General features: G+C 40.8%; 1 protein-coding gene and 1 pseudogene across 1 annotated transcript; one reads left to right on the top strand and one right to left on the bottom strand.

The window, feature by feature from the left end:
* Window positions 1-27,509: 27,509 nt before the first annotated feature.
* gabrr2a (gamma-aminobutyric acid type A receptor subunit rho2a) lies at window positions 27,510-126,027 on the top strand. Its single transcript, XM_033643655.2, is given in 10 exon segments — window positions 27,510-27,760; window positions 27,763-27,886; window positions 32,187-32,293; window positions 68,515-68,582; window positions 74,824-75,047; window positions 86,019-86,101; window positions 93,221-93,361; window positions 100,957-101,109; window positions 105,037-105,245; window positions 124,990-126,027. Coding segments are annotated over 10 exon segments (1,524 nt in total). The 5' UTR covers window positions 27,510-27,681; the 3' UTR covers window positions 125,326-126,027.
* On the bottom strand, window positions 53,566-55,723 carry LOC144467000 (uncharacterized; annotated as a pseudogene).
* Window positions 126,028-144,179: the final 18,152 nt, after the last annotated feature.

Here is a 144,179-nt window from a genome sequence, read left to right as displayed (position 1 = left end):
TCTGGTTGGCATGGGTTTGTGTTGGCAAAATGGGAAGAAGGTAAATAATGGAATGTGTGCTATATAAATGTGACAGAAAAAATAAATTAATATTCAATATTTCATCACGATTTTGGGTTAAAACCAAATAAAAGCATAAAGATTTATTACTATAAACAGTTTCAAAAGTGTAACTTAATGTATCACTTATTTATGAATTAGATAAAGTTTTCAACATAATTGTCCATTATAAAGAAAGTGTGTGTGTGTCTGTGTTGGAGATGAATTCTTGCCTGAAGCTATGTACTCATGATCAGCAGCAGAATCGCTTTGCTCTGACCTGAGCCATTTTTTATCACTGGGGATTGCAGTTACCTCGGGCAAAGTGTACCAACACTACCCATTTTTACACTTCTCCACTGGGCTGAATTAGCTCAACTTTAACCTTCCTTATTGTCGACCCTTCGAAGAGCATAGAGAAAAGTATAGAAAAAGTATCTGTGTTTCCAGAGATGTAATATCCATCTACATGGATCTACAGCTACAGCAGTAGCTCAGTCCATAGGGACTTGGGTTGGGAACCGGAGGGTCGCCTCTTCAAGTCCCCGTCCGGACCAAAATATGGAGCGTGGACTGGTAGCTGGAGAGGTGCCAGTTCACCTCCTGGGCACTGCCGAGGCGCCCCTGAGCAAGGCACCGAACCCCCCAACCGCTCAGAGCACCTGTCATGGGCAGCCCCCTCACTCTGACATCTCTCCACTTTGTGCATGTATAGGTCCAGTTTGTGCATGTGTGTGTTCAGACCTGTGTGTAATTGACAACAGAGTGAAAAATTGAGTTTCCCCTCAGGGATTTATAAAGTATATAAAAAAAATAAAAAAATTAAAAATAAAACTTTGGTGTTAATCCACTGGATGCCCACTCCTAAGGCATTCACTTGGACCAGGAAGCTGCATTCAAAGTCAGGACTCTGCAGCACAGGAGATGAGCATCATTTCTCTTTTAGACCCTGAAAAGCACTTTCACTCTTGTCAATTCATTCCACTGGATTTCGAGCCAACTTGCAAGTGAGATAGGTCAGTGGAGCTGCCAGGCTGGCAAACTAAGGAATGAATAGACAAAATCCAGAAAAGACCAGACCTGGGTCTTGGTGACCTGGCCTTCACCACTCCCCAGCTAATATCCCAGGTAACGAGTTTCCTGCTTGGCCCTCTCAAATTTCTATAAGATGAGTGTATGTCCCACAACACTGATTGCACCTATAACTCAATGAGGGTGTTCTAAATGCTTCTTCTTGGTTAGGCTGAGGATGTCCACATCAACCTTGGCAGCAGGCAGCACTGCAGTCCTCACATACTTGAAGCACTTTATTCATCACAATTAAGTGAAAGAGGCCTAGCGGTTCCTTAATGCAGTGAGGGGCACGGGTCTAGATATCCAGGAGGACCCATCAATACCCCTTGTAAAGGTTCAAGGTAGTGATGCAGTTGGCTCGCCCAACCCTATCCTGCAGGTCCTCAGGCTGGGGCATTGGGTAGGCATCAAAAACAAGATGGCATTCAGTTTCTTAAAGCCAATGCAAATGCAAAGGGATCCATTCTTCTTAGGCACAATGACAATAGGGCTACTCAACTCACTTTCAGATGGTTCAGTGACTTCCACCTCCAACATCAGGTGAATCTATCCCTTCAGCACCTCCACCAAATATTATGATATTCCATAACTGGAATCTGACCCAATTTGACTTGGATGGCATGCATCTGAATAGCCTGGTTTCTGTGTGAACAGCTGGGGAAAAGTGTTGAAAAGAACTTGTTATTCAATACACCTTGTATAGTCAACCTGAGTGTCAGTGGTGAAGTGATGTAATGAGGGCTGCTTCTTTCCTCCTAGGCTGTGAGGAATTTGCCATGGTATATTTGCTTCAGTTTCCCCTTCTCCAGATGCAGGACCTCATATGTGGTAAGGCCCATCCTCCAATTTCAAAAGGTCCTTTCCACTTGGCCAGCAACTTGGTGGATGACGAGGGCAGAATCAACAAGATCTTCTGACATGGTTTGAAGTCACATTGGTGTTTCTACAGTAAGCTGATAATTTTTTATTGTCAAACCAAGATTGTTTTTTCAGGTAGATACCTAGAGGGTGATGGTACAAGATGCCCATACCTGATAATCTCAACTCAAAACAGAAATATTTTACATTCTTTTTGAGGATAAGGTTAGTTGTATTCAGGCATGTAACAACTGACCGCAGTGATTTCTTCATCTAAATCATCAACGTGTCCTTGTAGGCCACAGGATAGCAGAGTTTCTTCAGCATGGAGACAGCTGGTTTGTCTGGGTCAGTGTGGCAGGCTGCTCGGAGATTTGATGCAGTCACTCTTCCTGCCTTCTGGCCAAACTATGGAGCTTTTTCCCTATCTTTATTCAAGAGAGTGGTATATCAATTTGAGAGCATTATTTATTGATTTCACATTCAGATTTTGTAATATTGTCCCTCAAAACCCTCGCACTCAAATAGCCTCTGCTTGCGCTTAGATCTACCCTGTTTCTGCTCAAACTGTGTGCTCGCACTCAGATACAATGTTGCTTGCACAGATTTCCTGCTCCAGCTTTAGCTTTTCTCCTCGCGCTCAAGCTGCTTCTGTGCGCTCATGGAATTTCTGCTCTCAGATTTCTACCTTGCGCTTGGATTTTTTTTTGTATAACAACCCTGTCAAAATCCCCCAACCAATAGAACGCCAGGTTTATTGTTGACCAATGACATGATGTGCTGCATGTGGAGGCTGCAAATTTGGAGAAATTGTCCAATATGAGGTAAGTTGTGCTAAGATGAAAATACGTGCCAGCTTATCGTTTGCCTCTACAGCTGACATATTGGAATAGACTTCATGTGACAAATGTTTTTTACGTTATTTGAAGATTTCTGTTTGTCGCAAATTCGCTACATTCCTCCAACACGGCGACTTTCGGCCATAATGGCAGCATATAAATAATGCTGTATTTAGATGGATTTCAACACTTCATTTTCACTTTCACTTTCACTTCACATTTTCTTTGGGAAATGACATTCTAGGAAATTTCTATAATCATTATAAGAATAGCATGCTGGGATATAAATGCAATTTCTGTGTTTTTTCATAACACACAACAAAATGAAAGCATCAGTGTTCTATGAAAAGCGACCAGGTGGACTTCAAACCAGGGTTCCACCAGTCGCAAGTGACGACAGCTGTCTCAATGACAGTGGGGATAGCGATGAAGACTACACTCCTACACCAGGTGATGAAAGTGGCAGTAATAGGGGCGTCGGCACTATTAGTACCGCTTTCATCACCTGGTGGAGTGTAGTCTGTATGTAGCATGCACAGGCCCCATGCCCCCGCAGCAGTAGTGGGCTCGATCCCAGCCTGTGGCCCGTGTCATTCTCCCATTCTCTATTTCCCCACTTCATGCTGTCCTAATGCAAAAGGCCAAATAAATAAGCTTATGGAAAAAAAACAGCAGTAATAATTATACTATAATTTCGTGTAGAGTTTCAGCTTTTTATCATTTACATTCACAAATATAACCATGTGTACATGATGTGAATATAATGTAGTTAAAAATGTCTGCACTTGTCTATAGTGATTTCTTTTTTTCTACACCAGGTGATGAAAGCAGCATTAGTGAGAGCAGCCTACTGATAACAGGAGCAGCGGTGATGAAGACTCCGATGGAAATCACGATGCTCTTCCTAGCACCAGTGTTCTAAGTAAAAAGCTTGAGCTCTGTTTCACATTGGATTATAATAGTTGGTGTTATAGTCAGGACATTGAAAATAATTGTGTGGCATCAATAAAATCTACATACCTGACACGGGAAAATGTGTTTTATCCTTTTTTTTTTTAACCATTTATTTCCATATATGCCTGTTGTTGCTAATTTGCATCGTACCTAAATGTATAGACTACCTATTCTATGTGCTAAAGACAAACTAACAATCTCCAATTAATTTAGCATCAGCTTGAAAGCAAAAGCACATATAATTATTTTTTTTTATATAATTGTAAACACGTGCGCCTGTACTTTTTACTACAATAGCCACATAGAATATATATATTTATATACACACAGTGGAAACCACTTATAGTGATCACGTCCGGGTCAAATTGATCACTATAAGCGGATTATTATTATAACTGATTTTTTTTTTTTTTCTGAATTTCTCATGCAGATTACCATCTAATTGACATTTGTATATTTGTTACATGAATATAACGTAATGAAACAGGCAGTATCGCTATTTACTGAATGTTACTGACTGTTTCAAAATACAGAACATCTGTTTCAAACGCCTGTTTCGCTGCTGCATCTCGTTGGCTAATTTTTGGCAGTTTGTCATAAGTATCAGTAATCCTGTTGGAGGTGGGCAACCTTAAAGATACATTTGCACGAAGACTGGATGAACTCAGCAATTGAATTAAAGATCTCAAAAAAGGGACTCGTGCCACCCTGAACAGGGTATCGAATGCTGAAAAAACAATCAGTGATCTAGAGAATCAGCGCGCTGCGGACGGCAACGCACTGAAAGATTTAGCCAGAGAGCTAAACTCCCTACAAACAAAGTTTACGAGCCTTGAGGGCCACAACAGAAAAAATAATCTGGTTTTCGTGGGGCTGGAAGAAGGCATGGAAGCTGGTAATCCGGACAAGATGATCTGCGACATTCTGGGATACATTCTGGATCTCAAAGATGACGACCCAACACCAGAAGTTGAAAGACAACACCGCACGTTGCGGCCTCGTCTGGCACCAGCAGAACCACCACGCCCATACCTTGTTCGCATGCTGAGATGGGGAGACAGACAGAGAAACATCGAAGCTGTTGCCAAGAAAAAGCAGCTGTACTGGAGAGGCAAATTATTCGGGGTGTCAGGATCTCCCAGTGGAGATTACAAGGAGGAGTGTGGAATACGACAACATCAGAGGGAAACTTAACACAACGGACCTCCGATATGGCCTACTGTATCCAGCCCGGCTCACCGCACAATCGATGAGGTGAAACACATCTATAATAGTGCTGCAGAGGCTGCCGCAGACCTGAAAAAAAGATTGCCCAAGGGTTTTGGTTAATACGGGGGCAAACACTATAGAGACATTATCGTCTACTCTAGCGGTATTCCTAGAAGCATAATTTCAGCTACACTAGCGCAAATAATAGACCTTTTTTTTTTGTTACCACACCAGTGCTATTTAGAGAGGCATAATTTCATGTTTGGCAGCGAAATAATTTTATACATTAATTTGACTACATCAGCTCAAGTATCAGAGACATTATTTTGAATATACCAGCGCTATTAAAAGAGGCATATTTTCAATTAAACTAGCGCAGTATTTGAAACACTATTTTGACTACTCTAGTGCTACTTCTAGAGGCATGATTTTAGTTACACCAGCACGAATATTGGATATTACTCTGACTACACCAGCGCTATTAAAAGTGGTACAATTTCAATTAAAGCAGCACACTATCTGAGACATTATTTCAATTAGCGCTTTTGGCTAAAGGCATCATTTCAATTATATCAGTGGGAATATTAGATACATTATATCTACTATTTTAACATTTTTTTTAGAGGCATAATTTCAATTACACAAGGGTGATCACTAGAGATATTATTTAAACCACACCAGCGCTACGCTATGTCCCCTCCTCTTGTCCCTTTATCAGTCTAAATCCATGGTTATTATACCTATACTTCGGCCAAGTGACATCGGAAATGGGGGCGATTTATTCATTGTATTTTTTTACAAGGTAAAAAGGTTTATGTTGATTTTTTTTTCATTGCAATGCGCAGATGTCGAAAATGATAAATGATGCAGTGAACCTCATCATTATAATTAGCGCTGAAATATACAAGTGGTGTTTCAGACTATAACTGGCTTAATTTGGGGGTCAGAGTGGTGCGGGCAGCATGGCCCACTGTGCGGCTCGCGGTCTAGGGATGGACAATAAGTCCATCACTGTTGCATTTTTTGTTTTTCTTTTGCCTCATGGCATATTTTATACCATTCTGTGTTTTGTATTGTTTATCTTGTATATCCATCTATGTTGGTACAGAATATGCAAGGATGAGACGGTAAATGTCAAAAATATAATTCATGGTATCAAATGGTATTAATATGATAGGTTGGAATGTGAAATGGATTTCAAAGAAAGTGAAAAGGTATAAAATCATCACACATTTAAAATCACTGTCTTGTGACTTGGCAATGCTTCAAGAGACTCATTTAAATGAAATGGAATCAGCTAAATTGGACAGAGATGGGTGGGTCAAGTCTTCTCAGCACCTGGCAGTGGAGCATCTAGAGGGGTCTGCATTTTGATCTCAAAAAGAATATCTTTCAAGGTTGCCAATCAAATAATTGATAAAGAGGGTAGATACATTATATTGTCAGGTTTCCTCCAAAATGAAAAATGTTTATGTGTACTCTCCTAACTCCAGGCAGAACACATTCCTTTCCAAGTTAAACTTGATGTTGGCTAAATTTGCTGATTGCCCTATCATGATTGGTAGGGACTTAAACCTGGTCAACAGTGCCTTAATTGATAGGTTTGGACTCCCCCTCCCATCGGATGCTGCACTGTCCAGTGCTTTAATTGAATTACAAAATTCACTTGCACTATGTGATGTCTGGCGGATTGTCAATACAGACACATATGATTACACATTCTATTCTCATGCCCACAATTCATCATCTAGGATTGATTATCTGCTTTTTTCACAGTCTTTGGCTGGTAACATAATTGATTCCAAAATTCACAATATCATTTTATCAGACCATGCTCCTTTGTCGGTCTGGTTTATCCCATCTGTAATTGACAGTAGAGCAAGACAATGGAGGTTTATTAAAGATCAAGATTTTGTATCTATGTTAAAGGAAAAAACACAGGAATACATTTGCATTAACCTTAATTCAGTCCAGTCAATACAGACAGTATGGGAAGCATTTAAAGCAACCTGAAGGGATGGATTATAAGCTATTCAACAACCAAGAAAAAAGAAAAAAATGTCAAAGAAGCATGGTCTGATAACTGAACTTAAGGCCCTCGAAACAAAGCATATGCTGGACCCTGGCAACCAACAATTAAAAAACTCAATGTCTATCATTAAAACACAACTGCAGGCTCTTTTACATGAGGAAAATGCATTTGCTCTTTTTCAGTTACTCCGAAAATACTTTGAATCTGGTGATAAGGCTGGTAAGATGCTTGTGCCGTCAATCAATTAGTAGCATACATGATGTAGATGGGTGTAGATCCTTGGTGTGTGAACAAGCACAAATTAATCAGGCATTCACCAAATTCTACAGTGCTTTATATAAATCAGAATGTTGTGGCAGTGATGAGGAGATGGAAAACTTTTTTAGAGATCTTCACCTACCACCTATCTGTGAAGAAGAAAGGGAATCATTAAAGGTACCTATAAAGGAGGATGAAATTAAATCAGCTATTAAAACCCTCTCAACTGGTAAAACACCAGGTGATGACGGATACACAATTGAATTCTATAAATGTTTCCAAGACACCCTCACACCACTTCTAATGCTGCTATTCAAAGACATAATAGTAAATCAATCCATCAATCCACTCAAGTTCCCTCCCAATTGGTTCAATGAAATAAACAAACAACTATCCAGCATCCCATGGAAGGACACGAAACCAAGGATCAGTTACAAAAAAATAATACACACACGAAATAATGGCAGAATAGGCTTACCAGACATGCAACAGTATTATATAGCATACAGTTCAAGATACCCACTGCACTGGGCCTACAATAGTGCGAGTACACATAGGTGTAGGATTGGGTAGGGACGGTAGGGACACGTCCCTACCAATATTCAGCCCCTTCTGTATTGTCCCTACCAATATAAACACTGGCTGTCAGCGTCCGCTCAATATGGTACACAAAGGGTTAACAGTCGTTGGTGTCTACCATACGTCCCACCTCTAATCTCGTATTGCTCATCGATTGGCTCTACCGTTATTTTGTAACGTGTGATTGGTCCTCCCCAGCGCCGCTCTCTCCACTGACTTTGTGGGTGCGCGTCACCGTACAACTCACGGCAGTTCGTGATGGAACGACACATAAACGCGCGTCACCGTTAGACGCTCCACAGCGGAGCGCCGAGTGTGAACGGTGAGTCGGTTGGTTCAATAAATAAGCTTCAAACACCTGTTAATGTTAGGCTAACTGAATGGCGTTCCTTGGCAACTCTTTGCTAGATAATGAGATGCTAATGAGCTAATTGCCTACTAGCTGAGCTAAGTTTGGCAACTATTAGATCAATATTATATGCCAGAGAACATGAAATTCCACTTCACATGTTCCATCAGCAATCATAGATGTCATGTAGTGATGACACAGTTCAAATTAATGTTTGTAGTAAGATAGAAACAGTCTGAATAAATAAAGTGTAAACACTATAAATAATAGCTCCTTCAGTGACAGTCTTCAGCATCCATGGTGTGTGAAGGAGAGAAGGAGAATACAGATCCACTGCTCCCAGTAAAAAGACCAACACTGAGTCATATTTATGTAATAGATATTGGGTGTAAGTGCAACATTTTGCACACAGTTGTATTTTGGAGCATTTACATTTTTGTTGATTTATTTTATTCATGTTTAACATGATGAAGCTGACTAACTTGTGCTGACATTATGGCTGTGCTTATGGGGTGCCGTTTGTAAAGTGGCTCACGCTGAAAATAACATCAACATTTTGCCACATTTAGCTTCAAACAATGTTTAAAAAAGTGTTGTGAATTTTTTAATGTCACCTTTTACCACATTTACAGAAATATTTGTTAACTTAGAAATATATTAAATAGTTAAATCTAAATATTAAATGTGGCACCTAAATATTAAATCTAAATCTAAATCTAAATGTTAAATCTAAATCTAAATGCTAAATATAAATCTAAATCTAAATGTTAAATATAAATCTAAATGTTAAATCTAAATGCTAAATCTAAATCTAAATGTTAAATGTTAAATCTAAATGTCCTGGGTGAAACTAAATATTTAGCTAATATGCAAATTCACACTGCCAGTCACCGGAAGTACCAAATTAAAAGCTTGAGATGGTCAGACTGTGTTTATAGAATCAATTAACGAATTAAAACCAACTTATCGGGGGAAATGAACACTTGAACATACATTAGCGTGATAATAACTACCTAAAATAACAAGAAACATGTTTGGAGAAATTTTATTTGACATGTACTTTGAGTTGTTAGTGTCCCTTAGGAGGGAATCACCTTGTTGTTTACAAATACTTCTGGGTAGAAAACCAGCAGAGTTTAGCTCCATATATATATGAATATCTCACATTTTCCACGTCACTATATCACCGTTTAGACTAATCTGGTGTTTGTAAAGTCTATAAACACAATGATTGAACAAACATTACTATTTCTGTGTGCACGTTTTGTAAATAACATGGTTATCATAGATTAGCTGCGCTAACCGTTAGCTGTTAGCCCCGTTAGCAGTGTCTGTAATGACTCATTAACTCTCAACGGTCCGTGAAAAAAATATTTTTTTCAGATTGAATCATGAAGGATATATGTTGATAGTGAGATACAGCATTGTGACTAGGGGTAAGTAAAAATATTGATTTATGCATAATATATGTTTTTACCCAATATCAATACCAATTCCGATCACTATTACCAACCCAACTGCAGACCGCAGGCTGGTACTGAATTTACGCCCATTCGGAGTATACTGTTATTGTTATTATTATAGTTTACCCTGGGAAGCACATACGGACAGATGTGGTGAAGTTATCAGTGTATATTCATGTAACTGATAACATTAGAGAATATATTAACCAAGACATTCTTGTATTTAGTGTAGATATGTGATCAGTTTCACATGACATGAAATTGCATTAAAAAATCATCAATGTACAGGTCGCCGCCGTGGAGCACTTTTATGTCCCTACCAATGTGAAAATCAAACCTACGCCCTTGGCGAGACCAAATGGAAGTTGGGACTGGTTAGAAGAACAAATCATAACAAACCATAATAAGGACCTATTTCTATCAAGCTTGTGGTATAATCGTAAAATTACTTCCCAAATTAAATAACCCTTTGTTAGAATTTTCATGTGAAATTATCAAAACATTACAAAAATGCTTTTCTTTCAGTGGTGATTCCTCACCCTCCTGCCCACTGTGGAATAACACATTATTCACTGCAGGTGGCAAAATACTTAAAAATAGTAAATGGGAACAGTTCAATATAAAACATGTGGGACAAGTTGTATCAAATGGAGACATTATTCCTTTTAATGAATTAAAATCACAATTTAGCCTAGAAGACTCTGATATATTTAGTTATTTGCAATTGAAATCTATTATTAAACCACTACTCACCAGGGGTGTAGGAACAAAGAGAGATTTGGAGGTCAAGGGTGTTGTGTAAGAAAAAAAAAAAAAAAAAAAAAAAAAAAAAAGATTTCAATATGCACGCTTCACCAGTAGGGTTGCCAACTCCCAGAGATGGAAATAAGGGACAAGCCATGGGTGGACGCCTCATAGGGCGTGGCACGGTGGAGGTGGTGGCAATGACGAGGGGATCTGGTAGGGCTGGGCGGTATGGCAAAATGTTCATATCACGGTTTTAAGAAAAAATCATATCGGTTTCATGGTATTTCACGGCATTTTGCTCAGGTTCGGCCAACTTCACATGCTGCTGTGTTGTGCTATGGCCTATTCAAGTGCCAGAATTTGTTATTTACCTGACAACGCCTGAACGCAACACACGCTCTGCTCCATTAGTGCTAGAGCTTAGATTCTCTGCCCGAGCCTGAGCCCGGCCCGACCCGGCCCGCGGGCCCAAGCCGGGTCAGGCCAGGACCCCCCACCCCTCTGACGGGCCCAGGCCGGGCCGGTCAGATATGAGAGAGAGAGAGACAGAGAGAGACAGAGAGAGAGAGAGAGAGAGAGAGAGAGAGAGAGAGTCAGATATGAGAGAGAGAGAGAAATGGCTACAGGTTGGGGGTTGCAATTCACACATACAGAAAGGGGTGGGGGGTGGTAGCGATAAGTGGGAGGGACTTTCCGTGCCTCCAAAAAAGGCGCTATGCCCTATTCATTCAGTGTTTACCCAACACGTTCAATACATGGACATGCAATGACAAATTGTCATTAACTTATTACGTTATAAAAAACGATGAAAATATGGACTTACCCATGTTTAAAATGGCCCGTTGAAGTGAAAAAACGAGTACTGACGGGAACAGATGAGTGGAGTCGATGTTTAAGCGGCGCGGAGAGTGCAGGAGAAATGCCCTGCTTGTGTGGACAGTCAAGCGCCTGCAAGTACACTCGCAGGACTTCCGCGGCACTTACGCACTCGGTGTGTCCATAGCGTTAATTATAACAGCCAACTTATTGAAAAATGTCGGGTTTAAATCGGGCTCGGGCCCATAATTACAATTAATTGGACGGGCCGGGCTGGTCCCGGACATAACCTGCACGGGCTTGGGCCGGGTCGGGCTGAATTTTTTGGGCCCGATGTAAGCTCTAATTAGTGCTGTGCTCAGTTATAACTGTTTCGGACTCGGGACGGGTCGTCTTCGGTCAGGAAAATGTGGCCCGAGCTGTGCTCTAGTGTGCTCACCTGTGTGTGTGTGCTTTGTCTGTGTGTGTGTGTGTGTGTGTGTGGGCGCATCGGGGCGAAACTCCGCCATGCGCGATACAGAGAGCAGAGGAGAATTGTAAACGTCGGTGCGCCGCTGTTAGTTGCATATAGGGGAAACACTGCTCTTTTTGGTATGAGTTCTTCTGGGTCATCGTGTACAGTTGCTTCACTTTCAGGACTCTCTCATTCTCGCCTCTAAACGTTTCTATATGCTCTCACTCTTGCCTGCTCAAGCGTGCCTGTGGTGTGCAGCAGTGAAATGGGAACCATATTGGTTCAATATGGGACATGAATTTTAGTCTCCAAATAGGCCTACCACACTGTCCTGTATTATACGGGACGGTTGGCAACCACAGTCACCAGCCTCAGGTCACCAGCTGGCAATGGATGGTTGTGCATTAGGCTGCGTGAGTGGGCGCCGCGGCAAGAAAGTTGAACCAGAATCAGCTTTTGGAGAAATGCAACCTGTAACGCTTTACAACCCTGCCATAAGGGAAGACAAAAACATTACTAGCAAGAAAGAGGACATTTGTCTTTCTTTGATAACGGTAAAAGTATAGTTAGGCTTTACTGATGGCTTCCAGACAGATTTTAAAAAAGAGGGGAGGGAGAGAGAGAGAGAGAGAGAGAGAGAGAGAGAGAGAGAAGCAGTGGTCGAGCGAGCTAGAGAATGGATGAGGAGAGTGAGCAGCGGTAGTGAGAAAGCCGGTGAATGAGAGGAATATTCATGTAGCCTAACAAATATACAAATGTCGATTAGATGGTAATCTGCATGAGAAATTAAGAAAAAGAAAAAGAAATTGGTTATAATAATTATAAGCTTATAGTGATCAATTTGACCCGGACGGAAGTGATCACTCTAAGCGGTTTCCACTGTGTGTAGGCCTTCTATGCGGTTATTATAGTAAAAAATACGCGCGCACGTGTGTAAATTAACACTCCCTTTATTCCAAAAGTCGTAAAGAAAGCAGGGGAAGAACTTTTAATAAAGCCCTGGAGGGCGGAGTGGAAGAGTAACTGCCTGGGTGGGACACTCTAAAACTAAAGTGAGCGCGCCCGCAAGGAGGCAGGGATCATTTCATTGGTCAATGGTCACATTTTGAGAATAAGGTTGGTTTTGTTCTGTTTTTTATAGTTATTCTCAAAAAATCAATCAAGTCATTGAAAAAACAGAGCTGGGCTGCACATCAAGTTTTTAATGATGGGAAGCATCTTTACTTATATTTTCACTCCTTTTTTTGTGTTGTTTTGCGTCAGCTTTTTCATGATGTAAAGTATCTTAACTGTTTATCAACTTCTTTTCATTAGTCGTCATATTTTAATGACATTGGACTGAGTTCCAGATCTCAAATTACAAATCCTCACAAATTCATAGAAGTTACGTAAAATGCTTCACTCTTTCACTCTTTCAATTTATAATTTTTTGTTGTTGAGTCATTATTGTAAATTTGGGTTGATACCTCAAGTGTACTGTCACAATATACCTGCACTTGACAATTTCTTCTTTCCGCAGAATATTTCTTATATACCTTTTTAAAAATAGAGTGTGCCAGGGCTGACGTCAAAACCTGGAAGTTTAGTGAGAGAAAGAGAAAGTGAATGTGATTTTTGCATTGCGTTTTGGATTATGTCAGAAAATAAGCTCTGTGGCTAACACAAGTTTATGATACTTACAGGTTTTGTTCAGCGAGATAATCTTCACATACAGTACAGGCCAAAAGTTTGGACACACCTTCTCATTCAATGCGTTTTCTTTATTTTCATGACTATTTACATTGTAGATTCTCAATGAAGGCATCAAAACTATGAATGAACACATGTGGAGTTATGTACTTAACAAAAAAAGGTGAAATAACTGAAAACATGTTTTATATTCTAGTTTCTTCAAAATAGCCACCCTTTGCTCTGATTACTGCTTTGCACACTCTTGGCATTCTCTCGGTTTCCACTTCACAGGTGTGCCTTATCAGGGTTAATTAGTGGAATTTCTTGCTTTATCAATGGGGTTGGGACCATCAGTTATGTTGTGCAGAAGTCAGGTTAATACACAGCCGACAGCCCTATTGGACAACTGTTAAAATTCATATTATGGCAAGAACCAATCAGCTAACTAAAGAAAAACGAGTGGCCATCATTACTTTAAGAAATGAAGGTTAGTCAGTCCGGAAAATTGCAAAAACTTTAAATGTGTCCCCAAGTGGAGTCGCAAAACCCATCAAGCGCTACAACGAAACTGGCACACATGAGGACCGACCCAGGAAAGGAAGACCAAGAGTCACCTCTGCTTCTGAGGATAAGTTCATCCGAGTCACCAGCCTCAGAAATCGCAAGTTAACAGCAGCTCAGATCAGAGACCAGATGAATGCCACACAGAGTTCTAGCAGCAGACCCATCTCTAGAACAACTGTTAAGAGGAGACTGCGCCAATCAGGCCTTCATGGTCAAATAGCTGCTAGGAAACCACTGCTAAGGAGAGGCAACAAGCAGAAGAGATTTGTTTGGGCCAAGAAACACAAGGAATGGACATTAGACCAGTGGAAATCTGCGCTTTGGTCTGATGAGTCCAAATTTGAGATCTTTGGTTCCAACCGCCGTGTCTTTGTGAGACGCAGAAAAGGTGAACGGATGGATTCCACATGCCTGGTTCCCACTGTGAAGCATGGAGGAGGAGGTGTGATGGTGTGGGGGTGTTTTGCTGGTGACACTGTTGGGGATTTATTCAAAATTGAAGGCACACTGAACCAGCATGGCTACCACAGCATCCTGCAGCGACATGCCATCCCATCCGGTTTGCGTTTAGTTGGACGATCATTTATTTTTCAACAGGACAATGACCCCAAACACACCTCCAGGCTGTGTAAGGGCTATTTGACCAAGAAGGAGAGTGATGGAGTGCTGCGGCAGATGACCTGGCCTCCACAGTCACCGGACCTGAACCCAATCGAGATGGTTTGGGGTGAGCTGGACCGCAGAGTGAAGGCAAAGGGGCCAACAAGTGCTAAACACCTCTGGGAACTCCTTCAAGACTGTTGGAAAACCATTTCAGGTGACTACCTCTTGAAGCTCATGGAGAGAATGCCAAGAGTGTGCAAAGCAGTAATCAGAGCAAAGGGTGGCTATTTTGAAGAAACTAGAATATAAAACATGTTTTCAGTTATTTCACCTTTTTTTGTTAAGTACATAACTCCACATGTGTTCATTCATAGTTTTGATGCCTTCAGTGAGAATCTACAATGTAAATAGTCATGAAAATAAAGAAAACGCATTGAATGAGAAGGTGTGTCCAAACTTTTGGCCTGTACTGTATGAACACCTTTCATACCGTATTTGAAGCTTAAATGCGATCGCCAGAAGTAAAAAGCTAACGTTAGGCTTTAACGGACTACATGACTACTCCACGGTTGCATGACTCGATGTCACCGCCACTAAGCTTTCAACTGATTTCGGCCGCTTTATTTTAAAAACATTGTATAATGGGGAAATCGGACTGTTTAAGCTAAATAAGAAGCTGTAATGGCAGACTGCCAGCACTCTGGCCTGTTCGGGGGTGATGACGTTTAATGTCCCCGACAGGGTTTGCAGTCGTATTGAGCAACTTGTTAGCAACCGCCTTTTTTACGACACGTAAAAGCTTTGAAATTCACAAGTAGGGTATTTACTGACGTGTTTTATGTCGTAGAACAAAACCTGAAACTCGCCTAAGTTTTTGTTAACCACAGACCTTATTTGAGGCATTTTACCAAAATCCCATTCAAAAAACGTATTGACTTTTAGACAAGAGAACCGGAAGTGCTAAAAGCGCTAACGGAGTTCGGGAACTGCCCATTGGTCCGACATCCCATTGTTCCGACCATATTAAACCCATTGTTCCGAAGTCCGTTCTGAAATCATCATGATGCCCTGTGGTTAAGGTCTGGTTAGGTTTAGGCACAAAAACCACTTGGTTAGGGTTAGGAAAAGATCATGGTGTGGGTTAAAATGAAAAAGAAAGTGGCAAACACATAAGCCATGAGCCTGCTTCGCCTCAAGCCTTTCCCAGCTGACCCAGAGCCGGTCGCGGCGCACCATCAAGGCAGAAATACTCCCACTGGGAGCCTGTTCAGCACCGCGGACCGTCGGACTAATGGGATGTCGGACCAATGGGCTGTTGGACCAATGACATGGACCCCGGAGTTCCGCGTGTACTGGCACACTCTATATTGTTTGTTTCATTACGTTTTCTTTAACTTTTTTTCATCAAATTATGAGAAAACAGATCTGGCAAGCAAATCAGATTTTTGATTATGTCAACCATCTTTACCTTTTACTTATTTATTCATTTATTTATCCTCAATTTATTTCAGATTTCCAACTAAGTGTCTTTAGATTCTAAAGACATTTAATTTTTTTAACTTTCTAAGTAAACTGATTGGTTACCTTGATTGATTTTTAATCATGGGACAAAGCTTTAAGGTATTGTTAGACACCATGGGCCCTATTTAGATGGTCTAAAACGCAAAGCGCCAGGCATGTGGCGCATGGGCGTGTCCCAGTCACTTGCTAGATAGACAGCTCATTTTCAGACTGTGCGCCATGGCGGAGAGTCTAAAAGGGTTGGACTTACTCTGTGAATTAGTCATGGGTGTGTTTTGGGCGTATCACTCAATAAGCCAATCAGAGTGTCACCTCTCATTCCCTTTAAAATAGGTGCGATTGGAGCGCATGGCGGTTAGATGTTGGACCTACCAACTGGAAAGAGTGAGCGTTTTACAGCTGAGGAGACGATAAATGTATTTCTATATCGAATGTCCCGTCACATCTGATGTCAGATCAAAGGGGATTGGCACCGTTTGGCACGTTTGGCACGCGTAATGGAAACCCAACCTGATTTGATTAACACAGCTGCAAACTAATGAGTTCACATCCCTCTCAGCCAGCCACAAACAGCCACAGCATCAGATAGGGAGTATATATTCAGCATCTGTCATCTTAGAAAAGTCTAAGAAAAGAGAAAAAGAAAAGAAACAGAGTGAGACTGCGAGAGAGAAAGAGAGAGCGCGCGCGCACAAAAGAAACGCTGTCAACAAATTGTAAATTATTCAATTTATTTTATTTTAACCCAGGAGGTTAGAGAGCCCAGCTCCCTCTCCAGCATCCTGAACCCCCCGCCTGAAGGTGCAAGAAGGGCTGGTCCTGTGGCTGCGCATTGTGCACCGGCCTAGAGACGCATATTACTAACTTGTTTAACAGTGAAATACTGCGCCGTTGACTTTAGACCAGGTTTTTGTTGGTCACTGGCGCATTTGCTTTTTATGTCATCTAACTAGCAACGCGCCATGACTGCGCCTGACCACTCCTCATTTTTAGACCAACACACCCAGAGAAGCACAAGTTCATTTGCTAGTTAGACGAAGAGGGTGCAGGGCGTGAAAATGACAACTGTGCCTGCATCTAAATAGCAATGACACTTGTGACATCTAAATAGGGCCCCATATGTAAGTGTTTCTGTTCCAATACACTTACACTTGAAATAATTATTTACCACAGCACATTCAGAGCATACCTTTTCAGAATCAGGTTTTTTTTTTTTGTTTTTTTTGTTTTTTTGCAGTTTTATTTATGATCATTCTGAACAAGTTGAATCAAAAGGAAAAAAACAACTGCATATTAGGTTTTTAATTTTGTAAATTTCATTCACCTTCTTATGTTCCTTTTTTTTGTCAACGTATTTGAATGGAACTAAACTGATTTCCAGATTTCAAACTAAGAATGTTTTTGATGAAGATCCTAAAAACATTCCACTCTTCAAAATTTCCGAGGTTAAGATGATGATTTTCAATTGTGGAGCAAAGCCTGTAAATTGGAGAGAGACATGAGATATGCAGATGCAATGCTGGGGTTGTAGAATGGAGCTGAGGAAAGATAAGAGGAGGAAACACACTGCTCAAAAAAATAAATAAAGGGGTTACTTAAATCACATCAGATCTTGATGAATGAATTATTCAAGTTCAAAGTTTTACTGAAAATCTTTACTGTACATTTACTGTACATTTTTATAATTTGTTGAGAACAAAGTGACATATCAATGGTCAGTGGAAACCAAAATCACCAACCCACTGAGGGCTGGATTCAGAATCACACCAAAAATCAAAGTAAAAAAGTGAAATCACAGGCTCATCAAACTTCAGTGAATTGTATCAGGACAACTCATAATGTGACTCTTTTACACCTGTCACATGTGGTTAGTGTAAACCTGCTCTCCTCTGTGAGGAGAACTGGACACCGATTGTGTTCTTTGGCAAATGCCAAATGCTGCAAACCTGACACCTTAGAAGCTGTGGTGAAGAGGAGGACACTAAACAAAAAATTTATCTATTATGGATCATCCTGACCACCCTCTGCACCACTTACTGGCAGACAGCAGAGCTCTTTCTCTAAGGCTTCCTGGAGACTGTGAGATTTTAGCAGTCTTGTAAGTTAAGTGCAAGCTACACAGCACGACATGGATCTGATAAACTTAGGTACAACATAAAGTTTGATGTTTGCAGACTCTACAATGACAACACCTACTGCATTGCAGGTAAGACCCATGTCCATTGATGCTAATTCACAAGAACAAAACGTCATCAGCATACGACATCCATCTACGTTGCTGTAGTGGTAAGAGAAAAATTAAAACAAACATGAATCGAGCCCTTGCAATAGCGGTCTTTAAGTGTGGCCAAAAAAAGTCTGAAAAAGAGGAGGAGGAGGAGGAGAATGTGGATGCGGTCCTGGCTGAGGAAAAGAGACCAACTTGACATGCCAATTTTGTGTATTTATTAGTGTCTTCTCGCATTTAGCATGTAGCATTATTGCACTGATCAGTGCGTCATTGCATGCTGCATTTCATCATAACAGCAGTAACAACATGAGATGGCCATCCCAAATTTCTGACACTGTCAGAATTTTATCCCAGGCTGTCTCTGACCACAAGACCGTGACAACAGTCATCCTTGAACCTCTCTCACTGTGCAATGTAGGACCATCGTTTTAGAGCCACGGACAAAGATATTGCCATGCCATGTTCTTTCATGTTGGTCATCCTTTGTCTGGGGCAGCCCAAAACCGCACAGTGTATACCAGGCTTTAAGACTGGTTCTGCTTCACTTTTAGGACCAATACAGAAAATCTTTCTTGCCCTAAGCAATAACTCTGTACAACACTTAAACTCTCCTCTGTTTTGCTCTGCAAAAACATTGCACTAGGAAAATTTGCACATCTTACTCTTCAACTCTACCTCAGTGCATTCTAAAAAACTCAAACTCAACAAATTTGCACATTTGTTTTATGTATATACAGGTAGTACGTTATCCTATGGATCAATTTCATATTTAAGTATTTGCATTATAGTATATTTATAGTGAATTATAGTATATTCTTTATATTGTATATTTTATAGATAACCTATAGATACATATCTCATACTTACAGTGTATGCTAAGGTTAGCTTTTCTATTGACATCTACTTTACTCTTTTAGTGTGAGATGTGTATTAGTGTGTTTTTGACTGTGACTGCTCCAATACAATGCCTTAATACACTGCTGCTGTAACAAAAGAATTTCCCTATTTGGGATCAATAAAGTACATCTAGCTAGCTAGCGCTGGGTGATAAAGAGATTTCCTGATTGCAGTTATGCCAAGTCCTTATGCAGCTGGCCAGGGCCGGTCCAAGCCTCCATGGGGCCCTAAGCAAAATTTGATTTTGGGGCCCTCTATTACTGCCAATAATACTCATTATTGATCATTTACACACCTACTATAAGTTATTTCATGTTCTACTCTGTCATTACAGATACACTTGTAAAACTAGAAGTGAGAACTTTTTGTTGTAGTTAGATTGTAATCCACAGTGATTAAGGCCATGGAAGCAGACAACAGATTTGCAAACTTGCTGAAAAATCTTTCAATTAATATTTGGCAAAGTCAGCAACTCCCCCTACTGGCCACACAGAGAATCAATACATAAAACCTCAAGAGCAGCGTGGCATGTTTTACCCATCTATGGTTTTTAATCTGAAATGGTAGCACATTCAGCTACAAGAGCAGCCTGGGGTTGATTTACACTTAATATTCAAAGTGATATAGTACTAAGTGGGATACCAAATGTCATCTAGGCCAACTATTATTTACTGTAAACACAATCTGCTTTATTATTTTTTGTTTTAAATAAACTGCCACACAGAGGGGACAGTGGGCACAGTGGATGGAGCAAAGAATGGAGATGGACCTAAGATGAAAAACAACAACAAAAGCTAGTCATGTTAGATGACATATTACACTTGAAAATGATGCTGCTTATTTTCTAAGTAAAATAGTACAGCTATAGCTTGTAATAAGAAAACAGTCTGCCGGTGAACAACTGAAAATTGCTTGAGAAGTTTTGAAATAATATGCATTTGTCTAAAAACATGTCCCTTTTCATATGATTAGATCTTACATTAAAAATGATTAATCTCAGAATGTTCTGCAGTACGCTGAGCAATTACAAAGGCTGTTTTGTTGTTAACTTACCAGGTAGAGCTGAGGTTGCAGCAGACACAGAGGAGACAGTGGGCACAGTGGATGGAGCAGAGGATGGAAATGGACCTAAGATGAAAAACATGTCCCTTGTCATATGATTATATCTTATATTAATATCTTAATTAGATAATTTGACTAGAAATTAAATATATACAGTGACAGTTTTTCCCTCACCTGATTCATTAGCCTTGGCTGAGCCTAAGGAGGTGGACTGCCCCTGGGCTGAGTCAGTGCCTCCTCCAAAATACAATTTCTGGCCCAGGAACTGCCAACGGCCAAATTGACTGGTGTCAAACCAACCTCCGATTCATCTTCTCTCACCCACGTCCTGATGTCTGGAGGAAGCACTTGCAACAGCTGCTTAAGGATGATTGTCTCACCCAGCTGATCATTAGGGCCCGTGTCCACCAAATTATTTTTTCTGAGGCCAGTAGATTTTTGTAATGCTCTGCAAGGGAAGCACCACATATTTACGCTGTGCTACAAATACCAGCAGTGCGATGAGGTGCTGAGCATGAGTTCTGTGCTGAGCTCTGCCGGTTAGGTATTTGTTTTTCCTGAGCACCAAGAGTTGAAAAATGTTCAACATAAGGTAAAAACGTCACACTCATCACTGCCACTTTGGCAGTTCAATCCCAGTGGAGGAGGAACAAATACCAGGAAGACAAACGTCACATGTACAAGTGCTGAACAACAACGGAAGAAAAAACTGTTAATATATATTGTTTCTTCTCATGAAACCCCACAGACCCACGGATCTGTCCTCTTTCCCTGCATACTTCACCTTTGTCCTTATCCAAAGCAAATACTCTACCTTGTGCAGACATGTTTACTTTTAATTCAGCTAGGAAACAGCTGTCCACATCCCGTGATGATCACAACCCTTCAGCCATTGGTACGTCTCCTGTGGTGTTTCCCTACCTGGTGTAGAGGCAGTCCTGAACCGTTGATGGTAAGTGTCTGGAGAGATGTCTTGCTTGACCAACAAGGCCTCCCTCAGGTCCTGGTAACAGTTGGACTTGTGTTCATTCATAGCTGTGTAGACATCCAGGGCTTTCCTCTGGGAATTAATCAACAAGTCCATTATTTCCTTGGCCACTGACATATTTTTGCCAGTCCCTTTTAACAGTCCCTTTCTCTGCATGCATGCAGAAAAAGGAACTGTATTGAAATTTGATAGTGATGAGATGATTGGCTCAAAGAGGTTGTGGCAAAACATCGAGCCATGTGACATGTTCCATGATCATTATGAACACACACACACAAACTGTAATTTATTTTAACTCAGTCCAACAGTATATACCATCCCAGTGCTACAAATAGTCACTGGTCACTGGTGGGGATGTCCCTGTCAAACTTTTTCGGCCCAGATCTGCACAGACCCTCATCACATCCAGACTCGACTACTGCAATAGCCTCCTCTATGGTTTATCATCCAAAACACTCAAGAAACTTCAATATATCCAGAACTTAGCAACTCACTCTCCACCTTCAAGAAAACTCTCAAAACACATCTGTTCAAAACTGCCTACAACCTCTGAACTCAGTGTACTTTGCTTTTGATTGTATTATTAAATCTTGATCTGAGTGCTTTAGTTCTGGGTATCTGAGTTACTTACCTAAATGTTGATTATTCATATCTGACATATTGACAGCTGTAGTCTACATACAGTTATTTCACACACCATATTTTTCACAAGCCACTTAAAGGAGGAGTCTGGTATTTTGTACTTTGAGCCCCATTTCTGGGTCATTTATGATGAAATAGAGTGGCTAAGACCAAAATAGTGACGATTGCTCATTTTCGGAGAATTTGGCTTTCCTCTACCTGGCTTAACACTGCTGCCTATGGCCATGTGTATATCTGTCCTAGAGTGGTCAGTGGTGTTCCTTGATCTTATGACATAAAATGTTAAGCCTAAGAAACAGAAACTGGATCCACAATACAGATTCAAACAAACAGTCTTTATTGACCAAGTCCAAGGGGGAGGACAGGGGGAAAAACTCAGGGCTGGGGAAATTTCCAGGGAGGAAAAGGTGGCTGGCACTGAGGACAAAGAAACAGAGACACAGGTTAGCAAAAATCAGGTTGGTTCAAAGATTGAAAGTACAAGTTCCAAAAACACAGCAAAAAAGGGCCGAGCTGGTTACCCCTGGAGGATAATCAACGAACTGGCAATAAGTGGAGAATGAGACCAGGTATTTGTGCTGCAGCAGAGGTGAGTGGCAATCAGTGGTGATACAGTTCAGGTGGTGGAGGAGGAGATGCAGCAGAGAAGTAAGTCAGCCACACCCTGCCAGTAACAGACAGGGAAGACAAAACAAACCAAAACAAGCAGGGAGGGGAACAGAGAGAACACACACACCCCGCATCCCAACAAAAAATTGTCGCAAACTGAATAGAATAGAATAGAATAGAATAGAAACCTTTATTGTCATTGTATACAAGATACAACGAAATTGGACATGCTGCTCCTAATGGTGCACAACAACAATTCCACATTAAAAAAAAGTATCACTCATACACACACGTTCCACATTAAAATAGAGTCCATAGTGCAATACTGCATCTATCAGCAGTAGTCAGGTGCAATAGCAATAAAGTGCAGACAGAGAAAAAACAAAACAAGAAAAAAGTCAGTGAGAGTTTATTGCAGTAATGGCCTGGGGGAAGAAACTGTTTCTAAATCTGGATGTGTGTATTTTGATGGACTGATAGCGCCCGCCTGAGGGCAGCAGCTGAAACAGGTTATGGCCAGGGTGAGTGCAGTCTTTTGAGATGGTGGAAGCTCTTTTGAGGTCGCGAGCAGTGGCGATGTCATTTAATGAGGGAAGTGAGCAGCCGATGACTTTTTCAGCTGTGCGGATGATGCGTTGTACTGAGTGTCTCTCCACAGCTGTGCTGCCTGTGTACCAGACTGTAATGTTGTATGTTATGATGCTTTCAATGGCTGACCAGTAAAAGGCCACAAGCAGCTTCTCCTCCAGGTTGTTCCTCCTCAGCAGCCTGAGGAAATGGAGACACTGCTGTGCCTTCTTGGTTATTTCTGTGGTGTTGATGTTCCAGGAGATGCTGTTGGATATGTGGAGCCCCAGGTACTTGAAAGAGTGAACCTGCTCCACACATGCGCCATTAATCCACAGTGGTGATGGGTCTGCCTTGTGTTTTCTCCTAAAGTCCAGGATGAGTTCTTTTGTTTTGGTTGTGTTTAGTTCCATGTTATTTGTGCCGCACCACCTCGACAGTCTTTGGATCTCGTCTCCGTAATTGGACTCGTCTCCCCCTGTTATGAGTCCAATCACAACCGTGTCATCCGCAAACTTAATGGTGGTGTTAGTCGGGTGGGCTGGGGTGCAGTCGTGGGTGTACAGAGAATAGAGCAGAGGACTCAGCACACAACCTTGAGGTGCACCAGTGCTGAGCGAGATGGAAGAGGAGAGGTGCGTGCCAAGTCTGACGGCCTGTGTCCGGTTCGTGAAGAAGTCAGTAACCCACATGCAGATGGAAGAGGGGAGACCCAAGTGGAGCAGCTTGTCGACCAAGATGTTTGGAAGAATGGTGTTAAATGCAGAGCTGTAATCGATGAACAGCATCCTTACATAGGTGTCCCGCTGCTCCAGGTGACTCAGCGCCGCATGTGTTGCCATGGAAACTGCATCCTTGGTGGACCTGTTTGCTCAGTAAGCATATTGGTTAGGATCGAAGGATGATGGGAGACAAGACTTGATGACATGAGAGACCAGTCTCTCAAAGCACTTCATGATGACTGATGTTAGTGCTACTGGCCTGTAGTTGTTTAATGTAGCGTTCACACCGGGCGCGAGTGAAGCGAATTTCTCGCCGCCTGTAACGCGTGAGTTTAGACGCCTGACCATTTTGTTAATTCGCATTATCGCGTCATTCGCGCGAATAGCGGGGAAGCTGGCTGTGCTAACTGGAGCTAAGCTAGTGCTAACGTTCATAGTACAACCATTCTGCAAACTAATTAAGGACACATATTTACAGAACTTACCAAGTAGACCAGTCTCCTCGGCGACTTTCACCCAAGCCTGCTCCTTTTTGTTGCAGTCTCTGCAGAGTAGACACGTAGTATCATATAGCTCCGGGTAGCCGCACACCGCAATGATAAGTTTCTCCTCCATCTCGGCATCAACAACTGGACGTCAGGGTGTCAAGACATCACTGACGACCATGGCTGAGATAACCACCATTGCTGCTTTGTACCTGCTCTGGAAGTCCCAGATGCGTCGGAGGGCCAAACACCGTCGTTTTTGGGTTCACCCTATCCTGCATTAGCGCATCCAGCTCGGCGAGTTTCACCACCTCCTCCAGGAACTCCGTCTGGATGATAGCCGCTTTCAGCGGTACTTCACGCTGACTGGGGCCCAGTTTGAGGACCTGTTGGCGAGGGTTGGCGCCAGGATCTCCTGGCAGGACACCAACTACAGGCGCTCCATTTCAGCTGCGGAGCGTCTGTCCATCTGTCTCCGGTGAGTAGCAGTTTATTGTTGTGTCAAGAACTGGACGTTGTTGACACACGCCGGTGACGTCGGGAGAATCGCAACGCTGATTGGCTTTCGCGGCACAGCGTCACGCGAATTCGCCTCAAAAGTTCAATATTTTCAACTCGAGCGATGAGACGTTGGACGAGAATTTCGCGTCTATCGTGCCACGCTAGACGCCTCTATCGCGTCGCGCTAGACGCGTCCATCACGCCGCCCGGCGCGAATTCGCGTCTAATCGCGTCTTTGCATTGACTTTGTATGTAATCTCGACGCGCGAATATGCGAATTCGCGTTTGGTGTGAACGCCCCATAAGTCACCTGCAGGGGCTGTCTTTTTAGGCACAGGAACAATGATGGCAGATTTGAGGCAGGGTGGTATAATGTTCTGAGACAGAGAGGTGTTAAAGATCAAAGTGAAGACCCCAGCAAGCTGACTAGCACAGGATTGAAATACCTTGCTCGGTATCCCGTCAGGTCCAGCGGCTTTCCTCGGGTTGACTGATCTCAGAACACGCCTCACCTCGTGTTCCTGCACCACAGGATGGTCGGTGTTGGAGGAAGGAGGTGGAGGAGGCAGGGCTGCAGCAGTTCTCTTCACCTCAAACCGTGCAAAGAAGTTGTTCAGCTTCTCCGCCAGTGAGGTGTCTGTGTTGACAGTGCTGTTGGAGCTGCCTTTGTAGTTGGTAATATGTTTTATCCCCTGCCACATCCTGCGTATGTTGTTATCTGTGAAATGGCCTTCCACCCTCCTCTTGTAGGCCTCCTTTGCTTCCCTGATGCCTCTCTTCAGCTCCGCTCTTGCCAAGCTGTACTGCTCCTTGTCCCCTGACCGAAATGCAGAGTCACGCTTTTTCAGCAGATGTTTAACCTCTGCAGACATCCATGGTTTCTGATTGGGAAAAGACCTGATGTGTCTCTCGACAGTAACACTGTCCACACAGTGCTTGATATACGCCAAGACAGTCTCTGTATGTTCCCCCACATCAGTGTAATGAAATAAATCCCACTCCGTCCGGTCAAAACAGTCCAGGAGTTGGGACAGGGCATTGTTCGGCCAGGTTGTAATAGGGTTAGGGTAATAGGGCTAACCCTAACCCTAACCCTCTTCTCTTACCAGAGTCCTCATTTCTGTCCTGTCGGTGGCTGGTGCTGCCTGCAAGCTGAATAGCTTCGTCGGGAATGAGCGGGTGTAGCCAGGTCTTGGTAATAATCATCACGCTGCTGTTCCGGACGTAACTGTTTGTAGTAATGGTCAGCTCCAGTTCATCCATTTTGTGCGTGATTGATCTGGCATTGGTGAGGAAGATGCTAGGTAGGGAAGTCCGGTATGGTAGCCTCCTTAGCCTAGCGAGTACGGAGGCTACCATACCAGACCTTAACCACAGGGCATCATGATGATTTCGGAACAACGGGACTGGTCATTTTTCGTACTGCAGCAGTACATTACTGCTTCACTCCCTCCATTGTTTAATTTCTACAATAAAAGACTAACTTGAACTACTCAAAGTATTTTGCTAAGAAACAACTCAACAAAATAAATTACACAAATCATAAAAATATATTTTCAGAATTTAGCTTGTATTCCTATGGCTTTGCTATCTAATGTCTGAAACCTCTCCTTTATTGTTTGTCTCTGTACAGCTCTGATGAGTTGTAGAGCTCCAGGTGCCCACAGGTGGTGACAACAGGTTTGTCCTCCATCTGTGACAACAGAAGAATCTTGACTAGATCTCAGTGCTGATAGATTTCATGACACAGTTACTTATAAAGTGAATCACATCCTCATGTATGATGAATTAAGTGGATTATTGCTACATTTGGTCTCATATTTATTTACTATATTGTGGCATTGTACCAAAGTTCAGATAACCATTGCAATGGTGGGTTTGTCTTGCAGTAGTGGTGGGTGCAGTTTGCAGGGGTGTGTCTTGTGTGCTACAAATAGAATGTGTCTGCAGTTATGCATGTCTCAGAAAAATGGCAGAGCTTTCATCATACACCAGCAAGAGTGTTTATTGGTCTGGAGTGGGGCAGTGTATTCTGGTAATTGGAGGCTTTCTACCTTTTGAACAAAAGCAAATACCTCAGCCCTTTTCATGTTTTCTCTGGTCATGTAGCACCAATTTTAAAAGTATTTGCATCTTCCTATTGCAAAGACAACCCAGTTTTTTGAACAGACCATCTTTCTGGCAGTGAAATTCTTCTGTAAGTACATGATTGTTAATAAATATTGATTTTTTTGTATATAAGAGTGAAAATTCTGCAAATATGTTAAAATATTTCATTGACTACTTTTTAAATTATAGATGTTGACTTCACTGATGTGTATAATGCTTTGCAATGCCAAACATTCACCCATGGACATTTATGTTGTCAGAGTGTTGGAGCTGCCATGCAAGGCATATAATTACACTTCAAGAACACTTTGTTACTGTTGAGAGGAGCTGGGAGTCAAACCAACACCAGCCATAATCAAATATCACGTGGGAACTAGTCAAAACACTGATTCAGAGGTGGTGGATGATTTTGCTCAGGGCCACAGAAATGCTTGTTCCGGCTTTGAAAATGGGGATTGCTTTTAAACTGTTCTGCCATGTCCCTGAGTTGAGTGAAACGTGATTCCTATGATGAGGTTTTTATTTACAAGAGGGAGGAATAATCTGCCTCTCTTGTTGTGTCATGCCAGGCTGCAAATAATCCCTGTGCGTGTGTGTGTGTGTGTTTTCCCCTCGGAGCATGTAGGCTACAGATGTTCAGCCCCCTCTCTCTCCCTCGCTGTCGGTCTCTCCCCTTTCCTCTCTCTCTTTCCTCTCTCTCTTTCTCTTTCTCTCTCTCGTGAGGATAAGTGCAGACCGTGTATAGCATCGCACACACAAACACACTCTTCTCCTGCAGCCTCGCGCGGCAGACAGTCTGATGCCATGACCGAGGACACATCCATTCTCTGCTGAGAACCATGCGCTGCCGGCTGAGCCCTGCTGGAATGAACGGACTGAAAGGAGCTTTCAAGAGACTCACCTGTGGATTTGCGCCGTCAAGATGCCTTATTTGACCAAACCTCTGATTTTACTTCTATGTCTGGTTATTACTGGTGAATGCCGTAAGCACGGCCACCGGGTGCGTAGATGGACCGGTACCGTGGAAACGCAAAAGCATGGCACGTAAGTGAAAAATAGATACAAGATGCCAAAATGTGCAACATGAAATATTTTTTTCAACTGAATTGTCATTATCACTACACTTATCAGGTTACATTAGACAGTAGGTAACCGCTGGACAATGTGAACATTATTTAGCTGGGATCTATGCAATGATGGTTTTAAGATGCTCCAGAGAAGTGGATAGATATGTATATATATTGAATGATTTACATCATCTTCCCTAATAAATAGAATAAAAAAAAGACCACTTATCAAAAGAAACAGCTATCACTTGTGCCAAATCACCTGTAGATAGTCAAAATGTATTATGGAGTACCATGTTATAGTATCTAGTATGTTATAAAGCATTGGGGTCATTGTCTTTATACCTTCTTTATTTTTCTCTCAGTAGTATTATTTTAGTTGTAAAAGATGTTTTCTTTACTGCTTTTGTAAAAAGCGACCGTTCAAGTTTGAACTTTGTGCACTGCATAAATGAGGTGTGTCAGCAGTGGATCTCTCAGGCTTTGTTTCAGAATATCTTGTTAAAAAGGTGCCCGACAGTTTGTGTATGCAAGATCATTAACAAATGTATTGATTCCTTTGTGACATAGAGGAGTGGAAATAATAACAATCCTATAAAAAAGTAAGTGAAAGTATTTAAAATGGTTAATGGACTGCAGCTCTGTCAGGTGGTGGTGAAGCTGCCTGCAAGACTCTTGATCTGCTCATCAGGAGAACTTTGGTATTCAGAAGGACACTTTGACATACTGTTGGAGCCTGAAAGCATCCATCATTTGTTCAAATACCTAAAACAACCAGCGCTTAAGTTAAGCAGATTAAGACCTCTTGTGGCTGTGTAAATTATGACATTGACACTGACATAGAGCTTCAAAACCTTGTAGGGTGGAGGCTAAGGTGGGTGACTGGATCATCAAATCACTCACTTAAATGTTGGAATCATTGTCCCAGCTCCGACAGACAGTCAGCAATGGTTTGTCACAAAATGTCCACTTTTAGTTATGACCATGATCTTTTCCCTTAAACCTTAATCTAGTAGGGTTTTTCCTCTTCTTTTTTTTTAAGATTGTTTTTGTGGGCTTATGCCTTTAATGGATAGGACAGCGTGTGAAATAGGGACCCATGACCGCTGCAGTGAGTGGGGCGCCGGCACCACTACGCTACTATGCCCCAGGGTTTTTCTTTTAATATAAATCATATTGTCATGGTGTAACAGGAATATTCACTTTAGAATTAATTGACAAATAATGTAGCTTTGCTGATAGGGGCACCAGATCAGAAAATACTCATGAGTCCTTTTGGAAGGCAGTGGCTCAAACCATTTTGAAAGCATTCAAAGTCCAAACATTTTGGCTCTCGCCATCTTGGTTTTTTGGAGAGGGTGAAGATGTGGAGGAGCGAGGGGTGGATCTGACTGAGCCCTTATTTATGCATAACTTTAAGCCTTGATAAAATGTAAACCAGTGAGTTGTTTAAAAACTCATCCCCATGCAGTTGTAATGAATGGGGAAATCAGTCACAGAGACCGAAACTGTTGTAAACATGTTTATTTCTGCTGTAAAGTTGGGCATTTTGATGTGTGGGTATGAGAATTGACTGGCTTCTGGAGTCAGCCTCAAGTGATCGTTAAAGGAACTATAGATTTTTGGAACTTGAGCTTTGGCTTCATCTTTCAACCCTGGAAGTTGCCACTTGCTTAAAACCTGTTTTGTTGCTGAGTTTGAGGGACTTATTGCAGTATTAGGAGGATCTGGGAATCAAAAAGATTGGCCCTCTAATCTGTATTATTCTTTCAACAAATGCCAAAAAAACAGAGAGGCTTTTGGCGGGGAGGTGTACTAAGGTTTGAGAGTCCAGTCTCTGTGGTTAGATTTAGGCAACACTTTGTTGAAGATTGCGTTCTTGATTAAATGTTAATAAACATCTTATCTGTACCTTGACCAAGTGCTGGCATAACGGAGAAGTGCAACACCAAACTTTCATTTTTGTTTTCTGTTAAATGCCTGTATACCTTTATATCAGTCTGTGATCCCTCTCTAAATTGGTGGATCCATTAATGCACCACAGCCAAAGCTCTCCATTAGTTTTCTTGTTCCTTAGCAGCAGTTTTGGACTCGTTGGATAGATAACTGATCTGGTGATCCATTCAGAGCTTATTAGATCAGAGAGGAGCAGCTGTTGCAGGTGAATGCAAATGTCAGACCCAGCAGACTGAAAGGTTAAGTGTTAACTTTCAATATGCCTGTTGTTCTGCTGCTCCATCACTGCCCCGAGTGCGCTCTGCGCTCCAACAGTGTGGTGCTACAAACAACCGATTGGTATACATATTCCAACAGTGCTCCTAAAGAATAATCCAGTTCCAAAAATAGAAAATATGTTTGTTTTAATTTCGGTGGGTCGCCACGAATAAATGTGTGGAAAACCCTGGAAGGAGAGATCACATGAAGGCCGAATTGGAAGATAGATGTTGTTCAAGCAAGGGGGATGGAAGCTGAGGGATAGGAAGTAGGGAAGGAAGCATGTGCCCGCCACTTTACATCAGTGGCTCATGGAACTTTACAGGTGCGTAGGAGATCACAATGTAGCCTGGGTTTGAAGGTTGTGGTACAAGAAATGGTGCTAAAAAGTGGGGAAAGGGCCATTGGACCTCCTTCCACTTTTTTCCCCTGGCCAACATTTAGTTTAGTCATGTATCACAACTGGACTGATCCCATTACAAGATGGTCTCTAGTTTATTGATGAGTTCAGTATCAACATTTTTGCAATTTTGGGTGCTGTGGGGGCCAGAAGTAGGGGGTAGAAAGTAGAGAAGGGGCCATTTGTCCACTCCACCACGTTACACCACTGGCTCATGAAACTTTACAGGACATCACAATGAAGTTTGAAGGATGTGGTACAACAAGGGCACTGAAAAGTAAGTGCATAGTAAGTAAGGAAGGGGCCATTGCTCCCTCCAACATTGTCAATTAAATTAAAACTGTTTTCTTCTTGTTAAATGATATAGATATATGTTTCTTTATAAAACATTGCAAATTTTTAATTTATTAATGTCATTTCTGGGAGACAGGGTTAGACATGACACAAGAGACCACCGTTTGCCTCCCATCTCCTACAAACATTTTTTTTCATGACCACAATTTTTCTGTAACCTTAGCCTTGTGGTGATTATTTCACTATTTCAGTCATCTTTTCATATTTCATCAACTCTTTTTGTTTGTGGCTAAATCTATCCAAACTATAGCCATTAGATAGAAAGAAGCTATTGGTAATCATTTTTGTAATTATGATATGCACAATCAATGCTGTCCGACTGATTGAAAATGTTCATGTGTTGTTGGGGAGGACTGTTACAAAAAATGTATGTTGTAGGACTTGTTTGAGCCAAACTGCCAACATGATGGTAACTTCTCAAACTTGACTTGGCTCATGAGTTAAGCCACAGTGTTAGCCATGATAAAAAAAAGTCTCTATGCAAGCTAATTACAACAATTCTTACAGAGCATAATAACAGCTTCAACATTAGTGAACGATCAGATTGATATAGGTTTCAAATCATTGTCATGCAAAACACAAACTTCAATCCAGAAAATGTGGGAGATGAAAAGACTTGGTGCTCAGGCTGAGCCAATGGCAGTAACTCAGTGAGACTTCTTTTGACTGCAGGAACCCTAACCATATAAGTCACTCCCACTTCTGAGTCTGTTGCACCAAATGTGCTGCATTCCAACAAATACAAACCCAAAATGGAGGGCACAATATTTATCTCTTCTTCTTTGCTCGCTGGTAGAGAAAACGTATATCTGTCTTTCATAGCTTTGCCAGAGCATTGCCATGTGAAGCTCATCTGTCCTTAGAGGTGATTTAACACAGCATGTGGTCTAAACAGCTCCACCGCCATCACTGTTAGAGACACTGACAATTACCACAGCTCGACTTTCCATTCAAGCAAGGGCACAAATACAATTTTAGGAGTGGCATGTCTGCAGTTAGGATGACTGTTTTGCTTGAAAATGGGGTTGATCTCAACATTTCTATACATTTGCATTTTCTCTATTGTGATATAATGATGAGTTTCTGTGTGAGCTTTCAGTTGCTGACATTTTATGTGTGATAGGAAGTTTGGAATGCAGATGTTATGCACAATAGAACACTGAAGGTGAGAAAAAAGAAACAGGTTGTTCTCAGTTCTCACAGCAGATAGGTTCAGTATTCTCTGGTGTTGATGCTTTTTATCTGTTCAGAACCAAGCCCCAGTCTACCAGCTGCCTAACTTCTAACAGTGAATGTCATCTTCCTCCAGCTCCTTGCCAAAGAAGCCTCCAGATGTGACAAAGTCTCGGAAAACAAAGACAGAGCATTTGCTCAAAGTAGACGATCATGACTTTACCATGAGGCCAGCATTTGGAGGTAGGTGTGGAATGCTCTCCTGTCATTTTTTTATTGTGTTTTCAATTAAGATAACTACTTCTGTTAAGTACAGGATGTATGTACGTTGTAAAGTGATGAAAGTCACATAACGTTACGTAACTACATGAAAAACTCAAGTATGTTAGATGAAAAGAAGCCAGTGATGAATTTTAGTGTCTCACAGGACACAAACAGTGATCTCCTGGGTGAAAGTCTGGTGTTTGTTTGACCCTTCTACAATCTTGACCTCCTCCATTGTGGACTTTCTCACATTTTATACTACCTATGGCAGGAGTGTCCAAACTTTCTTGACTGGGGAACAGATTAAATGATGTGAAAATACCTGCGGGTCACCTGCTTCTCTCATCAGGTGGCTTTTTATTCAGTCACATCATACAATGAGACAAACCCAACAGTTTCATCTTTTACTGAAAAATTATTAAACTTTCCACTGCCCCTGAAAGCGGCACATCTTGCTGTCAACATTACTCGTCTTTGCTGTGGCCATGTCTATTACCTAGCAGGAAATGTCTGCTAGGTAACCATTTGTTTGCTTGCTTACCATCTTTTAATGGAAAGTTCTGCCTGCGTAGTTCCTACTTGTTGCCTGTCCAGAGACTGTATGACAGTGCTGCCATCGAGAGCTGAACAAAAAAGGAAAGCAAGCTTGCTTGATTAACCAATAACGTGTGGCAGGCCACATATAGTGCAGTTTGAGAGACAAGCCATGGGCCATTTAAAATTAGTCTGTGGACCATGATTGGCCCTGGAGCCGGACTTCAGCCATGTCTGTCCTAGGGGCTGTAACATGAAACCCCGCCCATTGGGAGACGTTGTTGAACCAGGGAATTCATGGGTCAACCACAACAAAGGATTCTATATTGACTTTCTATTGGCATAGCTGCTGTTGTGCTGGAATCTCAACACATTACATTCCACCATGTGTCATTTCATGTATTTCTGTGAAACAAGATTGATCTTTTTTTTTTTTTTTTAACCACATCTCATTTGCTTAATTGCTGGCTTGTATTGAAAACTCCATTCACTGATAAAGACCTTCAGTGATGTGATTAATAGCTCTAGGAAAAGCTAGTGGATGTCTGGCCAGTCTTTTGAGGAAGAACAGTGTCAAAATTAATACAGCAAGTTTGGTCGTCCTGATTTATGAACTTCCAGATTTTCAGAATCTCGAGAGTCTGTCATTCATCAGCTTTTTTGTTGTTGTTGTTGTTGTTGTTGTTGTTTTTTTTGTTGTTCGTTTGTTTTATACTGTTATTTGTGTGGAGCTCAAATTCGAATGTTTGATCTCAGCAGCAGGACATGAGATTTTGGTCAGATATCTCTCTCTGAAAGAGCTGGGTCCTGATGACACAGCTGTGTTTTTTTTTGTTTTTTTTCGTGTTTATATGTTATACATATGACATCTTCATATCAAATGTATATGATATTTTCATGATATTTTTCTGTATTATTTAGATATATATAAAAAATAGACTTAATTTCCATTTGATAGAAAACACTGACTGCACCTTTCAAAAAAAGAAAAAAATGAGTAAAAACTCATTTCATTTGCAATTTATTTTACAATAAATTAAAAAAAAAAATCAACTGTTGCTCACATTGTTTCACATATTGGTCTTTGACATATCAGTCAATATTAACTTACTGTCAATATATTGTTGGCTGATAAGTAACAAGACTCTCAGTACAGAAATGCCAAAGACATGTTTGAGGTCATTTAAGTCCAGTTCAGACCAAAGATGCACAATGGGATGAAACTGTTTTAGAATGCTGCAGAGAAAAGTTGCAGCAATATGAACTGGCTGGTCTGAGCTCGACTCAAGCCGTGTCACAAGCCTGCAACTCAGCTGGTCAAATCGCCAGCTACGGGTTTTACAACATAAACCATGTCACCTGTTTAAATAGCCAATTGGCTTGTAGTGAAATCCACTGGTCAAGCCAAAATGACTGCAGACAACGTGTTCGCTTGCTGCAGCAGGTGCTCCATTACTGCTGAGCCCTCTGTTTCTGTCCTTATAGTGTGCCGGTGTCAGACGGTAGGTTGCTGCTGCTGCTGCTGCTGCTGCTGCTGCTTCTCTCTGTATGTGTTTATGCGCTTTAGAAACGGTGTCTCCATTACATATTTTGCACACCAGAGAGCACTGACATTCTTGTTTACAGTGTCAGATTTCCCTCTCAGTACATATCTTGATCACAACTGTTAAAGTACCATATTTAAGTGATCCTTGGGAAAAATGGTTGTTTTTGCTTTGGGTTTGTGTACAAAAAAAAAAAATATATATATATATATATATCAGCCTATGTTGTTAATATATTTTGTATTCAGACTGCAGATTTTTGTAGTTCTCAAATTCCAGTATTTGTATTGGCCGTAGGCTTTAATAGAACGTAAAAGCTTTAATATATAAGTCGAAAAGTGTGCCAAGGGTGTAGGAGAACTATGGTGACTGACGTGAAAGTGTGAAAATATGAATGGCCCTATCAAGAGCCACTGTTTGATTTGTCTGTTCTGGGCTACTGTAGAACAACATGGTAGACTCCATGAAAGAGGACATGCTCTGTATGTAGATATAAACAGCTCATTCTAAGGTAATAAAAACATAATGATTCTTACAGCCAAAATAGGAAGATCCAAAAGTGCCGGATCCTACATTTCTATCAATTACATCTATCGTTTGCCTCCATGTGTCTCATAATTGATCGGTCTTTGTTGTCCAGAACCCAACCAATCAGCAGAATAAATGTTGGCATCGTACATTGCTGCAAAATACAGATACATTACATTTGTATGTCATTATATAGCTGATACATTGCAACTTTATGTTAAAACTTTTTGTTTTGACAGTGCTGGTTAATGTGTGGTTAGGTTTAGGCACAAAATGATCATGTTTTGGCTTAAGATAGCTGGTTTTGAGGGCACGATCCCCGCTGGAAATGCAGCAATGTCTCAGTAAAAAAAACTACTGCTTTTTGTGGCACTACTCCTGCTGGAAAAACAGCCATGGATCCCTAAAACACCCACATTTGGTGACTGGAAGGCCACTTTAAACACAGCAAGGACAAATCAGTTCTGTTGTTTGTTGATCTCAAATAGTGGTCTGCAGCTTGATAGATGTCTCCATCATCCACCATTCTCTCCACTTCCAGATGACAAAGTCAGCTCATACACAACATCAGTCTAGAAATGTTGATATGATTTGTATGATCTGTACAGATGTAACATTCATGGTTTGCAGAGATGTACAATGCCAACAGTTTCTTCCAGTGAGTGGGCTGCTAGACCTTTGATGTTACGCCAATTTAAAGTATCATCTCCAAGCGTGAAGCATCTTTAGCCTGCACCTGTTTGGACTGAGTTTAACAGACATGTTTTTTGTTCTGCTGGCTGGATCACAAGAAAAACTAGATCTGAAGCTTTTTTCCCAGGCTGACAATCTAAATGTTTCTCCTGGGTTTTTAAGATAAATTTCTCAGTGTGATAGATGCTCACACATTAAGGAGTTGTTCCCTGAGTTATGAAATATCCCACTGGTGTTGTTCTGTGTGCCATCTAAAGACAGCAGTTCACAAGATGTTTCACAGTGTTGTGTTCAAGCTGCATGTCTTGGTATCTTTGTAAGGCATGAGTTAAAATCTAAAGATAGCAGTACTTTATCATAGAAATACTTCAGAACATAGCTTAAGGCTAGTTCTTTGTTGATATGCTTAGAAGTGTCTGCCTCTTGTATCTCTTTTGAGCAATCAAGTGAAACTTGTAGGACTGCTCAAAACTCAAAACTTGACTGGGCTTTCATGAAGATATTTGGATACCAGGATACACCCACACCTCTGCTCTGAAATAGGGCGAGAAAGGGAATAAATCGTCTGACTCTTCTTCCTTTTGAAGTTGTACCTTGTTGGGAGCAGAAGTGTAACCGTCATTAAGCGAGATCACTCCTCCCCTGTTAGAGCGATTGTTACTTCAGAGAAAGGCAGAGCATGTAGCAGGAGGTCACAGTGGAAATGGGACTAAAAATAGCCTGGGTACAGGCACAAAGTCCCAGCAGAAAATGCAGGGCTCTAGTTGCATTAGTATAAAGAGTCTCATACTCCATCCTGTTTCCCTAGAAAGGGCTGCCCCCTCCAGATGTGTTTAAACCCGTAGCTTTTTTTATATTGAATAATGCTTTAACATGGTTTTTCCACCAAAACAGATCAGTAAGCTACTGGCTTAGTCAGATCCGAATGAAAGAGGCTGAAAATTGAAAATGCCCCCAAACACACCCCACCACTTCCTCCACATACTGTAGGCAAGCCAATAACAGACTCAGAGCCCATAGAGCAGCTTGTTGTTATCCAAGTTAGAGGCTTGATGTTAGAAAGTATATCTACTTGTTTTTAATAAAGATTATTACAACTTGGTTTTTACTTTTGTAGCTGCCAGCATCAGATTTATCAGTCATGATAACACTGTACTCATGTTGTGACTGAGATCTTTGAATTGGGCAACATTGCTAAAATATACTCAAGAAACACAAGAAAAACAAGCATTTAGTCTTAAACAAGCCTACACTTTACCCAGATTCTCTATATCACTTTATTTGGAAGTCAAACTCAAAGTGATTGCAATTTGGTCTTAAGAAGAATATTACTGTTTGCTTGTTATGTTTTCTTTTCAGGGCTCCATGTTTACTTTTCTACTGGTAGCACTGATGCTATCAACATTTTTATTAGTTTGTCGCACCAGCACATGATTGGTCACACCCTTTCTTTGTTGATATTGTTATTATTAATCTGATAGCCAAAAAAAGGATGAATTAATTGAAAAATGCCCACCCACAGCATTACCTGTTCGGTTACATTTCACGAGTATTCAGGGTTGGGAAATGATCTAATACTAACAGTGTTACATATTTAAAATACAAAATATAAGTAACTGTATTCTGCTAGTTTAAATTGCCAGCATTCTGAATACAGTTACTGTCTTTAAAAATAGATTACTTGAAGGGATTACTTTATTTGTTTTGTGTTTAATTTGCTCTAACTCGTCCTTTGTGTTGGTGTTGTAATGTGACCGGACATTAGTACATTGTTTTCTACTGGAATGTCCTAACTCAGGGGTAGGCAACCTGCAGCTCAGGAGCCACATGGGGCTTCTCCAGTGGCTCCCTATGACTTTGACAAAAAAAATTTATGGAAATGAGTTACAGTTATTTTTTAACATTTTAATTTTCATTCATCAGTGTTGTAGCCTTTAATTCTTACATTTTCCAGTTGTTTAAATGTGTAGCCTATACACTGGATTAAAAACAAAAAAAGGTTTTAATATCGAGTCAGCTATATTTGTCATACATCTACAGCCTAGCGCCTTTTCCTAAAATTTGCTAAATGACAATAGTGATGGCTAGTCTTGAGTCTCCTTAGTGAGGCTAGCTATTGATTCCAAATCCAAAAAAGAAGATGTCTCAGAGGAAAATAGAGAATTTCATAGTGAGTGGACAGATTTGTTTGCTTTCATGACTAACGCTGCAAAGTTTACGTACCAAATATTCATAAATAGCTCACTGCAGAGTGGCTACTTTGTTGTAAAACATGTTAATGAATGCTCATTTACACTGATTATGAATATTTTCAGGCTAATTTAGATTAAATAAGCTGTGTTGCCATCACTATAAAGAACAAATATGCATTGCGGCTTCAGTCAGATTTAAAAAAAAAAAAAAAAAAAAAAAAGGCCACTTCCTTTTGTTTTTTTATAGTCAAGATCGCTGACCCCTGTCCTGCGAGTGATGCAGCTCATGTTGTTTCCTTTAAATATCACTTAAATATTAATAAAAGTGCATTGACATTAAAGAGGTGCATACATAAAGCATTTGGTGTGGACAGAAAGTGATGCTCGCTTGCTGTTAGGAAAAGGTGTGAAATTCATGTGAGGCATGCATTTCCCATAATGAGATTTAGTAGAAAGTGTGTGCAGTGAACCTGCCACACACCAATGGCAGAGGAGATTCACAGCCAGGACACTGTCAGGAATGTGTTTTCGCTATGTAAATATAAGACCAATGTATAGCCTGCAGTGTTTCCCACAGGATTTTGGGAAACTATGGGGGGGGTGGGGGGTGGGGGGGTGAACATTGAAATGAATTTGTATACAAAATGTACAGAAAGGTAAAATCATCAAGCTTTACAAAAAGTATTGCAATTTAATTTTGTCTTTAATGTTATTATCTTATATTAACTTTGCAATATGATTATCTTATATAATATTATTACTATCCTAAAATATTCTCCAGGTCCTCTGTAACTCTGCAGGACTTATTTCCACCCTGCCCAGCAGCAGTACCGTGGCGAACGGTCCCTAACTGCGGGTAGAACAGAGCAGGCTTCCCCGGAGGTCCGCCGCTTTTCCCGGTCCCTCTTTTCCACACTTTGGGCTCTAGTTTCGCAGACCAGGCGAGGCGGGGGCGCAACGCACCTGCTCTTCGCCAACTGGGTGTGGCCAGGCGGATTTTGCAAGTTTGGCACACCGTGCGCACTGGCACAGCTACTCGTCTGTCCTACCTCCGTCCCTCCTACCTGCGCAAGTTGGAAAGAGGGAGGAGAGAAGGCGTGGAGTGGGTTTTACACACATCACACCAATCAAATGAGCCCCTCTCCTCGCCCTTAAATGCGCCGTGCGAAGGCGTAATGAGAGTTTACTCAATTCGCCATGGCAGAAGAGAGCAGCAGCGTCAGACGGCCAAACTTCTCCCAGGAGGAAACTGATGTTTTGGTCCGGGAGGTCCAAGCTCGCAGTGTCCGAATATACGGAACTGCGAGCAGACCTCCACGGGCTGATGATGCAAAGGTAGCCTGGGAGGAGGTCACCACAACTGTAAATCAATGATGCGTTTCTCTCGTGCGTGCGCTCTCTCTTTCTCTCTTGCAGTCTCACTCTGTTTCTTTTCTTTTGACTTTTCTAAGATGACAGATGCTGAATATATACTCCCTATCTGATGCTGTGGCTGTTTGTGGTTGGCTGAGAGGGATGTGAACTCATTAGTTTGCAGCTGTGTTAATCAAATCAGGTTGGGTTTCCATTACGCGTGCCAAACGTGCCAAACGGTGCCAATCCCCTTTGATCTGACATCAGATGTGACGGGACAGTCGATATAGAGATACATTTATGTGCTGATTGCAGATAGTTGCATTGATTAGTGGTTTTTTGGGTATTTATTGCATCGTTAATGTGCCTGATATTCTGGAAACCTGCCTGTGAGGTTTTGGTGACGTGTGCGCACTGTCCGCCGGTCAGCCAAACTTCGGCTTACACCAGCTGCACTCCGCCTGTGCTGACAGTAGACCTGGTTTCAGATGGTGAGCTTTTAGTGCACCTTCGGCAAAGCCTTTTGGCACGAAACTGTCACTGCGCCAAGCTGGATCTGTCGACACCTCCCCCTGCTGCACCGCCACACCCATCTCAGCGCACCTCGGTCTGCCAAACTACCAAACTGAGTGTGCCTCGGGTTGCGCTGCTTGAAACTAGCTCTGCGCGGGGTTCGCCACCCTGCGCTGCGTCGGGAAACTAGAGCCCTTTGACTTATTTCCACGCTGCCGACAGTGGGACTTATATTCATTGTGCTGACAGTGGCTTGGAAAACCGCCCATAACCATGTCACACGGGGAAGAGGGAAGAGGGAAGGCGGCTGGAGTTCCTCCAACATTTGCAGTTAGATTATCATATATTTTTATTGACAAAAATATAGGCTGCTTTGGCTGATTTTTTTTATGCGCACATGTGCCCCTAAATATTTTTTACAGTTCGCACACACGTATTTTTAGTCGAGTGAAACGCTCGCACTGTCGAGCGCTGGATCTGACAGCCTGAGCACATCAGCACAAAACGCTACGGCGTTCGAGATATTATTTATATCATGAGAAGTCAATACTTTCGGCAGCCTAAATCTTTTATTTAGAAACTATGGCGGGTCAAATTAAACTATGGCGGGCCGCCATAGTTTCGTTAATTAATGGGAAACACTGGCCTGGTAAGACCGTCCTGATGATGTGAGCTCAACATTCTGTTTTTCTCTCTATATCAGTCTGGACTCTGTAGTGCCCTGCCTCGTACCCAGAAATTAAAATCCAATTGAGGCGAATCAGGAATCGGCAACATAGCTGACAACATATGCAGCCAGTCAGTAGTTGCTGACATAAAATGCATAAAATGCCACAGTTGAAAGGACAGGGAGCTACCAGAGTAATTCAGATTTTTCTTTAGCGGACTATGAATGTCAGTACAAAATTTGATGACTATCTAGTAAGGCAGTTTTCAAGACATCTTGCTCTGGATTAAAGTGTTAGACAGCTGATGATGAATATTTCCATCCTCAGGACCTACTTTAGGTCTATGGCTTAGATTCATGGCTTTAGCTCCTCTTGAAATTCCTTTTTTGCTTTCACTTGAGTACAGCCCCCAAAAAAGGCAGAATCTCAATTTCATTTTGACTTGTCACAGCAGGAAAAGCACAGGTGTAAATAATGAGGCTATTTGGGTAAATTCCATCTAGATGCTTGAGTTTCAGATCCATGGTATCCTAAATGCTCTCACTGGAATACTTGCATGGAACAGAGCCATCCTTAATGTTGTTATATATACCTGAGCTTTTTCTACTGTAACAAGGCAACATGTCAGCTGTGAAAAAGGCCTATTAAAGGGATAGTTTTATTATTACTTAAAATCAGTCAGTCAGCATGCCCCCAGTTTGGAGAAGCAGGCTGGAGCACCAACACAGAAGCTAAACAATGTACTGCTATGGAAAGGAAAAAGCAACAAAAATGTTTTAGGCACCTTTAAAAATCCACTTTTCTGTTAGACAGTGATTTCCAACAGGGAACTGAAGCTGTTATATGGCTCTCCTCCAAGCCCGATTCCATAGAGAAACATAGTTATTTACCATTGCTCAAGTTACTTAGTTTGTTCATGCTATTGTGTGGTTAAAGGGTTAGTTCAGATTCAACAAAGCCACTTTAATAACACTGACTAATTGATCGAGGCAGCAGTAGACCAACAGAAAATTACTGTTTTCGTCAGTCTGATGATTTGATGAAATCATAGATGTGGAACTGAAGCTGGTAATGGCCTCCCCATTATTGCTTGCTGTCTTTTTTTGGTGCGACTCTTTTTAAGTTGCTAAAATGCTTATTGCTGCTGACCTCTCCATAGCAGTTCATTAGTTAGCTTCTGTGACGCTACTACCGCCACCTCTCCAACTTGGGCACATGCCAACTGACATCTACAGTATGTAATACACTGCCTATGGTTAAGTGCCTCATACAACAAGCCTGGTTCCAGACCATAGACCCCGTTCACTCAGCTGAGTAGGCTTGCATCTCTGGTCTGGCATACTGCAATGAATTTGAGATTTATCTTGTCCAAACGATGGAAGGACCAATGAATGCCGGGGGTGGGGGCGGGTCTAGCGATTAGCCAATCAGTGCCACGCTGATGTCAAGCTGTACGTCGGTGGGAGGATATCCTCGGTGAGGATAGCAACAATGGTGACCGCTACAGATCCTACAGACCACATTAACGATGCTATCGAGGTATTTCGCCACTACTCGCGTTAATGGAGGACTAAATTAAGGAAGCTGCTAAACTGGATTTAACGGCAATGCAGCTGGGCGTGCACGACGACGGAGACATTTTAAACAGGCAATGCTTGCTTGTTTTCGGCACCCCCGAGGCATGGATACTAATGACGTCAGATTCTGGGTGAGTTGTTGATCTCTACTGATTGGTTAGGGAAAAATCAAATTCCCTCCCCCTTGTAAATCGCCTTCAATGGAGGCAATGTCAGACTGAAGGTTCTGGGAGCTTCAGTCTGACACTCAGGCTATCATACAACCACACTTTAAAAAATCCAAACTATCCCTTTAAAGGTTCTCTCAAGCAATTTAGTATTTTACTTCCATAGCTGTGAAACTCCTGAGATTCTACTGATTCAGTCAATAGCATTTTTTCATTCATCCCACCCTGCCTATGAAACTAATCTCACACCCCCAGTTTGTAATGCAAGCTGAAGCTTAGATACCCCTTGATGTCACAATCAGTAATACTGATGAGTACATACTGTATGCACAGTAAGACTGTTACATATGTACGTGGTTGTAGACATACACTTTCAAACAGATGCAGATCAGAGTCAGCTGCGGCATGCCTTTCAGTGGACAGAGGGGGGTGAGTGTGGCTAACGTGTGGGGTGTATTATTGCTCTTAATCCTCGGTAAGATAACACATTAAGCTTGTTGTTAATCCATGCTGAAGGGAAAGAGACAGAAAGCCCATCGGCCAGATCATTTGATGTATGGGCTCGGAGCGAGTCATGTTATGATCTGTTAACTGTATATCAAAGCCACTGTGTGCTTTTCAGAAAATGTGGTGGCTTAGCAATGTTGCGGATTTACTGAAGGTCACAAAGTCAGGTGGGGTTGTTTCATGCTGCCTAGTACTTTATTATAGTATTTTTATCACAGCCCTTGAAGCCACATTGCTGGTTTCAGTGAGGAAGGTCTGTCTAGAGCCTTGCAAAGAAAAAAAGAAAAGAAAAAAAAAACACAAACTGTCTCATATGGTCCAGTGAGTAACTTTTTTTATTTGACCCAAAAAGCTGTGACCTTTTCACATTAGTGCAGGTGACTCTAATCGTATTTTAATCGTACAAGTGCAACGACAAGTGCTAAGTGATAGGTCTTGGCATATAAGACACTGTAGATCAGAATGTGGTAATTATTAAATACACTCAGCCAGTCACATCACTGGTGTCATAGTTGAGATTCAACTCAGCCAATTGCGTTGACGTATGATGACAACAGCTCAACAAATGGAAAGATGCTACTCAAGCAAATAAATTTCTAATAAAAAGTAGCAGAGTGGTACAACGTGAACACACAACACCACAAATCTGCAGGCCTCCAGGAAGTGTGCTGGACTTTGAAGTCAATTTTCGTAGTGGCCATCAGTGGAATTACAGCTCCTGGGTCCGTCAGCGATGCCATGCCGCCCAAAAAGACTTTTTCCCATTGACTTACATGGAGAGAGAGAGATGTCAATAAATCAGTGGATACATTTTTTCGAGTATCACAACCCCCACAAAATGACTCATTTCACTATCAGGATTTAATCCATTTGGCCAACACATTCTCACTCCAACCTATATTGATGTTTGGTCATGGACTTTCCACGTTGAGATGTGACATGCAAGGTACCCTGAGTGACGCCATGTCAACTTCAGCCTGTTACATGCATTGTCTGTTTTCGAAATATACTTCCATTTTCACAGGAAATGTACAGTTTGCATACAGTCTCTGTCAAAATAAATGCACTTCGTCAGTATAAGACCGTGACTTGACGTTTTTTTCCTTTGACAACAAATGCACGTGGTTGGGTTGAAGCAATAAAAGTACGAGGTTGGGTTTAGAGAGAAGGATCAGGGTTTGGCTTAACATTCACATGGGAAGCAAGCACCAGCCTCCCGGGTGAAAGTTGGTGGTTGTTGGAGAGTAGTGTTTGCACAATAATACATTTCAAGAAAAAAAAATAAAGGAAAAGAGGCTGTGACGCAGAGGATTGATGATGTCTGCTAATCCAACGTATCCTGCATAAAAAGAAATACCAAGTTTCAACAGAGCCGTCTGACGTATGTAGAGGTGTGTGTGTTTATTCTGGAGCAGCCTGGTGTTGTTTGAATGTGATTTATTGAAGAGAAACACAGCAAACATCCGCACGTAATGGCACTGCACTCTGCTAAGGCACCTCTGAGGCTACAGAACTGCCAACATACGTGTCCTACTGCCTTCAGACAGATTTGTACTGTCTGTGCCTTCATACAGCATAAAGCAACAGTGGACAACAGATATGCCAAGACTCAACCATATTAATCTTTAGCCAAGTAACAACTGATTTGCCAATGTTTCTGCTTTAACTTCATTCAACAATATGTTTTATGCTGATTTAAACACAGAGTGTTTAGAGAGTGTTTGGTTAAATTGTTCACTGTTAAAAGGTCCCATATGGTACAAAGTCAGATTTCAATGTCTTTTTTTTTGGTTGTCTGAAATTGAGCATTATATAGGGTCTTTAAGTATTATTCCATTATTACTGCATATTTGTTGCAGTTATTAAGTTTGCTACTATTTTTAAAAATGACCCAAGTGGCTATGGAGTTGCTTCGCTCCAGAAACAGACACCATGGAATGTGAACGACCCACCTACCAACTGTCTGTTTTTCCCTCTCATCGATGCACTGTGCACTCTGCACTGAGCACCAAACTACCACATATCAATCAATTTTATTTATAAAGCCCAATATCACAAATCACAATTTGCCTCAGAGGGCTTTACAGTACACGACATCCCTCTGTCCTTTGGACCCTCGCAGGAGATAAGGAAAAACTCCCCAAAAAAACACTTTAACGTGGGGAAAAAACATAGACGTTGACGTACAAAGCAAATTGCAAAAAGGTCATGAAACACCAAACTGTGAAAGCGTTGCTAGTGCCCTAAGTGTGATGTGAAAGAAGTCACTCATCATGAGACACCCATAGGGAATTATCAACAACTCTACAGTTCTGCTGAGATCTCAAAAGTTTTTGGCAGAGCATTTTACAAATTGTGGGCTAGTAGCTGCAGTGGTGCTAGTTTACCTCCCAGACACCGCCATTGTTCCTTTGAGCAAAGTACCAAACCCCAATTGCTCGAGATGCTGTGCTGCGGCAGCTTTATCATTCTGACAGCTCTCTACATTCATTTGTGTGTGTGTGTGTGTGTGTGTGTGTGTGTAAAAGATGAAAATAATGGAATAAAAAAATTAATTTCCCCAAGGAGGAAATAAAATTAAGTGCTTAGTTTTGGCAGAGAGCCCTGATAAACCTACTTGCATAGCTTAGCATGAAACAGCAGACAAAGTTAGCTCTCAGGTGGTAAACAAAGTGGAGCATTTAGCAGGTAAAGAGACAAGAGTCGTGCAATAAGCTAAAACAAGAGTGACTATTAGACTTGTATTTGTTACATAGCCAGGAACAATGAAAGCTAATGTAAATTTGTGACTGTTGCTGTTAGGACAGTAGATGTTTTGCAAAAACCCAACCAGCAACCTCCAGGGTTAAAAAAAGAAGGCAACACAGAATTGACAAAACTGCAGTCCTCTGAATGGCCACTGTAGGCTGGCTCTAGAAGCCAGTCAATTTCCATTGATCCACATGTTAAAACTTTACAGCAGAAATAACATTTTTACAGCCTGGTACAAAAAAAGGTTTTGGTCTGGTTTACCTCTTCATGAGAACTATATGGAGAGTGAATTTTTAAATAACTCAACTGTTTACATTTTTATAAAGGCTTAAAGGGCCAATGGGTTGAAAACAGTGACATCAGTGGTCAAATTCTAGATTGCAGGGCTCACTCGCTCACCCCTAAATGACGGTGGCCTCGTAGGGACAAAAACCCTTGCGCAGACAGAGTTTTTCAGGAGTAGGTCTATCTAGCAACGAGGTGAATGTTTATTTAGAAATCTAAACCATGTTACGATATTGTAATGAATCACTCACGAGCAGGAGACCAGAGGAGCGTTCGGGAAAAAGGCCAGTTTATTTGAGCACTCGAAAAACTCTGGTAACACTCCAGGCGGTAAAAGACTCCGTCCCAAACTCTGACTCTTCTAGCGTAACACACACACTCCATACACACGTACTCATTTACAATACCAAGCGGGGACCCCCTCCCCCTCTCTGCTCCACCAATCTCCAGCCCGCACACTGACTGACAGCGTAGCCTGTAAACAGAGCTCAGCTGTTTTTGAAGAGTTTCTTGTAGCAGACACAGATCCAGAGCCATACCTGTTTGAGCCGGAGCATACAGATGAGGAACTCCATGTGTTGGATGCTGAGCGGGTGAGAAGAGAGGCTGAATCCTCCGCTCCCATTTTGCTGCACAGAATGGGATTCGATGCTACCATCGTTGGGGAGATATATCATCAGGAGGAAAAGCGCAGCAGAGAGTGCATCACAAGGAGTGAAGTTGCGTCTTCTTTTCCTCGCAGATGACGGTTCGGGTTCATTCTCTCCTGTTGCGTGGTAAGTGTGGTCCATTCACAAACTTTATAACTAAAAAAACTTTTCACTACTCTCTATCGATGAACTACTAACACTCTCTGCTGTTTCCTCCTCCTTCTTCCTTCTTTCTGCTGTCTTCTTCGTTGGTTTATTTATACATGCGAAACGCGTTCTCTGGCTGGCTGGATTGTCCGCTAGGGCTGCCGTACATACATGGTGGCGCAAGATGGCGACCTCTCTAAAGCAAGGCCCTTGCTATACTATATAAATATAAAAGCATACTTATAAGGCTACGAAAACCAAACGAATTTTATTTTATAGTGATTATACACTTGTATAAACATATTAATGGGTAGAATATTCAGATTCAGATTCAGATTTGACAATAAACCATGCCAAATATTACACACTGGCCCTTTAAAGTTATGCATGATTATGGGCGAGACACATCGAGTGACAGTGTCCTCGGCCTCTCATTCAGATCCACCCCTCGCTCCTCCACAGCTCCAGCCCTCTTACACAAATATGGTCACTACTGGATCCAAAGAACCAAGATGCCAACGGCTGTAATGCCAAGCTGGAGGAATCGAAATGGGAATCCACAAACCAATGGATGCAAAAAGACATTTCCCACAAGCCCTAGACCAGAGTACCTGAGGGATGGGTCCCTTTTTGAAAACCCACACCCAATCATACCTGTAAAGCTCAGTACCAGTTTCTGTTACCCGTCATTATGTCTTAGTCAAAGCTGCACCTGCCCACACCCATTAATAAAAGTCCCGTGACTCGACTTGCACTCATAGTAAAACACACAGGCTACAGCCACTCACATTAAGCTGGGCTCTCCGTTCTTGAATTATAAATCCAGCAAAGGAAAAGTCTCTTTCACTGGCTGCGCTTGATGCAAGGATGGTGAAAAGAATTCTGCACAATGCACTGCCAGGTTAGGAAATATTTTAGCATTCTCCTTCCACCACCATAAAACCTCAAAAGGATCCTCCTCGGGTGTCTTGAAGTCGATGTAGGCTGCTACTTATCCTCAGGCTGCAAATTTTAATCGCTGGAGTCCTCCACATTGGAGATGAATGTGACAACAGAGTCAAAGGTTCAACTTGTGTCACTGACTTTTTCATTTGTCTTATTCTGAAAAATAAAAAATGATATTTTTGTTCTCACCTGCTGCCCGCCCACTGAGGCAGAGTCCTGCACCAGGTCAGGTACCCATGGGTATCCGAGGGGTAACGGGTGTAAATATTTACAATAAGAAGTAAGAATAAGATTATGAAATAGAAGTATGTAAAGATGAAGCAATTAAATAAAATAGAAATGAAAATATGCATTAAAAATAAAATCAATAAAATGTTTATCATGCTACATTGTTTAACACTAGTAGTTAAGATATAAAGAAATATGAAAAATTATTTATATATTACCTAATATTATCATTTAATATAATGATTTCAATATTTTTTCAATACATTTCAATATAATAATTAAAATATTTAGTAATATATATATATATATATATATACCCATCCCCCTCGGATACCCCTTGGACTCTGCCCCAGATTATTACAGATAATGTCATCATCTCACCAGAAGAGGCAAGTCCATGATAGAGTCGAATAGCCACAATGAGATCAGACATAATAACTGTAGGAACATGTTTCACCATTTCAGAATGTCTAATTAAACAAAGCCTCAGTGAGTATATTGAGTTAGAGAAGCTAGTGGAACAGCACTTAAAATTCAAGTGGTCTTTGTTGAAGGCCAGAAAAAGCTAAAATATTTAGCAAGAAAAAGCTGGAATGTCTTTTGAAGTGAACCACGTTACATAGCCTACTGTTGCACAGTGTTTCAAGCTGGATTTTTGGTCATTTGTGTCATTACAAATGTTGATGTAATTCTAAATGATCTAATGTCCAGTTCAGGCCAAAGATTAACGACGGGACAAGTTGAAACAGGCACCAACTTGCAATGTGCCGTTCTGCAACGTTTTAAAAACCTGCCGTTTCACACCAATGCAACTAGATGAAACAGTGTATCATCTCTATGCAACATCTCTCTGTACTTTGTTCTGATTTCAAGCTTTTCAGACTTATTTTGTGGCTGAATATAATTTGTAGCTTTGTAAAATATGAATAAGGATAATGATGGTGAGATAGTGGCTACAGTTGCATTTGTAGTAGTGATGAAACAGCAACAACAACACAAAAAAAAAACGAGCATCAGATGGACTGTACCAGTACTAATCAATCAGTCAGTGAGAATGTGTGTGAGGGGGCATAAACACATACAGTGAGCAGCAGCAGCGACCCACTGTCCGACATCGACACACCATGAGGACAGAAACAGGGCTCGGCGGGGGACAGAGCACCTGACGTGGCAAGCTAACAAGCCGTCTGTGGTCATTTTGACTTGACCACAAGCCACGTGGCTGTAGAAACAGGTAACCGGCCTTATGTTATGAAACCAGCCATTTTTTTTATGCAACATTCGAAAACAGTTTCCTCTCATCACAAATCTTTGGTCTCAACTGAGCTTTAACTTCCTGAACAGATCTCAAAATGTCGCATTCTATTTCTGCTCTCTGTGTTAACTTTTTAAGCCAAAATGTCAGATGTTTAAATTGTATTAATAAACCAGTCACCATATACATCACATTTGCACATTTCTATGTAGTGGATCCATTGAAACCTTACATTTCAACAATGCTGTGGTTAATGTGTGGTCCGGTTTATGCACAAAAAAACATTTGGTTATGGTCTGGAAAAGATCATGTTTTGGTTTAAAATACCTGGTTTGGGGGCACAATCCCTTTTTCTTGGTAAAAACAAAAAACACTTTTTATGCCTCGATTCCGGCAGAAACTAAAGCAATGACTCACTAAATCACCGTCAGTTTGTTGTTGATCTTGAACAGTGGTCTGCAGCTTGGCCAGCATCTCGCGTAGGTGTCACGCCATCCACCCTTTCCTCCACCCCTGGATTGCAAAGCCAGCTCATGTAATACATCACTTTAAAAATACTGATAAGATACATATGAGTCTTGCAAATGCAATATATTGGTGGCTGGGGAAACATTCCAACATTACTTCTGGCAACTGGGCAACTGTATATTAGAGTATGACTGAAGGCCAAAAGACAGTGGCTGTGATTATGATAATAACTGGCAGTAAACTGGACCTTGAGGAATACAGGCTTTATAAAGAAGGTAAAACCAGGACAGGAAAGTTAAGCACTGTTTCCCTCCTAAATTATCCAGTGGAAGACAACAAAGCTGTGGGTCTTTTCCAGGGATTCCCTGCTGCACCCCCACTCTGGGAGCTTTGCCACTGAGCAGTTTCTTATCTTTTAGTCTTGATGAAAAGGTTCAAAGGCCACTGATGCACCAGTGAAATGCACAGAAAGCTATAGCAATTTTATATTCCATTTAGAGGCTCTTAAAACCTCCAAATGAAGTGATTAAATATCATCCCCCACAATTCTTAAAATAACATGGCATGACATCCACCAAACATCAGGGCTATGACTGCTACCGCTGCCATAGTTTGAAGTCAAGAGTGTGGAGATTCAATTAGAAGATTGTATCAAGCTTGCTACATCAAAGGGAACTGTAATAATCTATTAATTAAGGCTCACTGCTTTATTATTATGTAAAACCAAATTAAATACCGTCACGTTTAAATGTGTGCATAATTCAATGATATTTTCTATTGGCAGGAGAGGACATTCAGCTTATTAAATGTCATGAGCAGCAGAAATGTGTCATTTGCTTTATCCCCGATCACCAAAGTGACATGCTATCCCTGTGTGTCATCTGTGAGGGGACATGAGCTCAGGGGAACGTCACAATAATAACCACCAGTTTTTTGTTTCCTCTTTTTGTAGCTAAAGCTTTAAGCAGTGTTCACTGATGGTTGGGTCAGTAGCACCCAGATACCATCTGGAGATATCGGCTTAATTTGAGGTGACTGGAGTATAGCTTTAGTTCGCTAGCTGCACCCAGTCTAATTCAGCTTGCTTACAGTGTTAGCATAGCCTACCTCTGCCTTGCTGCATGGCAGGCCCCACTCCAGCAGAGATGAGCAGATTAAGCTGGCAGCGGTTCCTCCTGCTTACAGCTTAGATTAGCACAGGCACCAATCTGTTACGCCATCAGGCAGCTGTTACCCCGCAAATGACACTTTGTCCTAACTGAGGAACAGACACAGAAATGAAAAGAGGCCCAAAACTGGCTGTAAAAGTGCATCCAGTGCTGCTGAAGGTACTTTGAAATTCTGTAATAAAGAAAAGAATGAAGGTCTTATCAGTATGAGTGTTAATCTCATATTTTGGTGCATTGTGACAATTGGTCATGAGAACATTTTACTCTTACTGTTTACTATATCACCATGTATTGCATTACAGTGCACAAGGATTTCTCTGGGACTACTTTTGCTTTTGTGTGCATTTAGTTTGAGATTAAAATTGGAGTGTTGTTCTTGTTGAAGTGGTGAGTTCAATTTTATAATGAGCACATGACAAATTGGTCAAACTTTGAGAAGAACACCCAGACTGACAAAAGTTTGCAAGCTCACAGAGAAATCTGCAGATGCCCTCAGCTCTACGGAGCCTTTTTTTTTTTTTGGTTTCCAACAGCAGCAGTTTTATTTGATTTCATCAAAAAAGCTCTGAGTTAGGGACTAGCTTGTTAACACAGTGGAGAGTTTAGCAGCTAAAGGGACAGAGATTTTTCTCAGGAGTTGGTGGAGACCCAATGTACAGAAGCCCTGAGGGGCAAGGTGAAAAATCTCTGATGTTTATCTCCTACAAAGAAGATAATATCTACTAGGAGATAAATAATTAGGTCTATTTAGGCCATTTATGGGAGCAAGAAATTCATCCAGAAAAAAGCACTTAGTGCACCAAACAAGAGCCATTGAAAACTCAAAGTCAAATGCAGCATAAAGAGAATTATTAGGAAGTGAAATAAGAGTAGGAAAATAGGAAATATATGAATATAAAGCAAATAGAATACAAAAAAAAAAAACAAAAAAAAATGTGGTGGCACGTTGGTGCAGTGGTTAGCAGTGCAGTCTCACAGAAAGATGGTTCCTGGTTCAAACCCTGCTACGGGGAAGTCCTTCTGTGCAGAGTGTGCTTGTTCTCCCCATGTCAGTGTGGGTTTTCTCTGGGTTCTCTAGCTAGTTCTCCCACAGTCCAAAGACATGCAGGCTAAGTTAATTGGTGACTCTAAATGCCTGCAGGTGTGAATGTGAGCGTGAATAGTTTTCTGTCTCTATGTGTCAGCCCTGTGATGGGATAGGCTCCAGCACCCCCATGACCCCCAAGAGGATAAGCAGTTATGGAAAATGAATGAATGAAAGTGAATACATTATGCTGCAATGTTTAACACTAGTATGTAAAATATTAACAAGTTTGTAAATGGTAAATTTGTGTTTTACACTCTGATATAGTTCCCTAGGAATTAGGCCTGAAAACACATGTAATGTCTTATGTAATCCAAAACAAGTGCTCTCTCTATCCGTATGCTGCTGTGGTCAGCTAATGTCACGATATGGATTGACTGGTGCAGGGCGCAGCTGGAACAACTCAAAATCCAACTGTAAATGGAAGTGACTATAGCCTGACCACTAAATTTAAAACACAAGACTGGAACCTGCTATCACTCTGAAATGGCCCGACAGGTGTTTTAAACAGATTAATCTAACATATAACTGTTCTTAGCTACTGTTTATGGTTTGTTTATACCAATAATGTTTGTGAACATTGAGGGGAAAAGGCTAAAGTCTCCATTATGATCCATTACAAACACACAAAATGCTGATTTTTTTTTTCAGTTATTATAACTTAAGTTATTCATGTGCATATAGGCTACATCATTTTTATGTGTCCATAACAGTTATTAATTGGCACATTAAGACTGAGTCAGATTATGCTGACAAATATTCAGTGAGCAATAAGGGTTTGCTGTTTTGGTGCTGCCATCACTGTGCTGGGTCTAATAAACCAGGGCTAAGTGGCGGGGCTGTTGGCATTAATAAGCCTTGAGCAAAATGCTTTTTATACATATGCAGTGGTACAATAAACCAGTTTTGATAACACCCTTGTTTGATTGGCTATATTAAAAACTCCAAATCACAGAGCTAGGGGAGACATAAATATACCAGCTGGGTTTGTGAGAACAACCAGTAAAGAAGGAAAATGGGCATTATTTAGTAACTTCAACAAGTTGTTAACACTGAAACCAATAATCAGTAACACTGACACACTGCTTTGGGGTGAAGTCACACCATTTAAAAATCTGGCAGTTTAATTTATTTATTTTTTTCTCAGGAAAAACATTGCACTCTTTATAGCCAGTGAAACACAACCTGTCCTCAGTAGTAATTGTCCTTTCGAAAATTTGATGCACAAGTAATAAAGTTTCAGGTACTGAGAGAAAAAATAATTCATGCATGCATACTGTTTGCCACCATCTGCTGCAGGCCTTTGTCTTCTTTCTAATGACTATCCCCGACAGTATGTATCAGTTTGTTCCAGCACGTCACCCCCATCATTGGATCTATGGCATATAACCCAGTGAAAAACTTGATGTTGATTCTCAAGCCCCACAAAGATGTGCTGGAATGTTGTTCATCAATATGGGATGACAAAGCTTAACACAAATAAACGTGTTAAGCTGTTCAACAAGTTCTCTAGACTGTTCAGGTGTGTCTGAAATAGATATCAGCAGTGTATTCTGTGTGTCTGTTTGAATCCTCTGTTAATTCACTTTGTACATCATCACACAACAGCGATGTATTTGTAGTGTACATAAGTCTGTGGCAGCCAATATTATAATGCAATGAGTGAATCATATTCAAATGTCATCTTTCATTTCAACCATTAGTCAACCATTATGACCATGACAATGGTCATTTTTATTTCACTGACTGTCATTATATATATATATATATATATATATATATACATACATATAAAATCACCCTCTCACCCTCTTGGGGTGGTATCATCCTCAAGCTCGGGTCCTCTACCAGAGGCCTGGGAGTTTGAGGGTTCTGCGCAGTATCTTAGCTGTTCCTAGGACTGCACAATTCTGACCTGAGGCTTCAGATGTTGTTCCTGGAATCTGCCGGAGCCACTTTCCCAGTTTGGGGGTTACTGCCCCGAGTGCTCCTACTACCTGTACACTATCCCAGCCACTTGGTTGTGCCTCTCCATGTACGCTGATCCTGCCTGCATCTTACACCCTGCCACTATGTGCTAGACCATCTCAGGGGCATCTTTGCACAGCCTGCACCTTGGGTCTGATCTGCTGTGGTAGACCCTTGCCTCTATGGCCCTTGTGCTTAGGGCCTGTTCTTGTGCTGCGATCATTAGTGCCTCTGTGTTGTCAGTCAGTCCAGCATTCTCCAGCCACTGGTACGTCTTCTTGATATCAGTCACTTCCGCTATCTGATGGTGGTATGCACCATGTAGGGGCTTGTCCCTCCATGTTGTTTGCTCCTCCACCTCTTTGCCCTCATCTGGTTTCTGTTGTTTGAGGCATTCACTTAGGAGTTCATCCTTTGGGGCCACCTTCTTGATGTACTCCTGGATTTTGGATGTTTCATCCTGGATAGTGGCACTGATGCTCACTAGTCCTCGGCCTCCCTCTTTCCACTTAGTTTATAGCCTCAGGGTGCTGGACTTGGGGTGCAACCCTCCATGCATGGTGAGGAGCTTTCTTGTCTTGATATCAGTGGTTTCTATCTCGTCCTTTGGCCAGCTTATGATCCCAGCTGGGTATCTGATGACTGGCAATGCGTACATGTTGATGTCTCCAACCTTGTTCTGAGCATTCAGCTGACTCCTCACGACTTGCCTTACTCTCTGGAGGTATTTGGTTGTAGTGGACTTCCTTGTGGCCTCCTCATGATTTCCATTAGCCTGTGGGATCCCAAGGTACTTGTAGCTGCCCTGGATATCTCCAATGTTGCCCTCTTGTAGGTCAACTCCTTCAGTTCTGATCATCTTGCCTCTCTTTGATACCATCTGGCCACACTTGTCTAATCCGAATGACATCCCAATGTCCTTACTGTAGATCCTGTTGGTGTGGATCAGTGAGTCGATTTCTCGCTCATTCTTGGCGTACAGCTTGATGTCATCCATGTAGAGCAGGTGGCTGATTGTTACTCCATTTCGGCATTGGTATCCGTAGCCAGTGCTCTTGATGCTCTTACTGGGGGGATTCAGACCCATGCAGAACAGCAGTGGTGACAGTGCATCCTCTTGGTATATGCCGAATTTGATGGTGACTTGGGCAATCGGCTTTGAATTGGCCTCTAGGGTCGTCTTCCACATTCTCATGGAGTTCATTATGAAGGCTGGTAGTGTCCTGTTAATCTTGTATCATTTCAGACATTCCAGTATCCATGTTTGTGCCATTGAGTCATAGGCTTTCTTGTAGTCAATCCAGGCGATGCACAGGTTGGTCTTCCTGCTCTTGCAGTCTTGGGCGATTGCTCTGTCAACCAGTAGCTGGTGCTTGGCTCCTCTGGTGTTACTGCCAATTCCTTTCTGTGCCTCGCTCATGTAGTGGCTCATATGTCTAGTTATCTTAGCTGCTATGATGCCTGACAGGAGCTTCCATGTTGTGGAGAGACAAGTTATCAGTCTGTAGTTGGATGGGATGGTTCCCTTCTGGGGGTCTTTCAAGATCAGGACTGTCTTGCCCTGTGTCAACCATTCTGGGTGGGTCCCATCCCTTGGCAGCTGGTTCATCTTTGCTGCTAGGTGTTCATGGCGTGTGGTTAGCTTCTTCAGCCAGTATGTATGGATCATGTCAGGGCCCAGTGCTGTCCAGCTTTCTTCATCTGGATGTCTGCCATGGAGATGGTTACTGGGTCTTTTTCAGGGAGGTTGCTGTGGCCAGCTCTTAGGTCCACTAGCCACTGGGCATCGGTGTTGTGTGATGCTTCTCTTTCCCATATACCCTTCCAGTATGTTTCCATCTCAGCTCTTGGTGTGTCTGACCTGCTGTTATTTCCCTGCCACTGAGAGAACACCTTGGTTGGTTCAGTGTAGAGCATCCTGTTTATTCTCCGGGTGTCTACTTCTTTGGTATATCTCTTCAGCCAGGTGGCCAGAGCTGTTAGTCTTTGTTTGGCAGTTTCTAGTGCCTCAGGGATGGAGAGCTTGTTGTATTTCCTTGGTACCCCTTTATTCACCATATTACCTTTGTGTAGCTCTGCTAGTTGGCCAGTTGGCTAACTTCTCTCCATGTTGTCTTTATCTTGGCCTCCAAATGTCTCTTCCATGGAGGGTACTGGTTCTTATATATACTGTGTATATACATATATAGAGACAGAGAGAGAGATAGAGATAAATAGATATAGATATAGATATAGATATAGATATAGATGACCTGATTTCCACATATTTCTTCAATATTTTAAGCAAGATTACTTTTTTTAATCTCAATCTAATCAAATTCTACAGTTTCAAAATAACAAAAAAACAAAAGGGCCTGAAGCTAAAGTTTTGGCACCCTGCATGGTCAGTATGTAGTAGCGCCCCTTTTGGCAGTGTATCACAGCCTCTAAACACTTATTGTAACCAGCTAAGAGACTTTCAGTTCTTGTTTGGGGGGTTTTTGCCCATTCTCCCTTTCAAAAAACTTCTAGTTCTGTTAGATTCTTGGGCCGTCTTGAATGCACTGCTCTTTTGAGGTCTATCCACAGATTTTCAATTATGGGACTGTGAGGGCCATGGCAAAACCTTCAGCTTGTGCCTCTCGAGGTAGTCCATTGTGGACTTTGAGGTGTGTTTGGGATCAATGTCCTGTTGTAGAAGCCATCCTCTCTTCATTTTTTTTTTTTTTTTAAAGATAGTGTGATGTCTGTTTGCAGCATTTGCTGGAATTTAACTGAATCCATTCTTCCCTTTACCTGTAAAATGTTCCCTGTGCCACTGTCTGCAACACAAGCCCAAAGCGCTGATTGATCCACTCCAGTGTTTAACAGTTGGACAGGTGCTCTTTTTAAAACAATTCTGCACCCTTTTTCTCCAAAGACACCCTTGCTCTTTGTGTTAAGATGTTCCTTTTAAAACTTCTGACACTGAATTTTGTGGTGAGGACACAGGAGATGTTTTCTTCTGATGACTCTTCCATGAGGTCATATTTGTGCAGGTGTCGCTGCACAGTAGAACAGTGCACCACCACTCCAGAGTCTGCTAAATCTTCCTGTAGGTCTTTTGCAGTCAAAAGGGAGTTTTGACTTGCCTTTCTAACAATCCTACAAGCAGCTCTCTCTGAAATTGTTTTGGTCTTCCAGACCTCAACTTGACCTCCACAGTTCCTGTTAACTGCCATTTCTTAATTACATTTTGAACTGAGGAAACAGCTACCTGAGAACACTTTGCTATCTTCCTAGCCTTCTCCTGCTTTGTGGGCATCATGGGGGGTGGTGGTGTGTCTTCCTAAAGCTCAGGTCCTCTACCAGAGGCCTGGGAGTTTGAGGGTTCTGCACAGTATCTTAGCTGTTCCTTGGACAGCACTCTTCTAGACAGAGACCTCAGATGTTTTACCTGGAATCTGGTGGAGCCACTCTCCCAGTTTGTGGGTCACAGCCCCTAGTGTTCTGATTACCACCGGCACCACTGTTGCCTTTATTCCCCACATCTTTTCTAGCTCCTTTTTCAGCCCTTGGTATTTTCCAAGCTTCTCATGTTCCTTCTTCTTGATTTTGCTGTCGCTTGGGATTGCTACATCTATCACAGCTGCCTTCTTCCGTTGTCTGTCTATCAACACGATGTCCAGTAGGTTAGCCATCACCAGTTCGTCAGTCTGGATCTGGAAGTCCCACAGGATCTTAGCTCGATCATTTGTCTTGCAGTGATATTATGTTGATATTTACTGTACATGTCATATACATATATATATATATATATATATATATATATATATATGTGTGTGTGTGTGTGTGTGTATATTTAATGTAATGTTTATGCAGTTCAGTGCCAATGTATTTAATAATTTGTAATTACTGAACTAGTTTGCATGCATGCAGGCATAAATTGAATGAGTGAATTACAGAATTGAAGTTACACTACACTGGTCATTTGCAGCTGGTTACATCCATGATAATAAAATACTTTTGTATTTTATTAACAAATAAACAACTCAATTTGATCAACCCACTGGTGACTCTTACAGACAATCAAATCAAAAAGAGATTAAAAGTTGACAGTCTTATAATTAAATGCTGTAGCTGGGGGTTTGTCCATTACCTGACTATAACCATGAGGAGCAGCCTTTAGTGTACGACAGTTATGAAGACGGAATGGCAGAATGGCAATACAAGACTTACATACACATCTGATATTATCCTCGTTGTATGAAATGACAATGACAAAATGCATTCATCGGCTTTGTGTGTGTGTGTGTGTGTGTGTGTGTGTGTGTGTGTTTGTGTGTGTGTGTGTGTGTGTGTGTGAGAGAGAGAGAGAGAGAGAGAGAGAGAGAGAGAGAGAGATTTTGTTAAAATGATTATAGATGTACAGAGGCATTGCAGGTCATTCCTCACTGCTATATTTAGGCTACATTTCTGAAGAAGATTCTCATTTGTGTATGGCAATAATTAATGATGATTGCCATTAGTATATGAGACACTGAAGTTATTTTAGAAACTACAGCCAGCAACTGGTAGTTTCACTGGACGTGAAAATTGATTTTTAAAAATGAATCACAGTCATTTACTGTTGATCGAATCAACTTATCATTTCAGTTGTACAGCTGGTTGAAGTGTCTACAAAAACAAGTCAAAGTTCAACTGAGCATCCTGTTCACATCTGCTTTTTTCAGAGTGCTGTTTTCCTGATTATTGGTAAAGGAATACTTCACCCACAAAATGACCTTTCGTATGTACTCACTGCATACTTTTACCTTGAATTCATGAAGAAAACGTGTTTTTTCCGCCATGCCTCTATGGTGTCAAATTTTACTTACATCAATATTAAACACTTCTGCCGATGAGTAGCCCACCCTGAGCCTGAAGCCATGCACGAAACTGTTCGTACTTGAATAGTAAGGTTTTAGCAAAAATGCATGTGTTTTGGACGTACTGAGCATAATACTAGACAAATGAGACTTGGATTATACTGCATAAATTATATACAGTACAGGCCAAAAGTTTGGACACACCTTCTCATTCAATGAGTTTTCTTTATTTTCATGACTATTTACATTGTAGATTCTCACTGAAGGCATCAAAACTATGAATGAACACATGTGGAGTTATGTACTTAACAAAAAAAGGTGAAATAACTGAAAACATGTTTTATATTCTAGTTTCTTCAAAATAGCCACCCTTTGCTCTGATTACTGCTTTGCACACTCTTGGCATTCTCTCCATGAGCTTCAAGAGGTAGTCACCTGAAATGGTTTCCACTTCACAGGTGTGCCTTATCAGGGTTAATTAGTGGAATTTCTTGCTTTATCAACGGGGTTGGGACCATCAGTTGTGTTGTGCACAAGTCAGGTTAATACACAGCCGACAGCCCTATTGGACAACTGTTAAAATTCATATTATGGCAAGAACCAATCAGCTAACTAAAGAAAAACGAGTGGCCATCATTACTTTAAGAAATGAAGGTCAGTCAGTCCGGAAAATTGCAAAAACTTTAAATGTGTCCCCAAGTGGAGTCGCAAAACCCATCAAGCGCTACAACGAAACTGGCACACATGAGGACCGACCCAGGAAAGGAAGACCAAGAGTCACCTCTGCTTCTGAGGATAAGTTCATCCGAGTCACCAGCCTCAGAAATCGCAAGTTAACAGCAGCTCAGATCAGAGACCAGATGAATGCCACACAGAGTTCTAGCAGCAGACCCATCTCTAGAACAACTGTTAAGAGGAGACTGTGCGAATCAGGCCTTCATGGTCAAATAGCTGCTAGGAAACCACTGCTAAGGAGAGGCAACAAGCAGAAGAGATTTGTTTGGGCCAAGAAGCACAAGGAATGGACATTAGACCAGTGGAAATCTGCGCTTTGGTCTGATGAGTCCAAATTTGAGATCTTTGGTTCCAACCGCCGTGTCTTTGTGAGACGCAGAAAAGGTGAACGGATGGATTCCACATGCCTGGTTCCCACTGTGAAGCATGGAGGAGGAGGTGTGATGGTGTGGGGGTGTTTTGCTGGTGACACTGTTGGGGATTTATTCAAAATTGAAGGCACACTGAACCAGCATGGCTACCACAGCATCCTGCAGCGACATGCCATCCCATCCGGTTTGCGTTTAGTTGGACGACCATTTATTTTTCAACAGGACAATGACCCCAAACACACCTCCAGGCTGTGTAAGGGCTATTTGACCAAGAAGGAGAGTGATGGAGTGCTGCGGCAGATGACCTGGCCTCCACAGTCACCGGACCTGAACCCAATCCAGATGGTTTGGGGTGAGCTGGACCGCAGAGTGAAGGCAAAGGGGCCAACAAGTGCTAAACACCTCTGGGAACTCCTTCAAGACTGTTGGAAAACCATTTCAGGTGACTACCTCTTGAAGCTCATGGAGAGAATGCCAAGAGTGTGCAAAGCAGTAATCAGAGCAAAGGGTGGCTATTTTGAAGAAACTAGAATATAAAACATGTTTTCAGTTATTTCACCTTTTTTTGTTAAGTACATAACTCCACGTGTTCATTCATAGTTTTGATGCCTTCAGTGAGAATCTACAATGTAAATAGTCATGAAAATAAAGAAAACGCATTGAATGAGAAGGTGTGTCCAAACTTTTGGCCTGTACTGTAGGTAAAAGGATTTTTTGATATACGTAGTTTTGCTATTGTTGAATGTAGTTCCTGTTTACTTAAGTTTATGAAGAATGTTTGCCTTTTTTGGATTCACCATTCACTGTAGAGGTATGCGAGAAAAACGTTTTCTTCACAAACCTAATGTTACACTGGGTGAAAAAGTTATACACAAATGGTCATTTTGCACGTGAAGTATTCCTTTAAGGTGACTAAGATACATGAAGCTATACGTGTGTATGGTTTAGGATAATTGCGTATGGAGAGCTCACCAAACATGGATAATGTAGGAAAGATCTCTCCACTGTTATGGTGTGAAGATGAGGAGCAAGCTCTGTCGTCTCAGGACTTCCAAAAATTAACTGTGGACAGAGCTGGGTGCTGCTGAAACATGTGTCTAGTAATCTAAAGGCGCCTTCAGATTGGGCATAACTTTCATAACCCAGTCAAAGATTAGATCTTCAAAGATGTAAGCGTGTCAGAGGTGCAACACAACCTGAAATTCATTGGTTGCTGCTAGTTTTGTCTCTGCTGTCACGTTTGTTGGATATATGTTTGAATACAGTCTCAGGCTGGAATCTCTAAACATCTGAGTCCAACACATTCTCACTGCGACCTTGCAAGGTGCCCTGGGTACGCTGGTTGTTGATGTTCCGGGATGCCGTGTCAACTTCAGCCTGTTACATGCATTGTCTGTCTTCAAAACACACTTCTGCTTTTACAGGAAATGTACAGTTTGCATACAGTCTCTGTCAAAATAAACATACTATATTGGTACAACACTGCCAATTGACATTTTTTTCCTACACAAACAAGCGCATGTGGTTATGTTTAGCCAACACACACACGGTTGGCTTTAGGTAAAAAAAGCACATGGTTGGGTTTAGGAAAAAATAACAAGCTTTGTTTTAACATTCAAACAGGAACCGAACACTGGCCTCCCAAGTGAAAGTCAGTGGTTGTTGGACCTGAATCCTAAGAAGTGGTGAGATATGATATCGCTGAATGAAGGGGAATGGCTGTGTAGCAGTTGCAGAACAAAGTAGGAAAGAGTGTAAATACAAAAAAATAGTCAGCAACAAAGTAAAGGTGTCTTGTGTTACAAAGACATGGTTCATATATTACACACAGATACTTTTACACAAAGTGTGTCCCTGACATTTCTGCTGCCACACCAACATAATGGATGTGGATGGAATTTTGTTTGTGCTGCTCATCGCATTACAAAATGACATTTGAAAACCTGAACAGCAGCTTGTTTTTTTTCCAGGAACTGTGTCTGTGTAACTCTGGATAATCCACAGAATACACTGTCCCCAGTTTCTTTTATTTTTTTTTCACTTATGTTCAACTAACTGCTTGACACTCAGAGCAAAAAGCAGTCTTTTGAAGTTCTCTTTTCCTCTATCATTATTTGTTCGTAATGCAGAGCAGAAACAAGCACAAAGGTTTTGGATAATGCCTCCCTCAGTAATTCACAGTCCAACCTCTTTTACACAGATAGAAAAAAAGCCTGGGGCAGACTGGCAACAAAAAGCAGCCCAGAAATTTGCTATCAGGCAGCCTCAATATGACACACCAAATTCAAACGGACACACGTTTGTTGATCAACAAATCATTAATTAAAACACACACATACACACAATCTGTTGATTTGGTTTATTTCTGGCAAAGAAAAAAGGGTGATTCTAATTATCCAAGTTTTCCCTCTCCATGGCTGTGTACAGAAAGCAAAAATTCAAAGGTGTCACTGTAATGATCACATGATACCTAATTTGACTTAACTGCCTGCTTTTCAGAATTAATTAAAATATTGCGAAACAGTCAACAGAGTTATAAATCACAACCAGCAGACTTTGTCCACATGGAGTGTATGTTATAAGGCGTTAACAAAGAGTGTATAATACCAGAGGCTGGCCTCAAACGATGACCCACCAGGTAAATTCCCAAACTTCCCCTTGACCAGCCTGCACCTGAAAAAAGCCATTGCGGCTTGCATGGGAGGTAACTTTGAGAGGAAACTGCTCCAAAAAGAGGTTTTCCTGCCTGTTTTCCTGCACTGTCTGCTGACACGTGGTTTAATGCTTTTTGGTGTGTATATATTTTGGCATATAATTACTGTAAGCCCCGCAGCTAAGCAAGTGGGCGTTTGTCCTGTCAAATGGTGAAATGAGCATGGCTAAATTAGGCGTTGCTTGTGTAGGTAGCGTGACACTTTCAGCAGTACTGAAACAAGTGGAGGAGATCAACAGACAGACAGAGAGAACATGTCATTGCTGTCCGATGAAAAACACGTATCTCCACTTCAGACGATTTTGATTTTCTACAGTGCATGGAGTGTCCATAATATTCCCTAGCAACCGTTAGCATTGGATATCCAAATAACCAATGGAAAGACGTCTATTACATCATCTATTCAACACATATTTCCATTGGGTGTCAGAAGTGTCTATCAAAGCACGTAGAAAGTCAAAATCGTCAAAAGTGGAGAAACGTGTTTTTCATCGGACGGAGACGTTGTCATGGTTTCTTAGCAGACAAAGAGAAAGAGAGAGCACATTACAAACAGCTGTTTCTATGCCTCTCCCCTGCTGATTTTGAGTGATAAATGTGAATGCTCTGCTAAAAAATTTGTTTGTGATAACATTTGTTTTTTTGGGTTGTTTTTTTTTTGTTGTTGTGTTTTTTGTTTTAACAGCAAACACCTAGGTTGAGTCCAGTGTGCTCCAGGCATGAGGACTTTTGATGCATCCCATGACTTTTTCTCTCCCCCTGATCTGCCAGAATGACCTCTTTTTATGTCTTTGTACACACAGACACAGGTTGCACACTTTGATTCTCAGAAAAACGCTCGCTAAAATCTATTCCAAGGCAAATTATATCACTGGTACAGGTGATGAAATGTAAAAACCATTGTCTTTTTAATCAAGTTTATCATGCACTGCTACTTTAACCGCTGCCTGTCTTTCAGAGGCTATAGATGGCTGAATTTTAAAGCTAGAGTGATAATACTCACATCATATGAAACTAGAAGACGTAAGGAAACCAGTGGTATTATGTCATGCTAGCTTCTCAGGAAGTGGCCTAAATGACGCTTCAGGCTAAATGTTGGTGAGGGAAAAACAGAACTGCCATTTTCATAGAGGTCCTTTGGCCTCTCACTTCAAGATATCTGAGTGAAAATGGGATGTGTGCACCCACGAGTCTACCCTTTATAGACATGTCCACTTTATGCTAGTCCCATGCAGTTTTTCATGGGACTAGCATAAAAAAATCATAACATAAATTTCTGCATTTATTTAGTTCCCCATCAAAACACTAGTAAGAATTACTTCACCTTGTAAATATGGACTTCAAAACTGTTTTGAAATGCAAAATGGTAGAAATTTAAACTTGCAATTGAAAAAAAAATCTTAATAATTTGATACTCGTGTATTACTATTGAAATTCAGTGAATCATTGCAATTTTAAAAATTTATCGTTTGACAGCCGTATCTGAAATATGTTATTTTATTTTTAATAAGTTATTTAATTTTTTTTCTCCACAACCATTGAGTAACCCCCAGATATTATCTTACAACCCCCTCTGGGTCATAGGTTTCTATTCCTATGCAGATGATACTCAGCTTTACATCTCCATTAAGCCTGGCACCATAATCAGCTGCTGAAGCTGGAAGAATGTGTATTAGAAATCAAACAATGGACGTCATCTGACTTCCTTTTAAATGCTGGTAAACGTAAATGTTAGTTCTAGCTCGCTGCACAGTTTCACAAAGCCCAAAATTCTGGTGTCCTATTTGAGTCAAATCTCTCCTCTGAAAATATATCAGTCTACCAAAGGTGGACTCCAATCAAGATTTAGAAACATCTTGGAGATAATCAAAACTAATGAAAGGCACCTGAGCTTAATATCAAGTGTCTAAGGTCTGATTACCTAAGTCAGTGTGACATTTGTTTTCCTTTTTAATGAGTTTGCAAAAAAAAAAAAATCTAAAATCGTTTTTCACTTTGTCATTGGGTATTGAGTGTAGACTGATGAGGGGAAAAAATAATATTAATGATTTTATTGCAAGACTGCAACTGATCAAAATGGGTGAAAATGAAGATGTCTAAACACTTTCTTAAAGTGCTGTATGTGTTTTGTTTTCCCACTTGATCCAGGTGCGGATGAACACCACTTTTTATTTGCATACTGTATATTGCTGATGTTTTGCCTCACATTTGATATATTGTAAAGTATTTAAAATATTTTGTTTATAGTGCTTTAGTATTTTATTTCACTTTTACATTCTTATATATTGTGCCTTTTTATGTATAGCACTTTGAGACATGCTTTGTGGTATCAGGCTATAATTGACTCTTACTTGACTTGACCATGAGAGTCCATAGAATGTCCACTTGAGGCCGCTTGTAGACTTTGTGAAATGTGGATTTGGTCAATCTTTGGCCCTTGCAGACTTTTCTTCCTCAGACTGCAATGTCTAAGTCTGCAGGTTTGCTACTGCAATGAAGTGTGGACATTATGGATTCAGTCAAAATGCTACTTTATACTTTGAGTGCCAACCCGTTTAACTTTCGGTGGACATTGCTGATTTAGTTAGTTTTAGTGGAGCAGTTAAATAAGGGTGAGCATGGTGATCTTTCACTCTTACTGTTTCCTAGTCCAGCTCTGAGCTGCCTGAATGGGGACACTTTAAATAACTGAACATTGGCGTTTAAGTTACTGTGTGAAAGACCTTTATGTCCCTAATGTGACAAGAAGTGCAACACACTTGATGGCATTGTCCCATTAAGTGAAGAATAATCCCAAACACAGAGATCCCTCCACAGCCCCCCATCTGAAGAGCTTTGACGACTGTAATCTAGCATTTAGCGTTTCTGCTAATCTCTTTGGATTACAGACTGTATAGATAAGTGATGCAAAGTGGTTCAAATCGCCTGTAAATCTTCCCTCCACTTTAGTTCTATCTATGCAGTGTGTGTGTATGCTGACTGGTGATGTGTGAGAGGGTCACATATAATACTGTTATACTTATGCAGAGGTCAGGGGTCATGGCAGAGATGGTAAAGAGATATGAAACATTTTAAAGTCCAGTTAAAGTAAAGCCGAATGAGGTGCAGTAAATAAAACACTGGCGCCTCCCATAGCTACAGTTCATGTACTGTAAAGGCATGAGGTGGTTCATGCAATATATAAAGAGAAAACCTGAGCATGACCTAACATGTATAAACATAGCCATCAAACAAAATATATCCCAAGAGCTGAAAGCTGTTAGTTTTAATAATAAATCTTTGCAACTGGTGCTGCCTAAATCCCCTATTTTCCATTAAAAACAACCCGTTAACAGAATTCAGATCTGTTTTTGGGTCACTCGTCCCACTTCCTGTGGACTTGGGTAATGTTATGTGATCTCTCGTTCATACAGTGAAACAGCTGCCGATTCCTGGATTCCACACAGTCACACTGAGAAACTGGGCCAAATGTCACCACGGGTTCTCATGGAACTAAATAAAATTGGTGTCAACTATGCTTTTTAAAAATGTAAATCCCATTTAGGGGATGTTTAGGTCCCCAGAACTCACATTAATATTTCAGAGGGAGGAATTCACTTAGGCTCGAGGCTCTTTGTTGTCTTGGAATACAAATCAGATTGCTTGTTTGTCCAAGTGGCGTACTGTAGGCAGTAGGGGTGTAACACAAAGGTACTATCTGTATCTGTGGCGCTTTATTTCACAAAAGTATCTGTATTCAGATTTATAGCATAACTGGGCAGTTTTCCTCTTATACAATATGTACAATTTTAGCTGTTGATAAAATATACAAAGCCCAGCGATAGTCTGGCGACGTGTCCAGGGTGCACCCTGCCTCTTGCCCAGTGTCAGTAGGGAAAGGCTCCAGCCCCCCATGACCCCTAACAGGATAAGCGGTTACGGAAAATGAATGAATGAACAAAATATACTACATATATATGTATATATAGATATGTATATATAAAATTAAATAATTTAATTATTATTATTAATTATATTGAATAATAATATATGATAATGATATAATATTAGATAATATCTATCTATCTATCTATCTATCTATATAATTTTTAATATTCTTTTAATATTTTTTTATATCTTAAGTACTAGTGTTAAACAATGTAGCATAATAAACATTTTATTGATTTTATTTTTTATGCACATTTTCATTTCTATGTTATTTAATTGCTTTATCTTTACATACTTCTATTTCATAATCTTATTCTTAACTAGTCTTTTTTTTTTTTTTTAAAGATATTTTTTTGGGCAGTTTTGCCTTTAATTGATAGGAAAGTCAGGTGTGAAAGGGGGGAGAGAGAGAGAGAGAGGGAATGACATGCAGCAAAGGGCCACAGGCTGGAGTCAAACCCAAGCCGCTGCGGCAACAGCCTTGTACATGGGGCATCTGCTCTATCCACTAAGCCACCGACGCCCCATAACTCTCTATTCTTTACATCAGAGCAACTGTAATGATTCACAATTTCCCCTCAGGGCTCAATAATGTATTTCTGATTTTGATACACAATATTTGAACTATGTATCTAAATTTTATCAGTTAATAAAGAACTGTATCTTAACCCAGCCTCCAAACAAACAAAGAAGTAAATCTAAACTAAACTAATGTAAACTACTGTCTGGCTATGTCAGTAATTTAAAAACAGAATTCCGTCAACAAAATTATAATGAATTAAAGGCAAATATATAAACAATAAAACCAACAGACCTAAATTAAAATGTTTCTTTTTTGGACATTAGAGCATGAACATGTCCTGCAGATAACAAGTGACATCATTATGTCACTCTCTCACCTCTCTTTTGAGGACACTACCACACTACTCAGTCAATTAATCAACTTCACTACTGAAAAGCTACTTGTCTCAGAAAGTAGTGACGTTACCACCACACCACTGAGAAATGTAGTTAGCAACGTCGCTACTTGTAGTGATGCTGCTGCTCAACACTGTGAGGCAGATAATCTGTGAAAAAATCCTATTCCTCTGCTCTCTTGAACTGCTTCTAATGGCCTCACCACACATGAGAGAAAACTGCCAATCAGAGCTGAGGAGTCTCTAACACAGCTGCCAGTCATGTCAGTCACTGCTTGTGAACTGCAGTCAAACTACACAGCACTGATCAAATATCAATCAAGATTCAGTTACTATATTGCCTATTTCTTGCCTTAAATGTGTTAAGGAGCATGTTTTAATGTACTCTTTAGCTGTAAAATGAAATGGTTTGCTGTGGCTGGTGGGTGGTGCTTGGTGCTTTATTCAGTTGTTTTTAACATGGCAGCTGGGTCACAAACCTTGTCACTCTACAACTAAATCAGGATGATCATGGAACATGTCTGCTTGTATTTATAAGCTTTAATTATTTAATTTTTTTAACTGTAGAAAATACTGTTATACTCTGCTACAGTCATTCTGTGGAAAACTGAATATGCTAACCAAACAGAGCAGACTGGGTTTTTTCAGGAGGGGGGGCTTAAAGACTCAGACACTAAACAAAGCCTTTTCAGACAGAGGGTGAATACAGGTGTTCCAGCACAGAAAGATTGAGGGAGTGTTTCTTTAACACTGAAGCATGTTCTAGTAGAAATGCAAAATACAGGTATGAACCTGTAAATGAGCATAACAGGTCCTCTTTAATGTAAAAATATTATGAGTTATTGGCTTCAGCTAGGAGGTGAAAATGCAGGAGGGTAGAGAAGCCAGAGGACGATGGTTAAGTTTTTGACAGTTGAAATATGAGCAATTCAAAAGTGCAACTCAATATCAAATAGGCTAACCTAAAATATTGTAAATCATGAAAATTCATAAAGTGCCACCCACCTGTAAGCTGCAGTCAGTTATAGTGCAAAGAACCTGGGTGTCTAAAACAGTGGTTCCCAACTGGTCCAGCCACAAGGTCCAGATTTCTCATTAGTTCAAAGTCCGCTCAGCATCATACTTTAGTTTAGCCATGTGATCAAGCTAATTTGTTGTCTCTGTTAAGTAGCTGTCTGTTATTCACTCACTCAAAATGAATCTTGTGCTGCAAATTCACTGTACTTCAAAAATAAAGTGTGTTTAAAAAAAAAAAAAAAAAAACTTGACACATTTGCGAGTCACTTGCGGTCCATTCAAAATGGACCCATGACCCACTTTTGGACTGCAACCCACCAGTTGTGAACCACTGGTCTAAAACACTCAACTGAACTGAGCGGAGGAAGCAACTGCTAAAAGTGAGATAGTTCTCTCATAAAACAGCTCGGCAGCACCTCCTGCAGTGTCATTACAAATGTTTGCTCATGATATATTTTTGTTTTGCAGGGCCTGCAATCCCTGTTGGAGTGGACGTTCAGGTGGAGAGCTTGGACAGCATCTCTGAGGTGGACATGGTAAGAAAATCTGTGTTAATCCACACCTGTTTATAATGTCACAGATTATCAATTTTGCAGAGTGACCAGTTACATGTTACTGAGTAATGTGATTCAGTTACAAAATAAATGTAATTGTAATCTGCTACAGTTACTGAGAAATAATATGTAATTAAATTACAAATCAAATGGTCTGAATATATTCTTTAGGGTTAAAAGTTTATATGAAGAATACACATCATATTCATTCTGTTGCTTTTGCATCTTTTTGCCACGCAGGAATGACCTCCTTTAGTAATAATAACATTTATAGCACAATTTAAAAAAAACAGTTAGAACCTGATTTAAGAAAGAAAAATAATATTTAAAAAAAAATCAATAGAAGAAACTTAAAAAACTCCCAGGTGGCTTAGTTGACTGATTAATATTTAGATATCACAGAAGTACTTGAGTTTGAGTTTAGGTCCTTTATGTGATTTATCCTGGCTTTATGAGTAGAGAAAAACTCCACTGGCTGCTAGGCTAATCTAAACAATGTAAAATATCATACTTTTGGGCTAATAACATTAGCATGTTGTATTTGTGGGAAAAAATGTGTCAAGCAAAAGTCAGGTGTTTTGTCTATGAATCTGGTGAGTTATAATAAAGCCAATTTCTGTACTTGGATTTGAAGGTGTCGCTATTAAGCCAAGTTTTCTATGTGTTTTAGGTGTGTTTTGAATCAATCAAACTGTACAGCACTTCACTGAAACCTCCCCATCGACTAGTGTTTTGGAGGTATAACTGCAGAACAACACAGACACACCACTACACAAGTATATCATGTATAAGGTATACAGGACCTGTACAATCAGAGAAAGCACCTAAACTGGAACTAAAAATTGCAAATATTGTCATTTTAAGCTGGGATCACTGGACATCAGTTAATAATCAAAATTATTTTAGGGTAACTGTGTTTTCTCATCTGGAACAGTGCAATCCTTTAAAAAAAATAACCTCTAAGGCATTGCTTCAAGACCTTAGTGTTGTAGTAATGCAGCACTGATTTGAAAGCAATAAATCTGAGAGGCAAGATCATAAAGCCAGTTTTTTTGCACTCATTTGATTCGCAATCAAGACACTCTGGTAAGAATTGCTGTACGTTGGTAATATGGAGTTCAAAACTGTTTGGGAATGCAAAGTAATGGAATTTAAACAAGCACTTCAACTTGCAATTAATTGTGATTAACTATTGAAATTCAGCAATTAATTGTGTTTTAAAAAATGATCATTTGAAATGTTAGTATACCAAATGTCATATAAACTGTATAAAAACGAATAATAAATAATAAGTTTACAGAAGGTTTTTTACGCTTCCAATCTTTTGGTATTATTTGAACATGTTAACTACAGTGTGTTTGCGTTGGGCTGTGACCACTGCCAAAAAGTAAGTGGCCTACACACTGTGTCTGAACACATCCTGTGTCGACCCAGACAGAGAAGCTGCTGCTGCTCTAATAATGTGCTACTTTTGCCACGCCTGCTGTGTAGACATTATGTTAAACCTAGCCATGGGAACAGCCAGCAGGTCTGAGGATCTCTGTGTGCAGCTCGATAAGAGAGAGTAAGTTATCTGGGGCTATTAAGTGTTTATAAGTGAAGAGTACAATGTGAAAATCAGGTCTATAACTGCCATCTGGTGTAAAGTCAAGGGCAAGTAATAGGTTCCTGGTCCTCGTGTCCAGATGGTGTATTCTGTACAATTATTTATGCCTGTTAAAAGTTACAGTGAAGAAAAATAAGCATTTATGATTAAACAATAGAATTAGTGTAAGTGCACAGTTGAAAAGTTGAAGGGACTCTGACAGTAATCCTTGGATGTAGGTACAAGATTGGATGATCTTACGAATGTGTAAGTCAAGTTGAAGCTGGAATCACGTCATGGTTTGGTCCTGGGTTTCTGACAGAATGCTGAATATGTTGGACAGGATTTGTGTGTGCACTGTGCAGGTAGTTAGGGCCAATGGTAAACATTATTGTTTAATCTTTTGGATGGGTGAAAATTGCAAGTCAGTGTAAAACAAGAGTCAGGACTGTGCACTGCAGTGCTCTCCAAGGTGCTGATCCTGCTGGTGGGAGCAGGTGGGGAACTATCCACAGCGCTCCCTTTCGCCCCCATTCACAACAGTGGGCTGACAAGAAGTTAAGGTTAAGTTCTGCATGTTGGGACAGTTTGATGGTCGCAGTGATTTAGTTAGTAAGCATTGTTGGCTGTAGTGTTTTTTGTTTTAGTTTGTTTTTTGCTAGAAATGTTGAATGACGATCAAACGTAATATGCATATGCAAACAGTCATCTTTAGTCCCACACGATGTCTGAAGCAATAGGGGGCAAATTGATCTCTAGATCATGGCCCTGTTTCAGGAAGCAGATTTAGTGAAAACTCTGAGATGAGGGAAATTCTGGGTTTTCAGTTCCAGAAAGATAGGTAACTTAAACTCTGGGTCAGTGACTGTGATATCTGACTCTGCGACCCTAACCTGTTGCCAGCAGGTTTTCCTCAGCAAACCCTGAGTTTGTCTTTGTCTCCTCCCTCTGACAGAACCAAAAACGCTCATTCACTTCCTCATTTATGCAGTACGTGTCAAAACACACATCAGAGTGCATTAATTATGCGCGTCAGTCATTTTTTTGAACAGCAGATTTTGCCCTCACATTAAAATATCACACAGCATCAAATCACTGCTAATCACATACACAGACATCTGCATATGTATGCTTTATCGTTGTCAGACGATAGCCGATAGGTTCCAAGATTGAGTCACTCCCAGCTCAGAATAAAACCTTGGCATGTGGCTTTTGGCAGGTGGTAGTGGTAGTTCCTATGGTGTTGGAGACTATATGTTACTAATTATGATGAGCAGAACTGTGGAGCAGCTGCAAAATGAAATTTAGGTTTTTAATCAGGCTATGTCTAGTCTAAACATACGTCTAACAGAATTTCAATGGCTGTTTAGATAGATAGATAGATAGATAGATAGATAGATAGATGTGGAAGTTCTGCCTTTTAATTACCTGTTGCCATGGTGAATCGTAGTATTGGAGCTCCATTTATGATGGTTTTTTTCATTGACCGCAGACAAGCTTAACTCAGAGTAAACATACTCAAGAGTTTATTGAACTGACTTTGATCAGCTGTTCTGAAACTCAGAATTCAAAGTTTTCTATCTCAGGGTTCATTAACTGAGAGTTCAGGGTTACACTCACAGTTTGTTAACCCTGCTTTCTGAAACAGGCCCTTGGAGATACAATGGTGAATAAATTTCAGTTCATTCCATTCTCTACCTTGAAGTAACTTTAACTCCATGTAACTAACAAAGACAACATTTTTTTTGCAAGTCAAATGGTTCTCTGTAGTCTATGAGCCTGAAGATGTACAGGAACGTGAAGTTTTAAATAGCTGGAATTAGTTTTTGTCTCTTGAGAAGTTGTCGGACAAGTAACTGCTCATGACATGAGGTAAGTAGGAAGGGAAATGGGAAAGTGAGGAAGTCTAATTAAATGTTGACAACCGAGGACCAAAAGCAGTTATAGAGTGGCCAGTTTTTCCCAACTGATGGGGTTTTTGATGGTCAACACTACAGCCAGATTTCCCTGGTTGTTCAGCTGCTGGCAGTCCTGTCCCTACTGTGTGGATGCATGTGTGCTGTTACTTACAGTAGTTTCTTAGACCCCATGGTCAATTCTTACATTTGGTTTCTCAGCTTGTTCCATAGGTTATCTGCTTTTGGCTGGTTCATAGCTTGTTACTGGATAATTATTTGGTCTTGATCAGCCACCAGTAGTCACCAGTAGCAGATAAGATAAGATAAGATAAGATAAGATGCCTTTATTGTCACTATATACAGTGATACAGTGAAATTTCAAGTGTCCTCACAGTAACAACAGTAACAGTAACTTAAGATTTTACATACATTACGTGAACAGCCCTCTGAGGCAAATTGTTATCTGTGATGTTGGGCTTTATAAATAAAATTGAATTGATTTGAACTGAATATATGAACTTACTTTGTCGCCTGGAAACCAAACAACAAAAACCCCGCTGCCTGAGATCCTCCAACAAGGCCTGACTATTGATTCCAAAATCTCAACTTGTGACTAAAAGGTGACAGAGCTTTTGCTCTTTTGGCCCCTCAGCTGTGGAACCCAGTGACCTCTTTCAAATTTCTTCCTAAGACTCACTTTTATTATTTGGCTTTTTCTTAACTGAATGTATTTATTGTCACTTTTTTATATTATTTTATCCTGTTTTATATTTCGCACGTTTTTTTTAGCTTTATTATTGTTTTTGTTGTAAAGCAATTTGTTTTGAAAAATGCCATATAAATATTGTTAAAAAAAAAAAAAAGCATAACGTGAATATGATGTACCTGTGGTTTGCCGTAACCTACAATGCCAACATTTTTTCTAGTGATTGAGTTGTATTGACAGATGCTACTTATAGTGGCTTGAATTACAGTTTATATCAAACTTTCCATAGCCTTTACATATATTATACATCTAATGTTCAACACGTTATATTGTCATAATCTCTAAGCAAGAAATAGGGAGCAGAAATGGGTAGTGTCCCCGACTCTGGTGTAGGCTAAACCCTATGTTCCAATTATTGATTCCAACACTCCACGTGTAAGTCTACAGTTTAATATGTTAAGTTAATACTGTGAATCCCAATTCGCTCATTCAACTTAAAAAATATTTCGAAACAGCTTGCACTCAAAATTTTTAGTTTAGTACAACGCAGTAACATAAAAGTTTTGAGCTCACCAGAAAATAAATAAATGTGTCATAATATGACCCTTGTCTGACAGGAATCTTATGTCAGTTTAATGTCCCTGTTTTGTTGTTGTTGTTGTGTGAGCATTTGATTTGTCATATAAACACAAAAATATTGAGTCTTTTTTTTTTATTAATAAAAAACTAGATTGTGGTGAGCTTAGGTTTCTTGATTGCAAGAATAAGGCAAAGAGATCATTTCTGAACCAGTAAATGCTCTTTATTTCACCTCAGCACAACTTTATGTGAGACACTCTAATATCCTCGGAGGCGGGAGGTCACTAACTGTATATACCACTTTACTCATGGTACACAATGGGCTCTAGTTTCCCGGCGCAGCGCAGGGTGGCGAACCCCTGGGTGGCGAAACTACCAAACTGAGCGCGCCTCGGGCTGCGCTGCTCAAAACTAGCTCTGCACGGGGTTTGCCACCCTGCGCCGCGCCAGGAAACTAGAGCCCATTGTCTCACGGCATGCTGGGAAACTCCACCCATTTAGCCCCAACACATAATATGTGCGGTGCACAGTGACAGTGCTTTTTATTGGCCTTAAACTAATTAGACAAAGTTGGCTTTATAAATTTTAGTCAAATGAACTCAAAACTCAAAAATTGTTAAAAATAACTTTAAAAACACTGATAAGGTTTTTTTTTTTTTATGTCAACTAAACATAAAGTTTTTATGTCATTTTGACAGTCTGGGGCATTTGTGTAAACTTCACATTAAAATTTTGTGTCATGGAAGGATTGGGGTTTACAGTTTGGGTGACTGATGGCACAGTAATCATAAGTATGCTCTAATTAATGGAGACCAATAGCTACCAAGGAGGGAAAAGGACGGAAGCAAAGCAGTTCCAGATGGTATGGCTTGGTAAATAATCAGCAAGTATGTCAGTTGTACATGACATCTGCTGTGGTCCTTTACAGTGAGACTGTATAACATTTGATAGAAGTAAAGACACATTTTAAACATGAATGTATAAGCAATAAGCCACACATTTGTTCAGTTGAATACACTCAGTTTTGCTGCCACTGTCTTGTTTGGTTTCTTTTGAACAGTAGTTTATGGCAGCCAGTGTTTGCTAAATATAGAGAGATACTGATTCTTGACCCTGATCTTGTGCTACTGTTACACTACATTCTAGCAGGTCACAGATCACAAATGTCACAAACATTTCAGTGGTTTTATCTGAAATGTGGTTTTATCACATTCTTACTGAATTAAAGTGAAAGGGGACCATGTTTCCCAACAGCATGGACCTGTGCTAGAAAAACAACATTCTCTCCACACATTTAATGAAACACGAAGTGAGTAATTGATATATAAATGGTCATTCTGCAGGTGAAGTATTCTTTGAAGTCATTGGTTTTGACAAAATTCTACCACGCTCGGGTACTAAAAACGTAATGTTTTATGGGTTTAACATCATCCTCCCTTTCTTTAATTCCACCAGGACTTCACCATGACTCTGTATCTGAGGCACTACTGGAAGGATGAGCGCCTGTCGTTCACCAGCAGCACCAACAAGAGCATGACGTTTGATGGTCGTCTGGTGAAGAAGATCTGGGTGCCTGATGTCTTCTTTGTCCACTCAAAGAGGTCCTTCATCCATGACACCACCACTGATAACATCATGCTGCGTGTCTTTCCTGATGGACATGTCCTCTACAGCTTGAGGTCTGTAGCATTTCAGCATCTGACCTATCGACATGTATTTTTGTGACTGTCCTCCAAAAATTGACACTATAGGTTGTATAAGCAGCAATTATGACCTATATTTAGGTTTATTGTAAGGCAGTGACCTCTAGTGGCCTTTTATGATGGGAACAATGGAGTATAAAGAGCAAGAAAATCCACTTAAGACAGAGGGGCAGGGAGGTGGATGGGTCAAACAAACACAGGACTTTCATCCAGGAGACCAATCATTATGCTTTGTGAAACCAAAAGTCAGTGATGAGTTTTACCACTGTAATATAGTTTGTGGTCGTATGTCATGTGACACACGTGACGTATGACATACACTGGGACGTATTAAACAGTAGGAACATCTGACCTATGTGGTCGTATGGGTTGGTGGACTTGTTGGTAGTTTCAAAGCCATGTTGATCTGCCTCACAGGATCTCTCCTTCACAGCAGAAATGTAGACCTTGGACAGTTGTCATAGCAGTAAAAGCACAGGTGTACTTTCACAGAGTAAGAAAATACTTTTTTTTCCTGGAATGAACATGGACACTGACCAACAAGTCACCTGTGGAGCCAGCCTGCTAGCTCTCTGCTGGTCTTACCTGGCCAGTGGTTTTACATATGTTCAAAAACAGCAGATTTTTTCAATTAACTATTATTACCTCCGCCAAGGAGGTTATGGTTTCGCTGGTGTTGGTCTGTTTGTCTGCAAAATAACTCAAAAAGTTTTGAACGGATTTTGATGAAATTTTCAGGAAAGGTTGATAATGGGACAAGGAACAAATGATGACAATTTTGGTGGTGATCGGTTGAAGCGAAGTGGATAAAATAATAAAATGGCAGGAAATCCGAGCTGCTTTGCAGAGGTCTGTGCTCTCCGAGTGCTCTAGTTTTGATAATGTTATGACTGACTCGAGAAGGGAGACATGTAGAACCTGATAATGACATACAGGACTGCAATGTGTTTTAGCTCCACCATTCGGTATCAGATCAGTGTGCTAGGTACTCCAACAGAGGGGTAATGAAAAATGGGGATGGTAAGCAAGGGTGATTGCTCTGGGACAACAAGAGAGGCTGAACTTCCCTTAAAAATTCATAGAAGAAATGGTCAAATATGCACTATTGAATTTACATTAAAACAAGAATTTACATTGCATTAAACGTGTGCTAGGATGCCTTTAACATCATTACTATGATGTTCAAACGTCAGCTGTTTATCAGCAGTTTTCAAACGTGACCTCCCTGTCATACATTCTCATGTCAGCACGGTGGACGCAGAGCCTCTAAGCATTCCTATGAGAGTGCTGAGCAGGTTTTTTTCACGCAGCAAAACAAGACGGTCATTGGATAAATGTGACAAAACTGTCACTTCCAGGGAGGCTCAGCTTTCCTGGGACCTAATGGAGCGGTAGGCAGGAGAGGACGCTCAGTGTATGCATGATGATTGGGGGAATTGTCTAAAAAGCTGAACCCCTTTGTGATTGACAGCGCTTTTGAAATACACACCGGCATCATCGCATTTTGAGCTCAGTCCCATGCAGATATTTGCGAGTAGAGTCTTCTGACAGAGTGCCGTCCGGAGTTCCTTATTTCCATAAGCCATAAAACTCATTTTCACCACAGTTCAGGTGTTTAAACCCATCTGAATCTTTGAGGTGTGTTTTGCTGTGGTTCTATGGCATGAGTGTGGTTGAAAAACAGCTTCAACATTAAATGTTCCTTTTATAAGTTACTGCCTCGTTAACGTTACAATATGACAAATTTTATGATGTAAACTTAAAGTGAGCTTCCCCTGTTTAAAAGACCAGCAGCCGCCACTGATAGTAAGGGATGGTTTTGTTGATGCTATCCACAACTTTTCACAATGGAAATGCAAAAATAACAATTCTTATGTATCCCAAACTGTACTGAACTGGACTGCTTGGTGAAAACAAGGCTTTAGGACCACTGGCCAGGGGTCCGTTTCACAAAGCAGGTTTAGTGAAAACTCTGAGTCTGTTAATCCTGAAATGAGGGAAACTCTGGGTTTTCCATTTCAGAAAGGGAGGTAACTTAAAGGGAAATTTCGGTTTATTTCAACCTCTCTCCTATCATCCTAAATTTGTTTCACGTGACTAGTGACATAAAAATAATAAAAAATCTGGAAACTAAATTTGGTTAATTCTTAAACACTTGTGTGGTTTATGAAAAAAGTACTAGAGGAACTGAGAGGGAAGTGGCTTACCAAAATGGACTGTAGACCTGATAACTGATATTCATTGCCCCTTTATTTTTTACTATATCAGCCTATGTGTTAGCCACAAAAAGAACTGATTGCACTTCCCTCAAGAAAAACAATATTGTGACTACTTTGCTTTCTGACCAGTTTACACTCTGCAAGTGGACCATTGTGTTGAGAATATTATGTCACACAAATATGTACACTATATATTTTTTGATGTATTGTATTGTTTAACATCAGGCAACCATTGGTCTCCATTCATTTTTGAGCTTTATAAAACAGTCAGTTACATTATTGCATGGTAATGGAGTGTTCAGATTGATGTGAAAAGTCTGAACTACATTACCTTACAACAATAATATTCCTTTGACAAGAAATAATACAGGCAATGGATTACATAACTGCAGAATCCACTAATGGTTTTCATACCTCATGGAAATGCATGAAAAATCCAAGTCTTCATTGAGGCCTTATTATCTTGTCCTGTTGAATAATGAGGAGGGTCACTCTGCCTGAAAGAGCTGCTAACCCTAAAATAATTTCTATCATCTACTCATCATCTTCTATCAGCTACTTCTTACATCTCATGAATAATATTCTAAAGAAAAACACTTAATACTTGTCATTTCTAATCATTAAAATGGTTTCATTTGAGACCAATGTTGACATGAAATCATATTTGCCACAGACTGATGGCCCTGTTTTCATGCTGGCACAAATTAAGTGCAGGGACCTTGTGTCTGTGAAAAAGCAATTTCATTGGGAAAGGTTTGTGAGAAAACTGTTTCCCACCTACAAGAGCACCTGGTAATTTAGTGGCTAGAGGAGAGTGTCAGTACAGATCAGGTGGTCCAATGCAATTTTGGTTTCCAAAGATGTGTTTGCTAAACCAGAGCTGAGTGAGTCACTTACAGGCATTACTTTAATTATTTATTGTTGCAGCTGACCAAGATGCAACGATGTAGAGACATCTTCAAAGAAAAACAAAAACTCTTTTATGTGTATGTTATGGCCGCCTGTTTTACTCTTGTGTAACATCTTCTATTAGACATATTTTCATGTCTCCATGCCAGTGATAGCCATTGCTGGAGGCATTATGTTACTGGGTTGTCTGTACGTTCCATTCTCGTGCATGCAATATCTCAAGAATGCCTTGAGGGAGTTTCTTCAAATTGAGCACAAACGTCCACTTAGATGCAACAATGAATTGCTTAGATTTTGGTGGTCATAGCTCAAAGGTCAAGGTCACTGTGACCTCATTTGTCTCATTCTTGTGAGAGCAATATCTCAAGAACTCCTTGAAGGAATTTCTAAAGATTTGGCAAAAATTTTCACTTGAACTCAACAATGAACTGGTTATATTTTGTAGGTCATAGTGAATGTTCACTCTGACCTTGCATCCATCTCGTTTTCATGAACGTGATATCTAAAGAACATGTCGAGGGAATTTCCTCAGATTTGGCACAAACGTCCACTTTGACTCAAGAATAAAGTCATTAGAATTTGGAGGTTGAGGGTCAAATGTCAAGTTCATTGTAATTATGGTGAACTTTCACACAAATGTCTGATAGGATACAATAATATTTTATATCTAAAAGCATTCATGTTTTCATAGGCAACTGTGCCAGTTGACCGGTTCAGGAGGCATTATTTTGATATTAAGGAATTTACTTCTTATTGTTAGAATTATCATATTATTTTTAACATCTTGTAAGAGAACTATGCTCTTTGGTTTATACAGCTCAAAATACAAAATTCTTCAACCTGTATTACTATTTTTTTTTGGGGAGGGGGGGGGTGTTCAGTAGAACATTGTTAAATGTTCAACAAAGTATGTCCTTATAAAGCTGTTATAGCTATGTTGTACAGTTGCCTACAACATTATCATTTATTTGGAGTCATGTTTGTGTTAGCTGTCCTTTTAGCTCTGTTCTCCTATCTGTCTCTAAATCCTCCATTATGTTCCCCAGCTAGTCTCTAACTGTGTCTGTCTGCTGTTTGCTGCTGAGCAGGTAGTACAGTGGGTTCATCTGAGCATTTTCACAGAAAACAGCTGCCTACTGCAACTTGAAATGGGGTTAATGGGAGCAGTGAGACTGAACTAAATAGTTAAGTTGTTGAGACCAAAACAATGACGTCAAAGAGGCTAAAAAGCTCCTGAGAGTTGAGGGGAACTGTAGAGATAGTGATAATTCTCTGTGGGCTCACTACAATAAATGACACATCATACACACATTACACATTTATTTTACTGATTGTTAGTGTAAAAGAGTATTTCACAGATTTAGTACTATACTCCTGTAACACTGTCAGACTCACAGTGGACAATTTTTTTTTCTTTTTGTAACTGTCAAAACTGATGCAACAGAAGCAGGAAAATTGTTTTATTCCACACTTTCCTCTTACATGTTAATCTAGGGCCTACATAAGCCACAATTCAATCTGACTGCCAAGAGTTTGATTTGTGATTGTGTGTGTATCAATTTTGTTGTACTCGTACAATGACAATAAAGAGATTCTGATTCTGATTCTGCAAGGCTAGAAGAGGCTAATGTAGCCTGGAGCCACTAGCCTGAAGCAGGGGTGTGAAATGGGCTACAGAGGTCTGTAAGCTCACTTCTTTTTAATGCCACACCTTAAGATTTTTTTTTTTACCTTTACAACTCACAACCAATTGAATACCCCTCCACTCAACCCTTCCTTTCCTAGCATTTCAGGAACGTTCAGGTGACCTTCAGTGACTGTAAAAACATGAAAGGCCCTCTCTAAAGCCAGTCTTTGGTTTATCCATTCTGGGCTACTGTAGAAACATGGCATTTTAACATTTAGGACTCTACTGGGGAGGACCCCTTTGCAGTTTTTTACCCAAAAGTGTTTCACTTATGCCCTGTTTCCACCAAGCAGTTTGGTTCAGTACAGTCCAGTTCAGTACACACTTCTCTCCGTTTCCACTGTGAAAAGTTGTGGATGGTACCAATAGAACCGCCCCTTATCATTCCCATTTTTGGGTTAGGGTTAGAGTTAGGGGGGCAGACGGCAAACTCGTTTTTTTCTGACCTAATTGTATTGCGGAGTTTTGCACAGCGGTGACCGGATCTTTGCTCTCAAACCACAAAAAAATGTGACGGCACAACAGTCTCCTTCAGTACATTATTCTATGCTTTCTTTTGATTTTCACATTGGCTAGTCATCCTGTTTAATTTGTCTTCTGATTAAATCGGAACCGTTGAAACAAGTTGTAGGAAGCCTCTACAAGTATTTGGTTGCTGGCAGACACTCTGTGCTGCAATAAAATGGTTAATCAGCAGAATGGAATATAATGTCTATAACCTTACTGTTGTGTGTACAGCCTTTATAGACTGTTAAATCGGTCTGTAAATGATATTTTGACATTATTGGCTATTAGTGTCATGGCATCCGAAGGTACTGATGCGTTGAGCAGGTGACAGTCCGCAGTCGTTTTCAAAACACACTTGTGTCACGCACTCCAAAAGAAACTTGTTGAAACTTTAAACAATAATTTATTGTACAAAACGGGGGAAACAAACGTTGACAAAAACGGTTCCATAATTCATATTAAATTCAAAAGATAACAAAAAACAGCTACAAGTTAGAGGGAATAGTGATAAAGTGGTAAAACTTGCCATTGATCCACAGCCTCAGACGGATGCGCTCAAGCCTGCCGTGCGCACAAGCTCAGTTGGTAGGCGATACTATATTTTCACATTTTTAACAATGCAATTTAAATGTTTGGATTTTTATTGATAACCTACATTTACCAACAACAAAAAGACTACATTTAGCACCAAGAAAAATGTTTAAAAAAAAAAAGTAAATTAAAAAAACGAATATCAAATACCAAATTTTCATAATGAATACCTACCCATAGAAACAAATATTCGAATATTTGAATATTTGGGTACAGCCCTACTTAGTTTATACAAAAAGTAATAAGCAGGATACCAGCAGGTGCATTTTCATATCCAGTCCAATATACCCAATGAGTGATGGAATATTGCAGGAATTTCCAGAAACCAAACTCACACGAACCACAACACCCAACACACCAATTCTTTGTTTCAGGTGACTGTACACTAATAAAAACTTAATCATGATTATACAACAGTTAGTTCCGGCCCTGCAATCTGATTGGTTGAGAGACAGTAAAACCGTGATGATATTGGAGTACAACATCACGGTTATTTCACTGTGTATGTATCACTCTGCCTCACAGCTGATTACAATCAACAATCAAATCAAAACTGACGGCTAGTGTCAGTTAGGTCAGCAGTTGCGTTGTAGGCTAATTAATTCATCCACCGTCAAACAGCCAAAAATATGGATTTATTTTCTAAAATAAGTTTTGAATTGAACTATGAATGGTCATCAGAGGAAGATGAGGGAGAGGAGAAGCTGAATCCATCTGAGCACACATCCAGGTTTGTCAGTGTTTCATCAGCGGAGCTCAATGACTTGGAGAAAAGCAACATACTGTCAGATCAGAAGGCAGAGTCGGCTGTGCCTGTGAAGCAACAGTCCACCATGCAGTCACCACAGACTTATTTCACCGGCTGCACAATTAATGGAAACGTGCTGATAAATGTGTATATGAGTAAGTGCCTGGCGCACCATGTCTGCGTTACATAGCAACGGTGACAGCGGAGTCCTGAGGGAACTATTTTTGTTGGCGGAAGACAAATAAAATGCTTAAATTATCTATTTTGTCCTCATTTTTCAACATTTCTTAATCAGCCTTGCTTATTTAACTGTTGAACTCGGCCTGCGGCCTCGTGCCTATTACCAAATCACAGCCGTGACGATATCACAGTACAACATCACGAGCTCGAGTGTGATATTGCTTAAATGTCATATTCCATTTCCACTATTAGCTCTCCCACAATCCTACACTCTGCTCCTGTAAGTGACTCACTTGTAGACATTTATCACACATCGCACAGTTTTTCGATGGATTCACATAGCAGCAGAGCTCCCAAAACCTATTAACACCCTCTTGTGATGTAAAATCAGTGGACTCGCCTCTAAAATTTATTGCATACAGCAATGTTGAAGTCTTGCTCTGTGTCCAACAGCAAACCTGTAGCAAAGTGACATTCCTGACTAGAAAAACTGCACACAGAGTGGAAGGAATGGGAGTTAATGGGATTAATTAATTAATTAATTAATTAGTTAATGGGGTACCAGCATTTTTTTTTTCTGGAGCATCTTAATTCAGCCCTAGTTTCATTAATCTTAATCTTCCCAACCTTGCATTTAATTATTCAACTGTAGCTAAAGTACATTATATACAATGCAAATGAAGTCTGCTAGCCTTTACCAAAGCCCTGCAGACATCATTACACCAGTTAACACATCATGTGCAGTCATATCTATGGGCTTTGTTCTGCAACTGTTCAGTCTGCACCCAGAGGAATCCGTGTGGATTAAATCATCTGCTTATTTACTTGTGTACTTGTTATACTCACATTGCATTTATATTTGTGTGATGCAGCAGGGGGATACATTAAGAAGAACAGAGGAGTCTTCTGGCAGTGTTTGAAGTTTTATTTGTAGCTCAGCTCAACTCCATATCTCCAAATCCATGACATGAAAACTCATGAATTATTTTGACACATTTTTCTCCACATTTTATGACTCATATTTCAGTCTGACAGTACATACCAACCTGTAGACTCACTCACTAACAAGCTACCAGTATATCAGTCAAAATGAGAACATAAACGCATCACATGACAGAGTATGGAGAAAGATGGATTAAGATATAACTAGTTTCACTATCTGCAGGTGAAAGTCTTTCTCACATTTTTGCACACATCAGATTGGAGAACAGAGCAGGAGGACGTGGGAAAAAGAACTATTAGAAAGAAAGGGATTTCAGGGGGAGATGATGACACTGTCAGAAAGCCAGCAGAATAATAAGATTTATTAAAACAGTGTGTGAATTAAAAATTTCTGTGGGGTGTTTTTGGAGCCAATTATGCTTGGGCAGTATGTAATGTCTTCTATCTTCATACCTTCCTGAAATTTCACCGGGGGTATGCAGTATACAACAGTTTTAGTGTGCAGTGCATCCCACCCCAGACCACCTCCATCACCAGCAAGTTTTCTACGCTCTTTTTTAAGTCTTATAAATGAACAAACTAGTAGAGACTGGAGACTGACCTGTGGTGGTGCACGATGTGCACTACATACAATAAGTTTAATAGAGAGAGGATCACCTGTATTTTAGCTACTGTCAGGATTTCTAAATACCCTGGTATACCATAATCCCATGGTACTGCCCAAGATAGAGCCAGTATCTGGTTTCCCATCCTTAATAGTATCCTTACTTTCTTAATGTGATGCAGGGATGGAACTTTGATTTATAAGGTGAGGGACACACAGTTAGAACAGGCACAAATCCTCCAAAGGGCTTTAGTTTTTCAGATACACACAAGGCAGAAGAAAACACCTGCCATGATTTTTCATAACTTTGATATGTACCATTCATAATATGTAGGGTCATAACAAAAATGTCTTATACAGGGTAAATTATGATGGTCTGCAGGCACAGTTCCAGCCATTACATTGATTAAGAGAAGAAAAAAAAAACAGAATGAGGTGCAGTGAAGCAAAATATGTTAAGTCTGGAGTAAAATGCAATCTGTCACGTTAAAATGTAACAAAGTAGCCTATGATACTTCTGGAGATATATCAAAATCAAAACTTTTATATCCATTAAACCCTACAGAGCTCAAGATTTCAAAATGTATCTCCTCTTGCAATATTTAAAGGTTGTAATACTATCTATTACAGCAGAGCTTGGAGTACCTCATTTAAAGATTTTACACATTTTGGAAAGTGTGCATAGTTTTTTAAGTTATTCTCATTTCCATACTACTAGGATACAAACACCATTCCAACTTCTATCCCTTTAAAAAAACTTGATAATGGTAGTTTTCAGACAGCAGAAAGTAGAAGAAAATTCTGCAACAAGGCTATTCAAATTGTTTGACATAAAAAAAATCAAAAGCATCGATACAAAATGCACACAAAATACATTTCAGTACAATTAAAATCACAATTTAAGAGCTAGAGATACCAATACAAGATCAACAGTTACAGTGGGGTAAGAAATGAATAAATACTTGAGGTAATTAAAGGCAGTAGCAAACAGAAAGGTCTTCAGCCTTAATGAAGTATTTATCTGAGTTTGTTCCAGATTTGTGGTGCAAAAAAATTTACCGCTGCTTCTCCTTGTTTAGTCTTGACTCTGGGGACACAAAGCAGACCCGTCCCAAAAGACCTGCGAGGTCTGGGTGGTTCATAGTATAGACAATGCTCAGAAATGTATTTTGGGCCCTAAGCCTTTCAGTGCTTTGTAAACCAACAGCAGTATTTTGAAATCAGTTCTCTGAGAGACAGAAAAGTAATGTAAAGACCAGGGTTCATACACATTTTAATCAATACATATTCATGACAGTGTACAGTAAGGTAGTTACCATGGGCCCCAGTGCACGCTATTGTGACGGGCCCTGATGTACACTAGATACTAGTTATAAGGTGCACACACACAAACACACCACTGCCAACTGTTAATAAAAAAGCCAAAGGAATGCAATTTAGGGAGCTTTGCTACTTTTTCCTCCTGTTCATTTCTCTCTTGGCCTTTCTTACTGCCACTTTGTTTAAAAGGCATGACTGCTAACTGGACTTGCAGATGTGCTCAGCTTGTCAGTCTTGACAGATTTTCACCTAAACTGGCAACTGTATCATCCATCCATCCATCCATCCATCCATCCATCCATCCATCCATCCATCCATCCAGTCATCCATCCATCCAGCCATCCAGCCATCCATCCATCCATCCATCCAGCCATCCATCCTTCCATCCATCCAGCCATCCAGCCATCCATCCATCCATCCATCCATCCATCCATCCATCCATTCGACCTTGAGGGTCCCCGGCTAACATATAGAGACAGACAACCATTCACACTCTCGTTCACACCTACAGACAATTTTAGAGTCACCAATTAACCTATCCCCAACCTGCATGTCTTTGGGCTGTGGGAGGAAGCCGGAGTACCCTGAGAAAACCCGTCTATAATTTTGTTATGGATTTCTAGTGACAATTTTACCAAAAACTAAGAAAAGAAAAGAAAAGAAAAGACAAAGTAAAGAAAAAATTAATGAAGGAGGTAGGTTTGCATTTTTGAGGGCATAAAGCCTATAGTACATGGCACCAATTTTAATTTGATGTGTGTTTTTTGAACACAGGTGTAGTTCCAAAGTGGCAATCTGAATCATTTGCATTACATTACATTTACACATGACTTATAGGAATAAGGTGAGAACTTAATAGACCAACAGGCTGTTTTATTTATAAGAAGGATCTAATGCTTCTATGTGTGAACTAGCTAACATGCGTTACAACTTGTTTAGCCATCTGACAAAACATCATTATTGTTACAGCAGGTCAAAGCTAACCAAACTGTGATTGTTGTTTGGCTAACCTGGGAGCTTGACAACCTGTGTGAAATATGAAAATAATACCGCACTCATATAAAACAGGATTATATTTTGGGCTTTTTTTTTCATCCTTCATCCATGGTGCCAACTGATGGTGCTCACTGGTGCTGACATTCAAATGTGTGTTCATGTGTTTAGCAGAATCACAGCATGCCACTCCATGTGATTTCTGTCCAGGTCTGATTGTCTTGTTGTTGTTTCTATTGTTGAACAGAGTGACAGTGACAGCAGCCTGTAACATGGACTTCAGCCGCTTTCCTCTGGATTCTCAGACCTGCTCACTGGAACTGGAGAGCTGTGAGTAAATTCTAAATAAATCTAAATTGAACTCATAATGCTCATTTTCAGGTTTATACTTATCTTTAGGGTTTCTACTTGAACAAAACTTTATTTTCCTCTTCCTATATCCCCCTTCTGAAAAAGCCCAGTTTGCTCTGACTGGTCAGCTTTTTCAGGTCTTCCTTATCTCCACATCTCTGACTTAGCATATTTGCACTCCTGGTTCCCTTGTCTCAAAGTCAGTTTTTTGAATGTTTTTGGTTAGATGCTTCAGATGAGGTTTACACAAGCTTAAGAAACTTTTATGTTTTGTGCTATGACTTTCATGCTTTGTTCTACAACTGTCTTTAAAAAGGTGGTTGCTAACAAGTGGCTAAAAGAGTCTACAAAATGTCATCACACTACACCTTTGTGGTGGTGATGTTAAAGTTATGTATAATTCATTCATTCATTCATTTTCCATGACTGCTTATCCTCTTGAGGGTTGCAGAGGGGCTGCAGCTGCATAAACTTATGTGTTATTATTTAACATATACCTTGTATGATGTCCAGTCAGTCAGAGTGCGGTGAAGTCTCATCCTGTGTTGACAGATTTAATACTATACCTTTTTTGTATATGGATTGTGCTTTAAAATTTATAAAGTTTAATTACACTTCTTCCATGCAGAGCTAGATCGTGTTGGACACTAACTCACCAAAATTCTGCCGAAGAACATGATTCGAGTGAAATTTTATTCTTTTAATCATAAAAATTAGTTAGGGCCAGAGTAAGATGACTGTCCAGTCTTGTCTCATGGTGTAAAATAAAGACCAAAAAATGGTGTTCTTCCTAGCGAAAGCTTCACACGGTGTCTTAACTACCAACCCAGTCTCACTGTGAACTCAACAAATACCGGCACTTGGGCAGTGACCTCTGGTGTGATACACTGCCCAAAAAACCTGTCCTTTCACATCAGCATGATTCGTGGCCATGGCCCAGCGGCATCAGGGGGAAACACCGTGGGACATCAATGTAAGTTAAGAGGGCGGAAGTCCAAGAGGGGTGGGCAGGAGGGGTGGTGGATGGGTCCAACACCTACCAACTGTCATCCAGGGGTCCAGTGTTTGCTCAGGTAAGATTGTAAAGTCAAACCCTGTTCTATTTTTCTCAACTCAACCATGTGCTTTTGTTGCCTAAACCCAACTACATGGGTGTCTTGGCCAAACATAACCACGTGTTTGTTGTTGGAAAATTTGCACTGTTGTACCGACTTGATACGTTTATTTAGAAAGAGACTGTATGTAAACTATACAACATGGCACCCCAGAACATCAACGACCAATGCAACCAGGGTACCTTGCACGATAAATGTCAATGTGGAAAGTCCATGACCAGACGTCGATATGTGACAAGGTCGGAGTAAGAATGTATTGTGACTACAAATCATAAAATATTGTACAGACTTACTGAAATGTGTTTATACACTCTATTACTGCTAACTCTTTTAACCACTACAGATACATGTGATTACTTAAAGATGTGAAAATGGATATATTAGAGATCATCAGATTTTGTCACTGCCCCACAGACAGTTATTACGTCCACACTTTTGCTAGCAACTCTGTAGCATGCTTGGTAGTCATGTTAGTAGCTGTGTCAGTACAGCTGGAGATATCGCTTTCAGCAGAATTCAGTATATCTCCTTCTGTAGGACAAAGTGGATGGATGGTCACTCAACACTTTGTCCAACAAAATGGATAAGTTATAGAGCATTGGTCCACTGTCACAAACTCAGCCACCACATCTTGCACTGATGATGAAGTCCTTGTCAAGGATGCATCAGGACGCATCAGTGTTTACCCTACAAATGACATGTTGGCAAAAGCATCCCAGACCACCTCGGCAAGTGGTTTGAGTGATCGGATAACAATGTGTCTTGGTGGTCGTTTACACCTGTATTTAGCACTATCCACTTGTGATCAGCTCACCCAAAACGCCTGTTAATGCCAGGTGTAAACATGGCCTATGTGAGGTCAGTGAGTGGATAGTGTATGTGTATCTGCTATTGTGAAACTTGGAAACTTGGGAGACCCAGCCATTGATTTGTTGGGTCTCTGTAGAAGAGGTCATGCAGTTCATGGCTCTGCAGCGCTACAGGCTTCAGAAAATTTGAGCACAAATTGCGGATGAAGTTCATCATCTACCAAACTGTATTACAGAAGATAGAATTACAAAGTCACATTTGGCCCGGGAAGTAGCGCTTAATGGAAAAAGGAACTAACATAGCACATTATTGGCTAAAGCATATCCCAACCCTCCTATTTTATCTCATCATGTAGAAGGAAGATGAAGGACTTCTCTCTCTGGAGGAGGAAGCTGAAGGTGGAGAAGACTGTTGCTGATAACATCTCCAACATCTCCACTACTGGGTTAGAGAATGCTTCCAGCAGCCTCCTCTACCTCAGTTGTTTCTTATTTATGAAGAAAAAAGCTCAGGTTGTGCAAGCTACATACATTTAAATTTCAGTCTTTAGATCACAACACATTCTCACTCCATCCTCATCACATACCGACATTTGGTCATGGACTTTCCACGTGGACGTATGACATGCAAGGTACCCTGGGTGTGTTGGTTGTTGACGTTCTGGAACACCGTGTCAACTTCAGCCTGTTACATGCATTGTCTATTTTCAAAATACATTTCTGTTTTCACAGGAAATGTTCACTTTGCAGACAGTCTCTTTCAAAATAAAAGTACTACGTCGGTACAACACTGCAAATTGACTTTTTTTTTTTTTCCCCTAAAACAGCAAATGCAGGTGGTTATGATTAGCCAACACACATGCGTGATTGGGTTTAGGCAACAAAAGCATGTGGTTGGGTTTAGAAAAAAGAACAGGGTCTGGCTTTACAATCTTACATGAGCAAACACTGGCCTCCCAGGTGAAAGCTGGTGGTTGTTGGACCCATCCATTACCCCTCCACTCGCCCTACTTGGACTTCTGTTGCATTAAATTTTGCTGATGGCATGTTGCATTTCCCCTGACACTGCCTGGTGCTGTTAAACAGTAACGTCAACCAGCCGCGTATCATTCCAACATGAAAGGACACCAGTAGTAGGAGCTGGGAGTGCCTATCGATAAAAGGCCACTTAGTCACTTAGTTGACCACTTACTTTTAAAAGTGCACCTAAAGGTGGTTGCTCCATTATAAGTGCTCTGCTTTTACTTTGTTTATACTTTTTACTTTACATATATATATATATATATATATATATATATATATATATATATATATATAATATTTGATATGGTAGCAATAAATAACACTGCATAAAAATGTATCACAAATGTTCTAAATGTATGCATATACAAACTGTACTATGGGTAATTATTATGTATATGTTATAAAGTTATATCTTCATAAATCCAAAAGGATGTATATGTGTTAATAAAACATCTTATAGGTAACATAATGGCAACATCATTCTTGATACAGCTGATCCTTCACTGCCCAGAATGAAAACAGATCATTCTGTTCCGCTCACATCTTTGAAACACACAACATGCCATGTTTGGTGGTGTTTGTAGCAGAGCATAAATACTCGCTCCCATTGCAAATAATTTTAAAAAATACGCTGGCCTGGAGAAAAACTAATGCTGCCATGGACATGGCCCCTAATGCAAGCATAACTTTTGCTTGCATGGGCATAAAAAACATAATTGAAACATATAATTAACAATGGGACTTGGAGGATTCAAGAGAATTATGTGAGTGGTCTTGCTAAATAACATGCCAGAGCACTTTGCTTCACAACATGGAGAAATCAGCTTCAGTCTCTACACTAGCTACTAGCTATAGCCTACTGTAAATCCCCTTAATTAGCTTATAGACAAGTGATTTTTTTTAAGCTATGGGCCTTTTTTATACAATATAACATCATTTGAATGTTAAAGAATGAGGTTGTTACCTACTGTTTGACTGCTGTCTGCCCCAAATAGTTGAAAGACAGCAGACAGTCTTCCATTTTCAACTGCATTTAGTTAGGATGTTGTACGTCAGGCAGAGATAGATCCCAGATGTTGCTCAAGCACCTGCCCTTTTTTGGTCTCTGACTAAACTACTACAGTATATTAAGTTTTTGAATTTGGCCCATGGTATCAATTCTCAATTAAAAGTGTGTTGTGTGCCTGACAACTACATCTGAACTGACCCCCTGCCCCTCCCTCTTCAACTTCATTTGTCACCACAGCTAACATATGCAAATCGAGCACCCTGAGAAGCAGCAGCCTTGTCTCATTCACCTGCCTTCATGGACAGCCAGGTAGTATTTGCCCTAAGCTTTGCCAGTGTTTGCCAGTGTGGTGAAATTAAACCACTATGAAAAATTCTCAGTACAGCCAGCCAATGTAGGCAGTAAACCACCATTAAGCTCAACAAGAAGTGAGCTAGTCTAGCGTAGTCACACCGTCTTCCTCCAACTCTTTGGCAGATTCAGGTTTACCAGCTACCTGGTGTGAGCAGAGACAGATTCCAAATTGCTTTTAACTTCCACGTGTCTTTACAAACCATATTTGTATGTTTACATCTCCCACAGCATGGTCATAATGATTTATTTAAACAAATCTGACATGTGGTTTTGTTCTACTTTAACATGCTCTGCGCAAAGAGCGCAGAAGAGAAGAGGAAGCTGCAGCTGCAGCAGCTGCACACATCTGTTCTCCGGCATTATTTGAGAATATTTAAAGCTTATTTAGAAGGTAATTATTAGAATTAGTTTATGACTACTTAAAACAGAAAGAGGAGAAGAAAATGAGGAGAGGAGGAGAGAAAAATTGAAAGGAGGAGAGCAGAACGCACATAGCCTGATTGTTGCAGCTGAATATAGGCCTACTTTTACACTACTACACTATTACTACTTACAGTTTAATGAAAAGATTTGTTGATTGTGATGGTGATTTATTTTATAGGTGACTGAAGTGTGCACAATGTGGCATTGTTTTCTTTGTTGTTGCTTGTTATAAATAAAAAATGATAAATGTAGAAAGTGAATGTGTATGTGTAGCAGCTGCTGGGTGTATATAGTATATTTAGACAGCTCATATGTAAGCCTGAAAGTCATTTCCCTGCTCATCACTGTGCACAATGATATACTTGGGCCTTAATAAACCCTGCCCTACTGGCAGATAGAAACCTCCCAACAGGGTGCACTTTGCATGCGCGCAATTATTATTTACTTATTTATTTATTTTGCACCAGCACCTCACACGTGCAAAAAAAAAAAAAAAAAGAAACAAAAATGTGGAAGGGATGCCCCTTTTTTTTCAACTTGAGCACCTACTCTGCAAAATGTCTGTGCATGGCACGGTTGTGAGTGGCCATGCATGTACATGTAATGTGCGTGCTATAAACAGTCTCTTTGGCTTTTTGTGGAGGGAACCAGGGCGATGTTAACTCCTGGGTTGCCCTCCAAAAAGAACTTCATCCCCGCACCACTATTTTGCACCTGCAAAAAGACAGCAACCTTGGGCATCTGATTTTATTTCATAATGGGGGAGCAAACATGGAAAGATACACAACTTGCAAGGGGACTTGGGGTTCTCCCCCAGAACATAATCACAGTTTCTGCCTCACAGAGCTCTGATACTGCTGTAGACTCTTGGCCTTATCAATGAAGCTCTGTGGCTACTGTTTACTTCTGTGTCAGGCTGCTGCTTGATTGTTAGCCATCAAACTCCTTTCTTCATCAGCCCCCATCACCCTACAATATGCTCACATTCACACATGAATAAATAATTTTTAAAAACAATGTTGTGTAACCCGTCGTCCAGGGTCTTCATCTTATCTTAACTTCCACACAACCAGAACCTCCGTAAATAACGCATTCCAAGTGTGAAGGACTCTGAGACCTCTTAAAATACCAAACCATGAAAATGCATAGATCATTCGTTCCTTCATATCTAATACAATTTTCATGACAACAACAAAACTTTGGTCTAAATAAATGGTTCATAACTAGACGAATGAAGATGAAGACCCTGGACGACGGGTTACACAACATTGTTTTGCCTCCTCCTTGATGGCGTGATTATATGTAATTATGTATGATGTGGGACATTCTCTGTAAAGCTGAGTGAATGTAACATTAGTTTTTGGTATATCTGTGTCCATGCATACGAGCTGTATCAGCATCTTGTCTGATATCAGATTTGTGACATAACCAACATTTGTATTCAAGTGAGGACAACTAAGGCTCAACAAGTCAGAGTCCTGCACAGGTCCATTTTTGAAAATCCGCATCTGCCACTACCCGTAAAGTTCAGTACCAGAACTGACCTATAACCCATCATTATGTCTAAGTCAAAGCTGCACCTGCCCGCACCCATTAATAAAAGACCTGCAACCCGACCTGCACCCATGATTAAACACACACAGGCTACAGTCACTCACATTAAGCTGGGTGCTCTGTTCTTGAATTACAAATCCAGAGGGGGAAAAGTCTCTTTCACTGGCTGCGCTTGATACCAGGATGGTAAAAACATTGTGCACAATCACTGCCAGGTTAGGAAACATTTTAGCATGCTCCTTTCACCACAATAAAAACACATTTTATTATATAACACAAGGATCCTCACTGGGTGTCTTGAACTTGAAGTAGGCTGCTACCTCAAAGTTTCATGGCTGGAGTCCTCCACGTCAGTGACAAAGGTGACGGGTTCAACTTGTGTCATTGACTTTAAAATCAGTCCTGCCTATCATCAGGAATTGTGATTTGATATAAATGATTTAGATGTCAAAATATTACACATTTACTGCACATCTTTCCATTTGTTTTATTCTGCAAAATAAAAAATATATTTTTGTTCACACCCTTTGCCTGACCACGCATAGTTCATTTTTACCCGCGCCCATACCCGTTAATTTATATATAAATATATATATATATTTATATATAAATAATATATATATATATTTTTTTTATTTAATTTTATTTTTTATTTATTTATATTTTTTTACCCATTACACAGCTTTTTGCAGGATTGTGCATCACGTTATTCTTTTATTTATCCAAGTGAAGATTGACCTGAACAACAAGTTTTTCACATCAGTTCACATCAGTCTGACTAAATGTGACTGGAGTGTGTGATGTTTTGCAGATGCTTACACAGATGAAGACCTGATGCTGTACTGGAAAAGCGGTGATGAGTCTCTTAGCACTGATGATCGTATCTCATTATCACAGTTCCTCATCCAGAAGTTCCACACCACATCTCGCTTGGCCTTCTACAGCAGTACAGGTACCCACACACACATCCCTGTACTTATAGCTTTGTGAGGACCCTCATTTACTTCAAGCATTTCCCAGCCCCTAACCTAACTGTAACCATCACAACTAAATGCCTTACGCTAAACCTAACCTAAACATAATTCTAACCTGAACCTTAAAACCAAGAAGTGAGGACCAATCACAAAGTCCCCACTATCCAAAAATGTCCTCACTCTGTTGGTTAGAAACATGTTTCGGTCTTCACTATGTAGCATGAACACTAGCACACACACACACACACACACACACACACACACACACACACAAAGGCAGCGCAACTATAGCAGCGCAAGCTCAGATGGGTTGGTATGAAATCTATAATTATGCTCGTTGGACATTGCTCTTGTGTACAGTATCATGACATGAATAACAATTACTTTGTCCAAATGAATCACGTCTGCAGTCATTTCTGCCTACAAGTATAGGCCTCCAGTCACTAAACGTAAGTGTATGACCCCATGTCCTTTATCTCTTTCTTCAGGACAAATGATGTATTTTTAGCTCAACTGCTGGCAACGCTGTGAGGAGGATTTTTACAAAGGATTCAAGGTCTATTTGTAAGCACTAAAATAGACCAATTGAGTTTTGAGTCTAGAGAAGAAAAAAAAATGAATTAAAACAGGGACAAAGTAGGAAATAGGGTGATGTTGTGACAGCATGATAAATGCACAGGGGATTGAGTTCAGGGTTGAATTGATGGGTCAAGTATATTAGGACTTGTAACCTACACCATTTTTCTCTCATAGACATATATACGTAGACGCCACATCGAGTGGGTTTGCCCGCTGCCGCGATACGTCAACGTCGCCGCCATATTGGATGTGGCAAGGCTGCGCTGTAAATATATATATATATATATATATATATATATATATATATATATATATATATATATGTATAGGCCTACTGTAGTGTCCGCTAGGACATGTGGAAAGGATGACGCAGTTATTTATTCGGCAAACCACTGTTTATTACTGAACAGTACAGGTTACTGTTGGCCATTACCACGCCAAAACAACCAACAAACAAGAACTTAGTTGTAACTCCAACTGTGCACTCCTGCTCTCTCCTCCAGCTCACTCATACACACACCAGCACCCTCACACATTGCCCTCATTCCCGTCACACTTGCACCCCGCCCCCCTACCTATACTCCTAAACATCCCATTAACTCACAGAACACTGACATTATAACAGAACATTTACTGCAGGGTCGCTACAATACATATATATATGTATATATACAGTACAGGCCAAAAGTTTGGACACACCTTCTCATTCAATGCGTTTTCTTTATTTTCATGACTATTTACATTGTAGATTCTCACTGAAGGCATCAAAACTATGAATGAACACATGTGGAGTTATGTACTTAACAAAAAAAGGTGAAATAATTGAAAACATGTTTTATATTCTAGTTTCTTCAAAATAGCCACCCTTTGCTCTGATTACTGCTTTGCACACTCTTGGCATTCTCTCCATGAGCTTCAAGAGGTAGATCAAATACATTGTTTTTGGTGCCTAACTGTTTCCCAAGTATATTAGTGTGTGTGTGAATGAATAAATGAGAGGCATTAACGTAAATTTCTTTGTAGAAAGGCACTTTATGAAATTAAGTCCATTTACTTGTATTAGTTTACAGTGCAGCCTTGCCACATCCAATATGGCGGCGACGTTGACGTACAGCTCAGCACTCGATGCGGCGTCTACGTATATGTCTATGGTTTCTCTAACCCAACTTATTTTGACCCAAATCATAAGCTTAGCTAAGTACAAAACAAATAAGTCCGCACACCAAACAGCTCCCATTTACAAGGATTTTAATGCAGAGTGATGTTTCAAGCCTGCGGCTCTTCCTCACACTTCTGATAAATTCAGAATCAGAAAGTCACCATCTTAAATACATCTTAATAGTGCTGCCTGTCATGTGACATGCCACACCTGTTGCCCATATTCATAATAAAAATAAACCAAGAAATATATTTTCATACATAGGTTCTTTGGCCCTTCGCCAGTGGCTGCCTGTGCCTTTGACGAAAAAAAAAAATCACATAGAATTGATATTATTTTCATTTTTATAGGCCTTAAGAAGGTCCTATATTCTAATTGTAAAATTGTGTAGCCTATACACAGAATAAAAAATGTTTTAACATTTAGTCAGCTAAAAGTGCATCATACACATATGGCCTGGTGCCTTTCCTCTAGATTTTGCCAAACTTTAATAGCAGTGACTAGTCTTGAGTCTAGCTTTGGCTAGGCTGGCTATGGATTTCAAATCCATAAGGAAAAGTCAGAGAATTTTATTCTACCACCAAAGCTACAAAATTAAAGTACCAAATAATCATCAATTGTCTCCTGCAGAGTAGCCGTCTTGTGGTAAAACATATGAATGTGTGCATCTTTAGACCTATTAGTAATGTTGACAGCCTAATTTCATTATTGTTTCACTTCCTTTTAAGGCTCTAGTTAGATTTCTTTTTTTTTTTTTTTTAAATTTTGTTAAAAAAAAATGTCTCTGTGCAATGCTACGGAAACAGCAACATATTTTACTGTTTGATCTGCTAGACTTGTTGTTTGTACGGGCACCTGACCTGAGCCTGTCCTTTAAGATGTGGGTTTTTACCAAATCTAAATTAGCACATCCAGCAGACACAGAGCAACATTAGCATAAATTTGGAATAATTTTTTTATCTATCTGATAACCATCAGTCCAATATTCACTCTGTTTTAACTCTGTTTTTGGTCTCTACTAACTCCTGAGAAAAAAAGTAGCTTCACCATTCAAAGTACTTTATGTAGGTACTTAACATAACAACATAAAGCATGCAAGAGTACATGACTTACATATAGTTATGTTTACTGAAACCACAATCTGTTTTTAAACTTAACCAAGTATTTTTCCTTTCCTTAAATCTTACATAGTTCTCCATGGGAAAAGAGCTTTGTTCAGTCTTTGAGGAGGTGGATATGATGCATATTTACATGAATAACTTATGCTGCAGTGTAAACTCTATTACGAAAAAGCTTTTACTGAAATTTGAAAAAAAAAATGGTTTGGAAACATTTTGTCAGTGCCTAAATTAAGGACATATGCATATAAATCAGAAGTGGCTCTGAACTATATATAACATCCTGTTTATCTAGAAGCCAAAGATTTATAGTTGTACAGCTGAGAGCTGGTATTCTTCCCCTGGCCATTAAGATCAGGTGATTCAACAATATTCACCCAAATCACACAGAGTGTCCTCTTTTCTTTTATATTGTACAAACTATGATGGCTTAAGAGATTTTATATTCGGTTTACATTTGCCAATTTTGTTGTTAAAGCCTGGGGAAAAAAAGGCAAAAAGTTTTTTTTTTTTTTTTTTTTTTTTTTTTTTCCTTTCAGTTTTACACACTTTGTGAGAGATCCACGAACTTGGTTCCATTTTCTTTCCCTTTAATGCTGCCTGAATTTATGTTTGCTGGACTGGGCTTTGGATTTATGGTGTCTTGTAGCCCCATGTTGGCTGGGCATAACTGCTTGCATGACACTAATAAAAATAAATTCATTTATTTATTCTAATCAGTCTGCAACGGTTACGTAAGTTTTGCACTGGCATTGTTTTCGTGTTGCCAACACGTAATTTGAACACATTTAATTTGGCCACAGTTTATGCCCATCACCTCCTAATGCACTGTGCGCTGAGGGATAATTCTCTGAGGGTTTGTAACTAAATGCAACCTCTTTTACACGACGAATAATCATTGATCCACTTGATCCACAGTATAAAAAATATTGATTAGAGTAGCATTAATTGGGAGTGTCGTCAGGGAGTGGAAGTGTGTGTGTGTGTGCGTGTGAGGGGGACTTCAGTATTTGTAAAATCCTGACTATGGCTTTGGGAGAAGGGAGAGGGGATTTATACAAATATTTTTTACATCTGATTTAGGGAAAAGAGAAAGTTGCCTTCGAAATTTACTGTCAGGATAATGTTGGTGTAAACAACAGCACTGTTTTATCAGAGGAACATATCACATTATATCAAAAGATGAATATAAGGTCAGTTTATATTAGTTCTTGATTTAACATGATAACAATACAAGACAAAGGAGCAGAAATATGAGTCTGCTTTCACAAAAATTGTTTTTTTTCAGCTGAGGAAAATCTCCAAACTTAGGAAAATGGTGTCACAAAATGATTTGGAGCTGATCATTCATGCATTTGTGTCTTCGCGTTTAGACTACTGTAATAGTTTGTTTTCATGTCTGAACAAGAAGGAGCTGTCTCGCCTGCAGTTAGTGCAAAACTCTGCAGCGAGAATTCTGACCCGCTCTAATAGGAGGACACACATCTCCCCTATTCTTAAAGCTCTTCATTGGCTGCCAGTTTCCTCTAGGATCAATTTTAAAATTCTGGTTTTAACTTTCAGAGCTTTGCATGGTCAGGCTCCACCTTACATCAGTGATCTGATTCAGCCTTACACCCCAACTCGGGCTCTGAGGTCTGTGGATCAGAATCTGCTGATGGTTCCGCGCACTCGTTTCCGGACCAGAGGAGACCGATCCTTCCAGGCTGTTGCTCCCAGGCTTTGGAACGATCTTCCGCTCTCTCTGTGTTCGATGGAGTCTGTTGACTCCTTCAAAAGGCAACTTAAGACCTATTTATTTGTTCAGGCTTTTGCTTAATTGTCTTGGGGCTGCTATGATTGTCACTGGGTTGTCTTGGCCTTTTTTAATTTAAATTTGTATGTACTTCTTAACTGTGTATTGTTTTGTTGTAATTATAAAGTGTTTTGTGACCCTGGTCTGTGAAAGGCGCTGTACAAATAAAGCTTACTTACTTACTTACTTACTTACATGATATGACATTTTGTCTTCTGCTTGAATGTGTATTTTCTAGAACCTTAATAGACTGCAGCAGGTCCAGTCCTGTGCAGCAGCTAATCAAATATTAAGTCAGCCTGTAAACAGTTTCTTCTCTCACAGCGACAATACTGCCAAAGGGATGGAGGATACCAAACATCTATCACATTGATTTTTCATATTTCCTGGAGGCCAACAACATCAGCATATTCAACTAATATTTCATCACATTTTAACCTTCCATTCACAGAATGAATACTCACTTGCTGTTTCAGTGTCATCTTCTAAATAAATATTCCAAGTTCGGGTGCAAAAAACATTTTCTTTAATACAGTCTGTGCTCCAGACATTTTATAAATTGGTGATAATGTCCGGTTTTTGTTGTGTGTGTGTGTGTGTGCGTGCGTGTGTGTGTGTGTGTGTGTGTGTGTGTGTGTGTGTGTGTGCGCACGTAATCCCCAAGAGGCTGCCTTATCGGCGGATCCCCAACACTCACAACGAGGAAGCAACAGACACCCACGGCACAGCATTATTCTAAGCTTCCAAGATGCCGAAGCGCAAGTGCAGCTTCACAGATGAACTGCAGAAAAAATTCCCAATTTACCGTCCCGACCCGGTCGGGATATATGGGAGGCTGAGTGCACCGTGTGCAAAGCTGGCACATATGATTCTGTGTCTAATAAAGGTGCCGGGGACCTCAAAGTTGGATTTTCTAATACAGAAGAGCTATCATTTAGAACATTATTTCCTATTAATTATTTATTTATTTGTATAGTAAGACGTGAAAAGATAGCTATTATTTTACAAGTTGATTTTTCTAATACAGAAGAGACATTATTTCTATCATTATTTCATTCCAGAGATTTTACATTTATTTTACATTTATATTTATTTTTGTACAATTGAAACTTGTAAAAAGATTATTATTTTAGGCACATTAAAAGCATGTTGAGTAACCTCTGAGAAGCCTATCTAAATTTCTGTCTTTGAGAGATATTATTTTGTAATATAACTGAATTTTCTATCCATACATATAAACTTTAAATATATTAAAATTATAAGGCATCTTTGAGTAAACTGCGAGTATCACGAGTATCTCGTGGCCGTGCCGAGTGTCCTCTTTTTTGGAAATCAAAACATGGTCACCCTAGGAGAAAAGGATAACGGCCTTTTTACCATCTTTACCAAGAGTGTCTCTCCGCTAGTTTGGTGCTGCAGTATTTACACTGAATCATTCAGCATAACGTTTGCCAACCTTGGTTATCACTGCGATTACAGATAAGTTAATGAAGCTAAGCTCCAGAAGTTAACGTTAGCTTAACTAGAGCCCTTTGGACAACAGCTAACAATGATGTACGATCACCAAAGTACAAAACTAGAACAAAATAGGTTAATGAACTCAGCAGCAAACAAGGTGGCATGATGAACAACGCAGCTAGGAGCTAACGTTAGGCTAACTTTAGCTAACGTTAGCTAGAGATGTTAAAGATAACTTTATATTTCTTTCCAGCAAAGTTACAATATGTTGGCTCAAACACAATGTTGACTTACCTTAGAACAGATGTAGACATCATTGTTAATCTTATTCACATTGAGTTGATGTTGTGGTCTAACGTTACCACACAACTTTATCCAAAGGAGACACTTTTCACACTAATGGAGTTGCATGTACCCCGTGCACACCATTCGACCATTTTTAAACTTCAAATCTCAGAAAAAGCTCATAAAACCGAACGAAACTGACTTCCTGTAATGCATTTTAATGGACGTCCAGGAAGAGAATGTCCAAGCATGGTACAAGACCAGTTGATGTTATATTGTAATGGCGTCTGTCGGCATCAGAGGGAAACACGGCAGGACAACAGCAGTAGTTAAGGGGGCGGAGGTCTGAGCAGGGTGGGCAGGAAAGGTGGATGGGTCCAAAAACCACTGACTTTCACCCAGAAAGCTGGAGTTTGGTTCTTGTATGATTGTAAAGCCAAATCCTGCTTTTTTCCCCCTAAACCTAACCATGTGCGCATGTTGTAGAAGGAAAAAAAACACCCCCGTCAATTCACGGTGTTGTACCAACGTAGTGCAATTTTTTTTTTTTTTTTGAAAGAGACTGAATGCAAACTGTACATTTCCCATGAAAAAGTGTATTTTGAAAACACAAAATGCATGTAACAGGCTGAAGTTGACACGGTGTCCCAGAACGTCAATAACCAACTCACCCAGGGTACCTTGCACGTCATTTCTTGACATGGAATGTCCATGACCAATGTTGAAACGTGACAAGGTCGGAGTGAGAATGTATTGCTCAATCACTGTTTAAAGAAAACGAGTCAGAAATGTACTCAGGACCTTCAACACATTGTGTCTGATTGGTAAAAGCAATTTTATATTGAAATATTATTAATATTATTTTTAAGATTGCATGTTTCTTAATGTGCATAGACTCAGACACAAGTAAAAAGAAAATGTGTGACGCCTAAATTTTTGGGTATACTACTAATATTAGAGGTCAAAAGTCACAGATTTTGCACCTTGAGGGACTCTATCTGAATGACATCATTATATATTATCATCATTATTAATAAGGCTATTACATACTATAATAAGCACATTTCTTCAATGTAGAAAATTAAACCTCATGTAAATGTTGACCATGTTTTGTGTAACCACTTTATCCATTGAACCCTTGAGTGCCTTGTCTGAGCACATCTCTTACTGTGTTTGCAGGCTGGTACAATCGGCTCTACATCAACTTCACATTGAGACGCCACATCTTCTTCTTCCTACTCCAGACGTACTTTCCCGCCACACTCATGGTGATGCTTTCATGGGTGTCGTTCTGGATCGACCGCCGTGCTGTGCCGGCCAGAGTTTCCCTGGGTAAAAAAAAAAAAAAAAGCCTCTTGTCAAATGTCCTTTGAAGAGATTGTACGTGCCTGAGGAAAATCTGTCTGTGAAATGATGAAAGCTGGCTGTGACATGGTTCCACAAATTGGGAACACACACATGCATGCGTGAACACACAAACCTCCCACGCTCTACCACTCTCACTTTTCTTTTGAATTATTTTCTGTATTGGGGCTGTTGCTGTACTTGTCATATGGGTGCCTGTTTTCCCCCTTGCTGAGATCCTCTCCTGGCTCATCTCATTGCTGTTATTAAATTCAGCTGTTAGGATGGGATATTTTTACAAGTGTTTCCTGTTTGTCTCTTCTCCTGTATATGTGTGTGTGTGTGTGCGTGTGCATGCATGCGTGCATGCATGTGTGTATAGATAGATATATCTCTCTATACCATATATAGAGCTCCTTTGTCATCAGTAACACATCACTGGGCCACACTGTTGCACTGGGTAACATGTTCCTTCACTACCATGACCTCACACTGTCTTGCTGGCCCAAATACTCAATAGAGCACCAAATTTGGATTAATCCGCTGCTGAAAATATTCCCCAACAGATAAATTATTTCCTCGTGTATGAGCAAAGTGGGCTAAAAACAGTTTGCTACAGTGGCCAACTGTTTAAGGTGTCACTGAGTATATTTTTAATGAAACTTTATATGTACGAGTCGTTTTTAAGTAGAAACCGATGGGGGACACGGTAGTTCAGTCCGAGTGACACACAGGCAGAAGACATATTCTCTGTAAACCCCAGTTCACTTATTCAACTTGTTTGGAAACAGCTTGCACTCAAAACTTTTAGTTTAGTACAATACAGTAAAATAAAAGTTTTGAGTTTATGTCAGTTTAACATGACATTTGTTGTTGTTGTTTGGGCATTTAATTATACTGTATGTTATATAAACATTAAAACATTGAGTACACATTTTACAACATTAATTAGGAAGTGTTCTTTATTTCACCTCAGCACAACTTTATGTTAGACATTCTAATATCCACACAGGTGGGAGCTCACTTACTGTGTAAACAACTTAACTCGTGGTGCAAAATGTCTTTTACCATTAACTGTAACGCATTAGAACCATTAGCCCTTTTTAGATAGGAATTGTGCAAATTTGCAGGAGAGCCCAATCAGTCTTTTTTCAGCATTGGCAGTATAAAAACAAAATCAGGGAGTGCAGCAAAATGCCGCCTACCTACTTTTGTTTATACAGAATACGGCTTTTTTGGTGCAATGGGGGGCGCGAGCAAGTAACAAAATGTGTAGCTCAGCATGTGACGTAAACAGTGACGTACTCCGAGGGAAGCCGCGGCTGGTCAGTCCTTCGCCAATTCTCTCATAAGTCGGCCCGTTCTTCACCGTTCCCGTCATTTGACAGTTAATGGCCTCTTCGTTTGTGAGGGCAAGGAGGGCGCGCAATTCCTTGTCTCCCCAGCTGCTCGCTAATTCCTGCTATCAGCTGTTTCCTGTTTATCCACCGCCAGTGGCTCGCACGTGCGGCGTCATCAACAGCTCCTCGCACAAGTCTTCAACAGCCCCTCCCGTTGCGGAAGGCCCCCTCACTCTGTTTAAACTAAAAGGGTTCCACCAATATGACTACCCCACGAGGCGGAAAACTGGGCGTCTCGGATCAACTCGCCAATCCGGCTCTGTGTCTAAACGCTCACAGCTTGCCGGCAAAGTGGCCCAACATTCGCGGAAAATCTGGCAGTGTAAAAGGGGCTATTGTAATTTACATAAACATTAATCACTGTGTAATGGGTAACGTGAGTGACTTAGAGCACATTCAGAAACAGTTTTCTTTGGCTTATGGCCTTTAATACATTGTATCACGGCATTCTGGGAAACGTCATCCATTTAGCCCCAACACACCACAATATGTTAGGTGCACAATGACAGTGTTGGTCTTAAACTAATTAGACAAAGTTGACTTTAGACAGAAAAATAAACTCAAAATGTTTTGACTTAACTTGAACGAATTAATCCAGCTCACAAGGGATGAGTTTTTGTGTCAAGTGAACATAAAGTTTTTATTTTATTTTGACAATCTAGGGCATTTGTGTTGACTTAACATAAAAATGTTGCCTCATGTATGGATTGGGGTTTACAGTGTTGTTGACTTTGTTCTTCTCCTGGAATCTTCTGACATTCATTTATTGATTTATTTATTATTAATGATTGCTGATCTTATTCAGAGCTGGGGTAGGGCTGGAACCTATCCCAGTTTACATAGGGCAAGAGGCGGGGTACACCCTGGACAGGTCACCAGACTATCAGAATCTGTTGATAATTAAAAAAAAAAAAAAAACACTACATTTTAAAGGTTATTCATAAATTATTAAAAACATCCAGTTTTGCATACAACATTCTTTTAACATCATTGCATTTAGAGATGCAACAACTCCTTAACGCTACTTTATGTCCCAATGTGCTGTAGGGTTACTTTTCTAAACACTTGAAAGTAAAATGTATTTATATATTATTTAAATATAACTTCATCTGGTTAGTTTTCAGACAATACAATACACAATACAATCAACACACATTTTGATGCATTATGATTAGAAGAAAAATCTACCAGTAGTATAATGTATTTACAATGATCATCCCTTTATGCAAGTGATGCCTACACAATGTATCAATGATAATATTGATATAACAATTTAATGTATAATGGATCATCAATTATTCCAGCACTGACTCCTTCTCACCTGCAAATCTTCATAAGAGCTTGTCAGGGTGGTATTTATTGCAGGGCTGTTGGACCATGTTGACTTTTAAAAATAGAAGGAATTGTGGCTTGATAATAGTGATTAAAATGTAAAAATATCACATATATAGTCCACACCTTTTTCATGTACCCACAGGTACCCAACCCGGTGCAGGACTCTGGCCGTCTCAAACCACTTAACAATTGGGTGGCTACATGCTGCATCTCTAAACACCTAGAAAATGCGAGCAGGGGTGCTGGTTGCTACTCTTTTGCCAACTCTGTGCTAACCTAGGGCACAGGGGCAGGTTGTGTCTTACGTTGCTAAGCGACCATAACCACCATTATATAATAGCCTACTAACCAGAAATCAAGTTTGGAGGTGATCTTCTTCCGGGCATTGTTTTTCAAGAGTATTTTAGGCCAAAAATGATGTCTGTGGGATGGACGTAATGCTCGAAATAGCTACATTGAAAACAGTGGATTTCAGGGCCCAAAATGTGTGTTTACAGGCCCTAAATTGGTCATGTTATTGCTCTATAGCTTTAGCTACCCAACACTGGGTCAGTGTCTTTATCCAGAGCAGCCTATTATACTGTGTCTACTGTTGCATGCCAGACAAGGAAGCCAGGACCCAGTTGCAGAGTTAAGTTCAAAAACAGTTTATTTACAAAGTAGCAACAAAAAAATCAGTTCACAGAAAAATACGAGCAAACAAAGTATCAACCAAAACTCTTTCTGAGGGAAAAGTAACAACAGAAAAGGCTAAACAGAAAATCACCATTAACATGGGAAAAAGAGCAAGAACAAAAGTGCAACAAAAAGAGTGACAAGGCACAAAAACTCACTAAACCTGGAGACCAACACTGGAGCATAAACACATGGCAGGAGGCAGGAGATCACTGAGAGCACGAGCATAATGCTAGGGCAAAGAGAATAATCCAGCACTGGAGACAAAGAGAGTGTGGCTTAAGAAACCGGCTAATTAGGCAGAACGAGCTGCAGGTGTGCCGGGAGCCCAGCGCTCCCAGAGATCGCCCCGCCCCTCGGCACTCACTCTGCAGGGAGAGGGAGAGAAGGATCAGATAGGAGCAAACACAACTGCACAGAAAATCAGGACCACAACATCTACACTGTGAAAGTAAAAATAGACTGCACTTTAGTTTAACTAGAATATTGTGTATCTTGTGTCCAGGCATCACCACAGTGCTGACCATGTCCACCATCATCACTGGAGTGAATGCGTCCATGCCCCGTGTGTCCTACATCAAGGCGGTGGACATTTACCTTTGGGTCAGCTTCGTCTTTGTCTTTTTGTCTGTGTTGGAGTACGCAGCTGTTAACTACCTGTCCACTGTCCAGGACCGCCGAGAGCGCAAGATGAGAGAACGGGCACGATCTCAGGTTTGTTTCTGTTTTATGCTCTTTGGTGCTGTGAGAAAAACTCCCAACTGGTATGCAATATTAATAAAATGAAGCAAGCGTCTCTGCTTTTGTGCTCAATCATTCCCTTTAGCTGTTCAGAGAATGCAGACTCCAAAAGCTCCAGCCACACTCGCTGACTGTGCAGTTTCACTTCTGTCAGGCTGTCTGGATATTTACTAAAAAACAAGCGCGGCAGTGAAACAAAGACAAAAAGAGCAAGAACACAAGTGATTATATTTAACAAATGACTGCATGGTGGTAACATTCAACATCTCATCCCTGACAGATGTTCAGCAGTTCTGTTTAAAACAGCCTGCTGAACCAGAAAAACTGTATCTGAATTTGGATGAACAAAGGAACTCACTACACTGTGTATCGGTAGTCAATACCTTAAAGGGGCAAAAAGCGAAATCGTTTCACCGCTAGGTTTGCTGTTGTGCACTACCTGTAGACCAAAACAAAGTGTGTCATGAGCCACACCTCCCTCTACTTCTGATGTTTTAGCCCAGCTAAAACAACTTAGCGACATGTGCCTAACGTTACTGTAACACTAATTAAAACAGACATTTGACTTTATGTTGTTACTTAACTGTTACCTGTCCAGGAGAAGAAGAGCTAGCTCCGAGTCAAATTGTAGCCCCTTTAGCTCTCCACCTTGGAAATGCAAGGCCAATGTTAATCCGGGTTCTGTCCCTTTCTTTATCCGACAACTTCTTTCTTTTGAGGTACAGGGCTCGACAGTGCGAGCGTTTCACTCGCATTTACGACTAAAAATAGGTGTGTGTGAACTGTAAAAAAACAACAGCTGGGAGCAGAACCGCTTGTCGACCAGCGTGGAGAAATGCGCGTCTGATGTGTACGGAAGTGCTCTGGCTCGCGGGAGAATTTCGGTGCGCTGCGCTTCGCAGGCAGGGCAGGCCCTGGCGTTATGGCCGATTTTCCAAGCCACTGTCGGCACAGTGAATAGGCCTATAGTCCCACTGTCGGCAGCGTGGAAATAAGTCAAAGTGTGGAGGAGACGGACCGGGAAAAGCGGCGGACCTCCGGGGAGGCCTGCTCCGTTCTCCCCGCAGTTAGGGACGTTAGCCACGGTACCGCTGCTGGGCAGGATGGAAGTAAGTCCTGGAGAGTTTCAGAGGACCTGGAGAATGTTTTAGGATAGTAATAACATCAGTGTTTCCGCTACATTCGTTATTATTGCCGTCGCTGCTGCTCCTTCCAAACATTTGCAAGTGCACCACCACTCTGAGACATCTGTGCACTTGCACAGCGCAGCAGCCAGTATAGTGAGGAGAACAGCGGTGAGGGGAGTGGGGAGTGGGGGAAGGCTCCTATTTAGGGATGCACCGAAACAGCGTGCGGTGACGGATGGAGTAAAATGTCGGCAGTGAGGCGATAAACAATAACGGCGAATCCCGCCGGTTGTGGGTTGAACGGGGGTCACAGACACGGACAGGAATACCTATTCCTGTCAAATACGGCGGCGCATTACAACGGCTTACCGGCGAAGAAGTCCGGCTCCAGGTGAATAACTTGTTGTCATGACTGCCCAAAAGTACCTGAACAGCTGAGCCATGGGGGCACACAGTATGTGTCGTATCAGAGGAGAAACTTTAGGGACTGTTCGTTACTTATGAAGGGACTTGTCAGGGGAGGAGGGTGGCTGGTTGATTTTTATTTCATTCATTTATTTTATTTTGATCCCCCCTATGTTAATCACTTAGTGATGCTGTTTTTGAAGTATGAATAAGTCAATAAGTAATTTATTCCATTGAAATATCAGTGATGTATTATAGAAAAGTGATTTATCTTTTTATAAATGACAAAAGGCACATCTGCCTCAGAACCATGATACTTTCACTGGTATTGTACCATGGGTCCCAATTGAGGGATGAGGAAACACTGAACATTATAGGCTAGAAGATAATCATCTTGCAAAGATAATATATATACAGTGCCCTCCAAAAGTATTGGAACAGTGAGGCCAATTCCTTTATTTTTGTTGTAGACTGAAAATATTTGGGTTTGACATCAAAAGATGAATATGGGACAAGAGATCAACATTTCAGCTTTTATTTCCAGGTATTTACATCTGGATCTGATACACAACTTAGAAGATAGCACCTTTTGTTTGAACCCACCCATTTTTCATGAGAGCAAAAGTATTGGAACATGTGACTGACAGGTGTGTTTTGTTGCACAGGTGTCTCCCAATTACATTGATTATTCAAACAATAAATAGCACTGGATGTCTGAGCTCAGTTTCAGACTGGGTACGATAGGTTTTGCCTGTGCAGACTGCATTTAGAGGTGGAACCAACATGAAAACCAGAGAGCTGTCTATGGGTGAAAAAGAAGCAATTGTGAATCTGAGAGAAGATGGACAATCAATCAGAGCCATTGCACAAACATTGGCCATAGCCAGTACAACCATTTGGATTGTCCTGAAGAAGAAAGAAACCACTGGTGTACTAAGCAACAGACGTCGAACAGGTAGACCAAGGAAAACATCAGCAGTTGATGACAGAAACATTGTGAGAGCTGTCAAGAAAGACCCTAAAACAACTGTTAGTGACATCAGCAACAACCTCCAGAGGGCAGGAGTGAAGGTATCACAATCTACTGTTCGCAGAAGACTTCATGAACAAAAGTACAGAGGCTACACCACTCATTAGCAAGAAGAATAGGAATAGGAGGCTGGAATTTGCCAAAAGGTACAGAGATGAGCCTCAAAAATTCTGGGAAAAAGTTTTATGGACTGATGAGACAAAGATTAACTTTTTCCAAAGTGATGGAAAGGCGAAAGTTTGGAGAAAGAAAGGATCTGCTCATGATCCCAAACATTCAAGCTCATCTGTGAAACACGGTGGAGGTAATGTCATGGCTTGGGCTTGCATGGCTTCTTCTGGGATGGGCTCTTTCATCTTCATTGATGATGTAACACATGATGGCAGCAGCAAAATGAACTCACAAGTCTACAGAAACATTTTGTCTGCTAATTTAAAGAAAGATGCAACCAAACTGATTGGGAGATCCTTCATCATGCAGCAAGATAACGACCCAAAACACACTGCCAAAACAACAAAGGAGTTCATCAGGGGCAAGAAGTGGAAGGTTTTACACTGGCCAAGTCAGTCTCCAGACTTAAACCCAATAGAGCATGCTTTTTACCTGCTGAAGAGGAGACTGAAGGGAGTAACCCCCCAAAACAAACAACAACTGAAAGAGGCTGCGGTGAAAGCCTGGAAAAGCATCACAAAAGAAGAATGCAAAAGTTTGGTGATGTCAATGGGTCACAGGCTTGATGCAGTTATTGAAAGCAAAGGATTTGCAACTAAATATTAAGTCTCATTCACTTTAATCTATTTTAAGTTTATATGTTCCAATACTTTTGCTCACCTAAAAATTTTGTGTTCCATTACAAATAATGCTATCTTCTAAGTTGTGTATCAGACCCAGATGTAAATACCTGGAAATAAAAGCTGAAATGTTGATCTCTTGTCTCATATTCATCTTTTGATGTCAAACCCAAATGTTTTCAGTCTACAACAAAAGTAAACGAATTGGACTGACTGTTCCAATACTTTTGGAGGGCACTGTAAGATAATAACATTAAAGACAAAATTAAATCGCAATATTTTTTCTAAACTTGATGATTTTACCTTTCTGTACATTTTGTATACAAATTCATTAAATAATTTTGCTTGTAAATGTCTATTTGCATCACGTTTATTACGGAAAACACATTATTTGATCAATTTACATTGTGCCCCTAAAGTTCTTTGTGCGCTCCTTACTTTTTCAACTTCGGAGCACATGTGCTCCTTGGGAAAAAAGTTAGCATCAAGCCCTGTTGAGGTAATGTCGGATCCTGGTTGTCTTCAGGTGAAAGTTTTGTTCCGCTCTCCGCCATTTTGCTTCGAAAATACACGTTGCCATTGCTCACTGGCTGTAGCCTTCTATAGGGAGGGAGGGCCAAGGGCTCCGAGAGGAGGGAGGAGGCGGCAATTCACATGAACGTACATGAACGCACAGCAGGACCGGCTTGTAAACAAGAGGCTGGAGATCAACAGAGAGAGGGTGTGCGGCGTCATGCTATACTCCAGATGAAATTACACCTCTAGTTCTTCACATAGCGATTTTTTAAATCCTTCAATCTATAAATTATGAATTTCCACTTATTGCCCCTTTAAGATATTGACCAAAATAACACTAGATCAAAAGAATGAACTGTAATACTTCAAATAAAAGCCTAGTCCCAATTAAACACCCAGTCCCTTTGACTAGCCTGGTGTGGCTGCACATTTCTACAAATAAACGTCTTGAGCAGTGACGACTGCTATAAGACTGCAAGGGAAGCTCAGCTTCCCCTAAAATGTCAAAAAATAAGTGGTCAAATGTGTACTGTTGTGTTTACATTTCATTGACTAAATATGCACTAGAACGCGTTCAACTTTTGTTCAGAATCAGCTACTTATCACAGGTCACTGACGCGACTTTCTTCTCATTCATTCCCGTAGCGTCACAGTGCATTAAACAGTGGAAGCTCAGCGTCCAAAGACTTCAATGGGGAAGCATAGAGTGGGTTGTTCCACTGCAGCGAAACTAGACAGTCATTGGATAAATGCTCGGTTTTGTCCCGCCCATTGGACGCTCAGCGTCTCTGGGGGTCTATGGGGCAGTGGGCTGGCTTCGGCTGGCCTGGACGCTGGGCTTCTGCATGATGATTGGATGATCTGTCTGAGGCTGAATCCCTTTTTGATTGACAGTGAAATGAGCGAACCACCGGAGCATTTTTCAAGTTTCATTTCATTCCGTTGTTCCGAGTTGATCTGGAGACTTTTCCAATCCTCTCAGTGACTTTTTCTTTGTTAAAAACGACTAGCGACAAATCTAGCATCTTGTTCTGGTGTTACTGGAGGCTGTACTCGTGTTTGGAGACTCTGACTTCTGTCGCTCTGCAGTTACTGTCCCCAACGAGCAGCAGGTGCTGTGAGCCCTTCCACCATCCCAAAGCACTCGCAGGCGGACACACTAGCCTCGCGCAGCAGCCCCAGAGGGTAGAATTTACGTATAAATAAACGGACACATTTTATGATGTAGGCCGAAAATGAGCTTCCCCTCCTTGAAAGACCAGCAGCCGCCACTGGTCTTGAGCTAACGTTAATTAGCTGTTTAAACTGCACATTCAAATATAAATGTTTAAGCTCTTGTCAATATGGAGATGCTACATATTGTTAGCTGGGTTAGATTCTCCACAATTCAATTGTTCAGTTCATTTTACTGAAACCATGAGGATCAGAGAAGACCGTAATTCAATCAGATTTACTGGCATGATGACAAAAAAAAGGTGACTCCCTTCCTCTAAAGCTGTCATAAAGTCAGAATATGTGTCCATTTCTCGATTACCTTTTAAGTTATTCATGTTCCTTTAGTCCATAAGGATTCACCGGTCAAAAGAAAGGGGCCATTCATTAAAATTAATCCAAGTTGTGTGTATTGTTTAAACAAAATAAAGTGGTGTTGGGTTGGTACATCAGATGCCGTAATCCTCGAGTGCTGTAAAAAATGTCATAACACTCTCTCTGATGCCTTGTCTGTTTGGAGCTAGTTAAACTAATGGTTTATAATTGATATGTTATTTAAAGCCTAATTCTTATAAAAGTAATATTCATACTGATTCAAATAAACAGTTTTCCCATCTTTGCATAACAACAGTTTTGTGTAAAAGGAATTACAGGCCTCTCTTATATAGACGCTTGTCCCAAATATAAGCCTGTTGACTTCAGCAAATAATAGCCAGGGCTACTAATTCAAGTTTTACGATAGCCTCATTTTTATAAAAGAAAATTCATAGTGGTTTAAATAAACAATTTAATAATATTCCCATTAGGTGTGTGCTATATCACATCATTCACATTTATACCTGTATAATTTTTAATATGATATGAAAAATTCATATCGTGATACTTGCAATATTTTGACTTGTTGACATATTGACGTCATACTGTTACCCACGGCAACAACAAGCATGGCTGCAAGCGAAATTATTACTGATTCTACGGTGGTTCCAAAAGGAGGAGCAGCTTCAGTAGTGTGGAATAAACTGAGGCGTCCTGAATGTGTAATTCACAGCCCTGAATTTCTCAGACTGTTTTAGTGAGTTGCCGCTCAGAGGGAACACATTCAGCAAGTCCTCTGAGAGCAGCACAACATCTTTCCCTCTCCTCTCTCACCATGCGCACACTGGAGTCAGTGATATCAAGCACATTTTTTGTATTTGGAAACTGTTTAAATGTGTCATTTGTGGGAGATTGAATCATGTTGTACTATCTTATAACGATGAAAACTCTGTCTGTGGGTGTGTCTGTGTGTCTGTTCCACGTTTTTCTCCTCACTGACTTGGTCAATCCTTGTGAAATTTGGCACAGTGGTAGAGGGTCATGGGAGGATGCAGACGAAGCAATATTACATCAATTGGCCAAAGGGGGGCGCTATAGCAACTGACTGAAATTGCAAACTTTGAATGGGCATATCTCATGCCCTGTATGTCGTAGAGACATGAAACTTTGCACAGAGATGCCTCTCCTCATGAGGAACACATTTGCCTCAAGAACCCATAACTTCTGGTTATATACATTTTCCACCATTTTGATTTTTTTGAAAAACACTTAAAATCGATCTCTTCCTAGGAAGTTTGACTGATCTGCATGAAACTAAGTGAACATAATCTAGGGACCAATATCTAAAGTTCCCTCTTGGCAAAAGTTGGAAAACTTACTAAAACTGAGCTTCTATAAGGCAATGAATATTGCGGAGGGCGTGGCTCATCACATAAAGGTGTATAACATCTCAAGGGTTTCACCAATCACCACGCAACTTTGCAGGTATATGACCACACATAATCTGAGGGGACCCCTCCATTATTGACCCCATCAAACAAAATGGGGGCGCTAGAGAGCTAATTTCTTATCTAGGCCTAACCACCATATCGATTTTTACTGAACTTGGTAGATATGTAGAACAGGACGCCTCAAGGTGACTGGAGAAAATTAACTCTAATTGGCAACTGGGTGGCGCTATAACAACAGAAAAATGCTTAAAATGGCTAAAATGCGACCGATCGCTGTGGCTCCCCCTGTGGCCGAATGTTTTGGGTTTTTTTTTTTTCAAATTTTTGGTATGACTAAGTCATGGTATGGTATGCTGTATATAATCACGGAAACTGTCAGTGTCTCATTCTGTCTGTGTCACGTTTTTCAAAAACTCTGTCTGAATACATTGCTCCTCTTAATGGGTTCAGTTGACTATTTAATCTGCAATTTCCTATGACCTGTATCCCAAACACACACCATGTGAAACTGTGGGCAACTGTGCACTCAATGGGTATGGAGTAGTTAATATTGTATACATAATCTGAATCTCACTCTGAGTTACTGTTGCTGTTCACAAACTAAAGAAATAAGAGATCATTTTTGTTTGGTTTTTACTGATTATTTGAAGGCAAACTGTGAGGTTGACATGTAAAACTATATTACTTATTTTGTTACATTCTTTGTACTAATTTGTCATATTGTCAAGAATATTGCAAAGATACCCTGACATATTGTGAGATTATTTTAGGGCTATATCACCCATCTCTACTTCCCATGTCTTCTGAGCAAGAGTTTTGTGTGAAAGGTATTAAAGGCTCATCCCAAATAGCCTATACGTTGTGTGTAATAACTGAAGCAAATAAAAGCCTGGGCTATTAATTAAAGTTTTATGATATACTACTCCATTCACCTTATGGGTATTGAGTAAGGACAGCTGTGTTAGAGACTCCTCAGCTCTGATCAGTTGTTTTCCTTGAGCCAAGTAGATTCTATCAGATGCCATTAGAAGCACAAGAAGTGGAAGAAGGAACATGAGACTACCTGTTTCGTACTGCCATGTGGATGTAGGGACAGATTCAGCACATATGACAAAAAGTTATTTTTCTAAAAGTTACCAACTGTATCTGTAAGTGGCTCTTATAACAACATGAGTCAGCAAAAAAAAAGTAGCACATGGTTACATAGAGCAGTTATATTGAGTGGGACAGGTCTCTCTCCGGGGTACTGTTAAAACAGAGATGTCTTTCTTAGTGTGACTGATAAAATCCCAGGAGGAAGATGAGGTGGTGGACTCCCAGCAGCATGTGGCAGACTGGGACAGGCAGCGTGGGAGGCAGTGTGCAGCATGAAGATGGAGTGGTCAGTTTAAATAGACTGCCCTTCTTCATGAAGTGTAAACAACTGCAGATGTATTTTCACAGTACAATTTGTGCTCTATGGGGCATTTATAATCCAAGGTATCTGCATGACTACAAAACATGAAATGGCTATAGCAAGGGAGCAAGCTAACAGATGACTGAAAAGCATTCCAGCCTGTTGACCCAAGTCCATTACCATATAGTTAAGTTTCGACCATAAGCGTGTGTGGATGTGGTAAGTGGGGAAACACCATCTGCTGGCGACAGGAAAACATGTTTAGTGGTAGTAAGTTAACAGGAAATTGATAGACTGCTAAAAACTAGTACTAGTACTAGTGATGGTGAATCAGTTTTACCTGCCTAGGTGGAAATGAAAGTGACAACAGTTGCAATGGAGAGGCAAAAGCAAGACAGCCACCAAAAAGGGAATGGATTTACAGTTGCTCTCTCCTCATCCTTCCTGACTGATTATTATCTAGTTTTGTGTTCTGCTAGTGTCCTTGTCACTACTGGTAACATTAGGCTGTAACTGCTGCCCTGTCAGGTTGCACAGCTAGTCCAGCGCCTCCAGGATGGCACATCCATATGTGCAGTTGCAACAAGGTTTGCTGTGTCTCCCAGCACAGTCTCAAGAGCATGGACGAGATACCAGGAGAGTGGACATTACACAAGGAGAGCTGGACAGGGCTGTAGAAGGTCATCAACCCAGCAGCAGGACTGGTTTCTGCTCCTTTGTGCGAGGAAGGACAGGAGGAGCACTGTCAGAGCTCTACAAAATGACCTCCAGCAGGCTCCTGGTGTGCATGTTTCTGACCAAACTGTCAGACTCCATGAGGGTGGCATGAGGGCCCGACATCCTCTAGTGGGACCTGTGCTCACAGCCCAGCACCGTGCAGCTCAATTAGCCTTCGCCAGAGAACACCAGAATTGGCAGGTCCACCATTGGCACCACGTTCTCTTCACAGATGAGAGCAGGTTCACACTGAGCACATGTGACAAGAGTGAAAGAGTCTGAAGATGCTGTGGTGAATGTTATGCACCTGTAACATCATCCAGCATGACCGGCTTAGCGGTGGGTCAGTGATGGTCTAGGGAGGCATATCCTTGGAGGGTGGCACACACCTCCATGTCACAGAAAACGGTACCCTGACTGCTGTTAGGTACCAGGATGGTACCTCATGCTGATGCAGTGGGCCTTGGGTTCCTCCCCGTGCAGGACGATGCCCAGCCTCATGTGGCTAGAGTGATGATGCTCTCTTGTTCCCCTGACCTAAATCCAATTGAGAACCTATGGGATGTTATGTATCGCTGCATCTGACGCCACCAAGTACCACCACAGACTGTCCAGGAGCTCACAGATGCCCTGATCCAGGTCTGGAAGGAGATCCCCCAGACACTATCCGCCGACTCATTAGGAGCATGCCCAGACATTTTCGGGAGTTCATACAGGGATACAGGGGCCGTACACACTACTGAGTCACATTATGAATTTAAATAAAATTCACTGAAGTTGGATCAGCCTGTGATTTCAGTTTTTACGTTGACTTTCAGTGTGATTTTGAATTCAGCCCTCAGTGGGTTAATGATTTAGCTTTCCATTGACCATGGTTATGTCATTTTGTTCTCAACAAATGATACAATGTACATCAGTAAAGACTTTCAACTTGAATAATTTTGTCCATCTAAATCTGATATGTGATTTAAGTGTCTCTTAGTGTCCTTTTTTTTTTTTTTTTTTTGAAAAGTGTATAATGTTGGGTTAATTACAGTAACATCCTCTGTTTCATGCTTGCAATGTCAAGTGCCCTTAGTGTTGAAAACTACTTGCCGAGTACATTTGTCATCATTTGCTTAAAGTTGGCAGTAGCACAAATGAACAGGGAGATGTGCGGTACAACAGCAGATTGAGGAGAACAGGTGTGTTCCCAGTTGGAGTATCACCTCTGTCAAACTGTGTGGGAAATGTGAAATAGCACATTATGTCAAATTGTAAAAGCTTGGATTTTCTGGTTTTGTATCTGTGCAAAATAGTTGTTGCCCTACCATTTAAAGACCACTGTGTGTAGGCTTAAACATCAATGCCAACGTTTTATTTTGGTTTTATTCCCAACATCAATGATGTCATTTTCCCTTGTGTTGATGTGCACTGTCAAAAGGTCCAGGCTTTTCCATTATTTGGAGCATTTCAAGTATCTGAATCAAAGTAACCAGAGGAGTCACTGATCATCTCAACAGGCATACCCCTGACCAGAGAGAGCCAAATTCACTCCAGACAGTTCATAAGTAATAATAATCTACCTTCACCATAGCTGTGCAGTAATCATCTGTAGGCCATTTGTGCAATAGTGAAATGAAGTGACTTGGTCTTACAACTTTATTGCAAAACAGATCTGCTGAAGAGGTCGATCTAAAGATTGGTGGAAAAAAATGGCAGTATTATTCCATTATTAGTGGTGTTTCAACATAATTTAGTTGACACGTTGAGAAAATATATGGAGATATTCAAAGCATGTTCATATGGGTGAGAAAAAGAGATGACGCATGCATACAGTACATGAACGGAGAGAGGTGAAACTTTCTTTTGTAATTCAATTATACTTAATTCACTGATTTATCAGTGAAGAGTAGGAACTGCAAACACAAGCTGAGATATTCATTATGGATGCACGATAATGGATTTTTTGCCAATATCCAATATGCCGATGTTTAACTTATGTGGCCGATAACTGATACCATTATCAATATGTCCATGTTTTTCCCTACCTAATTTTAGTGATCGTCAAGTCTCTTCTGTAGTGGAATCAACATCATATTATGCATGCATACTCTTTTCGTGATGGCCCAACAATAGATGAAATTGAATGTATGTAATTTTTTGATGTATGTGTAACCCAGCTCAGCCCTGGCTAACTGTGTTAGGTACCTTTATTTTTTTCTTTAACCTTAAACACACATATGAATTCACATATTCACATATTAAAGAACAATTTGTATCACATGTATTCACAATTGAAAATCAACAACAGCAATCAGTTTCACAGTCCTTGTTCCTTTTTCTCTCTTTTTTTTTAGTTTGAGAGAGAAAAGAAAATGAAATAATAATAATAATAATAATAATAATAATAATAATAATAATGATAGTCAATGAACTTGTCCTTTAAACACTGGCAATTATTTGTCCTACCAGTTCCAGCGGGTAACACAGTTCATGTGATTCAGGATCATTCCATCTACTGGGCTTGGCTCGCCACTACCGTTGAACTCCGTCACCACCACGCACGCAGTGAGGAGACCAGCAGTAGAATCACGCACAAGTAATCCAACGCTGACACACTCGAAGAGAAACTCAGAGAAACCAAAGGCAAAGAAAACTAACTAACGCAAATTCCTGATTGGCTGGCTGCATCTACTCCCCTGTTCCCATGCAGAAGTCGCATGAGACACTAGATAAAGGAAAATTTCACTAAAAAATGTCACCCAGCATCTGCAAATAGCCGGAAATAACCGCATTTCATATCATTTTACAAAATAATATCCTTGTTATAAAGATTTTAAATCTTTAATTCTGTAATTTATTGAACCACAGTGTACTATTTTATATATATATTTTTCTAATTCCTATTTATTCTCTTTTAAAGAAAATTAAATATGAACTGAACTGCTGTTTTATGTCATCTATTTATTATCATATTTTTTTATTCAGTGTTATGACTAACCTTTAGTGACCTGCGTTACAAATGCAATTTTCATTCATTGTGCAAATTAAGAAAAAGCATGTTGGCCAGTTCTGATTTTAAAACATTATAAAGCCCGTATTAGCCAATACCAATGATGCACCAATATTATCAGCATGTTGGCCAATTCCAATGTGTTATTTTAAAGCCAATATCAGCCGTTACTGATGATATGCTGATATTATCGTCCATCCATAGTGTTAATGGTATGATCCTAACTATTAATACAGAAACCACTAATGTTGCACAGCATTTAATATGCCTTCATTTTATTTAAAAAAAAAAAAAAAGCTCGGGTCCTCTACCAGAGGCCTGGGAGTTTGGGGTCCATGTCATTGGTCCGACAGCCCATTGGTCCGACATCCCATTAGTCCGACTGTCCGCGGTGCTGAACGGCTCCCGGCAGGTGTATTTCTACCTTGATGGTGCACCGCGACCGACTCTGGGTCAGCTGGGAAAGGCTTGAAGCAGAGCAGGCTCACGGCTTATGTGTTTGCCACTTTCTTTTTCATTTTAACCCACACCATGATCTTTTCCTGACCCTAACCAAGTGGTTTTTGTGCCTAAACCTAACCAGACCTTAACCACAAGGCATCATGATGATTTTGGAACGGACTTCGGAACAATGGGTTTAATATGGTCGGAACAATGGGATGTCGGACCAATGGGCAGTTCCCGGGAGTTTGAGGGTTGTGCGCAGTATCTTAGCTGTAAAGGACTGCACACTTCTGGATTGAGGCTTCAGATGTTGTTCCTGGAATCTGCCAGAGCACTCTCCCAGTTTGGGGGTCACTGCCCTGAGTGTTCCTACTGCCATGGGGACCACATCATATTTGGCCTTCCACATCTGTTCCAGCTGTTCTTTCAACCCTTGATACTTCTCCACCTTTTCCTGTTCCTTCTTTCTGATGTTGCTGTCAGCTGGTGTCGCCACATCTACCACCACTGCCCTCTTCTGGTGTTTGTCAACCACCACTATGTCCAGTCGGTGAGCCAGCAGCTGTTTGTCAGTCTGGAAGCTGAAGTCCCACAGGATCTTAGCCCTGTTGCCTCTGTGTTGTCTGTCAGTCCAACATTTGCCAGCCATTGGTAGGTCTTCTTGATGTCAGCCACTTTCTCTATCTGACAGTGGTATGCACCATGTAGGGGCTTGTCCCTCCATGTTGTTTGCTCCTCCAATCCTTCACCTTCCTCCGGTTTCTGTTGTCTGAGGCATTCACTTAACAGCCACCTTCTTGATGTACTCCTGGATTTTGGATGTTTCATCCTGGATAGTCGCACTGATGCTCACTAGTCCTCGGCCTCCCTCTTTCCACTTAGTGTATAGCCTCAGGGTGCTGGACTTGGGGTGCAACCCTCCATGCATGGTGAAGAGCTCTCTTGTCTTGATATGTGTGGCTTCTATCTCGTCCTTTGGCCAGCTTATGATCCCAGCTGGGTATCTGATGACTGGCAGTGTGTGGCTCAGACCTTGTTCTGAGCATTCAGCTGACTCCTCAGGACTAGCCTTACTCTCTGGAGGTATTTGGTTGTAGTGGACTTCCTTGTGGCCTCCTCATGATTTCCATTAGCCTGTGGGATCCCAAGGTACTTGTAGCTGTCCTGGATATCTCCAATATTGCCTTCTCGTAGGTCAGCTCCCTCAGTTCTGATCATCTTGCCTCTCTTTAATACCATCCGGCCATCCTGACTTCTCAGGACTTGCCTTACTCTCTGGAGGTATTTGGTTGTTTGGTCATTGCATATTATTACACATAATTTATTCCTTCATAAGAGTACAACATTTTTAGACTTTGAATTAAAAGAGATGTTTTAAGAGTAACTATGGAATCCACAGCATTCAGCAGGGAGTGCAGATTACTGTAAAGATGATACTGCACACTAAGCAACCAGTGCAGTTTGGGGAATTTTGCAAATGGTCACAAAAGGCCATTAAACTAACAACTAATATACTTCAACTGTTATATATATAACAGTAAATGCATCAGGAAAATGAATATGAATGTTTTTGTTTCTTTGTTTCATTTATCATTATTAAGTAAATATGACAAAGGCATAGGAGTAATTGGGAGTCAGGCACGTACACAGATAGACCCCAGGTGGTGCTCAAGCACCTCTCCTTTTGGCCTCTGACTAGATAAGAGCCCTTTTTACAAGACTTTTTTTTTCTTTTTTAATTTTATATATTATTTTTAGTTTTTAGTTTGGCCCATGACATCAATTCTCAATTAAAAGCGCGTTGCATTTGAGTTTTAAATCTGCCAGACTGCAGAAAGTCCTGCCCCTCCCTCTTCAATGTCCCTTGTTGTCACAGCCACCACAGTTAACACACAAACAAATAAAGTGCCCTGCAGAGCAGCATCCACATCTCCCTAACCTGCCTTCACAGACAGCCAGGTAAAGATAGTGTTTGCCCTAGGCCTCGGCCCTATTAAAACATCTAAATGCAGCAAGTCTAACAAAGGCTACAACCCACTATTAAGCTTAACAACAACTAAGCTAGTCTGGTGTAAAATTCCATTGACTACCTCCAACATTCTGTCAGATTTGGGTTCACATACTGTGCAGAGCAAGCGAAGACAGACACTGAATTGCTTTCCCTCTTCCATGTGTCTTTATAAACCAAAACTCAACTTGAAACACTGACCAGAGCAAGACACTGCTGTGCTGATAATTTATTTTAAGAAATCTGATGTGGTTTGGTGCTGCAGGAACATCGTGTGTGCAACGACGCAGGAGGAGAGGAAGAGCACAGAGCTGCATGCGTCTGTTATTTAGGATTCATTAATAATATTTACAGCATATTTAGAAGATAGTTATAAGAATTAGTGTGGTTCTCTCTTCTACAAAATGTAATTGTTCACATATTCTAAGGCAGTGGATTGAATTTAATTCTATGGACCAACAGGAAATTAAGCAGTAATTTTTAGAATAAATCAAAGGGTTCTAATGAGAAAGTATAAAGGACAGAAAATATAAAAACAAGCCATGCAATAAGGCATGAAAAAAAGAAACATGTTAGAAAGAGGCCGGATTTAATGTAAATAAACCAAACTTCCCCCTCAAAAAAACTCTTCCTCTTCAGCCCTGTGTGGATTTTATGTCTGATTGAAGAACTTCGACAAAGACAAAGTGTGTCTGTGTGTCAGAGCAGTGTCAAGACATTTCCACCATAAGCTGATGCAGAAAAATTCACCAGAATAAAGGAAATTAAGTGTTAATACTCAAAATTTGCTGGGAGAGGACACCTGGAAAAAGCCTTTAATTTATGATGATGTGAGAGGGGTACCCTATTGTTTGTTTGTTTTTGCTTGAGCACCAGACCCCCCAAAAATGCTGTTGGGATTGTTGTAATGTGTGCAGTGTTTCTCATCTCATTTTTGGGTGACACTAGGAACCAGCCTCCTTTTAAAAATGCTGCTTGATTTCTGATGTGTGCATGTAAAACTTCTCTCACAGAAACACCGGACAGGTGTGACTTGATAGGGTTATGCGGGGATGTCAGTCTAGATGCTGAAGTTAATTTTCCTGAGCCCAGGCTGAGTAGTAAACATGATAGGAGGTCTGCCACAGTCAATGAATCAATGTCCACTGCTGTTTCCATCTTAACTGATCCACTCTTTGATGTTTGTACTTTAGGAAACAAAAAGACTCATTACATTTGCTGCACAGTAAATACTCTTGAAATTGCTTGTCTGTGTTTATTATTCATTTTGGTTGATCAAGTATCTCCAGAAAATCATAAAAAACTAAGAACTATTTATTTGTGAGCAGCAACTTAAACTTTCTATGTATTCTGATTCTCTGTTTGCCAGAAACTAGAAGACTAGAAAAAGGTTCACACATCAATGCATACCAATAAATATGCAGTATTTTGTGTTGAACTGAAATTGAAATAGTCCCCAACAAATGCACCGTTTCCTCCTGTTTGGGAAATGTGACCAGCTATTGAGGGAAATTTTATACAAGATTGAATGTCTAAGGTCATTTTAGAGACCGCAATGTTCAGTTCCAGCTCAATTATTTAAGTGTTGGACAGAACATACTGGACATTTTGCTATTCTCTGTACATTGTTGAACAAGCACCCATCTCATGGAACAGATCCATTTTAGGAAATGAAGCTGTCCTAATGGGCTACCAGCCCAGTTCCCAGAAGAAAATGTTGGCATTGTACATTTCTGCAAAAGATGTTACAATTGCATGTTTTGTACCTATCATATCAATGTTTCTAAAGTGATATAGTACATAGAACTGATTGTTCTTTATCGACCCATCACTGTTTTTTCACCAGGGATAGTGCCACAAAAAGAATTTTTAGTGAGACATTGCTGCTTTTCCAGCAGGATTGTGCCCCCCGAAATAGATATTTTAAGCCAAAACGTAATCTTTCCTTTACCATAGCCAAGCAGTTTTGGGGCCTAAGCCTAACCAAAGCATTCTTGAAATGTAAAGAAATGTAAATTTGTAACATATCTGCTACTAATTAAGTACAGATGTGGCATATCTGTGGCTTGCGACTGAGCTGCAGGCATAACAATATAACAATCACATACTGTACCTGCAACCCAAGGAATCATTTTACGCTTCAAGTCTGTTTTTCCCAGTTACACACATTATTGAGTTTTGGTCGTTGAGCTCTGTTAAACACCTTAGTGCACAGCAGCATGATACATGGATGAAATCCAGCATGTACATTCATGGAGGGCTGTAGCTGCTGCTAACCTGCAGCTAAACCTTGCTAGTAGTGAGGTTATAAATTAAAAATTGTCCTGTCAATGTGCTTCAAAACTTGATGGCTGTTGGCCATTAGAGTATGAAATATCATGTGTATGAAAGCACTGTACAAATGGTAGAGAAAAGCTCACGCAGTGTTCAAAATGGAAACAGTTCATCCCCTAGGGAGCATGAATATGCCTTGTCAACTTCATGGCAGTCTTCCTTATAGATATTTCTAGGGTTCAAGTTAACAATTTCGTCAGATGCACTAGAGCAGTAGGCCACAACCTGGAGCAAAGAACCTATCGAGATTGTACGATCAGTGTAAGCGATAGTGAGATATTTCTACTACACAGAAGCATCTTACTTTCCAGGCTTTTGTAAACTACCAGATAATGATACCTTTTCAGGCCACTAAAGATTCATAGATCCGTAAAACAAGAGAAAAAATAATCACTTTGGTTGATCTGGTCACAGCCCTTTAGATATACTGCATATAAACATTGTCAATGGTTTTAAGAGGGGACTGGGATTCATCCCCTTGAAACATGAATATCCACAGCATGTTTCATGGGAAGCCTTCCAACAGACTTTGACCATTGGTCAAGAAGAAATGTTTACTCTAATCTTGGTGTTACACGATGGACTGGGTGGTCAACTCAGTTAATAGGAATTATCCTCTGAGGATAGTGAAATTAATTCCAGATATCATGGTATTGTTGACGGTAGTTGGAGTGACTACAGTATTAGTCAAATAGAAATGCTGACCTTATAAAAGCCAGCTCACTACTACTACATGGGATTATCCTATGGAGACAGTGAATATACAGTACAGGCCAAAAGTTTGGACACACCTTCTCATTCAATGCGTTTTCTTTATTTTCATGACTATTTACATTGTAGATTCTCACTGAAGGCATCAAAACTATGAATGAACACATGTGGAGTTATGTACTTAACAAAAAAAGGTGAAATAACTGAAAACATGTTTTATATTCTAGTTTCTTCAAAATAGCCACCCTTTGCTCTGATTACTGCTTTGCACACTCTTGGCATTCTCTCCATGAGCTTCAAGAGGTAGTCACCTGAAATGGTTTTCCAACAGTCTTGAAGGAGTTCCCAGAGGTGTTTAGCACTTGTTGGCCCCTTTGCCTTCACTCTGCGGTCCAGCTCACCCCAAACCATCTCGATTGGGTTCAGGTCCGGTGACTGTGGAGGCCAGGTCATCTGCCGCAGCACTCCATCACTCTCCTTCTTGGTCAAATAGCCCTTACACAGCCTGGAGGTGTGTTTGGGGTCATTGTCCTGTTGAAAAATAAATGATGGTCCAACTAAACGCAAACCGGATGGGATGGCATGTCGCTGCAGGATGCTGTGGTAGCCATGCTGGTTCAGTGTGCCTTCAATTTTGAATAAATCCCCAACAGTGTCACCAGCAAAACACCCCCACACCATCACACCTCCTCCTCCATGCTTCACAGTGGGAACCAGGCATGTGGAATCCATCCGTTCACCTTTTCTGCGTCTCACAAAGACACGGCGGTTGGAACCAAAGATCTCAAATTTGGACTCATCAGACCAAAGCACAGATTTCCACTGGTCTAATGTCCATTCCTTGTGTTTCTTGGCCCAAACAAATCTCTTCTGCTTGTTGCCTCTCCTTAGCAGTGGTTTCCTAGCAGCTATTTGACCATGAAGGCCTGATTGGCGCAGTCTCCTCTTAACAGTTGTTCTAGAGATGGGTCTGCTGCTAGAACTCTGTGTGGCATTCATCTGGTCTCTGATCTGAGCTGCTGTTAACTTGCCATTTCTGAGGCTGGTGACTCGGATGAACTTATCCTCAGAAGCAGAGGTGACTCTTGGTCTTCCTTTCCTGGGTCGGTCCTCATGTGTGCCAGTTTCGTTGTAGCGCTTGATGGTTTTTGCGACTCCACTTGGGGACACATTTAAAGTTTTTGCAATTTTCCGGACTGACTGACCTTCGTTTCTTAAAGTAATGATGGCCACTGGTTTTTCTTTAGTTAGCTGATTGGTTCTTGCCATAATATGAATTTTAACAGTTGTCCAATAGGGCTGTCGGCTGTGTATTAACCTGACTTCTGCACAACACAACTGATGGTCCCAACCCCATTGATAGAGCAAGAAATTCCACTAATTAACCCTGATAAGGCACACCTGTGAAGTGGAAACCATTTCAGGTGACTACCTCTTGAAGCTCATGGAGAGAATGCCAAGAGTGTGCAAAGCAGTAATCAGAGCAAAGGGTGGCTATTTTGAAGAAACCAGAATATAAAACATGTTTTCAGTTATTTCACCTTTTTTTGTTAAGTACATAACTCCACATGTGTTCATTCATAGTTTTGATGCCTTCAGTGAGAATCTACAATGTAAATAGTCATGAAAATAAAGAAAACGCATTGAATGAGAAGGTGTGTCCAAACTTTTGGCCTGTACTGTACATAAAGGGATAGTGCACCCAAAAATGAAAATTCAGCCATTATCTACTCACCCATATGCCAATGGAGGCTCAGGTGAAGTTCTCACAACACTTGCGGAGATCCAAGGGGAGAGGGGGTAGCAACACAAGTCCACCTAATGCAGGCTGACGGCGCCCCAGATTCAAACATCCAAAAACACATCATTGAAACCACAAAATATCTCCATACTGCTCGTCCGTAGTGATCCAAGTGTCCTGAAGCCCCGACATAAAAAGTTGTTTGGGAAAGTTTTTTCTCTGTGGACAATCAATATTCATACCAAATATCACAGTATTGTTGCCTGTAGTTGTTGAGAATTGTTGCTCTAGACCAAAGTGTTGGAGTGACCAACAATTACCAATCACTGCCATATAAATAAGAGCTGCGATTAGCAAGACACAAAAGCTATTACCATGGATTACCAAAGCTGACGATCTGACACTGATGGGTTTTCATTACTTATTTTAACCCTTCAGGCTCAGGATACCTGATAATTTCCCCAAAGTTTTGTGGAATCCCTTAAAAATCCAATAATGATTTTATTGTATTTCTTCCCCATCAGTCACTACCCTGCACCTGTGGAATCTCCCAGACACGAACCATGACCATGCTGGATGGTACCTACAGCGAGGCCGACACCAATAGCTTAGCCGGCTACACTGAGGAGCCTATGGTGCCAGAGGAGGAGCAGGAAGAGCTGCACGAGGTTCCAGAGAAACCTGAACACATGGTGGTCCATCTGTCGGTGAGCAGTGAGTCCACCACCACCAAGAAGAAGAAGAGCCTGCGTGCCCTCAACATCATCCAGAACACCCACGCCATTGACAAGTACTCCCGGATGATTTTCCCTGGTTCGTACATTTTCTTCAACCTTATCTACTGGTCCGTCTACTGCTGAGAGACACTCCCGAATCTGGACTGAGGCCAGGGAGGTTAACACACAGACAGTGTGAATGCTGCATCAGAAAGGGACACCAACTCTAAGAATGCTATTGTACTGTACGTCTGGTTCTGCAAAGTGCAAGTTCTACAAAAATTCAGCATTAAGACTTTGAGATTGATTGAGCACTTCTTTTTTTGTGTTTTTTTTTTCCCTCATGCAGCAATTTGAATGTTCATTAACGCTCTAAACCATAAACACAGAAAATAATCTTTTGAATGGTGTTTTTAAACTACGGATGCTAATTCTCTTTTTCAGCATCATTAACTGTCAACTGCTGTTGAAAAGCTCTTTGTCCTCATTACTGCTGTTCCTGAGATGATGCCAGCTTTGGTGGGAGAAAAAGTACATTTTTGTATAACATTGATAGGTAGGGATAAGGTATGCTTTGCGTGTGTATCATGCTGTGAGCTACTCAGTTAACGGGTGTCTGTATTTATATTTACTGGCAATGATTGTTTAGCTGAAAATCACCATGATTATACGGTTTTAAGGCCCATAAACCATCAGTTATGACTTGATTATAAACAGTAATGACAGTTTAATTTTTAGTATGTCACAATAACAAATGTTGACCATATTCTTTAAGCCTGTTATCTCAAAAAAATGTATATTGTTATTTAATGTTGATGAATAAATCAGACTGAGAGGGTGCAGCCATGTAAGCAGCCCTGTGAGGCTGGATTTAGTGGTGCTTCTAGCTAAATGCTAAATGCCAACATGCTAACATGCTCATGTTAACATTCTGATGATGTTTAGCAGGTAATGTTTACCATGCAAACATTTGCTAGTACAACTAAGGCTGAAGGGGATGACAGTGGTTTTGCTGGCATTTGGTCATAAATTAAAGTACTGGAAAGAAATAAACTTGATTATGATGGGACTAGATGAAAACTCCAGATCAGACTACACAATCAGCCAGATTATAGCCCGGCGCGGTGCCATACGATGTCGGCTTGGATCGTGAATGACAATGAGTGATGTATGCGATAATCCATTGTGTCATCTTGTGACAACAGACAAGAACAAATTCCAAGTCTGGGACACCTCACAGACAGAAAGTCTGTGAGGTGTGGATTGATGTATGCAATGGATTATCGCATACATCACTCATTTTGTCGTCCATGAGTTCTCCTGTTCAGCAGTCCCTTTGACCAATAGAAACACAGAGTGATCTGCTGCCATGTACGTATGTATGGAAACAACACCCCAGCCTTTTTGATATTTCTTGTAGGAACTACCGCATAGAGTAAAAATGGAAAAATGATAGCGTGAAACAGCAGAGGCACTTCGTCAACCGGGCATTTAATTATCATTCCCTCTATATTTTTATATTTTTACCTTTGATCTGCTCCTGTTTGCCCTGTTAAATTTGATGCATCACACTGGCATTTCAAACTCCACACTTCCTATATCAATTTAAAATCAACAGCCTCTTATAATTTTGGTGGAGAATCCCTTCATATTCTAAAAAGGCTTTTATTGTGAAACATGTACAGGATTTGGAGGTCATGGAGGATTCAGTGACTTGCATAGGTTGCATGCGGTACTTCAAATGTAGCCCCTGCCATCTGGTGGCTGGTTATGACTCCATAATCACCTAATCTTACATAGTGACTGTTAGAAAAGACAAAAATGTTGTGTAGTCCGAACCCAACATAAGATATTTCACTCAAAAACCAAAAATGTCAACCTCATGGTGGTGCTTGAGGCAAATCGAGTCAAATGATCACCAAAAGCAGTAGGATTCATCCTCTGGGGAAAATAAATGTAAATAAGAATTGCATCTATCTATCTACTATTTCACAGAATATGTCAGTCTGGCCCAAGGTAACCACCCCTGAACCTTCCCTATATCCCTTTCTCCACCAAATTAGCTCTGGCTCTTGAACCAGTTCTGTTTAGAATTCTTAGAACCTTTATGCTATCTAACAAACAAGCCCGCATTTCACCAGTTTTGAGCAGAACTATTGTAATCAAGGATGTGTCATCAACAGAAGGCATTGAACAATGCACAACAGAAGTAAACAATAGTAGCAAGGTGGCGGATTGCATTGATTTCCTGCAAAATTTTCTTTCATTGCAAATGTTTGTTTTTATAAAAACAAAAAACATGAATCAACAATCAATGAGATCACTGCACACTCTTTTTTTCTCCAACTATGTCTCACTGGACCTCTCCATTGTTGCCCTCTCCATCCTCTCTTTGCAATCTGTAGAACCACACACATTTCAGGTAAAGAAAAACATTATTTTTTGGTTCCAGCTGAGAAAGCAACTTTTGGGTTCCGGACCAATTTATTTTTGGTCAAGATGCTAAAAATGGTTCAAAACCAAGTGTGGGAACCAGAACAGAACCTGTTCCATGTTGGTGGAAAAGGGGTACTAGAGCTCCACAGCTAGCACTGCTAGTGATAATGTCAATGAATCTTTATCTAAGGATAACAGGCCTCCATACTATATGGTCCGTCAGAGTGGATTTCTTCAGTGAGTCATTTCTATCAGCTTTGACATGTAAGTCTCCAGTCGGGTGCCATTAAACTGTTGCAGAAATAGATGGCTCAACAAGATAAAGATATCTTAGGGTTACTCCCTTTTGCACCACAGCACCACTTGATGTCTTTAGGAAATTTGATATTTAAGTGATGATCTTGAGGTAACAGGCCTAAAAAGGCGGTGGTCATGGCCAATCTCGACTTCTGTAGCACTGACCACGTAAATCGTATTTTTGCAGGCTGTTCCCACTTACTGTTCGTACTTAAACCTACAAAAATGAATGCATTATAATTCATGTATAACCCACCTAATTGTGAGCTGTCTTCTGTCATATAACAGGAGCAAAGAACGAAGTCAGTTCATGTAGAGTGACAAAGTCCATGTAGGGACGTAAAACCAAAAGTTGATGTTGAATTATTTAAGTTACTTACGTACGTAACAACACACTGCCATGCCATGTTAGGTTAAATAACTTGAAAATGTCCAGTCACAATTCTTTTCCTAAACCTAACCAGTTAATTCAATGTATGAACCAAGTGCATAACTTTTCGTAGAAAATCATACAAATTGTATCAAGATTGCTGATTTTTCACTGATTTCGTACTGGTTTTCATATTGTCATGCTATTCTGATATGTTAAGACTACGATGACTTTTTGACAAACTGGCCTCAAACTTTCATAGCAAGGTTACTAGCACTACACAACACTGCACTACTTACAGGACCACATTATTTATTGCTAATTGCCTTAGCATGTGACGAATGTACTGTATGTTCACAGTACCATAGATGACTATTGTGATACCTGTATCATAATAGCTAAAAGGTTTGTTGGCCAGTGGGACATTTTCTCTAAAGGTTGCTGTAGTCATTTATCCTTGTTAGCAAACAAAATGAGCAAAGGCTAGCTTAATAAAATGGCTTCAGAACTTACCAGTAACCCCACTGGTGAATGCAGTGATTTATTTAAAATAATTTTAGAGGGACTGATTTCTCTTGTCTTCGAAATAAAAGTCAAGAGCAGATTTGTAACACTGGAATAAGCTTTCTTGTCCATTTTGCACTTACCAGGCCATAGACTGTATTATAAAGATCGACGACATAACAGCACCTTATAAGTAGAGCCAAATCATCTTAATCAACCCCTGGTGGCCCAGCTGTAGCATAATTGATAAACCCCACCCCATCCATGTTAGCAGATGGAATAGGGACAGGGGCCAAACTAAAAACTCCAAATACATGTCCAATAAATTTTTCCCAAAGGTAGCTTCGGTCATTTTACGGAGTTCGTATCACACTGAAGTTTGTTCAAGTGTTAACTTTTCTGATTAGTTTGGCTCTAACCAGTAATTTGATGTTTAAAAGGGGGACTGACATCATGTGCTTGCTATCAATGGTGCTACTTGCAATTGGTTGGTTGGCAGGAACTCAATACCAGCAGAGATCTCTACTGCACAGGCTCTAAATGTGTTTCAAATTGCATGCTTCCATTAGTACATTTTAATGTAGTACACTATGTACACTATGTACTTATTGAGTGGTACATTTTTTTCAACAGGATAGCATTGTCTCAAATCACACACTGCTGTTTTGTACTTACCAGAAGTGATGACGGAGTTTGTTTTTAACCACCTCATCTTCTTCACTGTTCTTTAAACACTGAATTGCAAACTGACGTTTGAGCATCATTGCCAGCATTTTACCGCAATTTCTGCACACACATAAACCAAACTTACATCACAACGTCAATGCTGATTAAAAAGTGCTGCCGTAGCTATGAGCAAGTTAGCTAGCTAGTAAATGCTATGGCTTTAGCACTCACATTATTGTTCGCAGTACCAAATCATTACAGACCCAACAAATATTACTGACGGCTTCTATTTGACAACAGTATAGGTACTTAGTCCAAAAAACATGCATAACTAACAGGCTCCTTGTTGGCCCCAGCAGCCATGTCAAAAGTTGAGAAGTTTGCTATGTCACAAAGATGGCGACCATCATCCCTCGCTCAACTTTAGGACCATTTTGAGTGGGAAGGGCTGTGTTCGTTAATGCTATATTGTAGGCAACTGAACTTGCTTGCATTTCTTGAAACGCAAGCAAGTTCAGTTGCCTACAATATAGCACTTACGATTACCATGACCTGGATGAGAATCTTCACCGACAAGGGCTGTGTTAAATCAGCTTTCCTGAGAGGAGTACAAAGACGTAAGTTCATTATTTGATTTCACATATAACACAAAATCAAATCGCTGCATGCTTCTTATCCTGGATCTCAGTGCGTGTGCCTCACAGAAGAGGTGAAAGACAAAGAGGCCTACACACTCCCAGCTTGGCCTTTTCTAACCTAAGCTCCTCCCACTGACACCCTACTTCCTCAATGATCTTCCCCTAATCCACCCAATGTCCTGGGTCCTAAAGTCCTCCCCACTACACCATCATTTTAGCAAAGATTGAAGACAAATTGTTTTGTAGGGAAATTGTAAATGCTAACAAACAAATCAATGTTCTAACTAATCATCACCTCTGAAGATGAGGTGCTCAAGTTTTATTGAGCAGTAAGGTGACACTCATTTATGTTTAAACATTGACAAAAAGTCCCAGAAACATTTTTTCAGCTTTTTGTAAGACTGATGATGAAAACCGTTCATATGAAAATACATTTACTGGTCAAAGCTAGTTGAACAAAGACTGACCCTTAGATAGTTCCAGCTTTTTGGCTCTTTATATGGTGGCCCAGAGAGACAACATACAAGAGGTCAAATAACAAATGAACAAAACTAAAACAAAACATCAGGAAACATGCAGCTTATCAGAAAGACGACATTTTAGACAATAAACTTTTAAAGCTGCGACATGGTGTTGTAGTGGTTAGCACTTTCCCCAGGCACCAAGAGCATTCTGTGTTAAAATCCGCAAGCAAGCCCATGTCATTGTGGGTGTTCTCTGGCTTCCTCCCCTTCCTCCCACAGTCCAGCATTTCAGAAAACACAAAACCTCTGAAAACACATTTAAGGAAGCATCTCTTACGAACTAAAAAAGGGCTGTTTCTATTTTTCTCACTTACATTCCATTTTGTAGTCTGTTATGGATTGAAGATGTTGGAGGTAGGACATGGTGTGCTCATGCATTGTTTTTGTGCACACCCCATTACCCGATGTACAGTCTGTAGGGTTCCACTTGTTCTTCTAAAACATAGTGTAGCTACTAGAAGATACTGTGATGACACATGATGTAAGAAAACTTATAGCAACCTGTTGCTGTAGCAGGATGTTGCCCTGTGAGGGTGGTGCTGAGGAGGAAAACAAGCTCACCATGGCCATGTTACCTTCCAGCAGAAAAATCTATTTTACATCCCATTTCAGAAGCATTATTAACTGTTGCTGTTTTACAGCCAGGTATGTGTTTATTTAAAGTTTTATTCACTAGTAAACTTGACTGTTTATTCATTTATTCCCTTTGGCAAAGCACTGCAATTGACCTATGGCTAAGCCACGCCCCCCTCCACTCACTCGGACAAACTATCAACATTCAGTGACTGGTGCTATGGCAGGTGTCACAGTACACTTCACTTCACTTCACTTCAACTTTATTATGTCCCGATATGGGCAAATTGGGTTGCCGCAGGCACAGGCATTATAAACAAATTGCAGAAAGTACATTTGCAAAAAGTACATTTGCATGAGAAACAAAACACACAGATAAATAAAAATAAAAACCTAAGAGCATACGTCAGTCAGACAAGTATTTTTGCATGGGGGTGGGGGTGGGGGACAGAGTTCGTAAAGTGCAATTCAAAGTGCTATGTGCGATTTGCATACCAGTTAGAGAGAACCCATGGATCAGGCTAGGTCTCTCCGAGATCTAACGAGATCAGGCGTGATCAGTATCAGTATCAAATCACATCTGTCAATCCAAAATAGAAAGAAACCTAGGAGCATACGTCAGTCAGACAAGGTTTTTTTTTTTTTTTTTTTTTTTTTTTTTCATGGGGGAGGGGGGATTGGGGTCAGAGTTCATAAAGTGCAATTCAAAGTGCTATGTGCGATTTTCATACCAGTTAAAGGGAACCTGTAGATTAGGCTAGGTCTCTCCGAGATCTAACGAGATCAGGCGTGATCAGTATCAGTATCAAATCACATCTGTCAATCAATTTCCCATTCTTTCAGACCAGAATGGATAATCCATTTGCCACACAGGTAATTAACTATGAGAGATTTAGACAATATCTGTCCTTTGTAAATAAAGTCTGCATCAAGTCAGTTCCACATTTTGTCAGTCAGAGCCAACACTCCCACCCCACAGAGTAAATATACAATAATACACATACAATATATACAATCATACACACGATCCAAATCCAATTTGTTTGATTAAATTCACAGACACGCCTTTGCAGTTACCTCCTACAGGAGTCGTTTAAGGCTCTGATGGAGACTGGGATGAAGGAATTTTTATATCTGTTTTTTGTGGCAGTTGGAACTCGCAGCTGTTGGCCAGAAGGTAACAGGTTATATTCTGAGCTGAGAGGATGGTCACTATGGGACTGAATGGACACAGCTTTTTTAAGAACCTGCCTGGTAAAAATATGATTCAGACTGGTGAACTGCACTCCTACAATCTTACTTGCCACCTTAACAATCCTGTCAAGGGCATTTTTCTCTCTGGTCCCCAGATTGCCGTACCAACAAATAATAGAAAAGGATAGAACAGATTCAATAAAAGCAGAATAAAACAGCGACATCAGGGATTTATCAATTTGAAATCTGGCGAGTTTCCTTAAACAGAAAAGACGCTGCTGGCCTTTCTTGCACAGCGCTTCGGTATTACAGTTAAATTTCAGATTATTGTCAATCACAGTGCCTAGATATTTGTAGTTAGATACAATCTCCACAGCCTCACCCTTGACAACGCTGTTCCGGGGAGCAGGGGGGGATCGTCTAAAATCTATGCACATATCTTTTGTTTTTGTGACGTTAAGTTGTAGGAATGCATTTTCACACCACAAGATAAAATCATCAACAACAGGACCGTGGCTAGTTTCACTGTCATCAAGGAGGCTGACAATAACTGAATCGTCAGCAAATTTGATGATATATCTGTTTTTGTGGAAGCTGCGACAGTCATTTGTATATAGGATGTATAATAATGGAGATAAAACACATCCTTGGGGGGAGCCGGTAGAAGATATGCGGGCATCTGACAATTTCCCATTCACCTTTACTCTCTGAGTCCTGTTGATGAGAAAATCAAGAAGCCAGCCGACAATACTTGGATCTAAACTGAAATTGTGAATCAGTTTCTCAACCAACATATGTGGCTGGATAGTATTGAAGGCTGATGAGAAATCAACAAAAAGCAGCCTAGCGTGGTTCCTGTTTCCCTCTAGATGTTTATATAAGAAGTTCATTAAAGTGATGGTAGCGTCTTGAACACCCCTCCCATTTCTATAAGCGAATTGGAGAGGGTCCAGGAGGTGCTCAGTTTTGTCCAGCAGTTCTGCTTTAATCAATTTTTCAAACGATTTCATGACCAAAGAAGTTAAAGCAACAGGCCTGAAATCATTTAAAACTTTGGGGAGACTGCATTTGGCAACAGGAACCACAGTAGACTGCTTCCATAATGCCGGCACTTTCTGCTGTGTGATAGACAAGTTAAAAATGTAGTTAAAAATAGGACCAAGTTGCTCTGCACAAACTCTCAGCATCTTACTACATATGTGATCAGGTCCTGAGCTTTTCCTAGGTTTGCATGCTTTAAAGCATCTGATTACACTGCGCTCATCAAGGGAGGGAGAGAAAGAGGATGTAGACTGTAAACTGTTCCTGAGTTGAAAATGTTTGTCGCTAAAATCATATGTGTCGAATCTGACAAAAAACTCATTAAAATCCTGTGCCAGTTGAAAATCCGATCTGTAGCCTTGAAGCTCCAAGTTATTTCTACTATTTTCTCCTAAACCTGTAATAGTTTTCATACTTTCCCATACAGAGCCTAAATTATTCATCCTGAGCTGAGTTTCAATTTTGTCCTTGTATTTCCTTTTACCAGCCCTGATTTCACGTTTAATTTCCTTTGTCAATTCACGCATTTCAGAGATATTCCCATCTTTGAATGCTCTTCTCTTTTTGTACAGTAATTTTGTCAATACTTTAGACACCCATGGTTTACTATTTGGAAAAACTTTAACAGTTTTCTCTGGTATAACAGTGTTCTCACAGTATGTTATCCAGCTGCTAACAACCTCAGTCAGTTCATCAATATCAGAGCATGACTCTATAAACATGTTCCAATCAGTGCTATCAATGCAACCTTGTAAATTTAGGCAGGCATCATCAGACCAGTCTTTCACGCGGATTTTCTCCACTTTACCTCTCTTAAGCTCTGTGCGGTATGCTGGGATGAGGTGCACACAGTTATGGTCAGACGAACCCAGGGGTGGGAGGGGAATAGACTTATATGCGCCTTTAACAGAGCAGTAACACAAATCCAAGGTCTTGTTAAGTCTGGTGGGACAGGTGACACACTGATGGAAGTCCCTCAGAACTTTTGACAGAGAGCAGTGGTTCAAATCACCCAATATGATGTTTGGAGCGTCAGGGGACAAAAGTTGTAGTCTCTGTATTTTCTGACGGATAAGATCACATGCATTACTCTCATTGGCTCTCGGAAGAATATACACTAAGGTAATAAATACCTGAGGAAATTCCCGGGGCAGATAGGGAGGCCGTAGTGAGACTGAGAGCAGTTCCAGATCAGCAGAACAAAACTTTTCTCTGATTAAAACAGATTTTGTGTTACACCAGCGTTCATTAACATAAAGGCATACCCCCCCGCCCGAGGACTTGCCCGTAGCTGCAGCATCTCTGTCCAGCCGAATTGGTACGCCAAATCCGTCCATTTCCAGGTCCTTGTCCGGGTCTCTATCAGTCAGCCAGGTCTCGGTTAAGGCTAAGATGCAGGCATCTCTGAATTCGTGATTATATCGGACCTGGGCCTGCAACTTGTCGGTTTTATTGCGGAGGGACTGAGCATTTGAGAGGATGATGGAGGGCAAAGGAATGCGAGAGAGGGGCTGTTTTTTCATCCTAAGGCGTACGCCCCCTCTGCTCCCCCGTTTTGTAATCCTTGGTTTACGGTGTGATGGTCCCCCGGGCAGCTCACTGCGTCCTATTAACTGCACCTCATCCCAATTTGGCACCCGAAGATCCGATGGGGGGACATGGACTGTACTCCATTGGAGAAGTAGCTCCCTATTGTACTGAATCCGCGGATGGGAGTCCATAGTATGTAAACCACCAAGACACCAGGCCAGGTGGAATAGCAGCCCTGTCAGGAGAAAGGTGAAGAGATCCATGGTTGATGCGATGTATTTTTAGCCTTCCTGGAGCTGCTAGCCGCTTGGCGTCGGCGCGTCCCCACTCCGGTTGAGGCAGCCGGGACGCTGGTTAGCCCTGGCGCTTGCAAAGGCGATGTTTAGCCTCACCTGGAGCGGCTAGCCGCTTGGCATCGGCGCGTCCCCACTCCGGTCGAGGCAGCCTGGACGCTGGTTAGCTGGTTAGCCCCGGAGCTTGCGAAGGCGATGTTTAGCCTCCCTGGAGCTGCTAGCCGCTTGACATCAGCACGTCCCCACTCCGGTCGAGGCAGCCGGGACGCTGGTATGCCCTGGCGCTTGCGAAGGCGATGTTTAGCCTCACCTGGAGCTGCTAGCCACTTGGCATCGGCGCGTCCCCACTCCGGTCGAGGCCGGTCGAGGCAGCCTGGACACTGGTTAGCTGGTTAGCCCCGGAGCTTGCGATGGCGATGTTTAGCCTCCCTGGAGCTGCTAGCCGCTTGGCGTCGGCGCGTCCCCACTCCGGTCAAGGCAGCCGGGACGCTGGTTAGCCCTGGCGCTTGCGAAGGCGATGTTTGGCCTCCCTGGAGCTGCTAGCCGCTTGGCGTCGGCGCGTCCCCACTCCGGTCGAGGCAGCCTGGACGCTGGTTAGCTGGTTAGCACTGGAGCTAGCGAAGGCGATGTTAAGCCTCACTGGAGCTGCTAGCCGCTTGGCATCGGCGCGTCCCCACTCCGATCGAGGCAGCCGGGACGCTGGCTAGTTAGCCCTGGAGCTTGCAGATGCAATGTTTTTAGCCTTCCTGGAGCTGCTAGCCGCTTGGCGTCGGCACGTCCTCACTCCGACTGAGGCAGCTGGGATGCTGGTTAGCCCTGGAGCTTGCAGAGGCGATGTTAAGCTTCACTGGAGCTGGCGTCGGCACGTCCTCACTCCGACTGAGGCAGCCTGGACGCTGGTTAGCCCTGGAGCTTGCCCTGGAGCTTGCAGAGGCGATGTTTAGCCTCCCTGGAGCTGCTGTGTTAGCTATGCTAACTAGCCTCGCCGTAGCCAGGCCCCCGAGAGCGTCAACGCGGCTAGACAGTCCTTGAGCCACCGTCCAGTTTTCATGCATAAATAGTGGACTGACTGACTAACACTAGAATGATAAGAACAATAAAGCAAGGGAAACAGGGGAAAAAGAACGGCAATAAATGAAAAACGGCAATAAATGAAAAACACACAAGACTCTGACAAACAACTAACACTGAGCCTAAGCCTGCTGCCGGTCGCTGCACGAGCATGCGCCCTTCAAAGGTCCATTGTGAGACAATGGCATTACACGGCATTACGCAGGAGGCAACTGATGATTTTTGGAGACATAACAATCAGATGTCATTGAGAAGTAATCAAAAGGGTCTAAACTACGCACTGGAGGGATATATTCATCATTTTATTGTTGAGAAGGTCGATGAAAAGCTTAAATTACAAGCCAAAATTTACAGGTCCCAGTGTAAGCGTGATAAACCGCATCTCGTTGCCATCGCCATCAAAGACAACAAGATGGAGGATCAGCATTGTTCCACTGAAGTTAAGGTTTTTGGCTCAGAATATGAGAAAAGGATAATAGCCTTTTTTACCAAGAGTGTCTCTCCGTTAGTTTGGTGCTACAGTATTTACACTGAATCATTCAGCATAACGTTTGCCAACCTTTGTTATCTCTGCAATTACAGATAAATTAATGAAGCTAAGCTCCAGAAGTTAACGTTAGCTTAACTAGAGCCCTTTGGACAACAGCTAACAATGATGTACGATCACCAAAGTACAAAACTAGAACAAATTTGTGTACAAAATGTACAGAAAGGTAAAATCATCAAGTTTTGAAAAAGTATTGCAATTTAATTTTGTCTTTTATGTTATTATCTTATATTATCTTTGTAATATGATTATCTTATATAATATTATTACTATCCTAAAACATTCTCCGGGTCCTCTGTAACTCTGCAGGACTTATTTCCACCCTGCCCAGCAGCAGTACCGTGGCGAACGGTCCCTAACTGCAGGGAGAACGGAGCAGGCTTCCCCGGAGGTCCACCGCTTTTCCCGGTCCCTCTTCTCCACACCCTGGGCTCTAGTTTCGCAGACCGGGCGAGGCGGGGGCGCAGCGCACCTGCGCTTTGCCAACTGGGTATGGCCAGGCGGATTTTGCAAGTGTGGCACACCGTGCGCACTGGCACAGCTACTCGTCTGTCCCACCTCCGTCCCTCCTACCTGCGCAAGTCAGAAAGAGGGAGGAGAGAAGGCGTGGAGTGGGTTTTACACACATCACACCAATCAAATGAGCCCCTCTCCTTGCCCTTAAATGTGCCGCACAAAGGCGTAATGAGAGTTTACTCAATTCGCCATGGCAGAAGAGAGCAGCAGCGTCAGACGGCCAAACTTCTCCCAGGAGTAAACTGATGTTTTGGTCCGGGAGGTCCAAGCTCGCAGTGTCCGAATATACGGAACTGTGAGCAGACCTCCACGGGCTGATGATGCAAAGGTAGCCTGGGAGGAGGTCACCACAATTGTAAATCAATGATGCATTTCTCTCGTGCGTGTGCGCGCTCTCTCTCTTTCTCTCTCGCAGTCTCACTCTGTTTCTTTTCTTTTGGCTTTTCTAAGATGACAGATGCTGAATATATACTCCGTATCTGATGCTGTGGCTGTTTGTGGTTGGCTGAGAGGGATGTGAACTCATTAGTTTGCAACTGTGTGTTGGGTTTCCATTACACGTGCCAAACGTGCCAAACGGTGCCAATCCCCTTTGATCTGACATCAGATGTGATGGGACAGTCGATATAGAGATACATTTATGTGCTAATTGCAGATAGTTGCATTGAATAGTGGTTTTGTGGCTATTTATTGCATCGTTAATGTGCCTGATATTCTGGAAACCTGCCTGTGAGGTTTTGGTGATGTGTGCGCACTGTCCGCCGGTCAGCCAAACTTCGGCTTAAGGCCAATTTCCACCAGATGCGTATTGGTTGCGTCTCCACTCCGGCACGGCAGCAGAGCCGATAGGATTCCATTCTAGTCAATGTGTGTGTTTCCACCGGCTGCGGCTGTGCTGCGTTCCGGCTCCGTCTCAGCTCCGGCACTCTGGAGCCCTCCGGAACAGATACGCAGGACTTCTATTTTTGCCGGACGCTTCTTCTATATTTCCCTGCACTACACCTTAAAAACTACATAATGGGCAGAGGCAGGCCTGAAGTCAACAGGTCTGAGGTTTTCAGACGTCATTTCACCCCATGAACACCATGGACAAGGAGATATTAATCATGGCAGTGCACCGAGATGTCTTCCGGCAGAGCTGCACCGCATCGCACAGCAAACGCAGCCGGTGGGTATTGACGGACGGCGGAGCACGCAGTGGATAACCAGCGCTGCTGTTCCGCAACGGACATGCATCCAGTGGAAATCCGGCTGCGCTCCGCCTGCGTTGACAGTAGACCTGGTTTCAGATGGCGAGCTTTTAGCGCACCTTCAGCGAAGCCTTTTGGCACGAAACTGTCACTGCGCCAAGCTGGATATGTCGACACCTCACCCTGTTGCGCCGCCACACCCATCTCAGCGCACCTCGGTCTGCCAAACTACCAAACTGAGTGCGCCTCGGGTTGCACTGCTTGAAACTAGCTCTGCGTGGGGTTCGCCACCCTGCGCTGCGCCGGGAAACTAGAGCCCTTTGACTTATTTCCACCCAGCCGACAGTGGGACTTATATTCATTGTGCCGACAGTGGCTTGGAAAACCGCCCATAACCGTGTCACACAGGGAAGAGGGAAGACAAAAATATAGGCTGCTTCGGCTGATTTTTTTTTTTTATGCACACATGTGCCCCTAAATATTTTTTACAGTTTACTCGAGTGAAACGCTCGCACTGTCAAGCGCTGGATCTGACAGCCTGAGCACATCGGCACAAAACGCTACAGCGTTCGAGATATTATTTATATCATGAGAAGTCAATACTTTCAGCAGCCTAAATCTTTTATTTAGAAACTATGGCAGGTCAAATTAAACTATGGCGGGCCGCCATAGTTAATTAATGGGAAACACTGCGTTAGCTAGAGATGTTATAAACGAAAAGAAAACGTTATATTTCTTTCCAGCAAAGTGACAATATGTTGCCTCAGACACGATGTTGACTTACCTTAGAACAGATGTAGACATCATTGTTAATCTTATTCACGTTGAGCTGATGTTGTGGTCTAACGTTACCGCACAACTTTATCCAAAGGAGACACTTTTCTCGGTTGAGATGTGGTCTAAAGGGTAAAAAATATACCTCGTCGCCCAGCCTCTCAGGATACCTTGTGTCGGAGTTGCATGTACCCCATGCACACCGTTTGACCATTTTTAAACTTCAAATCTCAGGAAAAAGCTCATAAAACTGAACAAATCTGACTTTCTGTAATGCATTTCAATGTACAGTACAGGCCAAAAGTTTGGACACACCTTCTCATTCAATGCGTTTTCTTTATTTTCATGACTATTTACATTGTAGATTCTCACTGAAGGCATCAAAACTATGAATGAACACATGTGGAGTTATGTACTTAACAAAAAAAGGTGAAATAACTAAAAACATGTTTTATATTCTAGTTTCTTCAAAATAGCCACCCTTTGCTCTGATTACTGCTTTGCACACTCTTGGCATTCTCTCGATGAGCTTCAAGAGGTAGTCACCTGAAATGGTTTCCACTTCACAGGTGTGCCTTATCAGGGTTAATTAGTGGAATTTCTTGCTTTATCAATGGGGTTGGGACCATCAGTTGTGTTGTGCAGAAGTCAGGTTAATACACAACCGACAGCCCTATTGGACAACTGTTAAAATTCATATTATGGCAAGAACCAATCAGCTAACTAAAGAAAAACGAGTGGCCATCATTACTTTAAGAAATGAAGGTCAGTCAGTCCGGAAAATTGCAAAAACTTTAAATGTGTCCCTAAGTGGAGTCGCAAAAACCATCAAGCGCTACAACGAAACTGGCACACATGAGGACCGACCCAGGAAAGGAAGACCAAGAGTCACCTCTGCTTCTGAGGATAAGTTCATCCGAGTCACCAGCCTCAGAAATCGCAAGTTAACAGCAGCTCAGATCAGAGACCAGATGAATGCCACACAGAGTTCTAGCAGCAGACCCATCTCTAGAACAACTGTTAAGAGGAGACTGTGTGAATCAGGCCTTCATGGTCAAATAGCTGCTAGGAAACCACTGCTAAGGAGAGGCAACAAGCAGAAGAGATTTGTTTGGGCCAAGAAAAACAAGGAATGGACATTAGACCAGTGGAAATCTGCGCTTTGGTCTGATGAGTCCAAATTTGAGATCTTTGGTTCCAACCGCCGTGTCTTTGTGAGACGCAGAAAAGGTGAACGGATGGATTCCACATGCCTGGTTCCCACTGTGAAGCATGGAGGAGGAGGTGTGATGGTGTGGGGGTGTTTTGCTGGTGACACTGTTGGGGATTTATTCATTTCAGGTGACTACTTCTTGAAGCTCATCGAGAGAATGCCAAGAGTGTGCAAAGCAGTAATCAGAGCAAAGGGTGGCTATTTTGAAGAAACTAGAATATAAAACATGTTTTCAGTTATTTCACCTTTTTTTGTTAAGTACATAACTCCACATGTGTTCATTCATAGTTTTGATGCCTTCAGTGAGAATCTACAATGTAAATAGTCATGAAAATAAAGAAAACGCATTGAATGAGAAGGTGTGTCCAAACTTTTGGCCTGTACTGTATATGTATATATTTTTTTTTTAAATCAACCCCACTTCATCTAAAATAACTTCAGTCACAGCATGGGAGAAGTTTCTCTCTCTCTCTTTCTTTCTTTACTCCATGTTGGCAGGTTGACAGTATGCACCTGTTCATAGTCACTGGTTATTCATGGACAAGTATGTATGCTAATTGCTGACAGACTAGTGGTAGCACGCCATCAGTTTACAATTGATTGGCATCCATGAACAATGTACACACATGCCAATGATTAAATCTGAGTTTCCCACAGTGGTCATGAATTCAGTGTAGGTTTTTAGTACCATCGTTTTCTATGTGCAAATCTACTCACAGATTTAATAACATTTCATGAATGAGACCTAATGACTTTTAAAGTGGGAACTCTTTGCAATTATGTGTTTTTCATCCCACCCATAATGCAATTTATTTTGTAATTTAACACCAACACCTTTATTTCATGACACTTTTTAGTTTATAGTGTCACTTTTCATGACAGTGGTGTTGTCACCACTCTCTCACCTTTCAGCCACTCACATGCCCCCCTGCCTCTCAAACAAGCTTAACGACTGCAAACTGCCAAACTGTAATACACCAAAATTCGTACATATCCCACATTATAATGAGCCAGTAATTTGTGTTTAACCAATGTATCTGGGAAGGCTGCATTCATGTGACCAATGCACTGATGGTAGTAAAGAAGGAAGTCGTCCTCATAAAGACGCAGGTTGGGGTGGATGGGTCACAAAAAAAGGGAAGAGACTTTCCCCCAGGACCTTTCAGGACCGGTGTTCAGTACCATGTGAACTTTGAGTGAAGTTTGAGTTATTTCCAGTAGTACGTGGTCACTATGTTTCTTTACGTAAACTTAACCAGGGTAACTTTACTTGCCTACACCTAACCTGCATAATTTACCAGTATTTAAGTATGTAACGTCATCTGTGGGGCACTAGTTCTGAGTATATGGACACAGACTGTGGATTTTTTTTTCTCAGAATGGCATGACCCACCCTATTCTGCCTTACTTTGCCTCTGATTGGTCTACCCTAATATTCTAACCGTATAGAGTGCACCAGGGATGAAATTTTTCTATAGGCCGATGAGGACATTAACATTGCCGTGGTTCCCTTGTCAAAATGCCGATGAGATTTTTCCATTGGATTTTAGATTATTGCAGAAAATAAGATCTGCAACAAACAAACATTTAAGATATTTACACATTCTGTTCAGAAAGGTAAGCTTCACAAATGAAGACACTTTTATAATTTTTGAGCCTAAATGCAATCACCAGATAAAAAGTTAATATTAGGTTATAAACGAACTTCACCACAGTCGCATGACTTTAACGTCCCCACCACATAAAGGCTCTGGGGGTCGTGTTGCTGTGATGATGGTCTCATGTGGCCAGTTGTTAGCACCCATCTTTATATAGGACTAAAGGCTTCAAAATTCATGAGTGGGGTATTTACATTTTATGTCATTGAACAAAATGTGAAAGTCTCTTAAACTTGTGTTAACCTTATGTTACATCCTTACCAGCGCAGCAGTGTTTCAAGCTGACGCCGTCCTGTGGCATATCATACTGCTGTGACAGGTGTCCTCTGGCCAACTGGTCGCATATCATAACACAGCAAAAGATGCCTTTTGGCAGCAGTGTCTAATGCCAAAATCATTGACAAAGTGGCAGTATGTGACGACTTCGGAGTGGGAACGGGCTAATTAATTTGCCAGTAAAAATAGTCCCAAGAAAATACATCAATTCCTCCTGTTTGAGTATCATTTGCTAACACTACAGTGACCAGCTGTTTAAAGAAATTAATAAACCTAAAAAAAGGATCTATACAGTATTTGTAAAGTGTCTTCTAAGATTTTTATGTTCAGAAGGAGCCAGTGGGTTTGGAGCTTTTCCCATTTTGTACACTCCTTGAGCTTTCCTCCAGTCCTGCCATCTTAAAATGTCAAATCAGAGCTGTGTTTCCTAACCAAAATGCAGAAACACACCTTAAAAGATTGAGCCGTACAACCCTCTTTACTGCAGTCAGTACCACACTCTCCACCATCAACTGTGAATAAATTCTCCAAAATCAAATCAATTCAGAATTGAATGTCTGAGGCTCCTGATAACCAGGTCTGCTAAAATGTCAGTATATTCCTTTTTGGGAAGTGAGTCCCAGCATTTAAAGCAGGCGTTATGACTGTTGCTGCTGACTTACAAGACAGAAAGTGAGTAGCTTCTCCTTTTTGCATGCAGCTCGCCCACAAGCAGCTTTATTTCCAAGGCATGTGTGTTCAGGTGATACATATTCATGAGCACCTGCTTGTGTCTTTCTGCAGTTTCACATGCAGGGCACTGAGATGCTGTCAGGAGCTCTGCTGTGTCATAATGTAAAGCAACATCACACTTTGTCAGCTCTGGTCCCAGGGCTGGATGGCTGGGCCTCACTGGTTCTGAAAGAAGTGACTTCTTCATGTATATGACAATGTTGCATCTCTTTTTCTCCTGCCAAATCATGGGTTTCCTTGCACTCGTCATACAAACAGCAAGCTTCTCATACCTCTGTAGATTATAACATCAGGACTCCATCTTCAACAACCCTGATTGAGGCTGTGTCTGGTTGCTGTTTGGTTTATTCCAAATTAGATCAGTCCTGTTATTACTTACAGCTCAGATTAGTCTTAGTGGTGGGCTGCATCAAGCTTGTGGTCTTCCATTAGGCACTATGGGTCCAACACATGACCAAGTCTCAGAGGGTCTTAAACAGTGGTGGAAAGTAGCTAATTACATTTACTCACATACTGTACTTCAGTACAGTTTTAAGGTACTTTATAATATTTTAAATCTCTGCTACTTTATACTTCTACATTTCCCTCTGAAATGTAGCAGCAGTTTAAAAAACTTTAAACTGCACTAGATTTATCTGACGCTGTATTTATGGTTTACTATACTGTTAAAATTTTACATGGAAAAACATATGATTGAGCTGATAAAATACAATGCAACGTTAAATCTTAAACCACTGGTGTCTGAAAACACACACGCACACACACACACACACAAACCAAACAAAACAAAAACAATGTCCACTTGGTGCCCCTTGACAATTTTCAGATGTTTATGACTAGTTACTGGTTCCCTCTAAACTTCTCAGATGGTTTCACTGACGGAACTATTTGAGGCCCAATATTTGAAGCTAAATGAAAACAGAATTGTGCAGAACTTTATTAATCTTCCCACCTT

The sequence above is a fragment of the Epinephelus lanceolatus genome, chromosome 15 (assembly GCF_041903045.1).
Source record: "Epinephelus lanceolatus isolate andai-2023 chromosome 15, ASM4190304v1, whole genome shotgun sequence".
NCBI lineage: Eukaryota > Metazoa > Chordata > Actinopteri > Perciformes > Serranidae > Epinephelus > Epinephelus lanceolatus.
This window is presented reverse-complemented; position numbering and strand designations above follow the sequence as displayed.